The sequence below is a fragment of the Clarias gariepinus genome, chromosome 14 (genome assembly GCF_024256425.1).
Source record: "Clarias gariepinus isolate MV-2021 ecotype Netherlands chromosome 14, CGAR_prim_01v2, whole genome shotgun sequence".
Classification (NCBI taxonomy): Eukaryota; Metazoa; Chordata; class Actinopteri; order Siluriformes; family Clariidae; genus Clarias; species Clarias gariepinus.
The window spans coordinates 10,112,552-10,235,000 of record NC_071113.1 but is presented as its reverse complement, the minus strand read 5'-3'; the positions used below and the strand labels follow the sequence as shown (position 1 = coordinate 10,235,000).

General features: G+C 39.3%; 4 protein-coding genes across 7 annotated transcripts in view; 3 read left to right on the top strand and 1 right to left on the bottom strand.

The window, feature by feature from the left end:
* Positions 1-2,362: 2,362 nt before the first annotated feature.
* On the top strand, positions 2,363-23,580 carry adam8b (ADAM metallopeptidase domain 8b). Its single transcript, XM_053511623.1, has 21 exons — positions 2,363-2,410; positions 7,219-7,322; positions 7,521-7,618; positions 7,853-7,931; positions 9,409-9,485; positions 9,608-9,791; positions 9,908-9,973; positions 10,069-10,137; positions 11,510-11,679; positions 11,774-11,855; positions 11,979-12,109; positions 12,258-12,444; positions 12,614-12,703; positions 15,777-15,972; positions 16,728-16,830; positions 18,931-19,102; positions 19,193-19,273; positions 19,361-19,445; positions 19,562-19,652; positions 19,760-19,901; positions 23,500-23,580. Exons 1-21 carry the CDS (start codon positions 2,368-2,370, stop codon positions 23,578-23,580), a joined length of 2,331 nt encoding a protein of 776 aa, XP_053367598.1. The 5' UTR covers positions 2,363-2,367.
* A 4,274-nt stretch (positions 23,581-27,854) lies between these two features.
* exoc6 (exocyst complex component 6) lies at positions 27,855-77,422 on the top strand. Of its 4 annotated transcripts, none has more exons than XM_053511073.1 (23): positions 27,855-28,015; positions 41,830-42,001; positions 45,427-45,474; positions 45,586-45,676; positions 47,073-47,118; positions 48,684-48,888; positions 49,433-49,585; positions 49,696-49,764; positions 52,760-52,843; positions 52,929-52,975; positions 53,091-53,211; positions 56,651-56,722; positions 56,886-56,983; positions 57,112-57,217; positions 57,318-57,427; positions 60,978-61,089; positions 61,190-61,324; positions 61,553-61,732; positions 62,531-62,560; positions 66,655-66,796; positions 70,321-70,394; positions 74,479-74,591; positions 75,904-77,422. In XM_053511073.1, exons 1-23 carry the CDS (start codon positions 27,888-27,890, stop codon positions 76,034-76,036), a joined length of 2,469 nt encoding a protein of 822 aa, XP_053367048.1. In that variant the 5' UTR covers positions 27,855-27,887; the 3' UTR covers positions 76,037-77,422. The 4 variants fall into 4 exon arrangements, with proteins under 4 accessions (XP_053367048.1, XP_053367049.1, XP_053367050.1 ...); XM_053511075.1 differs by lacking the exon at positions 27,855-28,015 and adding an exon at positions 29,747-29,880; XM_053511074.1 differs by lacking the exon at positions 62,531-62,560.
* A 5,526-nt stretch (positions 77,423-82,948) lies between these two features.
* LOC128541389 (cytochrome P450 26A1) lies at positions 82,949-85,686 on the top strand. The gene is made up of 7 exons (XM_053511787.1): positions 82,949-83,266; positions 83,382-83,606; positions 83,871-84,152; positions 84,268-84,423; positions 84,537-84,671; positions 84,790-84,942; positions 85,084-85,686. Exons 1-7 carry the CDS (start codon positions 83,078-83,080, stop codon positions 85,420-85,422), a joined length of 1,479 nt encoding a protein of 492 aa, XP_053367762.1. The 5' UTR covers positions 82,949-83,077; the 3' UTR covers positions 85,423-85,686.
* A 23,031-nt stretch (positions 85,687-108,717) lies between these two features.
* reep3b (receptor accessory protein 3b) overlaps positions 108,718-122,449 on the bottom strand; it is a 29,372-nt gene continuing 15,640 nt past the window's right edge. The window contains exons 2-8 of the mRNA XM_053512050.1: positions 122,311-122,383; positions 115,491-115,567; positions 115,098-115,218; positions 113,212-113,325; positions 112,216-112,369; positions 110,419-110,552; positions 108,718-109,615 (exon numbers count right to left, since the gene is read on the bottom strand). Of these exons, the coding sequence (XP_053368025.1) occupies positions 109,538-109,615; positions 110,419-110,552; positions 112,216-112,369; positions 113,212-113,325; positions 115,098-115,218; positions 115,491-115,567; positions 122,311-122,383 (751 nt within the window). The 3' untranslated portion in view covers positions 108,718-109,537. The remainder of the gene's footprint in view (positions 109,616-110,418; positions 110,553-112,215; positions 112,370-113,211; positions 113,326-115,097; positions 115,219-115,490; positions 115,568-122,310; positions 122,384-122,449) is intronic.

Below are 122,449 nucleotides of genomic sequence, written 5' to 3'. Positions count from 1 at the left end.
ACAGGTGCATGTTAATTAATTAATTATGGTTAATTGAACATGCATGGAAAACATTGTTTAAACCCTTTACAATAAAGATCTGTAAAGTTATTTGGATTTTTACAACATTATTGTTGAAATACACAGTCCTGAGTAAAGGGACGTTTATTTTTTTGCTGAGTATATATAGTTGATGATTTTTTTCTATTTCTCTCTATTCATTGTTCATAACTATAAATTTATTTAATGTCTTTAACCAGGATAAATATATATACTGTATATATTCATAGACAAGGAAGTTGGGAGAAAATGTCATGTCCTCATATGAGTGCGTTCAGGTCTTGAGAGGCTGTATATGTGTGTTGTGCAATGCATTGTCACCTCATCCAATCTCATCCCCCTGCGATTCTGTATACGGTATAAAGGAGTATAGAGTAGATAATGAGTGAGTGAGTAATTTGAGATGTTTGTATCGAGATGGATCTGATCCAGAGTCTGAACATTGAGAAGCCCTGAGCACATAGACAGACAAATGCAACAAATATGTCTTGCCCTGGCTATTTCACTTTTAAAATAAACTTACAAACATAACATATAGAAGTTTTCTGTCACAAACTCATGCCTCTCTGACCTGTGTTGTAATGACTTTGACTGTTATGACTGTTTGTAATGTCCTCAAAGGAGATGAAGATGATTTTCGACCGTTCTCATGTCAGCAGGGTGGCCAAGACTAGGTCTCGGCTTCGCCAAGGATCTCTGCTTATGAACACACCATCAAATTTTAGACCCTCGTCGTCTCAAGTGAATGAAACAAAAGGGCCTTATCTGGTGTCTTCCTTAAAGGCTTGTTAGAGGCAGTCAAAGACGAGCTTATATTTCAGGAGATCGCTGTTCATCTCTACTCAGGACAGCTCACGGGTCCCTTACTCAGAAACAGACAGATCAGGAGGAGCCTATGCAGTTAGACATGACTCAAATCTCAGAGGGGGAGAGGCAGCGCGGGGCCTTGGGACACTTACTTAAGAACTGCCCGTTAAAAGGAGGCGCCCTCTAGTCAGACTGGGAGCATTAGAGGGCACTCCATCAGACAGACTCCCAGAACCACACTTCCTACTCCCCGCTATGTTGATCATCGGCGGCTAAGCTCACCAGATTCAGGCATTTGTCGACTCCAGTTTTGACCGTAACCTAATCAGCAAATCCACAGCTAGGAGTGTGGAATCCTTGTGTCCCTTGTGTCCCAGTGGAACCTCCGCTCTCAGTTTAGCCCCTAGACGGAAGACCTCTGCCAACCATCACGCGCCGAACCCTTCCGCTTAGGTTTCAGGAAACCACTCTGAGGAGATATGTCTGTTGGATATTTAGAAGTCTCACGCTGCTGTAGTTCTCGGCCCTTCCTGGCTAGCGCTTTAGGGTCACCTGGACTAAGCATGCCATCACAGGCTGGAGCCCTTCATGTTTCATATCTTGTCTTCTCTTAGCGCTTCCTCTGCCTTCCACTCATGCCTGATGAAGGTCCGGAAATCTCCAAATACCACACTCTCAAGCTTGTTTTCAACAAGGCTCGTGCCATGTCACTTCCTAATCATCAAGCAAATGACTGCCCCTTAAACCTCCTTCCGGGTACCTCTGCTTCAAAGGGCCGTTTCTACTCTTTGACACAACAAGAGCAAGAAGCCATGAACAAGTACATCATGGGGGCTCTTGCTGCTGGTACCATCCATCTGTCCTCCTCCCCCGCTGGGGCAGGGGTTTCTTGGTCAAAAAAAGAGACATGCCACTATTGCGCAATGCATATCATCTCGTCTAAATTAGGGAGCGCAACGAGTGTTGACGCCTTCAACACTTTGACCAGGCATTATGAATATTTGGTAATTTCATTCTTTACTGGCAAAAACTCACCACCGCCCCTGCCGTGTTTCAGAGCCCTATTAACAATGTACTCAGAGACTTCCTGAACCTTTTTGTATTCGTCTATCTGGACGACATTTTGATTTTTTTTCTTATGACCTGAAGGAGCACCAGGGCCTGTTCACCAAGTGTTGCAGAGACTTTTGGAGAACAATTTGTTCAAATTGCTTCAGCTCTTACGAATCATTTAGAAATTGGGTAAAATTAAATCTATTTTTTGGGAAAACTAAAGTGTTTTTTGACCTTGCATACATGTAAACCTGTTTTAAGAGACTCATAAAGCAATATTAGCAACCTTTAAAATGGCATAATAGGGGCACTTTAAACTTCATCACTAAACACAGCAACGACAGCAGGGGCTGAAATGAAAGCACTGCATCACTGTCATTAGGGTGTGGCCTATGCACAAGCATGCTTTTAGTCTTTGTTGTCCCCCTTCACAGAATAAACTATGCGCACTTATGAACTGTCAGCACCATGCGTTATATCGTTGTAATTTTTTGCTGTCTGTGTGACTGGGGTAAGTGAATAAAGTATATTCTCAAGGGGGAAAATACTTTCTTACTTTAGAAATTAAAGATAAGGGAGTGACAGAGAGCAAGTTGAATAAAATGTTATGAGATAAATATGAATGAACAGGGAAAGAACTTTTTTAGGTTTTAGAGTTTAAACTCTTATTAATGTAAGAAGAATTATTGAGTGAGAAAGCACTTCAAAAAGAAGCAGTGGAATGTTGCAAAATTTTTGATTAATTCAGGGCTTTAAATGAAGTCAGTTTCATCTGTAAATGACTGTAGCTTTTTATTAGCAATTTTTTTAAATCTAAACTGCAAATATTAGATGTAGCACCGTTCTACCATCACTTAAAGTACTATATGCTGAAAGACATTTAATGTTATTTATTGTAAAGTTACATAAGTATTTTATCGGACATAAAATATCACTTTCTTTTATATAGATAGGAAGGGAGCATATGAGCATTGCAGACATGGACAACAATCAGTCATAATGTCAGATTTTTCACTCTGATTTTTCTAAGAATATTTAGTCATTATTGATTAAATTTTTACCTTTTAGGATATTATGTCTGCTTATTTGTGAGGTTTCAAATTCTTCCTCTAATGTTTAAGGTAAGGTGAAAACAGTCAGCCTAGCACTAGATCTGGTGCAGTGATCACACATCAGAATCAGCCAGGGTCTGATATATATATATGTGTGTGTGTGTGTGTGTGTGTGTGTGTGTATATATATATATATATATATATATATATATATATATATATCAAAAAGAGTGGTATAAGTTACTCAACAGCAATGTGAAAAACTGGTGGAGAGCATGTCCAAATTAACACATTTATTTACAAATAATTTGGATTGTTTTTTTTTGTTTTTTTTGAGTTGTTAAAGCTTTGCAAATACTACTTGATTTTGGGTTGTTTTATTGTGTTGTGATGTCATTCCCTTTAAATATACACTAAATAAAAATAGTAAAATTTTTGTCAATAAATAAATACATTTATTATACAAATTGTTAAAAAAAATGAAACAAAACTGTTTATCTTACCAATACATGCACCTGTAATAAAAAAATATAAATAAATAAGATAAAAAACTGATTTTTTTTTTATTATATTTTTATATAACTTTTTTTTAGAGCTAAGAGAAAAAATAAGGCTCTCTGTGGTTTCTAAATTCATTTGGCCTGGGTTGGTGCGGAAGTTCCCGGCCTGAGATTACACATATGCGCACACACATATGAGACACGCAAAAACACACACAAACTCTCCGTGCACACACACACACACACACCTATGAGACCACGCGCACTTTAGGTGCGTTCCAAAAGGCCTAAAGTACCCTGCGAGGTATACTTCACAGGGTGTTTAGCCACGTTCAGGGTGATTCTAAACCTCAGGGAACGGGAATGGTGTGGGGAACGAGTAAACAACGGTCATTGCGTATTGCTGGAGCATGAAAAAATTGAGCTCGAAAAAGGATTTTTTATATTTATTGTAATTATTATCAAGGACTTCATTATATAAATAGGACACAATAATTTTAATTGTAATTTAATCAAGAAATCCTTAGTATAATCCTTTTATAGGCTAGTAATCTGTAAATAAATAAATAAATAAACAAATTAATCTCCGTACATCTTGTAAATTAATTTAATAATTAGTTCTTAAGGTATAAACGTTTCAATACATTATATATAATTCATAATGGTATCAGTTTTTGTTTCAATAAATATTCTATATTTAATGTCCGTAGCGTGAAATTTCGACAGCAGCAGCGACAGGTATTTGAGGTGCTTATGTTACCATGGTAACGCATAAAGGAAGTGATGTTGCAGAGTGTTCCGAATGGTGGAATTTTGTAGGGAGAAGTTACCTTAATAGACATTCCCTGCCCACGGAGCAAGGAGTAGGGTGTAGTAATTTCAATGTATATGGACTTGCCGGTGTTCTATCAATTTACGCTACCGCATCTACACTGTGGACGTTCAATGTTATTGGAAGAGCTGTTTGTGATTATTAGAATTATCATAAATTGAATCTAAAACGCATGTCATCACGTGCGTAAGCAGTTATGTATGAACTACTCTGTGCACTGAATAGTGCTGCACACATATGATAACCACAAGATATTCAAGTATACAAAAAGATGTCAATGTAGATGTTTAAATTTGACAAGTTTTTATTTTCCTCAACCTTAAGGCTCATTCACGACAATTTATGCAGAAACTCAAAAGCTTCGGTCAAATCAAGCAAAGGAAAAGCGTTTAAACTCACCGTCAAGCGAAGTCTCAGCACCAAAGTAGTATAGATTTATAGGCGTGGAAACAGAGTGCAAACTTGTGGGACTGCGCATGCGCAGATCCGGTAGTTAGCACAACTCGATGGGTAGCATGTTTCGATGGAACACCCGGTTCATTTTCCCTGATTGGTAGAAGTGGTTTTTAAACATCACGTTATTGGACAGATTAGAAGACAGCAAATGATTTATTTATTATCACCACAAAAGTGGGTGGCATGGAGGAATCTGTATTTTGATTTGATTGAGTAGAGGGAGTCACGTGGGATTCCGATTAACTAACCAGTTATTGTTCATATTAGCCAAGGCGAGGAAAGCACATTTTGCAAGATATTAATTACTTCTGTTGTAGGATCCACATATTAGCCACAGATTCCATGCTGCAATTTTGCGGTTACAAATGATCACCTGCGTTTTCTGCCGCTGCAATATTCAGACATCATTTGGAGAGTTCTGAATACGTCACCGCCTTTACAACACCTTGTGATTGAACAGTGATGATTATTATACCGGCTGTGTTCCATTTCGAAGTGTACTTCACAGGGTGCTTCCTACTTCCTGCTCTGTTTGCAGGGTATGTCGGTGAAGTGAACTTTCCTAAACAAAACTCCACCATTCGGAACACCCTGCAAAGTCTCTGCTGACGAAGTTGCTGTTGCTGTGGATATTTCACACTATGAACATTAAATATTGAATATTTATTTAAACAAAAACTAATACCAGTAGTATATGTTTTATAATGGTATCAGTTTTTAATGGTTTTGCTCCAGCAAGACAGCATGACTGATGGGACATTTTTCATTCCTTTTTCCGGTGAGGTGAAGACCTGACGTTAACTCGTTCCCTACACCGTTCGCAGTCCTCATATTTTCGTTCACTGCAGTTTGAAATCACACTTAACATGGCTGAACACCCTGTGAAGTATACTTCTAATACGCTACTACCAGTCAGGGAGAATGAAGCGACAAGTCCGCCTACGTTGTAATGACTTCCGTTTACACTGAGATTCAATGTATCATGTACTATGTGTGTTTGTGCGTACATCTTATAGGTGTGTGTGTGCACAGAGAGTTTGTGTGTGTGTATATGCGTGCATCTTATAGGTGTGTATCAGTGGCGGCTGCTAGCTTTTGAAACAGGTGAAGCTCATATTAGGCCTTCATCATAAAATTCATTATGTTATTTGTACGTAAATTCTGCCCTTCAAACTACCACCTGCAAATCCGCGTGAGACTAAACTCGAATCTCTGTAGCGCTGATGTATACTTAAAACATGCTGTCAATCAAAAATGGGGTTCCGCCCTTTAAACAGCTCCTCCAATCATCATGCAGCAGCCCAGCGTCCTGGCCCACCCACTGCTCCATACACTCCCAGAGAAGCTGGTGCATTTATCCAATTATCGTCCAGCTTTTCTGCAGTGAAAAAAGCTCCTCTGTGCTGCCCATGGAGCTCCAGTGAAGCTGGGCTACAGGAGGGTAAAATGTATGACAAGAAAATTGCGCCAAACAATCTACAATAAATACCTGATTCTGAACGAGCTAGTCATGAAGTTGAACGCGTTCTAGCGCACTTTTATTAAAACCAATATATATATACGACATATGCATATATGCACATTTGTTTTCAGACATAGTAGAGGAAGCGGGGCTTCCCTTGTAGAGCAGCTGTCACTGGTGTGTATGCACTGAGAGTTTTTGTGTGTATGTTCGCGCATCTCATAGGTGTGTGTGCGCAATTTATAGTTGTTTGAGCACTAAGTTATATATGTATGTGTTACTGTTTCAAATATGTGTGTGTGCATGAGTGAAGTTTGATTTAAGTCCTATACGGCACCTCATATATATGTACAGTATACATATGTACGCATGCAGATTAGCGTGTTGGCGTTCCCAAATTGCCTGTAGTGTGAGAGTATTGACCGGGGTCCTGCCACAGTTGTGAAAATTGGAATAAATACTATGGTCACCATTAGCCTCTACTGTCCCTAGTTGGACTACAGAGGTTCCTATGTGGATATAAATATATGGATTTGCATTGTATTATTCGGTTGATTATTTGTTAACCAACTACTGTGAGACGTTTTCATTGTATTGAAACACTGATTATTTTTTAACTATTTATAAAATAAAAAGTTTACCATTTGCATTGGTTCTTTCTAATTAAATGTTCAGTTGTCATGACTAGGTATCGTGCACATGTCCTGAGTATTTATGTTGTTGTTTTTTTGCGCTCATCTCACAAACTATTGTGTATTTGCCTTTAATGTAATTGTGCGTTCTGTCCTACTACATTATTATGTTACACCATGGTGCTGACAAAACGATTTATTTCACTGTACGGAACATCAAGGAATAATAATAATTTGACTTGACTTGAATAAATCAACTTGCAGAAGCAGTTAAAGAAAGGATGAAGATAGTCTGGAACGATAAAGAAGCTTTATATGAGAGATCATATAATTAAGTTTTTTGCAGTTTCACACTTTGTTGAAGTTTTTGGGCTTGTGTTAACAGGAAGTTTCACTGAGATCCCATCCATGAGTCATGTTGAGCGGTATGATGTAGTGAGACCTCAGCGACTCAGACCTCAAATGAGTCACAAGAGAGTCAGGAAACAGGTCAGTAACTAATTCATGGCTTTAAGTGGAATTACGGTCTGCGTAGAAGTGGACAAAGTCTACTAAGTATGATTTTTGAGCATGACTGGGTTAGTTTTTTTTTTTTTTTTTTTTGAACATTCAAAGCATGTGTTGTTATAAGCATCATGAAATTAGAAAGGCCCTTCTGTATGTATTAATAAGTGTTCTATCTCCCAGGCTTTGGAATCAAAGAAACAAGAAAAGTATCCTGAGAAACTTCTATATCAGTTGTTTTTTAATGGAAATAATCATACAATTCACTTGCAAAAGAACAGGTAAAAAATACACCTAAACAATTATTTGCATTATTAGTCCTCCAAGTTACCAGGAACACCATTTATCAGTCCTGTTAATATCTTTTTCTAATTAGTTTTACCATAGTTACTGAACAGTGTATTGAATAAATTTGATAAATAATTAAAACAAATATGGAGTTTAATCATTTTAATAACAAAGTAAGTTCCATGTTCATGTTTGTTAAAATAATTTTCAATCTTTAAAATTCCTAGTGTTCTCATTGGACATAACTACACTGAAATACGTTATAAAGCAGATGGATCAACTGTGATCACATCTCCAAAGCTGGAGGTAATTCTGCTTCTTCTTTTAACTTGAGTCTGATCTGAGCTATATTAATTCCCTATATATAGCCTATATATATATATATATATATATATATATATATATATATATACAGTGGGGGAAATAAGTATTTGATCCCCTACAGATTTTCTAAGTTTGCCCACTTACAAAGAAATGAAGGGTCTATAATTTTTATCATAGGTTTATGGTAAAGGATTGAGACAGAATATCAACCAAAAATCCAGAAAAAGCACATAATACAAATGGTATATATATATATATATATATATATATATATACACATACACACACACACACACACAGTGGGGCAAAATAGTATTTAGTCAGACACCAACTGCGCAAGTTCTCCCACTTAAAAAGATCAGAGAGGCGTGTAATTTTCATCATAGGTATACCTCAACTATGAGAGACAAAATACATTTTAAAAAATCCAGAAAATCACAATAAGGATTTTTTGTTTTTAATTATTTGCTAATTATGGTGGAAAATAAGTATTTGGTCACCTACAAACAAGCAAGATTTCTGGCTCTCACAGACCTGTAACAACTTCAGGCTCATCTGTCCTCCACTCATTACCTGTATTAATGGCATCTGTTATCAGTATAAAAGACACCTGTCCACAACCTCAAACAGTCACACTCCAAACTCCACTATGGCCAAGACCAAAGAGCTGTCAAAGGACACCAGAAACAAAATTGTAGACCTGCATCAGGCTATAAATGTATCTGCAGTAGGTAAGCAGTTTGGTGTGAAGAAATTAACTAAAAGACTAGAAAATGGAAGACATACAAGACCACTGATAATCTCTCTCGATCTGGAGGTCCACGCACGATCTCACCCCGTGGAGTCAAATAGATCACAACAACTGTGAGCAAAAATCCCAGAACCACACGGGGGGACCTAGTGAATGTTCTGCAGAGAGCCAAAGTAACAAAGGCTACCATCAGTAACACACTGCGCTGGCAGGGACTCAAATCCTGCAGTGACAGATGTGTCTCCCATAATTAAGCCAGTTGTGCATGGAGGAATGGGCCAAAATACCAGCAACAGTGTGTTAAAATCTTGTGAAGACTTACAGAAAATGTTTGACCTCTGTCATTGCCAACAAAGAGTATATAACAAAGTATTAAAATGAAATTTTGTTATTGACCAAATACTGTACTTATTTTCCACCATCATTTGCAAATAAATTCTTTTAAAATCCTACAATGTGATTTTCTGGATTTTTTTTTTCTTATTTTGTTTTTTGTACATGTATCTGATGGTTGTGGTATACCTACTGTATGATAAAAATTACAGGCCTCTTTCATCTTTTTAGGTGGGAGAACTTGCAGAATTGGTGGCTGGCTAAATACTTTTTTGCCCCACTTTATATATATATATATATATATATATATATATACACACACACTATATATATATACACACACACACACACTAATAAATAATTTTTATTGTGCAGGGCCACTGTTATTATCACGGCCATATTGATGGAATGGAGGATTCGTCAGTGAGTGTTGGAGTCTGCTCTGGCATGAGGTAATGCAACAAGATGTCTCATAGCAACTACAGGAGAAGGGGGCTAACATGAGCATGTTAGACATAAAGACATTAATATGACATTCGTCCATTGTTTTCTCTGTCTAAATTTTCCTTGGTAGGGGTTTTGTTAGGGGCGAAAACCAGATGTACCTGATCGAACCCCTGAATGACAACACTGATGGAGATCACGCCTTCTATAAGCAGGAATACCTGAGGAAAAAGAGGAGTGTTTATAAAGACTCTCATATCACAGGTCATGATAAGGAACCCAGAACGGCAGCTCTTCACAAACCCAGCAGCTCGGTACGTGGTTCCAAAATTACATCTGTTTCGAATTATGCCCAAAAATACTATGGTACTACTACTTATTAGTACCATACTAATAGTACTGTCTATAGCATTTAATATTCTTTTTTCAGAAGATGAAGACTGTATTCCAGACTCAGAGATATGTAGAGCTGTTTCTTGTGGTTGACAATACCGAAGTAAGAACTTTCTTTAGTCACATAAAAAGGCATTAAAACTTCCTTTTCTTTTAAATGAATAGGCCAAAAATTACGATTTATTTTCCTCTTTTTAGTACACAAGATTCAAGTGTAATGATGAAGTACGAGCAAGGATGTTGGAAGCCATAAATCATGTTGATAAGGTATTAGTATTCTTACTGTCGATATCTGACAGTCTAATCTAAGTTGCTCCTGTCTGTCACTGTATCTGTTTATTCTTACATATATGTGTACAAGTATTTGGATGTACAGTGGGACCTCGGATTGCGAGTAACCTAGTTTGCGAGCGTTCCGCAAGAACGAGTCTTTAATGTGACTGAGATGAACGAGAAGTCTCAGAGAGTGATTAATTCATTTTCTACTGGGCCACATGCGCAAAGCATCGCAAAACCTCCGTAGGTTATGCCCAAGAAACAGAAATGAGTAGTACTTTTAAGTCTTCTAGTCCAAATTGTTCGTTCTCTTGTCATGTGACCACCATAGAAGCTATGCAGTGCAAAGGATTAAAAAAAACTAATGACTCAGATTAGAATGTACCTGATCGATGAGAAGATGAGAAGAACCGTTCAATTCTGTCCCCTATGTAATGCACTGTATAGCATCCAAGGGAGTCGCGTGACAAAAGAACAAACGATTCGGACCAGAAGATACAAGAGGTGAGCTGCACATTCTGTTTGTCATAATATGTCTTTAGCTGCATTGTAATATTTTCATTACTGGAACTATAGCCAAAATCTGTGTATGTAGACATGTTGGGGTCAGTATATTAATAATGTAACATTTTATTTTATTTCTGATCGAAATTAATGAACTAAATGACTCAAAAAAAGATTCAGAGAACCGAGTCACTAAAATGATTCAAACTTCCAATTAAGTGTGTGCGCGTAAGACATCTTTTATTTTGTGTTTGTGTTTTTGTGTGTGTGTGAAAGGCGTCCTTGTACTGTTTATTATAACACACGTGTGCATGCGTGTAAAGCAAAAGTGTCATTAGAGAGGTTAAAGATCTATTTTCTTTCTCTCTCTGTCAGACTGCACTGATTCCGTTAGTGTGTGCCCCTTCCCTCCTTCTCTGGTCACACCATCTCACAGGGTAAAAGGAAAGCATGCATCACGACACTTTTCTGTTCTGGCACTTTGCAATGAACTTCCTCTGTCAGAACAGCTGAGTCAGTCGAGTCTTAAAAGTGAGATCTAAAGACCTACTGTTTCATCTAGTAAATAAGTACCACGGAAACCTTTAAAAAAAAAAAAGAAGAAATAAAATAGTATTGTAGTATCAGCTCTGTTTACCTCCAGCTGCGAGAGGTTACAGCATCACCCGGGAACCGAACTCGCGATCTCTGGATGATGGGGCGAGCACTTTACTGCTGCACCACTCGGAGGCCCTATATTAGCTAAATTCAAATTAATTATCTAGATTCAGTAATATCCCTAGTATAAAATCAAGTCATTTATATACTGCGTGTTTCTTTGGTACATATCTCATATCTCACACAATTATTCCACCCACAGTTCTATCGTCCACACAATATCCGTGTCCTGCTGGTGGGTTTGGAGTTGTGGAATGTAAAAGACCAGTTCCTGGTCAGTTTGAGTGAAGATGACACTCTGACCAGATTTATTCAGTGGCGGGAGAATGACCTACTGAAAAGAGTCAAGCATGACAATGCACAATTTGTAACGTGAGTACTACATAAAAGAGTCTGGACCAGAGTAATGATTCTTTTACATATTTTGTTCGTTCATTGTCCTGTTTGTTCATATTTGTTTATGCAGCGGTGTTGATTTTTTGGGTGACGTTTTGGGGCTGGCGAACAAATTCGCAATGTGCACTAAAGCCTCTGGAGGTGTTATTCAGGTAATCACCGTGTTATTATATGCAACATATACCAGTAATTGAAATGTCTGCTCTGAAACAGCTGTAAAAATCTTCTGTAATAGACAGAGGAAAAACAAAGATGTGTATTTCTTTATCATTCAGGATCATTACGATAGTCCACTGGGCTTAGCTGCAACCATAGCACATGAGATGGGCCACAACATGGGTATGTCCCATGATGCACCGGGCTGTTATTGTGGCCTTTCTGAATGCATCATGACTGGTGCTGTAAAGTAAGACCTTTCATTCATGTGAATCTATAATAAGCTGCTTAAATGATTATGAACAATAAGGACTTTACTTATTATTCTCTAAGTGTGTACAGTACATCCTTTATATTTTGGCAAACAAACCTCTTTTTTTCTCTGTTGTGTATCGCAGGTCAGCTGCCTTAGTGTTTCCAGAGCTGTTCAGTGATTGCAGTCTGGAACAGCTGAGCACATTTCTGGAGAACGCCAACCCCAGCTGCCTGCTAGACCGTCCCAGTTCGGACAAAATTTATGGTGGACCTGTCTGTGGCAATGCTTTCCTCGACCCTGGGGAGGAGTGCGATTGTGGGACAGTAGAAGTGAGCTGCTTCTTTTATATTCTTTCAGTGTATGCAGCAGTATCAGATAATTTGGTCCACTTGTTAAATTCTTTTAAATACTTGTGCTAATTTTGTATGTACACAGTGCATTCCTGTGGTGAGAAAATCGCCATGACTCACTACATGCAATGTCCTGTTTCTTTTGTAGGAGTGTAACAACACATGCTGCAATGCTAAAACTTGCAAATTTTCCAACGGATCGCGATGTGGGCAGGGAGAGTGCTGTGAAAACTGCCAGGTACAATGCTTTCCAGTGTGATTAGCATCGATTACAAAAATGATCAACAATTTACTCACTTTAAATAACAGTTCCAGTGGATCCGAAGCTTCTCCTGGGAGACCCAGTTCTCAGCAGGGAGTACTGTACATGCTAGAGGGAAAGCCAGATCATCACACATTTTCACAAACTCATTTAGACCTACAGTGGGGGAAATAAGTATTTGTAAATAAATAAAGCCACCTGTCCACAAAATCTCTATCTTCCATTCAAACCTTACCACCATCGGCAAGACCAAAGAGCTGTCAAAGTCAGGAACAAGATTTTAGACCTGCACAAGGCTGGAATGGGCTACAAGACCATCAGCTAGAAGCTTGGTGAGAAGGAGACAACTGCTGGAGCAATTATTTACAAATGGAAGAAATACAAAGTAATCATTAATGGCTATATGCAAGATTTCACCTCATGGAGTAAGAATAATCATGAGAAAAATGAGGAACCAGCCCAGGACTACACAGGAGGAGCTTTTGAAAGATCTCAAGGCAATTGGGAGCACAGGCACCAAACAAACCATTGGTAACACAATACGTTTGCATGGATTGAAATCCTTCAGCACAGTAAGGCTTCCCCTCCTCAAGAAGACACATGTACAGATCTGTCTGAGGTTTGCCAATGAACAGAGAAAGATTGGGATAAACTGCTGTGGTCAGATGAGACCAAAATTGAGCTCTTTGTCATCAATTCGACTTGCTGGGGCCAATAGATAGCCATAGCCATGTGTTGTAAAATTTTGGATGAGAACCTCCTGAAGATGGGTTGTGGATGAGTCTTCCAGCATGAAAATAACCCCAAACATACTGCCAAGGCAACTAAGGAGTGGCTCAAGAATAAGCACATTAAGGTCATGGAGTGGTCTAGCTAGTCTTCAGACCTTAATCCAATAGAAAATTTACGGAGAGAGCTGTAACTTCAAATTGCCAAGCAACAGGCAAGAAACCTTAAACATTTAGAGACAATCTGTAAAGAATAGTGGATCAAAATGCATCCCAAGATGTGTGCAAATCTGGTAAACAACTACAAAAAACGTCTTCCCACTGTGCTTTTCAGCAACGGTTTCTCTACCAAGTACTAAGTCATGTTTTGCTTGGGGATCAAATACTTATTTCCCTCATTGAAATGCAACTTAATTCATAACATTTGTATCATGTGCTTTTTCTGGATTTTTGGTTAATATTCTGTCTCAATTCTTTACCATAAACCTATGATGAAAAATTATAGACCCTTGTTTTCTTTGTAAGTGGGAAAACTTAGAAAATCTGTAGGGGATCAAATACTTATTTCCCCCACTATAAGTGCAAATTAAATGCATCTCCAAGTTCTTTAGTTTACTTTCATGTGGAAGTCACAAAACCAATTTGATTTAGCAAAGCAGCATATTTATCTTAGTTTCCGCTGTGATGGTTGCATTAGATAAAAATAGATAAACAGAAAGTTTACATCAAAGCAAGCTACGTGTGTTCTTTTGGAACATGTGTTGCAATAATTTATGTAGAAGTAATAGGCTGTCAGAAATAGAAATAGAGGAAATGAAGCTAATCTGTTTTGCTGTATTGCAACTTTTTTATAGGTAAAACAGGATGTGGGGTGTTTTTGTGGAAATTTAGCACATAGTAATGATGAGCGAGATTTTGATCTTGTTGATGCTTCCTCTATAGCTACCCAGACGGGACGATCGATTCCATACTTCGCCCAGAATAACATTGCCCTGACATTAGCAGCCCACTAATACAGTAATAAAGTTTGGAAGTACCATTCCTCCTAATTCAACAGAAATATGACTACTTAAGTTATTAAAAGATTAGGAGATTGGATTGGATTTCGGAAAAAGATTCACTTTAATAATGTTTATTCTACCGCTCAGAGAGAGAGGTAGCAGGTCCCATCATTCAAGGTCTAATCTTATTTTGAAAAGTAGAACCTGATAATTTGCCTTGTACAGGTCGGCATGGTTATGTGTTACCCAAATCCCTAGATATTTCATTTTTCATTTTAATCTTAAAGAGGATTGAAGCATGGACACTGGGCTATTTTGTTTTTAAATTGGAATAATTAAATTTTTTATAGATTAACCTTGTAGCCAGATATTTTACCAGTCTTTTAATCAAGTTTTGGTAGGCTATAAGGAGGATTGGATATGCCAATAGTTTAATAGCCACAGCAAAGAGAAGAGGTGACAAAGGGCATCCCTGTATTGCATCCCTATATCTGTATTGCATATAGACTCGTCTAATTGTGATGCTGTATCTACACTTATTGTAGGAATACATACATTTTGAAAAGAGGCCTCTGATGGTGATGTATCAGCAGATGAAGGAGAGGTATATAGTGATTTATAATAGTGGAGGAACCACTTGTTTAGTCGATCGCTGCCGCAACAGATTGGCCAACAGTCCACCACGTACAAATAAAGAGGGTCATTTAAAAAACAGATGTTCCACTCGTTTTCAAACTTAAATTATATTCTGTTTGTAATAGTAGAGGTAGGCGCTGTTTATATACAGTAGTTGGTGTAGGTGACACTTGCTAATTTTGTAAATTGTTCCCTGGTCTCCTTATTTTGTTTTGCACAAAATTAAATAATCTGCTTCCTTAGATATGCCTTTAAGGATTTCAAAACTGTTGAGGATGATATAACTGGAGTTTAATTGATGTTTAAAAAAAAACTCTGATCTCATAAAGTTCAAAACCTCTCATCTGAAAGAAGCAAGAAGTTAAATCTCCAAGGACGATAGTTACATCCCGCTCTGGGGATATGGATTGACAAAGTCAGTGGAGAGTGGTCAAGAGAAAGAAGTTTTTTATCTAAAAAAAAAAAATTATATATATATATATTACAAACAGAATATGAATATATATATATATATATATATATATATATATATATATATATATATATATATATATATTACAAACAGAATATATATATATATATATATATATATATATATATATATATAGTATACACCACACACTTATACTTATAACTTATAATACTGTATATTTCCACCCAGACATTTAGTTTTATCCTTTCCAGATAAAACCAGCTGGCAGTCTGTGTAGGGCCTCAGCGAGTGACTGCGATCTGGATGAGTACTGCACAGGACAGTCTGAAAAGTGTCCAGAAGACAGCTTTAAAATGAACGGGATACCTTGCAGCTATGGAGACAGTTACTGCTACAATGGTCGATGTCCAACTCACCTCCAGCACTGCCAGAGACTATGGGGAAAAGGTGCTTATGCATAGAAACTGAATGACATTAAATTACTTATATTTATATTAAAATAGGGTATGTTTTTTTTCTCAATTATGTTTCACTTTAGTCTGTTTACCTGCCAATTCCCACGCATTCGTTGTAACTTTGCCGTCTCATAGCGCTATTGTCCCTTGTTCAGGTAATTGTCTCTGTAAAGTTCCTCATATTTTGTCTGTGTGGGTCTCTCTTTGGATTCTTCAATTTCCCTCCATCTTTTAAAAACATTTAAATAAACTGTTGACTTTAAATCACCCCAGGATGTAAGTGAACATGTGCACTATGCCCTGGAATGAACTGCCATCCCATCCAGGATGTAATTTCCACCTCACACCCTGTAATCCTGGGATAGGTTCCAGATCTACCGCCGCCTTGACCAGGATAAAATGTTACTGAAAATGAAGATGAATCAATGAGAATATTCAGTCTGTTTAGTTGTTCTAATCGCATAAAAAAAGAGGGTGTGTCACATGTTTGTCTGCTTACGTTACACTGTGGCAGTAGATAGAGCTTGGGCTACGTGATACAGCATAATTATGAAATAGTACACAAGGTTTGTGCATCAGATGTGAAAATAAGCAGCTTTAAAAATCTTTAGAAGCACATCACCTGGAATGACTGAAGAGTTTTCTGAAGTACACATTTGTAAATCAATTTTCTGATTTAATCTTTATGAAATAGTAAGTTGGCACTGTATATCAGGTCATAAATGAATCTGCTTCTTTTTTTTGCAGATGCCAAAGTAGATGCACGTGCGTGCTTTTTAAATAATAGATCAGGGAGACGTGATTCCCACTGTGGAAAGACAAAAGCTGGCTACAGACCCTGTGCAGACCAGTAGGTTGAAACTGTATCTATACTGTAAACTTAAATCGCTTTGTGACACAAAGGATATGATTTTTGAAAAATTCCTATTCATACAGTATAGTTTAACCTCAGATTGCGAGCGTTCCACAAGAACGTCTTGGTTTCCGAATACAGAGTATCATGTATCACGCATGCGCTTCTTGTTTTGATGCCGAGCGTCACGTGATCACAACTGAGCCAACGTTTTTTCTCTCTCTTGCGCTGCGAAATGGTGGGTAATCTCCCCTGATGGGTCTTAGTGCACGTCTCTTACTGGTATAATCAACATCCGTGCATGCGTGTACTGTTTACTATAACACTGTGACCATGTGGTTTATTTTGTTTGCATGCGTGTGTACAGCACGTGTGTTACGTTTTATTATAACACACATGTGCACGCATGTAAAGCAAAAGCAAGTCTCATTATAGAGGTTAGAGAAGTTTCTTTTTCTCTCTGTGTCTGCACTGCACTTTGTGTGCACGCCTTACATTGGCTTCACACACACACACACATACACTGCATGTGTGCGCACAAACACACACATACACAGGGCATGCGCACACAGACACACACTCATGTGTGCTTACAAACACAGCATGTGCACAAGTGTTTCCATACTAATGGAAACACTTTCGGGATTTATTTGTACTTTTTTTAAAGGTAAAGTGCAGGTTAATTTGTTTTATTATTAACTTTTGATTTTTTATTACTTATTTGTAAATTATTTTTTTTTTTTGGGGGGGGGGGGACTGAAACACTAGCCAATTTAGGTTAAAGGCAAAATTTGAGCAGCCTGGTGGGCAATCTTCATTGATTGCACATTCCACCAGTAAGAGCAGAATGTGAAGGTTTAATTAGGAGAGTAATAGCACAGTTTTCGCTTAAAATATTGCAATGCACACATTATGGGTGACATATCAGAGTTCAAAAGAGGACAAATTGTTGGTGCGCGTCGCGCTGGCGCATCTGTGACCAAGACAGCAAGTCTTTGTGATCTATCAAAAGTCATGTTATCCAGGGTAATGTCAGCATACCACCAAGAAGGACGAACCACATCCAACAGGAGTAACTGCTGAAAAAAAGCTGAAGGAAGCTGTCTGAAAGGGATGTCTGGGTGCTAACTCGGACTGTATCCAAAAAACATAAAACCTCAGCTGCCCAACTCACTGCAGAATTAAAAGTGCACCTCAACTCTTCTGTTTTTCACCAAAACTCTTTGTCGGGAGCTCCACAGGGTCAACGTTCATGGCCGGGCTGCTATAGCCAAACCTTTGGTCACTCGTGCCAATGCCAAATGTCGTTTTTAATGGTGCCAGCAGTGAAAATTTTGGGCTGTGGACAATGTGAAACATGTATTGTTCTCTGATGAGTCTCTGATGAGAAGCTAACATAAAGCGAGAGGAGGAATGACCCCCCCCCCCCTCTCTTATTTGGGTTACTGTGTGGGACAACTTTTACACACACACACACACACACACACAAACACACTAACGGAAACACTGCTTAATCAGAAAACTTAACAAGGAACATCAACAAGGTGTGTGTGAAGGCGAGAGGAGGAGGGGTGTGTGTGTATGTAAAGCTGAAAGGAGGGTGTGTGTGTGTGTGTGTGTAAAGACGAGAGGATCGGGGAAGGAGCACACTGTCAAATGACGCGAGTGCACACAAAGTGCAGTGCAGATACAGAAAGAGAGAAACTTCTCTAACCTCTCTAATGAGATTTGCTTTTGCTTTACACGCGTGCACATGTGTGTTATAATAAACAGTACACACATGCTGTACACACGCATACAAACACAAAACATTGGTTCAATTGTGATCACGTGACGCCCGTGTCAAAACAAGAAGCGCATGTGTGATATGTGACATTTAGTATTTGTAAACCAAGACTTGTTCATTTGCATGTCAAAATTAATTAAAAAATTTTGCTCGTCTTGTGGAACGTTTGCAAACCGTGTTACTCGCAATCCAAGGTTTTTAAACACTATTAAAAATCTACATACATACAGATTGCATAAATAATGTCACAAATTTCTGTGTTGTTTCAATAATTTGCATTATAAATAGCATGATTATTTTTTTTTTTACAGAGATGTGTATTGTGGAAGTATATATTGCACTGGGGGTAATAAGTTTCCCATTATCGGTCTAAAAGCTCAGTCGATTACACATAGTGGAGTCATATGCAACATAGTTGGGGAAAGATCGGAGGAAGATAACCTCAGCATGGTACCTACAGGAACTAAATGTGGCCAGAACAAAGTAAGAATACTACAGTAGGATGTGGTGTTTGTGCTACCTTCCAGCTCTTACTGGTTTCACATACGTAAACATTTGTGCCTGTTTTCTCAGGTCTGCTTTGACAACATATGCCAAGATGTGAAAGTCTATGGTATGAGTGTAAACTGTTCAGAGAAATGTAATAGACATGGGGTGAGACTCTTAATGTGATTGTAGATCTGTGGAAATTAGCAAAGTGTGATTGTAAGATTGAACATAATTCCTTGTGTGGACTGTTAGGTTTGTAATCATCGAAAGCAGTGTCACTGTGACCCTGGATGGGTTCCCCCCTTCTGCAATGTCAAATATGTAGACCTGATGTCTGGTAAGCTGCTGCAGGACATGTGGGACTTTTGTATCATTTCAGCTCTCTGGTACAGTAACTAGATTAGTTGTGCTTTAGAATATCTTGTTGATTGCTGCTGTGTGTTTAATGTGCAGAAAACAATATGACAGTCATCAGCATCTCAGTTGCAGTTGGAGTCGTGTTACTACTTGCAGTGGGATTTGGAAGTTGGATTTATTGTAAAATGTGAGTCAGCAGAAGGTTTTTTTTTTTGTTGTTGTTGTTATTATTGTCTGTGATTGTAGTTAGCAACATGCTGCACATCTGTATAATTGTTTGCTTTTTGTTTATAGAAAAAATGACCTAGAGCAATCAGATCCTCTTTTTGAGGTCCCTGAAGCAAACCGAGCACTTTTAAAGGAACATCTTGAACCTTCGATCTTGACCTGGACCGTCGTCTCATACACAGTCATGCCGTCACTGACAGCACCCCAAGTGAGTGTAGAAAATGGCTGTGTCAATTGTGTTGTTTGCCTGATGTCTGATTTAAGTTTTAGAACAATTCATTTGTTTGTGTTAACCTTTGCATCCTCCTCGTTAAAAGTCAGAACCACAGCAACCTCAGACGACTGCATCCATGGCGTTACCGAAACAGATGACGCCTCAGTTAATGGCCACCCATACACACCAACTCCACAAAAAAGAAACTGTTCACTGTATTGATTAGACACTGAGAATCCAAGTTCCAATGATGCCATTACCGTGGTGTTGTCTTTCAGCTTCGGGTAGAAAGCACTTTTATTCAAATATGTTATGCTGATTTATAAAGCAGGACTAGCAGCATTTCAAAAATATCCTTCAATATGTCTCGCGGAGAAAGTTTGTAAGAGTGCTGATACGCATGGGAAGACCTTTCTTTTTGGAGATAGCGCACATGTGGGATTATTAATTATTGAACAAAAGGAAACAAAAGAAAACTGAAAACACAAAAATAAACAGAGCTCCACCATCTACGTGAGAATGGACAGGGCTCTGGAAAATAAAACAAAAACTTTGTACACTTTAACCTGAGAGCGCAGCGTAAACAGAGGCAGGGTTATGGAAGTATATTAGCGCCCAAATTCTTCAAAGCAAAATAGCAGGTTGAATTACATAAACTGAAAAAAACGTGTTGCAATAAAAATGTTTGAATGTTTCTGCATTGCAATTTAATCTGAATTGAAAAAATCCATAGAGCATTTACAATGTTTGAAATTTTTGCCACTGCAATTTATTGTGGTTGTATATTTCAAGTGAAAATGCAATTCAAGCATTTAAAATTCAATGCAAAAATATTCAAGTTACTAAATTGCAGTTCAAAAATATTTTCAAGTGTTAAAATACAATCTTTATTATTTGTCAATCTTACAAATTCAGGTAACAAAATTCAATTTGCAAAAATTCAGGTCGCTAAAATGCAGGTCTTCACATCCGGGGTATCACAGGAAGAGCAGTGGAGAGCCGATCGCTGCTGTCCGTGCCGCAGTGTACTTTAAAGTGTGCTTCCTGCTCCCTGTGCAGTCTACTTCTCAGAAACTACTTACCGATCGGAACGCAGCCCTTTTTAACTAACAGGCTCTAGTGAGCACTAGAGGAGGGCATTGCCCTTTCTGGCTCACCGCGTACGGTTATGAAGGTGGTTCTCAAGTTTTGGCCACTAGAGGGGGTAGTTGAGCCACTGATCCGGGGGGCAGATGTAAACCCGGAAAGTGGCGCGCACCTCGAGCGAGATAAAAATTTGCTTGAGGCGCTTATTAATCCCACGTATCTCCGAAATTAAACGGAGTACTTATCAAACACTCTCGCTTAACCATAGCCCGCGGGCTCTTCAGACGGTGCGATCATTCTGTTTATAAGAGCGTTAACACAGGGCTTTACAGGGGGTCAATAAAATAGGAGTATGTAAGAGTGCTTATGATACGCGCGGGAAGACCTTTCTGTTTAGAGCGTCATTAATTAATAAACAAAAGAAAACTGAAAACACTAAAATGAACATGCGAGAACAAACGGGGCTCTGGAAAATAAAACAAAAACTATATCTTCCCGGGGCCTTCTGCCCCCTTACCGGGAATTTATTTGAGAAAGGGAGAGTTTTGTATCTTTGTGATTTGCTCACTTTAACCTGAGAGCGCACGCTTAACGGAGGCGTGTTGCACTCTCTCACTTTCTCTCTCTCTCGCCGGCGCCGTAGGGAGGCAGAGGCTGGGGCTTTGCCTCGGTCACTCGTCTTTCTGTCTTATCTATCTTTCTTTTCTTTTCTTTTCTTTGGCGCTAATACCTTACCTAAATGATCGCAGAAAGTGCGGAAGTATCAGGACCCTTAAATAAACACTCTGACAGGTGTGGCGCATACAGGCTGATTGCGGCGCGGCCTGGCAACCACGTGTCTATAAATGCCCGCGCCTTTGCCTGTTTAGAACTCAGATTCTATTTGTCACATACACAAACATACACAGTACGAAATGTAGTGAAATGCATTATACGACTGCCATTGACCCTAAAAGAGAATTAAAGTTTACAAATAAGAAATAAATATGAATAAAAGAAATACGATAGAAATTAAATAGAAAATTTAAATTAAACTAGGAAAAATAGAACTAAAAATAAAAATAGAAATGTGCTAGGAAAAAATAGAACTAAAAATAGAAATATGATGTACAAAAATAGAAATATACTGTACAAATTGAAATATACTGTACTGGGTGTGCAAATATGCATAGAACAAAGTGTCTTTGTGCAGAGGTTATTAAAGTGTAGGATGTAAACGTAAACATGTAGTGTAGTTGTGAAGGGAGGTGTGCAAAGTTATTAAAGTGTCTTTGTGCAATGGTCCAGGATGTAAACGTACAACATGTAGTGTAGATATGAAGGAAGGTGAGCGTGTAATTGTCCATAGTGTTCATGGATGTAAAAAGATTGATAGATTTGATCAATTATGAAAAGATTGTGTTAGTTCTGCATAGTGGTGTGGTTGTAGTTGAGAGACCTTATCGCCTGCGGCAAGAAGCTCCTCCTCAGTCTCTCTGTGTTGGCCTTCAAGGAGCGGAATCGCTTCCCAGACCGCAACAGAGTGAACAGTCCGTTGTTGGGGTGGCTGAGGTCCTTCACGATCTTCCTGGCCTTGGTCAAGCACCGCTTGCTGTAGATCGAGTGCAGGTCAGGGAGCTCGATGCGGATGATGCGCTCAGCTGATCGCACCACCCTCTGTAGAGCTCGTCTGTCCTGCATGGTGCTGTTCCCGAACCAGGTTGTGATATTTCCCGTCAGGATGCTCTCTATGGTGCAGGAGTAGAAATTCCTGAGCACCTTGGAGGGCAGTCTAAAGTCTATCAAGCGTCTGAGGTGGTAGAGACGCTGCCGGGCCTTTTTTACCACGGTGTTGATGTGACAGGACCATGCCAGGTCCTGCGTGATGTGAACACCGAGGTATCTGAAGCTGTCCACTCTCTCCACTGGGCTCCTGTTGATAACGGGGGTCTGGTAGTTCCTCACCTGCTTTGTACTGAAGTCCACTATCAGCTCCTTTGTCTTACTGACGTTCAGGAGGAGATTGTTTCTCTGGCACCAGTTCTCCAGATTTCCAACCTCCTCCAGGTAGGCCGTCTCATCGTTGTTCGTGATTAGGCCCACCACAACAGTGTCGTCAGCAAACTTGATGATGGTGGTGGAGCTGGTAGTGGCCACGCAGTCGTGGGTGTACAGAAAGTACAGCAGGGGGCTCAGAACACAACCCTGGGGGGCTCCAGTGCTGAGAGTGAGGGAGGCTGAGACATGTCCGCCCATCCTTACTGCCTGTGGTCTGCCAGTCAGCGGGGTAGCAGCATGCGGATTTGCCCGTTCTAAACTATTTATGCACGGTTTTGGCCCTCGCGAGACCCGCGTCGCTAAAACAACAATCAGAAGAAAAGTAATATAATCATTAAAAAAAACATTACTTGGTTTAGATTAGGCTTATTGGCGTTTTCAACTTGCCCAAATTTTTATATTAGACTTTGGATATGAGATCATCAGTGCTTTAAGTTGCATGTTAAATTAAAAATGCTGTGTTTTACAGATTAAAAGCGATGAAGTGAAAAATGCACGCCGACCATTCCAAGGAGATGACTATGACGCGAATCATCATGTAATTCCATAATGGATTTTCAGTCCGTTGGGTTCATGTGTCACTAATAATACCTCTGTGATGTGGTGACACATCAGAACTGTGGCTCTGTGTAGTCGTGTCCTTTTTTTTTTTTTTTGCTTGTTTTTCAATTTCCAATTAACATACATTTGTTACAGTACATGCACTAAAACTTAAATTTATATATATATATATATTTTTTTTTAATTTTACCCACTTTAAAGGCCCAACCTATCTTTTGCTAAGTACTAAGTATTCAGACACAGAAGTCTGTGAGTATATATATAATAACCAATCAGTCATATTATGACCACGGATGGGTATACTAAACTAAATACAGTAGATCATACTATCTACAGTATACTAAACAAAATAGATCAACAACTATACACCAGTAAACTGATGACAGAATCATGGACACGCAATGGTCACCAATGCTTGCCAGGACAAAAGGCCAGCCTGTCCGGTCTGTTAAAAAAGTTAATGTAGCACAAATTACAACAAAAAAAAAAATCACTGCTGGATATGATAGAAAGGTACCAGACAATCAGTGCACCACAGCCTGCACTGCACCACACAGCCAAACATGTCTGATCCACAGAGTCTACACCCAACAATCCACAGCATCTAAAGGATCCACTGCCACCGTTCTAGTGCTAGACACCACAGCGCCCCTATATATATACATTTTTATTGAACTAATTTTAAACAATAAATAATACACAGTATATATATATATATATATATATATATATATATATATATAGTATATACATACCATTTCTCTCAAACATTGTTCACAAATCAGTCTAAATGTGTGATAGTGAGCACTTCTGCTTTCCTGAGATAATCCATCCCACCTCAAAATGCTGATCTGACATCATGAGTAGTGTACCTTATACATCATGAGTAGTGTACCTTATACTGCCCACAATAAAAGGCCACCCTGGAATGTGCAGTTTTGTCTCACAGCTATATATATATATATATATATATATATATATATATATATATATATATATTCAGGCTAACATTTAATAAAACAGTGATATTTCACTTTTCTGGGCGGTACATTGCTTAATCATGCCATCAGTTTGGAAAGTACTTTGGATAATTTTGGCTGGGGATGGTTTTTTCATTCCGCCACACACATCACCCCTCAAATAGAACCATGATTATAATACAACTTTACCATAAAAAAGAAAATAAATTCTATTTATTATCTAATCTAATCTAATTTTTTTATTAAAGAATAAATAAAATAATAAAGGTAGCCAAAAATCTACCAAAAACGACACAAAAAGTAATGAATGAAAATTCTGCCAGCTTTATTAAACGGTGTAGTGAAATTTACTGTACATTTAAAAAAAATTGTCAGAACACATAAGATTCCTCAGGTCTTGGAGCCACCTGGTGGCCACCTGTCTCATCCTCCACCAGTTCAGCCTTTAGCTTTACCTTTTTATCCTTAGACTGTCAGATTTAGACTTAGATTCAAATTTCAATTTAAATTGTAATCAACATTCCATGATTTTTGTTCTTTCTATGTTATCTATGTATGTGTTCCTTGCTATTATTATTATTATTATTATTATTATTATTGAATACCCATATTTATATATAGCTTGTGTTCACTTCATGTTGTGCATATTATGTGGAGTTATGTTTCCTTTTTTTGTCTTCCTTGTTATTTCTGTCATTATTAATAATTAGAGGCAGTAAATAGATGAAATGTTACTACAGTACTGTACCTCTGAACAATGGTTGACCCTGCTTTCAAGTTATATCTCATTGTGTTTTAATTGTACAACAATTTACCAATGATTGCCATCTCTTACAGTCACGTTTGCTGCCTTGAAATGTTTATGTAATATACATGTAATATGTTTAATAACATATATGTTTAATAATTTTCTATTATTCTTTTCATTATTCATTAAAACCTAATCAACTATGCAAAAATAAAGATTGTAGAGACTTTCCTGTGGTATAAATTTGACTGTTATAGAGAACAGAAAACGTATAAAATAAGTTTTAAAATGTCTCAACAAAAGACAACAACTACACATTTTTTTCTTCTTAAATAACAGCATTTTTTTTAACCATTATGCAAATTCTTCTTAACAATTAGATAAGCCATGATCCATTCTTCTGGTTCTTACCTGATCACTGACTCATATTAAAAGGTCCAGATCTGATTTTTAATAAGCAAATGACTTTTATTAAACTTATATATAACTTATTATAAGTTATGAACAACATACCTTCTCGCTTAAGGCAGTCTGAGAAAAAATACATTTAAACCTTGTGGGAAAATTGCCAGTGTTTAACTGGAATCAGATGCCGAACCAAAGAAACAACTTTAAAGCAAAAGTAATGGCACTGTTTGTATGCAAATTGTTGCTAGTGAACCTAAACAGCTCCAACTTTCAACATTAAAAAGTTTACAGCTGTATAATAAAAATAATGATAATAATAACTACAAAAGAAAACTTTTTATTGAGTATACTCCGCCTATAAACAGGGCAAAGAGTATTTTTTTATGCCTGTTTAAACACAACACGACACTGTAATATCAAAATGATTTTGAAGTAAAAGTTACTTTTACTAAGGGGCCGTTCACGTGACACATCTAAAAGCACGTAAAAAACAAAAAAGCGTGACGGCTTTCTCCTTCTTTACATAAAAAACTCTTTGCATGAGATCATAGTCATATAGTCATATTTTTTATTAATGTGTACCAACCTTCCTATGACGATGAGGATTAGAAGTATGCATACAGTATAAGCAAACAATTACAACAAATACAGTATGTCCCACCCTGGCTAACTTTCATGTTTTAGTGAGCATAAGCAGTTCCTGTCCACAGCAAGAGTTAATTTCACCTGACTTCCCCTTTATTGTACGTTTAAATAATTTTTTTAACACATAGAAGTTTTCTATTGTTTTGAATGATGTTATAAATCTAACAATCTATTGGGGAAGGAAAGTTTACAGCGGTCCGTTTAACATTGTGCAAACACTTGTTTAGTAAACAGGAAATTTATTTGTTCGTTACATTACATTACATTACGGCATTTGGCAGACGCCCTTATCCAGAGCAACTTAAATTTTTATCTTGTCTTACATCTAAGCAGTGAGGGTTAAGAGCCTTGCTCAAGGACCCAAAAGGGGCAACTTGGTGGCCATTGGGTTTGAACCTGGAATATTCTAAACCATATGTTAATGCCTTAACCACTGTAGCCTAACATCATGTTTAGACAGTAATTTTTCTTTGGTAAATTGCTCACTATCACTTTACACAAACACTAAACCTGTGTAGGAGGAAAGTGGAATGATACATCAGGACTGTTTTGATCGGTGGCGGCACGGTGGCTTAGTGGTTAGCACTGTCGCCTTGTACCTCCCGTGTCTGGGTTCGTTCCCCACCTCAGGGTCTGTGTGTGTGGAGTTTGCATGTTCTTCCCGTGCTTGAAGGGGTTTCCTACGGGTACTCCGGTTAACTCCTACAGTATAAAGACATGCATTTCCATATTGTGAATGTGGTGTGCTCTATGATGAATTGGCATCCTGTCAAGGCTGTACCCCACCTCGTGCTTTAAGTATCCTGTGATAGACTTCAGGCCTCCCAAGACCCTGTATACAGAGAGATGAGAAATGTTTTCAATGACAACAGAAGTTTGATTTATATACTGTATAAATACTTAGCGGCTTATTCTCATATTGGCTGAAACTGGTACAAATGTATAAATCATATTAAGTCATGTGGGTTCTGAATGTTTAGCAAAAATGATTGTGTCTTTGTCCTGCAGTTGTCCTTGGCTGCTCTTGGTGTTGATAAGCGTGAACTTGAGTCACAACATGACACATTCCTTTTTCTCATGTCATCCACTCTTAGGATATGAGGATTACAACACGATCAGTGTTAGACAGCTTTAATATAATTGTGTTAAGAAATGTAGATATCTATGATGACCACACACATGCACACAAACACGCACATACATCTACATTTGTACAAGGTTTTGTATTTAGTCTAGTGATTAGCATCTGAATCAAAATAGATGATAAATAATTATATTAAAGTATTTTTAAAACAAATTCGTTCATTCCTGCCACCACACTTTTTACATCATGAAGGCAGAGTTCATTACACCGTAAGGAAATATTTAACAAAAACATGTTGGATTCAAAGTACTGAGGATCACGAGGACAGGCTTTTTACAGGGGTTGCAGTTATTTGCTGACTCTGCTTTCTGTGCTATCCTGCCTGAAACGTAGTCGTCTTTTACACACACTCTCTGGGTGGTGAAGGGATCATGGAGAGCAGCAGAGTGAGGGCTCCATTGCCAAGTCCCCCTGAAGAGGATGTTCAAGAGGAGAAAGTCTACAGCAATGTATTTGCAGAGCTTGAGTCAGTAGACCTGCCTTTGGGAACAACCTTAAGGTAAGTCTCCAGATCAGGAGTTTATTACTCTCATGAAATCGCTGACCTTCGCATTACATTCTGCATTACTAATGATTTCTGTTTCATCAGTCCAATTTCACATTGTGTTACACAACACATAAGTTTTAGAAGAAGAAGTAAACAGAGTAGATTAATCACTGCTTACTCTGCAAAATACTAATGATATTTTGTCACTACAGGTTACTACCATGTCATTACTTTTTTTAGAATCTGTGAACGTAACTTCTGTGTTTGGAAGTGATTAAAAATAATTACTTCTGAATGCAGTAAATGATAATGATTAATCTGGTTTTATGCTGTTGTACTGTATGTTGTTGGTGGTATTTTTGCATACATTATAAGTTAATATATTAACATAGAAACAGCATTAACACAAACACCAACGACAGCAATAATAATAATAATAATAATAATAATCAACATCAGCAGCAGCAGCATCATCATTATGCATAATTATAAAAATCATATTAAACAAAGTGATTTTGGTTTCTTGTAGCATTATAAACACACCTTTTCCCACATTTTTTTTTTAGATTTTCATAGTTTTTCGAGAAAATTTGCCAGTAATTAAAATATGTTGATCTATTAATAATGTTTTTTATTGTTAGAATTTTATTATTATTATTATTATTATTATTATTGTTGTTGTTGTTGTTGTTTTTATTGTTGTGTTGTGTTGTTGTGGTATGTTGATTATAACCTATATGTAATACTATATAAACAACAACAAAATCTAAACTAATTATACATTAATTAAGATGTATTAATTAAGATGTATTATTATTATTATTATTATTATTATTATTATTGTTGTTGTTGTTGTTGTTGCTATCATCATTGTTTCTCGTGTATAGTGATTGTAGCCTATATGTTATGTGAACAACAACAACAACATTTAAGTATGCACTAATTAAGATTAATTATTATTATTATTATTGTATAATTAATAATATTGGTCCTTTAAATAACTTTAACATAAATCTACCATTTTTCTTCCTGATCTTTCTACACCTTAAATACCTTTACAAAAAGGGAGAAATTTTTTCAGGAATTGTAATATTTTAATCCACGATTCACAATTTCACGATTTTATGTTTTTATAAAAGGTCTATTATTATTATTATTATTATTATTATTATTATCATTATTAATAATATCGAACCCTCAAACCTGGGGTTGTGAAGCAACAGTGCTAACCACTACTTCACGTGTCACCTATTAATATTAGGATTGTTGTTGTTGTTGATGTGGTATAAGACTTGTAATAACCATAATGTTTTGGATCCACACATTCCAATAATCCTATCACTCCGCCTTATTATGTTATTATTATATTAATAACATTCACAGTACAGTAAGCTAGAACACACTCAAACAAAACAAACCGTCCCTAGACTATACTTGTAATCAAGAATAGCTGCTGTATGATTTCCTCTTCCCCCTGTCACAGGAGGAGCGCAGTGTAAGTTACCTCATAAAGCAATAATTATACAGTATTACAACCTGACCAAGTCCAGCTCACTCATACTAAACATAGAGCTTAGTCGTGTCCTTAACAGCTCGAAATTAAAAACCTAGTGCGCTTGATTTGATTTAGAAACCGTTACGTAGCGCGCTCAGGGGGAGGCGATGGGAGTTATTTGAGACACGTCCTTTGCTTTAGGGCTCCCCCTGGCGGCAGAGTCTGGTCAGTGCGCCTTGAGCCCGCATTGTCATAAGCTGTCGCTGTGATGAAGACAGAGCAACATGGCGGAGAGTGAAACCCTGGAGAGTATCACCGAGCATGAGCGCATACTGCAGGAGATCGAGAGCACGGACACGGCGTGTATCGGCCCGACGCTCCGGTAGGCGGTTTCCTCTGGTTGTTGCGCGTGTCCGGTTTGTCGTGTCCGGCTCGGTGCTGTGTCCTCTGCGCTGGAGGGAAGATGGAGCTGGGCCTTTGTTTTCCTACCGAAGCTAGCCTGCTGTGTAGCTAACGTCAGGGCTGCTAACTGTGATCGAGGTTGAGCTCCAGTAATGAGATCGGATTCGGATCGGATGTGATGGTTTATTATGTCGGGTGTTGGTGTGTATCATAGGGGGAGTGATTAGGCGGAAACGAGGACTAGGTGAGGCCCAGCATCTCAAACACAACAGTCCTCCATCTGTCAGGACACATTCTGTCCCATCACCCTGTCTGAGCCTGGGGTTAGAGCTAATAACCACCTACATCTGGTGTCAGTCAGACAGGGGAGTGTGTGAGTGAGGTCTGTAGGGTACTCATGTCCTCATCTGGGTGTCACAATGTGAGTCATTCCACCTGCTTACATCATAGTGTAACAGCCATGGTGCTGGACCGTCTTCATGTACTGTAGGTCCGGTGGTTTATCACCGTCGCCTCGCACCTCAAGGGTCCGGGTTCGATTCCCGCTGTGTGCATATGCTATATAGATAAAACTAGACTGAATAAGTTCGATTCCCACCTTGAGGTCTGTTTGCATGGCTTGGTGGGTCTCCTCCAGGTACTCAGGTTTCCTTCCACAGACCAAAGACATGCAGGTTAGGTTTATTTTCGTTCCCAAATTACCCGTAGTGTGTAAATGTGTGTGTGTGTCTGAAACCCCAGACTCTTCTGTTTCTCTCTGTTCATCGTTGATAACAATAAATTGAATTGATCTCTCTAACCAGGAAGAAATGTTGCGAGGATATCTAGACGAGGAAGTTGGAAGACAATGTCATGTCAATATATAAGGGCGTCTCGAGAGGATGTATGTGTGTGTGTATGCGTGTTGTGCGATGCATTGGCACTTCATCCCGGGTGTACTCCGCCTTGTGCCAGGGATAAGTCCCTCCTGCCACCCTGTATACTGGATGAACCCGTATAGAGTGGATGAGTGAGTAGGTCATTTAAGGTGTCCACATCCGATCCCGAGTCTGAACATTGAGAAGCCTTGAGTACATAGACAGACAAATGCAACAGACATGTCTCGCCCTGGGTATCTCATGTTTCCGTGAGCATAAGCAGTTCCAGTCCATGGCGAGAATAAATTTCATACAGTTTAAAATAGACTTACAAACATAACACATAGAGGCTTTCTCTTGTTTTGAACAGTGCTGTCAATCTATTGTACCTAATGAGGAAGGAAAGTTTACAGCAATCTGTTGAACATTGTGCAAACACTTGTTTAGTAATCAGGAAATGAATTTGTTTATGTGCTTCTGCATGCAGTGCAGTCCCGGTTCTAAGCCCGGTTAGTGAATGGGAGAGTTGCGTCGAGAAGGGCATCCGGTGTAAAAACCTGTGCCAAGTGTGAGAGCAGACCAGATGGTACCCATGAACAGAACGCAACAAGATAATGTAAGAATACTGATTAACTACCTATGAAGTATTCATGGCGGTTTGGAAAAAACACAAACATGACAGAAAGATTCTACCAAAGACTTTGCCAAGTTGAGAATTTCTGCCTATAAGAAGTTAAACGTTAACATGTCGACATCAATCATTTACAGTGTTTGACCAGAAATGCCATTCTGACCTTGCCTTCGGTTGTTATACATTATAACGAGTAAAGAGTTTAATAATAACAGGGTAATAAACAGGGCAGGTAAAAACAGTCAGTCTTTAAACTAAGGGCGGTTTAAAATCTTTGTAAATAAGCATGCTTTTCTTTCCTGAAAATGAGATGAATGAGTTGAATGGTGTTGAGGGCGGAGGTTGGGTTGTAATCAGATACCTGCTGGTAAAATGTCGGTGATGCACCTGCGACCATCACACTGTCATCTAAACAGAGAGAGAGAAAGAGAGAGTCTGTACAGATCTTTTATTTTAAAATAATTTACAACTCGGTACAATATTTTTTTTCTGCTCAAGTTTTTCATCATTCATCATTTAATTTTTTAAAAATCTGTAAATCTGTCATTTTTGATTCTGTACAATAACTGTTGGTAAAAACGCCATATAAATAAAACTTGAACAAATAAAACAAATTTGTTCGATTTCCACCCCAGGGTCTGCATGCATGAAGTTTGCATTCCATTTTGCACATTTTGTTATGTCACAGCTTTATTCTAAAATGGATAAAATGCCTTTTTTCCCTCAGAATTCTGCACAAAACACCCCATAATGACAACATGAAAAAAGTTTACTTGAGATTTTTGCAAATTTTATTTTATTTTTTTTAATGAGAAAGCACATGTACATAAGTATTCACAGCCTTTTTCACGAAGCTCAAAACTGAGCACACACAGGATAACGCGGTATAGACGGAAGTTAGCATGAATAGAGATCAGTTGAGTAAAGAGACAAGGATGAGACTCACATGCATTAAAGTGACTTTTTAATCTCAGGTGGTGAGACTGAGACTGATCCGATCTATTTAGGAGTGGTGATATTACCAGTGAACAGTTTGTACACACCTTATAATTCCAGTCTTTCCTGATTTTAATTTCTCTCTACTCTATAAAACACTACTGACCAAAATACACAATAATATACATCCTTTAAACAGTTGATATTGAGATGTTTCCACTACATTATGCTTTGTAAAGTCTTCATAACAGCTCTAATCTGAGGTGCTGGTTGTTAATTGGTGATTGCTGAGGCTGGTAACGCTACACGAACGTCTCCTCTGCAGCAGAGATACGTTTTGGTCTTGCTTTCCTGCGAAGATCTTCATGAGAGCCAGGTTCATCATGGTCCTTGATAGGTTTTGCAAATGCACTTGCCGATACTGTTTTTGTGAGAACTGTTCCAGAACAGCTGACCATCATGTCTTGTGTTGTTGTTGTTGTTGTTGGAAGGACTGAAATCTCAAGTATGGTTCTAGAATGTGGGAAGTAAATCACTAAACAAAAAAAAAAACATCGATTTAGATTGTGTGTCCCACTTGACGGGTATCGCGGATTATAAAAGTGGATATAATTATGATGTCGTTTGTTCACAGTTGAAATGTTCCACACCAGGTTTTCAGTTCAAATTCCAAATTTTAATTTTAAAGAAAAATTTAATTCAAATGAGTTTGACTTTGTGTAAAAATTCAACAATTACGGGAAACTTGTAGCATTTTCTAGGCCTACAGTGTATAATGAAAAATAGTTCCTTTCAGTAAAAGCTGTAAATAATAAGAATAAAAAAAAAAAAAATCCACAATCATGATTACGTTATTTCTTCTTTCTAAACCGCCACCAAAGTAACAGCCTGCCACGGCGATGAATCAGTGTCACAATACTGCGTGAAAAACCACAGATCTGGCAACACTGAGTCATCTTCAAGCAGAACTTCCACTTTAGGATGGGTTGCAGCTCTGTGATGTTCCCCTGCGGCACAAGTTTATGTTACATAGAGGAAGTTAGCTCACTTTATCTCCTCACATTACACTGACGAACGTTCAGATATGTTTCTCTCCCTCCATAATTAATAGCTTTGACTTTTAAAATGATGATACTGTAATGTTTAACACAGATTGTTTCATATTCATTATATATCAGATATGCACATGATTTTCTAGGCTCGAATTTAGAGCACGCTGATGGAAACCTGTTACGACTATGTGAGAGAACATCACTGCGCACACCACGAACGATTAACTTGTTGTCACAGTTGATCTGCCAGTAAAATAATTTGTATATTATGAAAATTATTTCACTTTCTAGTACTTTCGAGGAGGATAAAGCGCAGGTGCATTGTAGTGCATACTGTATATGCGTTATAAAGCTTTTTAGTGATTACGGTACTTCAGTAGGGCTGGGTACTGTTCAAGAATTTTCAGTACCAATACTGATATCTTAACTGCGGTACTGGTTCCTGATCCATACCTTTTTTGACATCAAATTTATAAAATTGTTTTTTACCAAGAAATTAAAATAAAGAAATATTTTATTGTATTTTTAATGTTTGACATGTTTACACACTCCAAGTCGTTTCATACAAAAAAAATCTAAACCTATTTACCACAAGGTTTTGTTTTTTTTCACTCCTTAGTTTTATGCCATTTTCCACTTAAAGTAGTTTTAAAACATAAAAACTAAAAGTTTACCACAACTTGAGGTGTCTGATGTTGTGTCTCAGACGGCTGAGGCTCTAGGTTGTTGATTTGGGGATCTGAGGGTTGAGGCTCGCCGTCAGTGAGTTGCCACACCCCGTCCAGTGCCCGTCCCAAGCCCGGTTAGAAAAATGGGACAGTTGTGTCATGAAGTGCACCCGGCGCCAAATTGCTGTGTGGATCAGTTGGTCCACTGTGGCGACTTCTGAATTAGAGCAGGTAAAATAAAGTTGTTAGTCTTTCAGTTGCTCCCGTCGAGGGGTCGCTACATCGTATCTTTCAAAACGCATAACAACTTGGCTTAGGTTTTTACACCCATCCTGGCACAACCCTCTCATTTTATCCAGGCTTGGGACCGGCAATGCATCCAGTGGCTGAGGTTTTGGCATTGGGTGAGAATCGAACCTTATCCTCCTGCATGGCAGGCGAGAAACCTACTACTGAGCCACCAATGCCCAGGTTTTTTGATATCACCACTGAATAGAAATGTACCAAAGCCTAAATTAAATCATAAACCTTCAGTCTACCAGAAAACTGTTGTACATCCTGTAAGCTAAAGCCAGACTCAAACAACATCTAAAGTTACCTAACCTGTCCCAGTTACTGATACCACGCCTAAATTTAGTAAACATCTCTGTCCAAGTTGGCAGAATTTTTGTTGTTTGCTAAAAGTTACCTGCTAAAATCCCAGTCACAGCACCATGAGATGAGGGCGAGTCAGCTGGTGGAGATTATGAAGGAAGTTTTGTAAGGTTTGAATGATGGTTCTTACAGTTGAAGATGATGCAACGTTTTGCTCTTAAACTTATTTCAAGCATCAGCTGCTTGACTTGTAAATATATTGCAGCATTTTGATCTCTTAGTCATTTTTTACACCATTTTAATAAAAACTCACACAAACGGGATGTGTGTAAAAAAACGATTCAGTTACATATTGTGACTTTTTGTTGTGGCAATTAATATATTGGCACAGGTGGTAAAATGTTGCAGTTCCTCTATGATCCTACAGGTGGTGCACTCTAAACTATTCACACATAGGCAGACAGAACAGCGTTCAGTGTGGTATGAGCGAATTATTTGTTAAGTTCGTTTAGAAATGTAACAAAACTTTAAAAAATATAATGATATTGATTCGGGGTGTTTGTAAAATCTTGGTATTTCTAGAATTGTGATACAAATCGAATACTGATTGGCTCGCTGATTCTGATGAAATATACTCTTCATGTATCAAAATTTGGTACAGAACGATGAGACATTTTTCGATATTTGATGGTATCTAAACAATTCGCGTCAGTGTCATAAAAGTATCAGTTCCCAGTCCTATACTTCGTCAAAACGTTTTAACAACCATGGTTCTTTTTTTCCTAATGTAATTTGGTTTTGTAACCCCAACATCATCCGAACAATCTGTCGTTCATCTTAAGAGATGAATTAGACAGCTCCGCCCTCTTTCACTAGCGTTATGGTGTCAGTATGTTATCAAATGAGCTCAAGACCTGAGTGGATCGAAGCTGATGATCGTGAAGAAAAGCTTGGAGCAACTATACATGCTGTTACACAGATACTTTATAAAAATACTGCAAAGATCTCTGCCTATATAAATGTAGATTGTCTGAATTGAAATCTGCAGGATGTAAATGATAGCGATTAGCATCATACCACCCTGTGATTGATTGTTTTCCTGTAACAGCACGCCTTAAAGTGCTCTATCCCGTACATATAGCTTTAATAATACTGTAGGTGAACTAATTAAAGCCTCAGTTATCATCTGCTATTCTGGGGGGTTTATAAGAGGTCATATGAGCATCTGTTTCCTGTATGCGAATGGGCCGCAAGTGGAAAAAGGTGCTGAGTTTCTTCCTTTACCGTCTCTCCTGCGATGAAGACAGGAAGACATGTCTTTTTGCGCTTCGCAATAACAGGAAGTAGGAAACGTTGGGACTGAGGCGATGCTAATGCTCACTGTCTCTTTCTTTCTCCATGTCTGGACACACACATATATACACACACACATACACACTGCAGGGGAAGCAGATGAGTTCAGGGTGCGAGGAGCAGGACCTCTTGTTGCAGTGTTTCTGAGTAAATGTTTTAGAGAGGATGTTTTATAGGGAAAAAAAAGCTTTGGGCATGTTGAATCATTTACTGACTAATGGAGAACGGTTGGTGTATGCTAAAAACATCCGTGACATTCACGCTCCATGTGAAAAAGAAAGGTGAAACGAAATAGAGAAAGCGTTGCTTTGGCAACACAGGCTTCGTCTGTTCCTCCTCATCAGGTCCCTTGTGGAAGGAAGCTTGCGAGCTGAGAAAATGGAAAGAGACTGTAAAATCAGAGGGAGAATGTTGACTCTGTCTGATTCAATTTGTGGCTTTGCGTTTTTTTTTTTTTTTGTTTATCGATTTGACTCAATATTTATTATCTGAGTTTTCTCAAACAGCTATATTTTAAATAAGACTATTAAAATTACGTAATAAACACTGAAATGTCATGCAACCTGCCAATCTTTTGCCCTCCAGTCCAGTAGGTGTCAGTAATGCTCTAAAAGCACATAAAAACCTAAAGAAGAAAAGGCGATACTCTTGCAAAACACAAGTATTTGTGGGAAATGTGAACGGTTGGTATGTTCTGCAAAAGCTGTGCTATATTTTAGGTAATTTTTTTTACCGTTTAACATGAATGTAATTTAACCTAAAAAATGAAAAACTTTAAAAGCATAATCAAATCTGAATCAAAACACAACCAACAAAAGATTTCTTTGTGTTGAAATAAATTGCACTAAAGAGGACAATTAATAATAATAAAAAAGAATTTATGTAAGGAAATGTAATGTAAAAAAAAATATTAAATTTTGGCTGAAAATATTTAGGATCAAAATAAAATAGAATTAAAATACAGAGGGACCTCGACATACAAATTTTATTTGTTCTAAAGGCATAATAAGAAATCATAAAAATTGTAGATAATCCTTTTCCACCCCAAAATATTACCAATAAAAATTAAAAAAAAACGCACAGAAAATCACATAGCTTTTGAACGCATGTTAGTATTTTGTTTGCCTCTTTTTAAGCAGCCTTTGCTGAATGAAAAAGAATCATAAAAGTAAGGAAGGCATTCGTATGATGAGGTTCGACTGTAGAAGGGTATACATCAGGCAGGATTTACAAGCAATGTACAAGGTATGAGCAGTGTGTGAATATGCATTGTACTGAGCACTGAGTAATACGCTGCATCCTGATTCTGATGTGTAAGCAGGAATGCAGGGTGTGTGTGTGTGTTTATTGTGTGAATGGAAAAAATAAAGACAAGTTGGATCAGTTTAGAACAGCACTTTGTGGTGTTCTGGTTGAGTTGGATTGGTTAGGGTGACAGGTTAGGAAACGTATAGCACCCGTCCCGATCAGAGCACCCGGGCTGAAAATAAAGCAATGTCCTACTTTTGAAATTTGTACAGTTTTGCTCACGGTGCTTCCTGTAAACTGGGTGTCCTTTATTTCATTTTCATGGTCGTCTTATGAGCTATAACATGATATTTCTTAAATTATTGTTTCTCATGTGCGCTGATGATGTTGCAGACATTACGTTTATCGTATTAGAGCACCCGATACGATATCATCACGATACCTAGGCAAAGATTTTATTTGTATTGTGATTCTGTGAGTTTTATGATTTTATACATTTTCAAAATATATATAATTTATATATTTTTTCTCTCGTTAAAATTCTATAAACTAAATCAGGACACTTGCCTGCCAATATGTGAACACTTTAGAGCTCAAATGCAGGCATATCTTCTATTATTTTTTATACATACAGTATAATTAAACTGTAAAGTTTTCATGTCTGTACATTGAAGATATTTGCAAAACAATAATTGGGCGGGGGCCGTAAAATGACTAATAGAACAACACATCTGGATGGTTTTTGGATATTTTGTTGTCTGTTTTGTCTGTTTATTACGCATCGCATAAAAACATTTTTAAAGTTAAATTCTACGCAATAACATTTTTTTATTAAATAGCAATTAAATTCCAGGTAAATAGTCACATATAACGGCCGAACAAACATAACGGTGAATAATATAGATCATGACAAAACACTAGAGTAGCTTAGGCGTTTGTTCACTACTGAATGTGTTTATGAGGTCGGGTGGATTAGATCTCCAAGCAGGAATAGATATCAGAGAGCATCTGGTCAAGATTGAGAGCTTGTATTAGGGTCTAGATTTAGTATAGCTCTAGAGTAGAGTATGTATAGAGCCGTGTTTCTCTGAGACGCTCAGTCTCCAATTAGCCTCCAGGACAAAAGCTGCAGCGGATTCACAGGAAACACCTGCAGCCTGAACCACTAACACTCCACTTCCTGTGTGGAAACCGGCTCGGGCTCGGGCGCAGGCCAGTGTGGCCCGTACCTGAATTAGACGTTTATGTCCACTTAGGTTGTGTATAGTCAGCACTCTATAAGTTCATTCTGCTGTGTTTATACGTGGTGAAGCTGAACGTGTGAGAAATGGAGGTGTAGTCGTGGCTGGAGTGCCACTCCCTGATAGAATACCATCTGCTACAACCAAAGTGCTTTCTTTTTTCCGGGCATAGCATATTGTGAAAAATTTCTATTCTATTTACACCACAGCAATATGAAAATGTTATTATTTTTTTCAATAAAGAATAATTTATTCATTTATACAAGGGCCGTTCAAGTCAAACCGGGACCTTTGATTGTGACGAATACCAGAACACAGTTATGAGACCTTTTTAAATTCGAATCTTTCAATGATCTTAATTGTCATTTAGATGAAACTTCATGATTTCACATAAATAAGACATAAACGTGAAAAAGTGTATTATTCTAAAATGCAAAGATAAACATAAATTTGACATGGTTACGGACACTACAGATTTTTTTTGGAGGGGATCCATAATTTTGCACAGAATTTCTTAATTTAAGTAACAATTTTTACAGGCCATATGCTTCTAGAGGTTTACACCAATTTTAGTATCTATACTCATAAAGAAATATAAATACTTTGCATTTTAAATGATCATTGTTGAAGTGAGACACTGAAAAATGGCCATTTTTGGGTCACATATAAAATCATCTCTCCAAAACGGCAGAAGTTAGCAAACTGGAATTTTAGAGAAGCATACTTCTTTTTTGCATAAACTGCAGAAGTAGCTTCTTTGCCGCACACATTTTCTGTATTATATGTTACCTGACATCATTTTCTTTTTAAAATCAGCAGCAATATCGTGTTTTGGCCGCAAGTAAAACCGGTTCACGCTGCCGCTGAAAGACCTAGGGTTAGATCGTGGAATGTATCCGTCCCTTTGTGACCTTCTTCTTGCCTGCAACCTGCTTCTCTGGAGCATTCTCTGGTTTATTTGCATGAGATTTTGACAAACAAAATAGACCTAACCACAATCACGGGCAACACCCTGCTTCTTTAGGGCAGTAGCCTGGAAAAACTCTGTGGTAGAATTATTTTATTTCCTTTGCTTATTTATATTAGATTAAGACAGGTCTAAGCTAGTTTAGGCCCCCCAAAAAATAAATAATAATAAAAACATCTTTAAATTGTATTGTATTAAATTATAGCCCAATTAATTGCATAAAAATCTAAATCACTACTGATACTGTTGTGGTGGTGCAAAATGAGCCACATCGACATCAGCAGTCTGAGAATATTACCAAGTCTCCTTAAAAGACGTCAACTTTGCAATATGCAAAGTGTTTTTTTTTGTTTGTTTTTTTAAGTAGAATAAGTTTTAAGCCAAAAGCTTTAAGACATAAACCTGTAAAAGTTTATTATTCTGAAATGCTAAATTGTTGTTTGCAAAATGGTTACGGACACTACAGAGTTTTTTTGGGGAAAATCCCTAATTTTTTTTTATTTTTACAGGTCGTATGCTTCTAGAAGTTTACACCAATTTTAGTATTAATACTCATAAAGAAATATAAATAATAAGCACTTTAAATGATTAATATTTGATATATAATTTATTATTTTTATTTTACGCTTTTAAATAAGCATTGCCAAACATCCTCTTAATTAGATTAATTGTCCAATTATGAGTGAGCTGTGAGCCTAGATAAATATGTTAAATTAATAAATGTTATATTTAATGAATGTAATGTGTCAAAATAATCGCAATGGGATTTTATTTTAGAGAAAGAGAGAGAAATAGAATCAATAATCAATCATTAATATCCTCATTTGTCTTTTTGGGCTCATTTACATTTATTCATTAGACAAAGTTTTTAACCCACAGGTTACAGTCCAAGCGTGTAGCTCAGTGACATTAGAATCTGTTTCTTTAGGTACAGTGTTGAAATAACATGATTTGACTGATCAGGTCCACCAGGAGGCGCTCTTGTAGCACTTATCGAATCTGTTTGTCTATTCAGGTTGACAGGATTTACAGTTTGACTGCTTGTTCTGTCCAATCCATTTCCCCTTGGAAACTTGTCAAGAATAAAACAAATCGAAAGTCCGGGAAGAGCTCGCCAGTCCTCCTTTCTGAGATGAAATCACAAGGGTGCTGATGTTCAGTTGCATATCACAGGGATGTATAATTATGAATAATTCTAATGTTTACCATGCAGATCTGTTGCTTTTATTGAAGCATATATTAATAAACCACAGTTGATCAGTGGTGCTTAAGCTTGAGCACTAGTGACTAGAAGGTGATGAGTTCAGATCTTACATAACCTCCAGCATGTGTGTGTGTGTGTGTGTGCTCTCGGTTCGTGCAGCGAGCGCGACCCCGTGCATGGCCATCTGGAGCATCTGAGTCATAGCCAGAGAGGTGAAGAACACAAACGCTCCGGCAGCTCCCGACGCAGCGTGAAACACCTGTTTCGTTTTCCTTTCCAGCTCGTCTCGGATCCCGCGAGGACTGTAGATAAACCTTAATGCTGATGCATTCAGTTCTTAGGAATTAATCAAGCGTCATACATCGTTCGGAGCGGTAGTGTGTGTAGAAATGACTAAAGTAACTGGCGCATGGAGAAGTTTAGGGTGTCAATATTTAGATCATTTCCAGATCATTACAGTCGGTTAGTTGAGCAGGTCGCACCTCCGAAAGAAATATCACACGCAGTCCAAAATGCACGGCCGGTTTGGTTTGGAATCTCTTTCACACCACATTTGCTTGAGTTTACTTGGAACTGGAACAGGTTCATCTTGTTAAATCGTGCCACAGCGGAAAAACACATCCGGGTTTGATTCAACACTCATAAGTGGTATTACGCAGGGCTGCTTGATTACGGCCAAAATCCAATAAGATTGTTGCTTATTTTGGCCAATATTGAGATTATAATTGTTAAACATGATCACTCGTTGACTTTGGAAACATCATAGTCAAAGTCAGATCAAGTGTTATGGACGTGACATTATATGACATTGAGCTCATATTAATAAACCAAAAGCCACAAAACATGGACAGGCTCGGTTTCAGGGAATTCATTTTCACAACAAACAGAAAATAACAAATAAAATACGAAATAAACAGACATTAAACCTAACATAACTGTCAGTTATGATTCCTCTTGGCGCCGACTGCTTCGAAACTAAATAAAAAATGCCTCCCTTTTCTTCTTTCAATAAAATCAACAATAAAAGAAACATATTTTAATCAGTTTGTTTACGCACCTAAGACTGATTTTGCTGGATTCAGATTTTTTCACATCTATAAAGTGTGATCCAAGTGTGTAAAGTCTGGGAAAAGCATGCTGGTAATAAAGATATAACTCTCCCGTCGATGTCTTTTCAGATCCGTGTATGATGACCAGCCCAACGCACACAAGCGCTTTATGGAAAAACTGGACGCCAGAATACGAAACCATGACCGCGAGATCGAGAAGATGTGCAACTTCCACCATCAAGGTTTCGTCGATGCTATCACGGAGCTCCTCAAGGTCCGAGCGGACGCAGAGAAGCTGATGGTAAGCGGAATATTTACTGTTACCTCAGGTCGTCTGTGGCACATGTACAGTATTACTGGTATTATATAAATAGAAGGTATTGGAAATTGGTATTAATAAGAACATAGGTAGGATGTTAGATGTTAGTTACCATGGAAACCTGTCGTCTTTAATAAGTTTCTGTAAACAACGTGGTTAATAGATACCTGAACATTTATTTTAAACGAGATCAAAGGTTATACAATTTTATAGAAATTAAATTAAAAGTACTGAAACTAGTTTTTTTCTTCATGAAGAACTTTATTCTTTAAGGTTTCTTGTAAACTACATTTTCAAAGACGTTAGTTTGTTAACATTATGATTTATTCTAATCTGAGGTGCTGAATATCTTGATTTCTTATAGGAATATCAAAATCGTTTTAAAGTCGGGACGAATAGAAAACAGTTTGAGGGGGAAAAGGGCCACCTAGAGCATTATAAAAAATGTTTTTAAAAAAACATAAAATTAGGTATTACGACTTAGATTTTGTGTTATTTAAGTTTTTTTATCTTCCTGGTTAAGTACCAGGTTTATTACTGTATCATGTGCGAGAGCTGAGATACAGGCAGTATGTTCACGAAAGAACAAAACAACGAAATCCTTAGAAAATATAAACTAGGATTTTGTGGTGGTACTGTGAGTTCGTATCTCTAGGATTAGGGGTTCGATTCCCACCTTGGGTCTCCCCATGGAGAGAGTTTTCCTCTGGGTACTCCGGTTTCCTCCCACAGTCGAAAGACATGCAGATTAGGTTAACTGGCGTTCCCAATTTGCACATAGTGAGAGTGTGTGTGTGTGTGTGTGTGTGTGTGTGTGTGTGTGTGTGTGTATGCCCTGTGGAGGATTGGCTGGACATGATGTACCATGCCTCGTCTCCTCTCCTCCTCGCCAACTCTCCTAGGATAGGCTCCAGACCCCCCACGACCCTATATACAGAAAAAAAAGCGGTTTAGAAGATGAGGATGATGAAACAAGGATTCTGGGATGGAGTAAGAAAAAGGGAAATCCTCAGCCTCATTGTGACATCAGGTTTTCTCTGCAACCAGTGAAAAAAAAAACATTTCCAGGATTGTGGTTTTACTGTCAAAAAAAGAAAAAAAAAGAAAGAAAAAAAGCTTGGATAATGCTTTAAAACAATGTTTCAGATAAAAAAAAAAATCAGTTCTGTTGTAGTTTTCAATAAGGTGTTTTTACTAAAGTTTTAGGCTGTAGCACAGAATTATCCTGCATGGCTTAATACCTGACTTAATAGGACAGATGATGGTATATTTAGAGTCCTGGTCACTCTGTACGGTGAGTCATGATCGCAGCCCTTCTCAGCTTCAGGAATGTCAGAGGCTTCAGGGCAGGATTAGGATGGGATTCATTTGAAGCTTCATTCGTTTGCTGTGGTTGACGGTTCACTGAACCGGGCGTGAAATAGGATGATCTGTTTACTTCACAAAAAAAAAAGAGTGGAGGATTTTATGCTTCCAGGTGAATTAAGCTTGAAAGAAGTGGCCAAAATTTTGTAATTGTTCTTTTTTTGTTCTTTCTTAATACTGATTATTTAGGAGGTATTATTTCATCTTCTATAATAGTCAGTAAATTACTCAGTATATTATGTTCTATAATGGGTAGTTTAAGGGTTAGTTTAAGGGTGTCGCCCTTAAATACACTTTAATTTTAAAATCTTTTAAAATCTTTAATTTTATATTAAAATAAAGGTATAAGAAGTATAAGCACTTTTCACTGTTTATTGTCATCTAACTGCAAAACTCTTTTTGGTTTTTTAAATGGTTTATTTCTTTCCTGTTTCACTGATCAGTGATAATCACAGGACAAACAGAATAACATTAACCATTAATTATATACAGTAAACTGGTGATAGGGTCGTGGGTAGGCAAGGCTCATCTGCCTATAAATGGCCGGCCTGATCCTTGTGGAAACTGCGCACACAGTCGTTCACGGACACCGCTCGCATGTTTCAGGGACACGTATCCTGACCTCGCTTCAAGCCATTTTCACATGTTTAAAAGCGTTCCCGGGAGGCCAGCGTTTCAGATGGGACGCATGCAGTTCATGCGATCATGGCTTCGGCTTACTGAGAAAACTTTCAACCTTGATGGTGTCCTAACACTAGTGACACACACGGGGATTTGTGTAGCAGGGGATAATATAGAGGAATAAAGTGAGTTTTTACTCTCATAGCTGTATTCTGTTATTCTGCACAATGAAAAATCCCGGTTTGATTTGAACGCCCCTCATACATAATTTTCAGCTAGTTAACTTGTTTTGGCTGCCTTTACAGCCAAAGAGAACATGATACTAACATGATACTAATTCTCTGTTATTCTTACTAATTCTCCCTCTGTTATGGAATAGTTAATGTATGAGACTTTGTTGCTTAGACCAAGCAAAATTTCGAATTATTATGTGGATATTTTGCCCATGTTCTAAAACTAACAGTCTGATAATATGTTTTTTTGTTTGTATGACGTTAAACACAGTCATGAGTGTAAAGGTTTTTAAATGCACTGTCTCCTTTGTTTGCTCAACACACACACACACACAGATCATTGTGTGTCACTTGTTGTGTGTTTTCACGTTGTGTAGTTTACACTATAACTGTTCAGAAGTTAAAGCACCGACAGCTTCTCTAAAGGCGAATCGTAGGCCAAATCTCTTTAGCTCTCTTTACACTTCGGAGCGGGAAAGACGTGCGGCGAACGCTGCAGGAGCGCCTCACTAAAGCTTTTAATTGTATAAAGCATATTCAGATAACAAGAGGGCGAACCCTGCATGAGCGGGGTCGCCGTCCCGTCTTTGTCCGAGCATTAATGAGAGTTTTAATAAACCCCGAAATACCCTTTCTAATGACGATGACCTAATGAGACGTGCTATGTGGGAAAGTCCGCGGTCACGCGGTCCCTGCACCTGTGTAGTCGCTGTACTGCCGCGGCGTGTCCACATTCGCTCTTAATCAGCCACCCCGGCGTTTTTCATTCAGCCGAGAGAGAAAAAAAAATATGAAAAGTTTAATTACCAGAAAATGCAATGGGCTTCTCCCCTCAGACAATGACTCGCACATAGAGCTCATTGAGGTTATCGAGACGGGACCAGTGGTCAATTGGGTCGTTGATTTGAATTGTTTGACAGAACCGGAGGAGCAAACGGAGTTCAAAAATCCCAAGTCGAATCGAGAAGTTTGTCACAGAATCTGTTAGAAAGGGCTGTCATAAGCAATTATCGCGCTTAATAGCTCCGCGCCGACCAAAAGTTCAAGTTCCCGCTGCACATTTTAATCAGAATTTGCATCCCTTTGTTCCTGACTCCTCATCAAGCATGATCTGATTATGAGGGTGAGCAGCTACAACGGCACATTGTGCGCTTTATTTGTCTAACAAAAGTCATCTTCTGCTTTAAGGGCCAAGTGACCGACACCAATCGGAGACTTCAAGACGCCGGGCGAGAGGTACGGTGCGCTTCTGTTGTTTTGTGAACACTCCCGCTGGTACAGTAGCGCCGAGCGAACTGTCTTGTTAATCACCAGGCCTCTGTACTCTTTGACCTTCCCTTATGTAAGGTGACGGCTCAGACAGAAGAGGTGATTCGCTGCAGGGTCCAGCAGAGGAATATGGCCACCACTGTGGAGAAACTGCAGCTCTGTATCCCTGGTAAGACTTGTGATGGTAAACTCTTTCTCACACACACCCCTTTATAACATTTCAATACGTCTTCAATACAAAGATTGAGGTCTTTAAAAGTTTACAGTGGATACATTGTCTATTTTAAAGGTCATTTTAATAGATACACGTACCAGAACGATACACAACAGACAACCCTACACTGAAGACATGGCTATTTATAACAAACTGCTTAGGAAATCTCGCCCATCACCTGAGCCAAAGTGCATTCTGGGAAATGCAAATTCCTACAAAACAATGTCCCTGCAAGCAAGGCACCCTCTAGGGGTCATTCCTGACACTAGTAGACTTGCACAGTGGCTGAGTGATTAGCATGGTCGCCTTACACCTTCAGGGTCCAGGTTTGATTCCCGCCTCAGTCAGGTTTCCTCATGTTCTCCCCGTGCTTGGTGGGTTTTCTCCCAACGGCATGCAGATTAGGTTAATTGGCGTCCCCATATAATTGCCCATATTGTGTAAATGAGTCACTGTGGTAGATTGGCACCCCATCCAGGTGTACTCCGCCTTATGTCCAGGGATGGGAATCGCCAGGGACCACCTGATACGATATTATCACAATATCTACTGTAGGCATCGATTCAGTTTGTGTTACAATTCTGTAAGTATCATAATTGTTTTTCAGGTTTTCTAAACAAACTTTTGCTTGTCGATGTAAGAATAGTTTAGAATGCACCACCTGTAGGATTATAGAGGAACTGTAACATTTACTAAAACATTTTCTAAAACTGAAAATAAATTTTGCCACGCAAATGAATTAACAATATGTAATGAAAAATTTTTTTCTCAAAGTAAGAACAGTCACTACACGCACACACTCACACGGTCACAAAGTTCTAGTAAACAGTACACGCGCACAGGGATGTTGACTATATGAGTGACGCACATGCACTGAGATGAGCATGATGGATGATTACCCATAATCCCGCAGCACAAGGGAGAAAAGAACCATACATACTATGCCTAAGTGTATACGTACTACAGTACTCGTATATGAAGACATCCAAGCAATCCAAGGTTCCACTGTATTTTATTGACGCTCACCGTATCACAGTATGTTAGCTACATTTATTTATTTTATCCTGGTCCGGTCGATTTCTGGGGAACATAAACAAGGAGCTCACATTAGAGTGTTTGATGTGTTCTAGCTAATTGGTTGTGTATGAAAGAGAGAGATTAAAGAGCCAACAAGTTTCCAGACAGTCGTAACACTTTCAAGTCACATTCAATGCAATACTGTTTCTTTTGAAATAACGGATATCTTAAAATTCTGTCTTTCATAGAAATCCCTTTTGCTTTTTTTAAAATTATTATTGATGTAAATATATATTAATGTATTTATGGTATTTTGCTCTGCCTTGTTTTACAGTTTTGGAAATGTACAGCAAATTAAAGGAGCAGCTCGAATCTAAAAGGTAACCGTGCTCGTTTGTCTTTCTCTTAAAATATCGTTTGATGCTCAAAAAATTTTTTTTTGTTTTTTTTATTATTAAATTGGTTAAGTTTAAGAAAAACAGCTGAAAGATGTTAAGCCACGTTCAGGCAAGAGGCACAGGGTCACTACGGGGTCGTGCAGAACCACAAAATAATGACCCTTCTTTGTCCATCAGCGTTGTCCCTGCCGGTCATAACACATCATAAATGAGTAACCTATTCAAACTCAAGGACAATTGACCTTGTATGTGCCCTTCTTCACAGCACTAACCCACACCAGCGCCCGTCGCAGGCCTCCTCCAAATGGAGGCAATTAGCGCAGCGCGTACTTGCCTTAATGTCCGGGTCGCCCCTGCTTGCTAATGACTGGGCCGGGACCTGCTCTATTCAAGCAGGGACGCTTTCGCAGTAATGCTTCCTGGAAAGGGCACCGAGCTCGATTCGGTGCGGACATTAGTTAAAGGATGTATGAAAAAGCCATATGGAATGAAACGGTCATCACAGAAGCATCGTAAGGAAGGAAATATAAGTGAATATATTTTGAGGAGAAGCTTAAGTTTTTTAGCGCTGGTGATTACGTTGTCTGGTGGTTAAAACATGGTCTTCAGGAAAGGTCACTTAAGGTCGTGAGGAAAGTTGCAGGTGCTCTAATGAGTCCAGGGGAAACGAATACAACTATTACAGATCCACAGCCACTGGGGAAATAAAATGTCAGCTAGTACGTGGGGCATTTCTAAGATTCATTTTTAAAGATTACCAAATAAGGAATCTAGTTTTTTTTTTTAAACATTCTTATCATTCCAGGCCCATTGGATGTTGTTGTAGATGTTTTTGGGCACATAGACAAGAAATTATACAAGGAAATTACTTTAAGTGTTTTTTTATGCTGATATTCCCCCTAGTTTCTGTCATGGCAAGTCGCATCCCTTCCATCAGACAATTCTTCCCTACCACATACCAACTAAGGAGGACAAAGACTAATGTTCTTCTTGAAGCCAACCGACCACATCGTTTTGTTGTTGCCCATAACACCCATGCTTTATTATATTTCTCCTCTATGCACAAGCTCCCATGCGCTCATGATTGCTTCGTACCACTGTGATTGATAAAGAGGAGAGAGTATCCCACCTCTCCCTGAGAGCACGGAACATTCTGCTCTCTTGTGCTTCTCTTCATGGATGGCTGTAGCATCACACGGCTTCACACAGATAATATGTTCAAATAATAGGCCATAAAGATGGATATAAAGATTGATACAGTTTTTGCGTTCATATTTTTCACGTGTCGATTTTTCATTAGACATATTGCATTACATGCAATATACAAAAAACATAGCACTTCATACCTGCCCTCAAAAACAACACATCTCAAACAAGATCTATATTATTTCAATTGTATATTACTTAAATTAACAAATTACTGTTGTGGATATTCTGTACTTTCTTTGAAATACTGAAAAACATTGTTTCAGTTGATGCTTTAGATAAACTTTGCATATCTCGCACTTGTATAATGCCTTTATTGATGTTTTAAATCTCCATACCAGATACTACGCTGCACTGAAGACCATGGAGCAGCTGGAGAACATCTATATTCCCAGAGTGAGCCAGTATCGTTTCTGTCAGATCATGGCCGAGACGCTGCCTAAACTCCGCGAGGAGATCAAGGAGATCTCTATGTCAGACCTGAAAGATTTTCTGGAGAGCATCAGAAAGCACTCGGATAAGATCGGTGAAACGGCCATGAGACAGGTAGTACGACGAGTCTGCTCTGTTTTCATACCTGATTTTTATGTAAAATTTTTTTACTTGCAGCCATAAAGATCTTTACTATGCATTTTATACTATAACCGTATAGGCACACGGTGGTGTAGTGGTTAGCACTGTCGCTTTGCACCGCCAGAGTCTGGGTTTGATTCCCGTTTTTGTGTGCATGGAGTTTGCATGTTCTTCCCGTGCTTGGTGGGTTTCATCCAGGTTCTCCAGTTTCCTCCCACAGTCTATAGACATGCAGATTGGTCTAACTGGTAATCCCAAATTGCCCATAATGTGTGTGTGCACCCTGTGATGGATTGCCACCCTGTCCAGTGTGTATCCTAAGTTTGCTGAGATAGGCTTCAGACCCCCGTGACCCTGTATACAGGATAAAGTGGTATAAATGATGAGTGAGTGAGTGAGACTCGTTGTGAAACCACACTTCTAAACATTTAACATTGAATGTAATCAAGAAAAGTCAGAATTTGTTTGCTTTTGCTATTCATTGGGTTTTTCTAACCGGATGGATGTTCTGATCCAGGCCCAGCAGCACAGGACGTTCATCAGTACCGTGCAGAAGCAGGCGAACCTCGGCTGTACTAAACCCCTGTACAGCCTCAACGGTAGAACATCGCTCCAACACAACGGCCTGACTCCAGAGGAAACGGTCGATGAAGAGGAGGGAGATGATGAAGTACGGCAGGATGATATGCATAGACCATGGTGTAAACCAATGCACACTGTTTTTTATGTGTTCTGCTGATCCTGTTGTTAGTCTGTGTGTTGGTGTATCTTCCTCTGCAGGTGTTAACAGTGCAAGACCTGGTGGACTTTTCCCCTGTTTACCGATGTCTTCACATCTACACTGTTTTGGTACGTAGTGTTATCAGTAGCCCCGGTGTTCTGGACACCACCGTTCATGTTCTGTGAAGTTATGAAAGGACGTTTGGAAGGATTTTTTTCCCCTTTTGCTTTATTGAAGAACATTCCTGCAGGGCACACTGCTCAGTCATCCTGTCTCTGAGTTGACTGTGCGATATCAATGAATTCCCTCTCCGCACAGTAGCTCACCAAACATGAATGGCGTAGGGATTTTTATAGTTTAGATTGGCATGCCATCACTATTGTTTCTCTCGTGAATCCAGTGCAAACTATCAGTGAGATTGTTGGTGCTTTGTTGCACACCACTATCACGCATTTCGCTCAGGACTAATCCTGTGTCCTTAAACACTGGGGGAAAAAATGCAGGGAAACACTCCAGCGTCTAACAGGATTGACCGCGCAATAACCTCCTGCCTTTGTAAAAAAAAAAAAAAAAAAAAACATAACTAACAAACAGAGACAGGCCTGAGCGAATAGCAGGTCACAGCAGGTTATGATAAAAATGGCATAATCAGTAAGTGAAGTACAGGTCAGACACGTTGGCTTTTTTTCATTTAAAGAACATGCAAGGACTTTGGAATAGGAAAGGTAGATTATTGTGTTCACTCGTGCTTGGATGAAATCAAAATAGCCATTTCCCACACTATAGGACTGCATTATAGGTCAAGGTCCTGATCTTAACGCTAAGTCTGGGTCTTGGTGAGGAACTATGTGTTTACTTGGTCTGTGTCTCTGGGCTTAGTCATGGTCTCTATCCCAGTTTTTAGTCTTGGTTTGGATCTCAGAACTTGGTCTTGGCGTGGATCTCAGTGCTTAATATTGGTGAAAATCTCCCGGTTTAGTCTTGGTGTGGATCTCATGACCTAGTCTTGGTCTGGTTCTTAGGACTTAGTCCTGGTGTGAATCTCAGGACATAGTCTTGTTGTGGTTCTCCGGGATTAGTCTTGTTCTAGATATCAGGGCTTAGTCTTGGTGGGGATCTCAGGGCTTAGTTTTGGTGTAAATATCATGACTTAGTCTTCGTGTAGACTTTTTACAGCTTGGTCTTGGTGTAGACATCAGGGCTTAGTCTTCGTCTGGGTTTCAGGGCTTAGTCTTGGTCTGGATCTCAGGGCTTAGTCTTGGTCTGGGTGATGAGGCTGATGTGAGTAAAAAATAACATCCCAGCAAGTTAAAAGTCAAATCTTTTACAATTTTAGCAGAAAATTTTAATTTTAAACACTTAAAAAATAAATGAACAGCCAATATATATCTACATTCTGTATTTGGTTGATTGGTTGTTTACTGTTTCTTACAATTAGAACTTATAAGACTAAATTGAAGATATTTTCCACAAGCTTTTTTTTGCAGTGTTGGTTTCTGGGCTGTGTGCTTAGTCCTGGCATGGTTCTTAGTGCTTGGTCTTGATGTGGGTCTCAGGGCTTAATCTTGGTCTAGGTCTCTGTGCCTAGTCTTGTTTAGCATCCCAGTGCTTTGTCGGAGTCTGGGTGTCCATTGCAGAATATCATGATGCAGGCAAGATAATCATTCAGCCCTTTTCAGCTCGGTTCAAAAGAAGGCTGGGACGGTGTCATCATGTGCGTGCTAAGTTGAGAACTGAGGAATGGATCTGCTTCCAGCAGCATGATTTATTATTGCAGGTTAGAAAAGGAAGCAAACCTGCGTCTTGATGTATCTCAAGTACAGCTTGTCCTTGATTGCCCCAGCTGTAACCCCTATCAGCTCTCTGTTTCCTACAACAATGTAAATGCACAATCGTGTCAAAACATGTCAGTCTCAGCCACATTTTACACAACAACATATTTGACACGATTCACACATCGTATTCCTTTGGTAGCGCTCACACAGGCCTGACACACCCGCAATTCACCTGGCAGCCAAGACATGGAAACTCCCACTTCTAGGGTTTATGATTAGAACATTTGTTGGATCCTTTCCAGGTTTTGCTCCCTTCCAGCCACCTCACTCGCTAAAAACACAGGGTAAATCTGTCACCAGCGGATGTTTGAATCACCAAAAAATAACAAACACTGTGACGTCTTTTGCTAATGTTGTAAAATGTTTTCTAGATCGCAGTGTGGTAAAGTGCAATGTATTTACACTTCAGTAAGGTTTAGGTCTAAGGTTGTTCCTGGTGTAAATTTGTTTCATTGCTTCCAACTAGCCTTCTAATTTGATTAAACCACAGGAGTACACTTAAATATGTAAAAACTTGGTTTACTGTGTTATCTATGTATTTCCCATCGCTTGACAAGTACACTAGAAATACTGTACTAATACAGTGCTGAGTATAGAGTATAAAAGTTTTTTCCCCGATATTTATCACACTTAAATGGGTTAGATCATCAAACTAATTTTAATATTACACAGAAATAACCCAAGTAAATAAGGGAACAAAGCTGTCCAAACATGCCTGGCCCTTTGTGGAAAAACTGTGCGAACATCAGGCCAACAGTGAAACATGGTGGTGGTAGTGTCATATGGATGTGGGGCTGCTTTAAAGCTTCGGGACCTGGATGATCTGCCATAACTGATGGAACCATAAATGATGCTGTAGCAGAAAATCCTGAAGGAAAATGTCCAGCCATTAGTTAAAATTATGGTTTTGGAGTGGCCTTGGCAAAGTCCGGACCGAGATCCATTTAAGATGATGTGCTTGAGATGATTAACAGGCCGCGCATGCTCGAAAACCAAAAAATTCCACAGCAAAAAACAAAAAAAACTCCACAGCGATCTGTAAGACTTGTTGCAAATACTTGATTGCAGTTGTTGCCACCAAGGGCGAAACAACCAGTTATTAAGTTCAGGGGCACCTAACTTTTTCACACAGGGCCATATCATTGTTTAAATATTGCGATTTGTATTTACTCTGGTTATCTTTGTGTAATATCAATCATTTTAAGTGTGACAAATCAGAAAGGGGCAAATACTTTTTCACAGCACTATTAGTGTTTGTACATTAATATGTGTTGTGATTTTTTCCCAGGGTGACAGAGAGACATTTGAAAACTATTACAGAAAGCAGAGGAAAAAACAAGCACGTCTGGTGCTCCAGCCTCAATCAAACATGGTGAGTGCTTTCTGTATCTTCGAATGCCACCGCTCCCTTGTTTCACTAAGCTTTTCTTTAAATCCGTGTCTTGTTTTGTTCCCAGCATGAAACCGTCGAGGGCTACAGAAAGTACTTTAACCAGATTGTCGGGTAAGCTTCTCCCTCCGGTTTAACTCGGATGATTTATCATGCATGACTTTACTGCATGTTTATTACACTTCCCAGAAGTGTTGTTAAACTTTACATTTTTTTTCTCCCTTTGCAGGTTTTTTGTTGTGGAGGACCACATATTGCACGCCACGCAAGGTTTAGTGACCCGTGCGTTTACGGACGAGCTGTGGAACATGGCCCTGTCCAAAATAATCGCCGTTCTCCGCACACATTCAGTGAGTAGCAGATAACATTCTGCTCGTACATATACATACACATACATACATACACTTATAGTGTACACCTTGACTTCATGCACAAGGAGAAAGGGATTTATTTCCAACCCCCTCACTTCACTCTTCCAGTTGTTGCCTCTGCAGCCTGCCTGATTCGAGGTGTTTTTTGTGATTGAAAGTTAGCTAGCAGCGGGAGAGGGTCGGCTTGACCTCTTTGTTCGGGCCGCAGGACTCAGGCTGTGAGCTCCAGCCATGGGGCGTTTGCATAATCCCTCACTGATTTACAACTGACTGGGTCCTCCAAACACACCGTCAGCCCCGGCGGTTTAGAATATTCACACTTAATCTGCTGTTATTGTTGCAATCTGTCCTCATTAGGCCCAACTGACCTCTCCATTAGATCAGATTGAATAGCCGGCCACTGAAAAGGCTCACCAGGAAATGGTTTCAATTATCATTCCGAATGCCTTGTTTTGAAAATAAAAAAACGATGCAGGGTGGGGGGACTATCCGAATAGCCATCCGAAATCTAGACCTGCCTAAAGTATTTCTGCACAGAGTAAATAAAATGTTTTATGTGATTTTGTTCTACAGTATATAATAATAATATAGTCATGCTGTGCGTTTGATCCTGGTAATGTGTTTGTGATTTACACCCCAGAGAAAGTGTGTCTCAGAGTTTTATTGCGTGTGTGTGTGTGTTTTGTGCGTGCATACCGACCGGGCTGTGTAAACGGCACAAGGTGAGGTGTGTTGCCTGAGGTGTGGACTGACGCTGTGTGTCACAGCTCGGGAGCGACGCTCATTTAGCGTCATGATTTACGCACTCGCCGAGCCAGCTAGAGGCAGGACACTGCTCCCTATTGTCAATGTTTAACAAGGGGACCACGCTAGTGCGAGGGATCATAAATCAAAAAAGGAGCACCCGTCCATGCCACTCTGAGGCACGAGACTTTTTCTTCTTTGTGCACGGTACATAGAGAGGAGCCTAGGCTGAAGGTGGCTGTGGTTATGCTGGTAAAGCGAAGCCACAAAATGTTATATCTGGGTTGCATATTCTATTTTTTTTGTGGTGTGGACATTCTTCTCAATTATATAGAGGATTCTGATTAATGGATTATTAGTAAATGTATTAATTTAATAAAATATATTTGTGTATTCCTTTTCTGGTCCAATTCTGATCATGATTTAAAAGATGGACAGACTTTTATTGAGGATGTACCACTTTATGGCATTGATAAACCCAGGTTTAAATTTATACATTTTTATTATTATAAATTTATTGTTATAAATTATATATATATATATATATATATATATATATATATATATGTATATATATATGCGCATACATGTAAGCACATCAGTTACTACACTTACTGTAGATGCTGCAATATACATGTAATGTGTGCATGTCCACTAGGGGACAGTATCACATGACCCAAGCTAAGATTTACAGAAAACAGAAGTTGAACCAGAAGAAACCAAAGCTTCATGGAAGGTTTAATGATTTAGAAATCTGTGAAAGATTCTCCCGGGTAAAATAAACCAGCATCAGTCAAATCCCACTGAAGTGATTTCACTTGTCTGTATTCAGGAGTGCCTCTCACCTCCAGGGTTGAGGGGTTTGCTTCATTTGGATGTACTTTTGGGTTTCCCCCGCACAGTCCCAATGCTAATCGGCATTTTCAAATATCCCGTAGTGTGAGGATGTGAGTGACTGCGTGCCCTGAGATAGATTGACACTCCATTTGGGTTGTACCCCGCGAGTCTTGGGTAGTGCGCGAGTCCCCTGGGACATGTTAAGCGGTATGAAAAATGCGAGTTGGTATTCTAGAGTATCAAGAGGTTCAGGTATTAAAGTTCAAGTGCTTTTTAGATCCACAGTTGACAGTAAGATTATTGCATTCCTCGAGATTAACAAGCCATTTTAACTTGTATTGATTGTGTATAAAACAAGACCTTTTCTTAAAGACACCAAGCTGAGAAACCATCACCAGTGAAAGGATTACAACTATATCCAGTAAATTAAGGAAAGTAATTGATTCGGGAATAGATGCTTGTGTTCAAGCCTTATGATACACGGTGTGTGTGTGTGTGTGTGTGTGTGTGTGATGGGTGGTGGATGACCCAAAGCTTTGTGTGTGCAGGCTCTCACTAATCCGGCACTTGGTCACATCCCCCGGCTGGGTCAAACGCTGCTCTCCTCTTACTAACAGGAGGGAGACGGCCGTGCACTTATTCTAATGCTAATGTGTTTTAATGACTCATTAATACCCCAGAGTATTTGATCAATAAGTGACTGGCTGGCTGTTAGGCATTTAGAGTGTGATACTGAACCGAATCCAGGTTTAATAATGCTTTATATTGCGTTTTTATGTCTCAGGTCCTGAATGGGAAAGAAAAGTGCAGAGTGCATGTAAACCTCACACTTCATATTACAGTATAAGAGGAAATTATGCATACTTATGAACTCCACTGTGTTCCCATGTAAACTTAACTTGAAATGAATTGTGATATTAGTTAATTAGTGTACACTGCCTGGCAAAAAGTAAAAAAAGTCGCTAAATATAAAGCATCAACTTATTGGCCTGAATCAAGAAATGATGTTTGAATGACTGAACTTATTTACATTTAAATTTAGGCATTTGGCAGATGCTCTTATTCAGATCAATTTTAATGCATTATTTAACTCCGGAAGGATAGTACTGAAATCATTGTAAAAAAAATAATAATAATAATAATTAAAGCGATCGCTTAAGCCCTGGGTGAAGTTGCAGCATCTAAAATCAACAGTAGAAATCTGAGCCACACTGCCCCTAGGCTTGGCAACGTTGGTGGTATTTCAGGTGCTCCTGTCAAGGGGTTGCCACAGCAGACCCATCTGATCTGCACGTTTTTTGCCGGATGCCTTACTGATGACCTTCCATTTTATCCGGGCTCAGGACTAGCACTGTATCCAATGGTTGGGGTTTGGGCGTTGACTAGGAATCAAACCCTGACCTTCAACATTATGTGGCAACAATATGAAGTCAGCTGATGACCTGAATGTACTGAACGAGCGGGTTATCACATCTATGCATTTCTTTCTTCCCTGATGGCATCAATTATATTCCAGGATGCAAATTGTGTTCTGTTTTATTTAAGTGGAAGAATCAACTCACTCATGTCCCACGTCACTCACTCATGCCCAGTGGCTCAGAGATATTATGTCCAGTTTGTCCCTGGAGAAGATTTACTACTCCATTCATCATTCTGGCATGAAATTTTAACAGGGTCCTTCCTTAGCTTTTTTTATATACATTTTTAGTTTAATTCCTTTCCCATTTATTTTTTTTTTATATTAATCCAAATATGAGTCATGACTCGTTTGAAATATGACACATTGTCGTATAACGTTAGAGTCCACACATTAATTAGTGCTCTTCTTTCCTCACAGTCTTACTGCAATGATCCTGACCTGGTCCTAGAGCTGAAGAACCTGATCGTCATATTTGCAGACACACTGCAGGTATTTCACACCTAACGCTCTCACGCTGAGAGATCCCCCTACAGTTTACACAGGTCACTCAGTGATATTGAATATGTACTCACGTTTCAGTATATCAACAGTACATGGCATTTGTGGTTTTGACACGTTGACTGTTTTTTTCTCCGTTTTGTGTTTTGACCAGAGTTATGGCTTCTCAGTGAACAGACTCTTCGACTTGTTGTTCGAGATTAGAGATCAGTACAATGAAACCCTGCTGAAGAAGTGGGCGCTGGTGTTCAGGTAATACGACGTTTCCACTTCAGTCCTGTGCATGTTAATGCTTTGTTGTGGAAAGAATTATTATTTATATATATTTATATATATATATATATATATATATATTTTTTTTTTTTTGTTCTTCCTATCAGGGAAATATTCGAGCAGGACAACTACAGTCCCATCCCTGTAGAAGACGAAACAGAGTACAAGCTCGTGGTCAGTAAATTCCCTTTCCACGACCCCGAGATCGAAAAGGTTTGTTCTGCTTCCACAGACGTGTAAAGATTTATACGGGCATGTCATTAATGCAAAACACAGAGTTTTAACAAAATATGTCTGGTGCTTTATTGTATAGCAACCATTTCCAAAGAAGCTGCCCATGTCCCAGTCAGTGCCTCAGATCTACATTCAGGTCAAGGAGTTCATCTATGCCAGTTTAAAGTTCTCAGAGTCACTACATCGCAGGTGAGCCCATTTCATGTTCACAACAATCATAGATCCTTCGAAATCCCATCTAACCATCTTTGTCTTATTTTTTTTCACTGAATAAGGCTCAAGTTTCACATTTCTTTCATTATAGGTTTAAAAATACAATAAGTCCCCTACATATGAACGGGTTCTGTCTTGAAAGCTCGTTCGTAAGTCAAATTTGTTCGTAAATACAACAAACATTGTCTAGTTACCAGGATACTAACACAATTGGCTATACACAGTCTATTACAGTACAGTGTTCTTTAGACTGTTCTTTTCTTCACTGTGCCAGTATTTGAAAGTTTCATGTTAAAAGAACAAGCTTTTTCATGTCTGCCATCTTTTCACCTCGCTCCATCATCTCAATTATTTTTACTTTATTCCATGGTTATTACTTGGCACTTCTTAACAGTACCATCTTCATCGCCGCTGCCTTTATACTAGCTTCCAGACATCCTGGGATGCACGCTGCACACGAGTGACAATGTGCACCGACAATGGTCAATGTGACTTGTAATCTACCTTCAGTAATTGAACATGCGTGAACATATGTTCGTACCTTCAAAAGTTCTAAGTAACTCAAATGTTCTTATGTAGGGGACTTACTGTACTGGGGATGGGAATCACCAGGGACATCCCGATACAATATAATCACATGCTGCTTTAATTTGTATTTAAGGATCAAGTTTTAATTACCGTCCCGATTTTTTCTTTCTTCATTTACTTTTTTGATTTTTGTTTTTTGTCATAATTCTAAACAGACTAAGTAAATTATTTGCTCCTACCACACAGTCGGCTCAGTCCATTGCTCGTATATCCAAAATGTAAATTTGTATGCAAATTTCTTGCTAAATTATTTAATTACTGACTATACATAGATAAAAAAAATGAAAAAAAGAATCACCGTACGTAATTAAATCAGTTTTTCCTCCCATCTCCAAAGCAAGGTTGCAAGCAATGACGAGCGGGCCCAGGCACCTTGCGCCATCACCCCCCGGGCGCACCAAAAAAACAGTGAGCACAGTGGCCGCGTGCATTTAAAGTGGGCATATCAATACCATTGCAACATATTTTTTAGAATAGTGGGGATTTTAAGTTAAGACCATCACTCGATGTGATGTCACTGAACGTGATGTCACTCAATATGATGTCCCACAGGAAGTTATTAACCACTAATTCAAGGCCCTTAACCCTCAACTGCTCAGATGTATAATGAGAGAAAAATGTAAGTCGTTCTGGATAAGGGCGTCTGCCAAAATGCCTAAATGTAAATGTACAACAATAGTTTAAGAACTTGTGCTCCTTTAAAGCTTAGCCAAAGATATTTGCTCTATGTAAAGTGAAAGCTTAACTCTGAGCATCCACTGCCCAAACAAATTGATCAAGAAGTGATTGATTAGCAAACAAGTTTTATCACTCATCTCCTGAACAGGATTTGAGCAGCGGCTTAGGTGTTCTGTCCCTCATCTCAGGCCTGTGGAGCTCTTATCTGAAATATGGCTGGAGAAAGTGGCTTCAGTGATCCTCGCTCCACTCTGACCCACCTACACCTCCTAATCAGTGTATGTTTATCCAATCTCTAATGATGTGTGTTGAATGATCAGTGGTGCGCTGGTCCAAATAGAGAAAAAGGCAGAGGGGGTGAGAAGCTCCAGACTAACACATCACCACCAACATCCATAACACAGAGACGCAACATCTTCGCCCAGGAGTGGAGAGGAACACACTGTAGGAATAAACCTTATTGGTACCATGAGCGAGGAATGTGACCGCACTGGTTCCCGACAGGAGAAGAAGTGCGATGGTTAAAGCTCAGTGTGTGTGTGTGTGTGTGTGCTGGAGTTTCCCTTCGATCTTTCCCTTGTGGGCAGTCAATGCAAATTACTGCACATTTCACACTCCTCTCTAATTGTTTCTTTGTCATGTTAAGGGAGTGGTAATGAGTGGCCTCTGGACCTCTCTATTGACTGTTTGCTTACCTAAACCCCTCCCTCCCAATCAACACCTCCACACGCTGACACACACACACACGCACACACACGCACTATCTGCAAACTATCTGCAGAATCAACACTCTCACAGCATCCTGTTAATATTCACACCCAGTTGCTGCTGCTGAGTTGGTTGACACTGAGATCTAGGTTAAGGTTAAAGGCTACTTTTTTTCATGGCACATAGAATAAGAGCTGAACCCAAACAGGAAATACTGGAAACTTATCTGGGGTTCTAGTCATATTTTATTTTTTGGTAACATGACAGACAAAGTCCAGACGATGATAAAAAAAAAAGGGTCCCTAATGTGTAAATGCATTAAGAGACCATGCTTGTCTGTTTGTTTGTACACAAAAACAGTTGTCCAGGAATGAGAAATCGAGAGATTTTGGTTACCCAAGTCATGAATAACATTCTGCCTTTGCCGATGCCAGTTATGAGTAGGTACTAGACACAATAATAACTCAGAACTCCAGACTAATAGAAATAAAAATCAAATATTTTAAAGTCAAAGCACATTTTAAGCAGCCAAAATATATGTTCAGGACTGAAGATTCCTCCAGTCTACCAGAACCTCCAATTACGAACAAAAAATCCATATTAACCTAAACACGTCTCCTGTTATACTGAACTTCCAGTCTGATACAGTATGACTCAGATCAATCCCTGCTATCCTTTTCACCCAGATGAGGATGGGTTCCCTGTTGAGGCTGGTTCCTCTTTAGTTTTCGTCCTATTACCATCTCGGGGAGTTTTTCCTTGCCACTGTCGCCGTCATCCTCGGCCATACTTATTTTGATTCATACACATTCACATTTCAAACTAACTTTAATTATTCTTTTGATTTAGTAAAGCTGCTTTGTGACAAGTTCAATTATACAAATAATATTGAATTGAATTGAATGTTTCATAATGAAACACGACAAGCCCATGTAGCCACTCTGATTTAAACTGGGCTGTGGCTACAATAAACTTAGTTAGCTCTGCTTTGTCAGCCTTATCTGATAATGATGACTGAGTACTGACTGAGTCCGCCTGGGATGATTGTGGATCTGAGAATTTTGGTGACGCAGCACGGTTCCACGTTAGGACCTGGGATCATTTCCGAGAACACTGGCTCATTCTTATCAGTGAGAACCCAATCGTTCCGTGCTCAGGAATCCGCTTGACAAGGTGGTTTTGAGAGCATCACAACGTACTCGGACATGGATCGAATCAGATATGGAAGCAATCGTATCTGACAAGGGAATTAGATCACTGTTTAAACGCGGCGACATTGGTGCCGTCTGTCTCCTCCATAGGAAGACACAAGAGTGTTGCTCTTGCCGTTTTTCCCAAAATATCGATAATATTTAAAAAGCCCATGTAGCCACTTCCTTGTTCTCTTCTTCTCAGGTGTTAAGAAGGGAAGGGGGACAAGTCATTCGTGCCTAGTGTGAAAGTGTCACTTGACAGAATCGTGCAGTGTGTTATAAGAATCCTTCCCACCAAAAAGACCTTGTTAAAGTCGAAAAACAGGAAAATGACACGATCTCCTTGTCTTTCCTTCCAGCTCTACTGAGATTGACGACATGCTCCGTAAATCCACCAACCTGCTCCTGACGAGGACGCTGAGCGGCTGCTTACAGAACCTCACCAGAAAGCCTCACATAGGACTCACCGAGGTCAGAGGCACCTTTCACCTTTGCATGCACATACGACACGGATTGTGAGTACGCATGAGAAACCGCTGTGGCATGACGGAGTTGTGTGGCTGTTTTGCAGTTGGTTCAGATCATCATAAACACCACGCATTTGGAGCAAGCGTGTAAATACCTGGAAGATTTCATCACCAACATCACCAACGTCTCTCCGGAAACCGTCCACACCACGAGACTCTACGGCCTCTCCACGTTTAAGGTTAATAATAATAATAAATGTGAATTGTGAATCAATGTAATGAGATGACATCTGGAAGAAGGTGGGAGTTAGTACATCATAAACAGACACTGCGCTAACAATGCCAGTTTTTATTTACGTAAACTTAAATAAAAAAAACTCATTATAAAGAGACATCAAGATGGTGGTCATTTTAGTTTAAAAAAAGAAAAAGAAAAAAAAACTAAAACATTAACGACACGTTTTTAGGATGCCAGACACGCAGCAGAAGGTGAGATCTACACCAAGCTCAACCAGAAGATCGATGAGTTCATTCAACTGGCCGACTACGAATGGAGCATGTCCGAGTCGGACGGCAGGGCCAGCGGCTACCTCATGGACCTCATCAACTTTCTGCGCAGCACCTTCCAGGTCTTCACACACTTACCGGTAAGCCTCGCTGAACACTCACACAAACACTCTCATCATTATCATCATCATCATCATCATCATCGATGTTGTGTTGTACACATTTAAACAGTTCTCTCTCTATATATATATATATATATATGTGTTGGTGTTTCTATGTTTGTCCAGCTGACCGATTTCAATGTGTGTGTGAGTGTGATGTGTCTTGTAGCAAGTCATCTTGGTGTTTTTTTTCTGTGCGTCTGTCATTTTATGGAGACAAAAAGACTTAAACACATAAAAAGTGCAAGAGAATCGAACTTTTCTTCTTCTTTTAGAATTTTTACAGTATGATGATTACAGTATGGAACATTGATGCGTATTAATACTAAACACAATACTTTATAGCATTCCTGATTATTTATGAACCTTCCACACATTTAAAGACTTTCGTATATTTTTATTGACGTAACTACGTACCTAAACATCAGACACAGGTAAATTTCTTTCTTTTCTTATGTCTTTTTTAAGACATAGTGCTTGCCTGCTTTACTCTCCGGCTTGCCCTTGCTCTGAAAAATCTTACTTTGTCTCCAGTTTGATCTCCACCGCTTTTTTTTTTTTATTTGACTTTTTTCATTTTCCAGGAATGCTCTTTCTCTCTCTCTCTCTTTCTCTCTTTCTTTCTCTCTTCCCTTCCAAGTGACTGTAGCCTTTGTATTTCTTTCTACCAGGCATGCTTGGTTTATCAGACTTTTCTTTATCTGTCCATTTATTGTTTCCATACTTTCTTTCCCTGTCTGTGTTCTTTTTTATTATTTTGTTGGGGGTTCTGCTCAGAATAACACCAATGATCATGCTGCGATGTCGGTAAGTAAACACCCTCCTTTACACCCCCAGATGGGGAGAAACCAAAAAAAGAAAGCGCATGCTCGTGTCCGCTGTGTGGACTCGCCTTCAGGCTTGCTTTGCTTCCTTCTCCACGTTGTCGTACCAAAACAAAAAAAAACCCCGAACCAGATCAAATTTCGTGCCCCACTGATCTGTTTCCTCTGACCGTCTCATGTGGATGCCAGCATCTGCTCAACATAGGACGGATTCTCACTTGAGATTCGCACGCGGAGGTTTTCCTTTCCTACGCCACTATGCCTTGTGTTTTCACTCCAAGTCTCAAGTCAGAATGCAGCCTGATCATGGACAGGAGATTTAAAAGAACAGATTGAATGATAGAACGTAACACAGCCTCTGTCGATTCGGATTTATTCGGATGGTATATAGAACGGTACAAAAGCCTGAGTCTGCTCCTTTGATCATTTATCATTTATGTCCTGGACTGGCGTCCCTTTCCTGGTGTATTGCATTTACAGTGTTCTCAGCGTAGCATCCAGATGCACCGTGACCCAGACAAGGATAAAATAAAAAAAAAGTTATGCAAAAAATGTATCTTTAAATAAGCATTTAACCTTTTATACATTAATGCATCATTTAAACCTAAAATGCACCAGCTTAGCCAACATTAATACAAAAAAGAAATTGTTGTGCTGCCACATTTGCACTGATTACATTATTGTTGTGGTGTTTAATTTGCGATTAACAAATGTGATTTTGCAGTAATTTGCACAAATAATTGTAAATCGATGGTAGACGTCATTTTAAAGTCTATACGCCAAATTTATGGTGGCGCAGTGGTAAAGTGCTCGCCCTATCATCGGGAGATCGCAAGTTCGATTCCCGTGTGATGCTGTAACCTCTCGCAGCTGGAGGTCTAGAGAGAGCTGATTGGCCGAGCTCTCTCAGAGGGGAGGGGTGAGAGGTACTTGTTGCTCCCATATTAATCACGGCTCTACAGCCAATGAGGGGCGTCTGTGAGCTCATGCAAGCGGAAGGAGCAGATAGCGCTGTCCTCCGAGTGTGTTATGCCGCCCCAAATGGTGCGTGAGCGAAAAGATGCGGTGGGCTGGCGTCATGTGGTTCAGAGGAGTCCTTGGCCCTCCCGACTGAGTGGTAGTAGTAGCCTTATTGTGGGAACCCCCAAGTGACGGGGAGGAATTGGGTACGACTAAATTAGGGAGAAAATCTGGGAAAAATCCCAAATAAATAAATGTGTTCAATTTAAGTGTTACATCCTAGGCTGGACAAGCTTTACAAAACTTTAAAAGATTTTTTTTTAACCCAATGAGGATCATCATGGGCATCATCATAGGATCATTAGGGTAGAAAGTTATTATACATTTAGCCTCCAAACACATTTAGTATTATTTAAGAAAAAAAGATCAGACTCAGCTTTTGTAACCCTACTGTATGCAACGTTGAGTGCAATCGTACACACCCGCTTGGCGTTTTCACTTAGTAGTGGCATGTACATGGACCGTTTGAGTAATTGTCAGTATCGAAGTGGTTTGTGATTTGTGATTTTTATTTTCATTTATTTATTATTTTTTTTAGTTCTCGTCCTAGTCTCTGATTCAGACTCATACACTGCCTTATAAAGCTGTCAGTGTGTCGGTGTGTCGGGTGTTTTAGCTTCTTGTGTGAACTTGAGCAATGTCGAGTGAAGTTGCTTGATAAGATCATCAATCATAAGTCGTTATTTGGAGCTGAGGCTGTAACGCTGTACGGAAGTGTGTGTTGTAGACGCAGGTGTCAAGCGGTAGAGTTTTATGTGGTAAGCTTTAATACTCAGGGCTCTTTTTAAAAGAGTTAAAGGTGGTCTGTAAACACAAAGCATGTCACATTGAGAAGCTTAACAGTGTGTTCATTATTGAATGTCATTTTATATAGATATCAATAACTCACATATTCTGTCTCACATTCTAATAATGAACAAGGTTGATGTATAGGAATCGTTCTGACCAGTTGAGTTAGTAATTTAAGAATGTTAAATGTTTACTATTTGTGTATACAGTGGCAAGAGAAATTATGTGAACCTTTTGGAATTTTCTGCATTCATTTGTCATAAAATGTGACCTGATCTTTAACTAAGTTAAGAGTATTGACAAATATAAAGTGCCTGTTTTTATTGAACACAGCACATCATTTGAACCCATTCCTCCCAGCAGAACTGCTTCAGCTTGGACGTTTTGTGTGTATGGCCTTTTTTCAAGTCATTTCACAGCATCTCTAATGTGTTGAGGTCTGGGCTACAGTGTTTCTGCTGACGTACAGAACATCCTCACATTTTTGATACACTTGGAAATTCATCTTCCTCTTAATGACTGTAAGATGGCCAGGTCCTGATCATCGTGTTTCCTTTACCATAATTTACATTTACGGCATTTGGCAGTCGCCCTCATCCAGAGCAGCTTGCATTTGATCTCATTATGCAGCTGAGCAGTTGAAGGTTAAGGGCCTTACTCAATTGATGGTGGTAGGGTTTGAACCTGTGACCTTCCGGACCATTGGTCCAATGCCTTAACCACTGAGCTACCCCTGCTAATTCACAGTTGCGATGATGTTTTCATGATGTTATGCAGTGCACTTTCCAAATAGTTCAAAACATTTTGCCAATACTACTGTGAAGCGTAGGTCTTTCGCAAACTTCAGGCGTGTAGCAATGTTCTTTTTTTTCTTCTTCTTTACTTTTCAACTTCCTTAGTGGTGTCCTGCCATGTACACCCTACTTGTCTAATGTTTTACGTACTGTAGACTCATGAGCACCCTTGGGGTTGTTTCTTCACCTCGTAAAAAACGAGTCTGTCCGTTCTGCTCTTGGGGTCATTTTAACTGGGCGCCCACTTCTTGGTAGAGTAGCCGCAGTCCCAAAGTGTCTTCATTTATAGATTATTTACATAAATGTAGACTGATGACTTTCTAAAGTATTTGAAATAACTTTGTAACCTTTCTCAGCTTCATGTAAATCGACAATTATTCATCATAGATCCTCCGAACGCTCTTTTTGGCAAGGCATGGAGGCTTAGTAGTTAGCACTGTCGACCTTGTACCTCCAGGTCGCGGGTTCAAATCCTGCATGGAGTTTACATGTTCTCCACGCGCTTGATTGTTTTCCTTCAGGTTCTCTGGTTTCCTAAATCAGTCATGCAGACATGCAGATCAGGCAAATAGGAATAAACACGATAGTCACCATTGGCCTCCACGGTTCCTAGTTGGATGGATGGAAGGATGAACAGCTCACATGAGCATATTCTTCTTGTGCTGAGCAAACTCAAACCGTTTGAGTGGGTTTTATCAGTCAAAGTAGCTCTAGTCTACACATCCATGACTCCAGGAGTGCTAACACCAGGCTCCAATTAGTTTTTTTGTTGTTGAGGTCATCGACTCAAGGATTCACATCCTTTTTTCCACTAGCACTATGAGATTTTTATGGTTGTTCTCAATAAAGACACTATGTGTGTCAATACTCTTCACTTTGAAGAAGATCCGGTCACATTTGGTGACAAATGAATGCAGAAAACCATAACATTCCAAAAAGGTTTGCCATCCTTCTTCTCGCCACTGTAAATATCTTGCACTTGGTAAGTTATGAGCATGTGTGTATGTTGGTGTAGCAGCTAGTGCATGAGTGTTGTGTGTGCGCGTGAGTGTTTTAAATTCGTTCGGTTTAATCCTACCCTGTGTGTCCTCCCGCTCATGATGAGCCGTGTCGATGACCTGCATGATCAGTCGTTATCAGTATGTGATTTAACAGTGTGTGAGAGTGTGTGTGTGTGTCCAAAATGCAAGGCAGTTTTGTAGTACCTGTTTTCATGGTTAGTGCTGTAGACACCCTTTAACTGAGAATAATGATGTGTTTGTTTTTGAGCTGAAACCAAATTGTAGGTAATTTCCTGATCTGAATGTTGATGTTGAACAGGCCAGAGTTAACTCTTATCAGGGGAACACGCTGAATGTAAATATTTGTTGAAGTGGGACACTGAGGTGAGTGGTGACCCAGCACTGCTTGATGTCATCTCTGCTGTGTTTCTGTGTGTATATGTGTGTGTGTGTGTGTGTGTGTGTGTGTGTAGGGGAAAGTGGCTCAGACGGCCTGCATGTCGGCTTGCAAGCACCTCGCAACGTCCATGATGCAGATGCTGCTTGACACAGAGCTCAAGCAGGTCAGCATGGGGGCCATCCAGCAGTTCAACCTGGACGTCATCCAGTGTGAACGTAAGTGTTGCGCCACTAGAACTATCGCTGCATCAAAAGCACACGTTTAATCCATCACTAGGTAATACGAGCGAATACAGATGTGCCCGATTTCACATTCCTGTAAAGACAGTGTTACTTCCAGAGAACGGTAATGACTCTCTCACCCTGTCGGCTCCTAAACAAAATCTAAAGGAGCAAATCCTAACCCAGGGCTGTGTGTATACTGACTGTAGTGTGTGTGTGTGTGTGCCAGTTTCCCATCACGTCAATGTTTCCCACAGATCTGAAATATACTTGCAGTGGTAGCCAGCGGAATGAGCCGGCGTTACCTGCCAGTGGTTTATTATATACCACAAACAACAAATATATACTGTATATGACTTTTAACACAATCATTTGGTTTATTTGATATATTTGTATGAATGTCATATTTTAGAGATCCAACTTAAACACCCTTTTCTTCCATCTACACATATGTGAAGAGTAAGATAAAGAACTAAAGAAAAAAAAAGAACTAAACACTCTTTGGTGGAGCTGTTTGTCAGAGCATGTTTTTGCATTACCATGTTTTAATAAATATACAGAATTATACAGGATTGTACAGTATAGTGTGGGGATGTGACTCACCTATCGATACTATGTTATCACGATTCTTGGTTGCAGATTCGATTAAAATTGCGATTTTATAAGTATCGTGATTTTATAATCCTAATTCGGTCGTACATTTACACCTGATTCTTTTACAAGTTTAATAATTAATAGAATGTAGCTCATCCTTATAAATTAGTTTTCTCATTAAAAACCAAGAACAGTACAAACTCAATTAAAATACAAGAATTTAACATTTAACCGAGCAGTCTGCCATAATTATGATTTCTATAGAAATAATTCACTCCTACCCATGGGATACAAATATCTAGATGCTTTCTACCGGTAAAGAAAAAAATGTTGAAAGAAATGCTGATGTTTATTGCCTCTCATGTCTCCAATAAAATATACACCATAAAAATGCAATTATGATACACCACGTGGAACGTGAGGCTGATGAATACGTAAATCATGAGCCTCCAAACAAAAGAATGACCCATCTCTAATACAGAGTGACATACCTTTTTTCTTTTCAGCACAACCTAGGCAACATGATAAACTGATTTTTTTTTTCATTTTAACCAACTATACAAACATGGCTTTGAAAAAAAACATGGGCAAAGAAATAGTACAGATTTCATGTTTTTTATGGTTTTCTTCAGTGGTTTATAATAATAATAATAATAATAAGCGTTTTTTTAATGCTGTGTTTTTGCGACATCATTCCCTAATTCCACTATTAGCAGTAAAGTTCTTATGTTTAAAAAGTAATGATAACTTTGGTGTTACATGACTGTGCATTTGATATGATATTAAGATATTATATGAGATGTACAGTTTGATGTCTAAAACCACCTCCATTGATCCATTGACACACGCTGACAGGACGTCTGATTATGCAGAAGTTTTTTTGTTTGTTTGTTTGTTTGTTTGTTTTTAACCGGCCATTGACCAGGTGCTGTGTTGCAGCACGGATCTGTGCTGCTGGACTTTTAAGGGTAAATCTTCCTGTTTTTTTTGTTTTTGTTTTTAACAGAAGAACCTGTTCACCGTGAGAAACTGTGTTTCTCTGCAGAGCAGGTGTGACCCTCAGTACTCCCTTCTTATTCTTTTTACACCAGCTGGCATCCACTCCATTCACTGCCTCTCAGTACAGGAACAAAGTGTCTGCTAATAGGTAATCGATCGCAGACGGCACCGTTCCCCTGGACAGATTTGGCAAATATACTTGGGTTGTTGTAAGTATACTTGGGCAGCCCATCTAAGTATACTGTGTGTGTGTGTGTGTGTGTGTGTGGGAAACAGCGGTAAATGTAGGAGGAGGTTCTCTGGAGGCTGTCATTTTAGGGGAAACAACAAATCCTACAAACTTTTAAGAATCAAATAAGTGTGCCAATACTTCTTATCAAGTCTTTAATCCAAAAGCAATCGTCAGTTGGACAAAAGTTTGTTGTATGTTTGAGATTAAAACTTACCAAATGCCACAAGAAGGTGTGTATATGTGACTGAATTTCAAATGTCTGTCTGCATTATGCATGAAAGCACTAGATGTGTTAGATAGCACCAAACCTTTTTCATACATCTTACTCATGGATTCTTGCCATTCTTTTGCGTCTATAGAAAATATGGCATAATATGATATAAACCTTAATTAAGCTTTGCGTTCTGTTTATAATAGAAATCTATATTACTGAGGTTGAAATATAGATTCCATGGTATGGGAAAATCAGTTATTACAAATCCATTGTTAGAGCTTTTTTTTGTGACCAAGATGAGGAAAAGGTACATTAGGCATTTTAAATCAATGCTGCATTATTCTACGATGGGGCTTTTTTATATGCAGTATGTTTATAATATAAATTATTACCGATCTAAACATTTAGAGACCACACGGTGGTGTAGTGGTTAGCACTGTCGCCTTGCACATGCAGGGTCTGGGTTCGATTCCAGGCCAGGTTCGATTCCCGCCTTTGTTGCATGGTGCTTGCATGTTCTCTCCGTGCTTGGTGGGTTTCCTCTGGGTATCCCGGTGTCCTCCCACAGTCCAAAGACATGCAGATTAGGCTAATTGGTGTTCCCAAATTGCCCGTAGTTTGTGTGTGTGTCCTGCAATTGATTGCCACCCTGTCCATATGCAAGTAACTCTTGCATATGGGTTACTTGTTGTAGGAGTACTGTAGGTATTGCCACAGCATTACTGAGAGCGTGTTTCTTAGTTTTTGAGTGTTGTATTAACACCAGGGCCATGGAATCCAAATGTACTTTTAAAAACATTAATTTATCTAGCAGAGTGATCTGAATATGCCGTAAATCTTTAAGAACGTGCCTGTTGGTCTCATAAAGGAAAATAAAAAGACTGAGCTCGTATCATGTCCCTTCATGAGAAAAGCAATCCAAAAAACATGTGCATAATGATTTTTTTAAAAATAGAACAGTAAGTAACGAGCTCATATAAAACCTGGCATTTAAATTAAGGGTGCATATTGTTTTGCTGCTTAAATGCAGAACCTGATCTGCGGAAAGACCTCCCATATCTTATGCAGGAGGTGGAGGACAAAGTGTGTGTGTGAGTGTGTGGTGTTTGTAGCTGCCCCAGTAGAGCCCTGGAGCTGGTATGACAGGGTGAATCAGAGTTCATACCAGGGTTCAGCGGCACAGGGATTACCTGAGGCCTCTCGCTGGCTGTGAATCGAGAACCGAAAAGGCTCATCGTTTCACGGTCCAATTTACATTCACAGGTGGTTCAGCTTCCACCAGGCGTCCAGGACGCTGGAGTATTTCTTTACAAGTAACTGCTGAGAACGAATGCATATCTGTTGCTCTGCCTCATGTGGGATAAGCACCTCGTAACAGGTTCCTCATGTGATACAAATACGATACAGTGACCCTGAACAAAGAATAAACAAGTAAACTGTGGCTAGTTAAATAAAAATGCATTCTTGATGTCTTTGCAGTCTTCGCCAGTTCAGAGCCTGTGCCGGGATTCCAGGGGGACACACTACAGCTGGCGTTCATTGACCTCCGACAGGTAAGCGCGAGATCTTAGGAACTGATCCGAGGTGAAGAAGCTACGGTGTCTCGGAATGGAAAACCCAGTGATTTACAGTATCAGTATCATTAAGCTACAGCATCCTCAGAGATAGCCATGTGTATGTTTAATCTGTTCTGATTATTACTCATGATTAGTTAAAATGGGGTACTTCACTTAATGTTATTTATACATACCACTTAACATTAATACATTAAGATTGATTGTCAAATCTAATAATAAGCGAAAAGAGGAAAAAAGAGGAATCCACACAATACTGGGCTATATTTTTGCATTAGTGCTATGGCTGATCAGTGTATATACTGCCTTCCTCATGTACTGAAATGGCATGGACCTACCTCAGATTAAAGATATATGGGTTCAAAATCAATCAAAAGATAGATATGAAATGAAGGAATTTAAACGTGCCTTTTCTGGATCTTACATCAAAATCGTTCGTCTACACTTCGGAATGTGGCACTTTCGGTGTCAGATCACTTCACTTTTAAGCAAAAGAAAAAAAGGATAGGGACAAATTAATTACTTTCAGGTTGCATAGTGGCGTACTGGTTAGCACTGTTGCCCTGCAGCTTCTTTCTCTTGTTGTTTGTTTTCGGAGGGTTTCCCCCTTCAGTCCTCCTCTTAAAGAGGTTAAATGTTTCTCAATTGGATTAAGGTCACTGAATTAAGGCCCTTTTTCACCTGACGGTGTGTTTTGGGGTCAAATTCCAATTATTTTGGATTTGCATTTCTCTGAAATTGACATTGTTTTTTCATCATGATTTCGACATCAATAAAGCTTAGTGAACCTGATATAGTAGCAGCAGTGCAAGCCCAGGCCATGGCACTATCACCACCATGCTTGATCTATGGGCTTGTATGTTTTGGATCATGAGCAGATCCTTTCTTTCAGCACATTTTGGCCTTTCCATCACTTTGGTACAGGTTAGTCTTGGTTCCCAAGCTTGACTCTCATCTCATTTCAGTCTGGCCTTCTGATTTTTACTGCTCAGTTTTTGTCATAATCTGCTGTTGACTATATAAGTGTTTTGAAAACCAATGGTTGCTATCTTTCCTCAGGACATTACAAAATGTTGTCATGTCTCTGTTTAGTGTTTTTGCAATGTCCTAACCACACACACCCCCTCCCATTTTGCAATCAAATGCAGTCTTCACTGCAAAACTCAGAGCTTAAATGAAGAGCAGATTAATTAAGAGGTTTTAATTGTGTAAACCAACATTGAGATAAAAGAATGATAGAAAAAAAACCTGTCAGTCTTGCGTTCCAATATTTAAAAAAAAAAACGGTGGGTTCAAACAACAGGTGCGATGTGCCTGTTTATTTAACACTAGAAAATCAGAAAATAAAAACTGAATCTTCTCATTCATTGGTTGATCTCAAACCCACATGTCCTCATGTGTAGCAGAAACAAACTTACTTTAGTTAATGTAATGTACAATTACACATCCCTTTCACAAACAAGTTAAAGAGTGAAAAAAACAGCCATAATGATGGAGTGTGTGGTGTGGAAAAGGGAATACGTCGTCTAGCTTATCAAATAGCGATAAGGGCATTCCATGGACTGTCTTAAATATCTAAAGGATTTCTTTGCTTCAAGTGCCGTCTGATTTTGGTTCAGCTAGAGGCGGCCGTCAGAGCGAGCTCTCGGGACAGGGTCAAGCACCCCGCTCCAAAGATAAGGGGGAAAAGTAAAGTGCCAGTGGTCAGGCTTTACCGCCTCACCCTGCCCTTCCTTTTAAGGTTAACCTCCCCGTTCAGTACATGCCACTCACATCAGGATCCCGCTATCTTAGGATACCTGGTATCAGTTTTGACAAGGGCCACAGGCAGCACATAAGATGGATCCACTGGAGAACATACTGACCCCAAATGCAGAGGTCACAATGTCACTGCCAATCATCTGACCACTAATGGACACTCTTGTTTACTCTGGGCTGGTTCAAACAATTTTTAAGCCTTTGTTATCTGTAACTCGAGCTGCTGAAGTTAAATCCTGATAAAAGCCATGTAATCTTCAAAAAAAACATTGTTGGATATAAACTAGAAACTGTATTTAACTATATTTAAAGCAGGTCTGAACTGGCAACGGCATCCTCTTTCAAATATATACAGTCCTATGGGGAGATCTTTTATATTTAGGAGAAATCTGGACGTTCTACAATATGATGCTTCGATATGATGATCATCTATTTGTAAATTCTTCCATTGTTTATCATTGAAAAACATCCATCTCAGGTGTACTGCATCTGAACTCTGGCAGTAAGGTTTTTGCGTGTGAAGAATCGGCATACATGCAGCTTAAAAGCCCTAACCCTGATGATTGATTGTGGTATTGCTTCATCTGTAATCTTGGTGGATCTTTAATTCTAGTTTTTAATTAAAATGCCCCAAGGGAAACACATTTCTATCAAATTATGTTACGGGTACAAAACCTAATGGACTGACATGGAATGTTTTGACTGAACTTTAATAAAAACAAAATCTGCAGATGCAAGATGATTGTCATTAAGCATAAGGTACAGAACAAATAAAGCCAGGAGATAAAGAAAGTAAGGAGGCGGTGAAAGGTGGACTGGAGATGAGACGGACACACCTACGGCTTCTGACAGGTTGAGGGTTGCTTGGGCAGAGTTACTTAATTTTTTAGTGATCATGAACAGTAGATGAAATAAAATTTAGAGACTTAAAAAATATGAAGAGGATTTGTGGTGATGTAACCTGAGATTTGCCTTTTAACTTAAGTTTTAAAAGTAAAAAGAAAAAAAAAAATGTACCCTCCATGTTTTCTTGGATACAAATGTATTAAAAAAATAACTTATCTTCTACCACAACACTTTAAATCTCATGAGATGAGTGAAATGTGTTGTCTCCATTTAGTTAAAGTTATGCACAAATGTCCTCAATTTTACACTTATATGACCCTGTCAGATCAAATCAAGTTTATTACTGTGTCAATCCCGGCATCTGAGATCAGTGCAAGTTTCGAAAAATCTGTTCAAATCCTATTTTAGGTGTTTTTAAATAATAATTTCATGACGTACTAAGAAAGCGAAACTCATTTAGGGCGTTTTCACATTAGGCACGATTGGTTTGTACCGTGCTCAAGAGCGGTTTCTCCCCCTCCCCACTCCCCCACGTACTTGGGTGCACTTTCCTATTTTTACACTCCGATACATCAGCTCCTATACTACTTGGTTTGTGAGCTGCCATCAAATACTAGAAAAGAAGAAAACGATGAAGTTAACTTTCACACTTTGTCTAATCATAACGAGTAACTAGCTTGGATAGTGTTCATTAACATGCTTTAAATCACTGTTTACCTTTCTCATTTCACAATTCTGTTGAAGGATCAAGAACAGAATTATTGTATTTATCAGTTGTATTTATCAGGCAAAATTGATCAAACCAAAAAAATTCGAGACCTGGCTTGATATGATGGGTTTACATCTTGTCATATCGAAACCCTTACAGACTCTCTCCCACAGTCTCTCCCTTCGTTTAGTGTCTGTAATGCAGCCCAGCAGGAGGGTTAGACAGCACTACATGATGCTCTGGCAATCAGGCCTTCTCAATACGGACCGCATAGCAGGTGTGAAATGGAATTAGCTCTAAATTCGACTCTGTGTAACAAACGAGCCAGCCAGCAATCATCCCCCTATTGCTTAATAGCCATTAGCATGCATTGTAGTTAAGCTGTCCTGAGAGACAGCTCTACTCCACGTGTCTCAAACCTGGTTTCCCAACCGGAGATGTAAAGTGGTCGGAAGGCATGTACCAGTGTGACTGCAGGCCAGAGCAGAGCTGGGATTAATCCCTGTCCAGGTTATCCAGAGGTCACCAAGGGATTGCTTTTCCTTTTGCATTTTGAATGCCAGATCCAGGCTTCTCCACAAGTAACCCCCGCCGGCAGCTCGAATACCCCACCTCCCCCCATTCTCAATCTACAGCGCTTTACATTTCCAGTAAATTAAGATCACTGAGTTATTGTCTTTGTGTAAATGAACTTGTTTAATTCCATGATCAGCGCTCTGTATTGTAATTATCTGTTTCTTTGTGTTGCAGCTGCTCGACTTGTTCATGGTGTGGGACTGGTCCACATACCTAGCGGACTACGGACAGCCCACCTCAAAGTATCTTCGGGTCAACCCGTCTACCGCACTTGCACTTTTGGAGAAGTTAGTATTCCTCCATCCCCTTGATTTTTTATTACTTCTGCTTATCTAGTTGTCTTGTTTCTGAGATATTTATTGAAAAGTTGCTTTATTAATGTGAAGTTAGGATTATTGGTGCATCTAATATGCAATGTTCTTCTTTCTTGGAATGCTATCATGCGACAGAGTCAACCGAGGGTAGGTAGTAACAGTTTCACGTAATTCCCTGCATGTAATGTAATTGCACCGGTGAAACAATTCTCCTTGGAAATTCCGGCATCAGCCAGCAGTGTTTAGTACTCGATTAGTAACTTGATTTGATTGATTTGAGTGTTTTTTCTATAACAGCATGGTACTAAGTGTAGTTTCACCCACAAGGTAAATCTCAGTAGTAGTTCTGATAAGTAAGCATATTTATTATTGACGGGACGATCAATCGCGATCAAGTATGAAAAAGATTGATAAAAAAAAAACATTTCTAAAACAAGCCCTGTTGCATGTTTTTCCCCATGCGCAACTGCTGTGTTTCAGAAACGTGCATGCTTATAATGCCGATAACTGTTAACGCTTACAAAACGGCTGTACCGGAGCTGTATTATTCACTGGGAACTAATGGTACAGCTATTTGCAACAAGGGTTGTAATATTTGGCCCAGATTATTTACATTGTACTTGCATTCCAGATGACAAACTTTATGATCATGAGAAACGTTCTAATGACCAAGAACTATTGTAATGCACCTCAATTTTGATTCGTTTTTAATAGACAGACGGTTATTGATTCCCATAGTAACAACTTGTACAAGGATGTATAAGACGGATGATCCAGATAGACAATTTTTTTCTATATGGTGACATTTATTGTATATAGACCATATGAATATAGGTTTTTTTTTTGTCATCTTATAAACCACAAGGAGAAAAAAATACAGGCTGGTAATGGAATGGCTGTTTATAGCTGCTATAGTGTAAGTAATAGCACAAGAAACTTACTTGTTGCACAAATGTTTGGCAAAATTTAATAGAACTATAAATGGATAAATCATGCTGTAATAGAAAATACCATCCCATCCCATGATGAAAACTACAAGGAGATTGCAGAGCAGCAGACTTTTTTTTTCCAATAATACTGAAACTAACTAAATATACAATCACTGTCACATTTTTTTCTTTTTAATTAACATCTACTATTTAAGCCACACTCCACACCCTGTGTAACAATACATCATATGAAACGACACGCTCACATCACATTTACAGCTAACCATGAACTATATAAGGGTATAAGTTTCCTATACAGCCTAATTATTTCCTCACTGTGATATTGTTTTTTCCAGAATGAAGGACACAAGCAAAAAGAACAACATCTTTTCTCAGTTCCGAAAGAACGACCGCGACAAGCAGAAGCTGATCGAGACGGTGGTGAAGCAGCTGAGGACTCTAGTGAACGGCATGTCGCAGCACTCCTAGACCCCGTCCCTTTAACGTCCGCCTTCCTGCACTTCCTGATCCCACATGTGATGAAAGCACAGTGCAGAATTTCAGACTACAGCACTGTTGTTTATTTGCTCCTCCAGCTATGATGATGGCTCAGCGTAGCTCGCTCGCCCAGCCGCCGCGTCTCCGGTGCCCATTGCCAAAACGTCTCCTGCCATGTCATGTTCCATTTCTAACTGAATCGATATTGTAAATACGGGATTAAAAAGAAAAATAAACCAAGACGACGACGAATGGGGATCGGTTTACCAAATGCAAACGATTAAGCAGTAATTTCTTCTTTTAACGTCTTTTTAATGGCCAAGGAATTAAGTTTTTGTATATTGTTCGAAGTGAAAAATGATTGTATCGCTACTCTGGAGTGCCGATGTGGGAACGATGAATGATGAAGTCCTCACGTGAGACTGACGTTCACGCCGAGATCTTTAAGAAAAATCTCCAGAGTGGGATAGGCCGTGAAGTTTTTAGTGTAAATATTTTAAATTATATTTAATACTACTATCAAATCACGCTTTCCACACATTCGCTGAAGTGAATTAGTTTGCCTATCAATCTGTGGCATAGAGGGGGAAAAAAACATGCATGAATGTGTGTGTGTGTGGGTTGTTGTTTTTTATTATTATTATTATTATTATTTAAGGCCGAAGGCGACAGGATGTTTTAATAATTTTGCATCTATTTCTTCATGTAAGGGAATAATGGTCTTTAGCTGTAAATGACATTTCATGATGTACAAAACAGTTGCTTGTGTCTGAAATGCTCTGTGGAAGTCTATTTTTTATTTAATTTTAATTTCCTCAGGGTGAAATGAAAGCTTTTTTTTTTAGTTCCGACGCTTTCAAGGCTCACACTAAAGGAGAAAGAAAACGAGCAATAACTGGTCCGCGCGCAGCCGCAGAAGCAAGGCTGCATTTCATCACGACTTCAGTTGCTCTCTGTCTTTCCGCAGACTTTGCACCAAATATTACTTAAGTTATTTACATATGTATATGTAACTTATTTACATATATATGTGTTTATATGTATGTATGCTTGTGAAGTTAACATGTTGTTGTACAAAATGGAAAATAGAGATTCTCTACATCAGAAATCAGCGATTGCATGGGTGGGGTTTGTTCCTGTCCTGGAAATAGAATGGGGGGGTGAAAGTTTATTGATAATTCTTAGTGATTCCACATGTTCAGTTTTGTTTTCAGTCTGTTTAGGTTGAAACAGCACTAGTTACATTTCTCCCCTTCTTATTGAAAGAAGAAGACTGTAACGTCTCCGACATAATGTTTAGTGAGAACCCCGAAATCACGACTTTTCCCAGAATGCATTTGTTTCTGTCTGCTTTAATAAAATGGGATCTAAAAAATACATTGTGTTCACAAGGTTTATTTACAAACATGTTGTCATTTATGGATAAATTGTGGTGTTACAAACTAGCACTGAAACTGCTTAAAGATGGACTTGGTGTCATGAAATTCACAACTTCTGTAGAAGTCTGTCCAAATTACAAATTCTTTAACTCTGCCCTAAAAATATCTAGCTGGATTTATAATCAATCACAGATCAAAGGCAATCTTCACATTTCCACCATACCCAATACTGGATAGCGAGTGAAGCACCAATACCACTTATTCCAATTCTACTAATAGAGTAGGTTCAGATCCTGACATGATCCTGACATGATCCTGCCATCTTCTAGGAATTCTCCAAGTTTCCTGGCGGGTGTAGAGAAGTGCTTCAGGACATTTTGCGTCCTGGGCTTATGAACAAGATCCAACTTCTGTCTTTTCAACACACCACACGTTTACCACACAGGACTGTAAATCTAATTATAAAATATGGCAAATTCAATAAAATACTGATCAAGCTTTTCAGACAGAATCAACCTCAAACCGAGTTCAGATCAGATTCATCCCTCAGCCAATTAGAACCAAATAAAAGTGTTAAATAAGACCTGACTTAAGAATATAAACTTATAATGCTGTATCTCAGTGAGAAAGCAATGGAAGCATACTGGATTAATGAACTGCAAAAATAAACATTATACAGAGTAACCCAAAAGTCCATATGCAAAAAAAAAAAAAAGAAGTGTAGTAGTAAAGAAGTGTAGACTACTGGCCTCAAAGGGAAAAAAGTTGAGTGGTGTTATGTCTGGATCAATTTGCTCTTTATATCAGCCATAACATTATGACCACCCACCTTATATTGAGACTATTGTTATGTCCTGACCACTGCAGATCAGGAAAATCCCACACAAGCTGCAGTTTTCTAGGTGCTCTGACCCAGTTCGTTACAGTTTGGCCCTTCTCACAGACAGTGACCAGCTGACCTTCAGTGAACTGTGTGTGTGTGTGTGTGTGTGTGTGTAAAACCCCTTCTTCCCCCTTCAGTATCCCGATAAATCAAAGACGCCATTATTCGCAAATACAGTAAAAAAAAAAAAAAAGAAAGAAAGAAAGGTCGCGCCACGTGTCGCCCCTGAGCCTGTGTTTATTTTATAATCTATTAGAATATTACAGAGTTTGATGAAGAAATACCGTGCTGTATAATTCATTTGAGCATTATCACAATAATATATGTATATAATGTATGAAATGAGAAATGACCATTTTAAAATACTTTTAATTTAGATAAACTGTACAGCTTAAAAAAGATATTTTTTTAAATAAAATATTGTCTCTCTCTGACAGAAACAGGGTGATGACGTCACTTTCGGAACCGACAGAAAAAACAGATAAAAAATTTTTTTATGCTGCTGCGTTACTGAGAAGCTCTAAGAATGTGCACGCGCTGTCCTGCTCCTGTGTGACGCATGCGCGTGTGCGCGCGCGCGTAAAGATAATGGAGCTTATTCCCGACGCTGTTAGTGGCGCTCGCGCTCCGTTATCTGCTCCTTTGATGGACTGTGAACTTGGCGAGGCTCGGTGCTGGAGTTCACACACATGTCAGGGTCTGTGAGTGCGGGTCAGCTGCCGGTCAGCGCTGGGTGGGGGTGGGGGGTGTCCGACTCTAACCATATGCACCAATAACATCATGCGCACAACACACACACACACAGAGTGCAGGGATCACGTGGCACTCTCGGGTAATAAACACTGCATTCACGTAACACACAGTGCACAAACGCTTAGGACACATTCGACTGGAGAAATTCTAAAACTTTGTAAAATTCAAACAGAAACCGACCTGAGAACAGTTTTAAAATCAAGACCTATTCAACATATTCGCAGAATTGTTTCCATCTGCACATCCGTACACTGTTCTAAAATTTCTCCAATCGATGAAACCTCTTCTGAGTTTGATTAATAATCGCCATGTTAGTTTCCAACTGGCGTTCTGTTTCACTAAGGGAGCTGGACTGCTGATTAAACCTAAAAAATGTTCTATTTTGGAATTGGTTCACCCTTCAATCCTGTAAAAAAATGCAATCATGTTTTCAAAAATCGAATGGTTCATACAAGACCCTGGGGCTTATCCATGTGAAATCAGGGCATGAGGAAGGTTACAGGTTGAACTGGGTGCCAACCCATCGCAGGGAAAAATCACAAACACACTACAGGCAATTCGGAAACAAGAGTCAGCCTATGTGGCGGCACAGTGGCTTAGTGGTTAGCAGTGTCACCTTGCACCTCCAGGGTCTGGGTTCGATTCCCGCCTCGGGTCTGTGTGTGGAGTTTGCATGTTCTCCCTGTGCTTGCTGAGTTTCCTCCCACAGCCCAAAGACATGCACATTAGGGTAAATTGCCTGAAGTGTGTGTGTATGCCCTGCGATAGATTGTCCAGAATGTACTTCTCCTCGTTCCTTAAATTTTTTGGGATAGGGTCCAGGATCCCTGAGATCCTGTATACAGGATAAAGCGGTATAAACAATGAGTGAGTGAGAGTGAAATAGCCTGTTTGTTTCTAGAAGAGCTTTACCCTTTAATCCTCTGAGGAAATGCATTAATGTTTTTGAAAAATGGAATGGATCCAACAAGAACCTGGCCCCTATCCGAGTAATTTAGTTATTCAGGGCACAAGGCAGGCGACACCCTGAATAGATGTCAGGGGAAAAGTGCGCGCACACACACACACACACACACACAGGCAATTTGGAAACAAGAGTCAGCTCACACTGCATGTCTCCAGTGGGTGTTGGGGAAACCTCAGGCACACAAGAAACAAACTTTATACAAACACACCAGAGGCAAGGTTTGAACCTTATACCGAAATACAGTATATCTGTACAAGTTCTGCAGATGTGAGACCATAGTACTAAGCAGTAAGCCACTGTGCTGCCCTTCCAACTCCTGACAACTTAAAAAGTAGGGACGTTCAGCAATAAAAAGCTCCCTAGTTCCAATAAACAGCTAAGACATTATTGAAATAATGAGTCTAATATCAAAATAGTTGGATTGTGGATAGACAGATATATGAGATATACAGGTAGCGTAGATATGTTACTGTGTAAAACTGACTGAATAATAACAGATCAGATCCCAGAATCCCAGCTGAGTAAGCCTACAGCTCATTATCCCATCATGCATTTCTATAGCATGTAGAAATCAAGGCTTACTCTGTCTTTTTACAGAGCTGCCTCTTTGTCTCCTTATAAAACAGCAAGGACATGCTCAAACCTAATGTGCAGCTTAAATCTTATGTTCAGCCAGCTACACTTATGCCAATTTCTAGCGATCTGAACATCTGCTAATCACGCAACACCTCCCTGTTTTCAATGGAGGGTGTTACGCATGAACAGTTACTAACCTTATCTCCTTTACTGTGTAAATGAACTATACTTGAACTTCAGGTAGTGTGCCTGTGGCACACAGAGGGCAAAGGACACTGCTTTAAGCATTTCACACGTTGTTATGATTCTGACGAGGAACTATCAGAAGCATCATTACACAGCTCACACGTTTGAAGCTTTCCCATGTGCAATAAAGAAGGAAGAGAAAAAGTCAACATTGCAAATGGCTGCCTAATGGTTTAGTCATGAATAACAAAAGTATTATTGAAATGAGCTCATGCATAAACTACAGCACAACATAATGTACAGTGGATGAAAGTAACTAGGCATTAAAACTGGTCCATATTTTCAACACTAGTTTTTTTTTTTTTTTTTAAACAAATTATAAATGTACATACTGCCTGGAGAGATCTGGACTTCTTGGATTCCATTCATGAGATCTGTGTCATCCCAGCCAACATCTTGGAAATGTTGGAGGACTTCAGGATTTAGGACGTTCTCAGCAATATCCCAAACATCTTTTTTCAGAAGACTGTGCATTCCATCCCCAGCCGTTTGATGATGCCTACATTTTTAAAAATGTAAAAATTTACTTTCATTTTATTATGTAATTAAATACATTTCTGATTTATTTGAATACATTTGTGTTCAAAATATAAATTTTATTACCAATTTTAAATACCTAGTTACTTTTAACCCACCCTGTAGATCTTGTGCATGTAAGCTTGTCTTTTGAAAACTCAGGGTTCAGTTGGAGACAGGTTCCTAATCCTAGTGTTTTTTTTTTTTCTTCCGAAATCCCAACACACCTGATTTAACTAATCAGTTAATTAACAGGCTCTTAAAGTGTGTGTGTGTGTGTGTTAAAGAAAAAAACCAACATAAAAATGTACAAAACAGGATCAGGGTTGGGAATATATGCATCATAAAACGCTATAAGAGAGTTAATTCAGCAGTGATGAGTGTAACGTGTACTTGGTGAACTCTGGCACTATGAGGAAAAGGTGAATTACAGGGCAGCAGCAAAGTGCCACCATGCACACATCAAAGAATGAGCAAAGGGGCAAATACTTAATGCGTCGCTGTAAAATTTGGAGCCGTTCTGTCTCTAGCTGTCTGTTTTTCCCCCCCTCGCGTTATAGCTGTCGTAAAAAAAAAACCTAACTCCGCATGCTGTGGGTGGTTCTACGTGTTTGTTTTTCATGCAGGGCTACCGGTAACCTTGCTTCAGCTCCGTCACTTTTTAATCTGACCCACGGTTGAACCCGCCGCCAGCTATCATATTGGCGGCGTCCCAAAGCGCGTGGACTTAGTGGCGTGTCAAGATAGGACGCAGTAATTGGCCAATACACATACTGTATTAAAATTAATATTTACAGTAAATAAAGAACATTTCCATATTGTTTTAATTGTCCAGGCTAGATTATGGCCTCGCTCATTTTCTTTTTTTAGAAATATATATTAATTTAATCCAGGTTAGACATTGCGCGTGGATCACACCGACAAGCAAAGGCATGTCGCATCCCATTTATTTAACATCTTTCATGTTGGCTCATATACCATTTAAATCCTACTTATTAATACCTACATGATGTTTTTCCCTTTTCCCATCACTAAATCGTTTGCACTGTTTATGCGCGCGCAAGTGCGCAAAATGATGCGCCACTATTATTATTGTGGCATTATAATTATTATTATGCATGCACTCTGTGTTTAATGTCCTTCAATATATATTTTTTCTTTGGAACACCAAGTGTCCACCTACCCAAAAAAGAGAGAGAGAGAAGACTTTTAGCAAGACCTGAACACGTTTAAATGCGTAAAAACCGCGCAGTGAAGTCTGTGTGTGTGTGTGTGTTTCTCTGTCCCTGGCATTTCAGCATGGCACCCGAGCCGGAGTAATGAGTGCAAACGACGGGAATATCGAGGAACAAAAGCAACCCGTGGACGCTTTCCTTTGTGCTGAGGAATTAACACCTTTTCAAAGTTAAATCCTCGGATTGTCCCGCTTCTCCGGGAGGTGGTATTAAAATGCGCCTTCATAACAAATGGCTGCGAGTTGTCGGGGCGGCTTTTCTGGGTTCGTGGGCGGGGCGAGATGACACCACAATTAAAGATGAACTTTGTGTGAACTAATTTATCTGACCCAAGGTAACGAGGAGGCCGAGACAGGAGGGAATGTGTATAAAAGAGGGTGCATGTAACCCGGAGAGAGAAAGAGACAGAGAGTGAGATCGGAGTGAAGACGCACTGTGCATTCGCTGCTGAAAGGAGAAGAAACAGAAGTGCGCGTCATGGGTTTCTACACTTTACTGGTAACCTTGATGTGCACAGTCGTGCTTCCCGTGCTGCTGCTTTTAGCCGCGGTGAAGCTGTGGCAGATTTTGGTAACCCGAGGACTCGACCCGAGCTGCACCAGCCCTCTTCCCCCGGGTACCATGGGTCTGCCTTTCATTGGAGAGACGCCGCAGCTCATCCTCCAGGTACGCAATAAAACTAAGACTAGAGTTTTTTTTTTTTTTTTTTTGGATTTGAGTTCATGTTTATATATTTATAGTGTTTTGCTTTATGATCAACTTGTGCTCCGTCGCTCCACAGAGAAGGAAGTTCCTGCGCATGAAGCGTGAAAAGTACGGCTTCATCTACAAGACGCACCTTTTCGGGAACCCCACGGTGCGCGTCATGGGCGCTGAGAACGTGCGCCAGATCCTGCTCGGGGAGCACAGGCTGGTCGCAGTGCAGTGGCCCGCGTCTGTCAGAACCATCCTGGGGTCAGACACGCTGTCCAACGTGCACGGATCTCTGCACCGAAACAAGAAAAAGGTAAGCGCGCGCACACGCACGCACAGCGCGTCCTGGCGCGTTAAACCCATCTCCACGTGATGCACCGCGTCAGCTCCAGTCGCTTATGGCAATGTGTTTATGTTCCAGTATGACCATGTCAAAACATTTGGTTAATTGGCGATTTAAAATGTCTTTAGATAAAACGAGTGCGCTCTTCGACTGTTTTCTCTATAAAGATTATGCTTTGATCTACAGTATAACAGTCTTAAACAGTGTATCTAAACGCTTGTGTGTTTGTTTCAGGCGATCCAAAAGGCGTTCTCTCGGGATGCTCTGGAGCACTACATCCCGGTGATCCAGGAGGAGGTCCGGGGCGCGATCGCTGAGTGGCTCGAGCGCGACGCGCCCGTGCTGGTGTACCCGGAGATCAAGCGCCTCATGTTCCGCATCGCCATGAGAATCCTCCTGGGCTTCGAACCTGAGCAGATCAAAAGGGACGAACAAGAACTTGTTGAGGCTTTCGAGGAAATGATCAGAAACCTTTTTTCCCTCCCAATTGACGTCCCGTTCAGCGGGTTGTATCGGGTAAATATCAGAAACGCACACAAACATCCACAGAACAATTATACAAATGATAAATGTCATACTGCTTGAAAACCAACAAAATAATAATCGAAAATGAAATGTCTTCTTTTAACAGGGCCTCAAAGCACGCAATTTTATTCATGCCAAAATTGAGGAGAACATCAAGAAGAAAATCCAAGATGGGGACAATGAGAACGAGCCCTTGTACAAGGATGCTCTACAGCAGCTGATAGAAAACAGCAGGAGAAGTGATGAGCCGCTCAGCATGCAGGTAAACTAAAATCTCAATCATTCACAATGGTTCTCAAATCAAACACAATCTTTTAGTGTTGCCGCATATGTGTAAAAGTGGTTTATTCAACATGCCGTCTTCTCTCATCTCAGGCGATGAAGGAGGCGTCAACTGAACTTCTCTTTGGTGGACACGAGACTACTGCCAGTACAGCAACTTCTCTGGTGATGTTCTTGGGACTCAATCCAGAGGTGATTCAGCGAATCCGAGAGGAGCTCGAAGAGAAGGTAACGTTAAGTTTGGAGCTGATAACTGAATTTATTGTGATTTTTTTTTTTTTTTCTTTTTCTTTTTTCTGTATAACTTATGGATGAATGCTAAAAAAACCTGTTTTGTCCCCAACAGGAGGTTTCAAGCATGTATTTGCCCGAAAGAGTTCTTACTATGGAGACACTGGAACATCTCAAGTACACCAGTTGTGTCATTAAAGAAACCCTCCGGATTAACCCACCTGTGCCTGGTGGATTCCGTGTTGCACTTAAAACTTTCGAACTTAATGTAAGTTAATCTTTTGCATAAAGTTGGCTAAATAGTCTGTATTATGATTTTTTTTTCATAGTAAATTATCCTGTATTATATGAGACATTCAAAAGACACGGGGAGCAATAATAATAATAATTTTTCTTTTCTGTTTTTCAGGGCTTCCAGATTCCCAAAGGCTGGAATGTCATTTATAGCATTTGCGATACCCATGATGTTGCAGATATCTTCCCCCACAAAGAGGAATTCCAGCCAGAGAGATTCATGACCAAAGGCTCGGAAGACAGCTCCAGGTTTAACTACATCCCCTTCGGAGGAGGAGCCAGGATGTGTGTGGGAAAGGAGTTTGCCAAAATGCTCCTCAAGATATTTTTAGTCGAGTTAACGCAGCACTGCAACTGGACACTTTTGAATGGACCCCCGACAATGAAAACGGGCCCAACTGTGTATCCTGTGGACAATCTTCCCACAAAGTTCTGCCGTTACGTTACTAATTAGCTCCATTATATCAAGCATGAACTGTTGACATTGGGGATTGTACAGATGTTGTGTATATATTTTAATTTTGAAAGATGTAATGTATGATTTATGTCAAATCTGTATATAATTCCATTGTTTAACTAAGGGCACTCTTTTTATGAATCACTGTATATCTCTGGGGTTTATAATGTATATTTGTAATGTAGTTTTATATATATATATAGATCATATGCATATATATATAGTGTGTTCTATTGAATGCAGGTTAACTTAAATTTTCAATTGGATGTATGAGTTTATTTAATAAAACATTGACATCATTGAAAAAAGCCTTTCTGTTGAACTTTTTTAATGCAAAAACAAAAAAATCATAGACAAATTATTTTTACAAGCACTATACTTTTAAGTTTTTTTAAGTGACCCCAAACACACATCCACTCTTTTGCGATGTCATGTGCAAGCTTTGGCCTCAGTAGAATGAAGCTGAATATTAGTCAAATATATAAATGCACCCAAACATCGACTGTGGCTCTGAACAGCCAACATACCCATTCAAATCAGAAGATTGGCACAAGTAACGTGTATCACCACAATAACCCTAATCAGTCCAAACCCAGACCAATCTCGGCTAAATAACTGAAGTCAACAGAAGCACAGCAAGGATAATAATCGTCCTGGTGTTACATCAGCTACGCTGGCTATGAAAGAGCTAAGAGAGTGGTGGAGAGTTCACACCAAAGAGGGAAGTGGAAGGAAAAAGGAGCAACGATGCGTTCACGGTGTCGCAAGTGCTCGTCAAAGCCGTATTTACCACAAAAGAACGATTTAAAGTGAATGCTGGGACAGGAGGTGACTTGAATGGAATGATGAAGACCCATCTCTATAGAATGACGGTCTTAACAGCCCTATTTTGCAAAAATTCACAAATTACAACATTTAAAGCGGGAAAAAAGAGAGGAGTAAAACAAGGCTGCTTGGGCGGGCTTGTCTCCTGGCACACAGGGCTCATGTGATAGAGACTTGTCCTTGCGTGACACTGGGAAAGAGAAGGAGAAAGCGAGGGAGAGAAACAGGGAGGCCTGGCAGATGCCTGTGTTAGCCATTTCTCTGCCCCGTTCTACGGGCTCCTGATTTACATCTGCCCCACTGCATGGCTGACACCTTTATGTCCAGCCCTCCTATCCGCGCAGGTCCAGGCCCTGTGATAGATGCAGCTGAACTTTTCCTCCTATCACCTTGTAAAGAACCTCCGCCTGGCCCATTGTTTAACGTTGAGCGTTGACAACAGAACTTTTTATTCTCAGAGCCATTTTTTGTCTAAATTTGTGAGTATATACGGAATTTATAGCAGCTAAATGAAAGACATTTCAAACCCTCTTGTTTTTATGGAGTTCCCCAAGTCTGGGGTCAAGTAAATCAATGTAATTGCGGTTAGACCTGTATTGTAATGATTCCTGTGCTATTTGCACAAAAAGGTTTTAAAAACAGTTTTCTCGACACCAAAGGACAAAAAAACATGGTAAATCCTTACAGCGCTAGAGGTGAATTCTGAAATATATGGTGATGGGTTTTACATATGGCTTGACAACTGTGAAATCTCACAAAATCTCCCTTTTTAAAATGCACAAGGCAATTTTCTGATCTGAACTCTGTTTGACTCTTGGTCGACAAGCACCTAAAAGATAACGCCGTAATCCTAGCGCCACTCAAACGTCCCTTGAAACGTAAGTAGCTCTGACCAAACTTAACTCTCCACACTACAATAGACAGGACAGAGAGCTGTCCCACTGACAAAGATCCGGCTCTCCAGCACCAATGTGAAAATGGCTTTTTCATTACCACAAAAGTCAATGAGAACGTTCCTAACAGCATTTACATGTCTGCTGCACTCTTGCCCTCCTGCCGAATCATATCAGACCTTTTCAGCTCTCATTCGGATTACCTATTAGCGACCCACTGCTATTATTTATAATCAAGAGGGGGCTTTTCACAGGTCCCAAGGGTCAGGAAAAGTTCAGTCATTTACAAAAAGGAGCATGACCTCATGGGCACATTAAATTATCCATTTCTCAAGAGTTTGAGCTTCTGCGAGTACTATGTCTGTCTGTTCAGAAACGAATGAGGTTGAAAACGAATGTGAAATGACTCGTAATGCCTGGGGGACGCGAGAAGAAAAGAACGCGCAAGACGAGAGAAGGCAGTAAAACTAGAGAAATGCATGAAAACTACTTAGTTCATAATATATAAAATAATAAAACTTTACAAAAAATACTCATCCATGTGACCGGTGACCGCCATTAAATTATCAAACACACCATACGTCGTCAGCTTTACGGTATATGGGTGATGTTTTTCGTTCCTTTATGGTGATCAATGTCTACGAACATTTAAAGTGACACGGTTCAAGCGTCATCCTTCAAATGGTCTGGCAAGGATATATAGCAGTCAGCTTTCTCAGTTTTCAGTGAAACTGTAGCCTGAATAACTACCGTGTCGCATTTAAGCTTTTAGAAAAACAGAAGAAGCCATCAACGATCAAACCGAGCAAGTGAAAACCAATTCCCAAAGCCCTTTGGAATGAAAATGCTATTTCTACTCAAGTACTGAAGCATCAAAAGTCCATTTTGCAAGACAAAGATTAATGGCTTGTACCTGTAGCTTGTCAGGTTAAGTGGTATGACTCTCACCTTTGTTCTTCCTGAGCTGGCTTCATGTGACCCATGTGGGAAACCCTTAGATAACACCACTAGTGAAGCAAAAACAACATTCAAAAAGGCAAGGTCAGAAAATGTTTCTAAAGAAACTAAGCCTCAAAATGGTGCACGGTTGTGACTGAGCTAGATTTTCCTCCTGTCTTTTATTATCATGAGTGGAATAAAACTAACACTGAAATTGCATTAGGATTACTGGAGAACTTAGGACCTCTATGATTTTTAATACAACATAAAATGGGTGGCACAGTCATACAACAGGTACCATTGTCCCCTTGGACTGTCTCTGTGGTCTAAACCAAAGGTCACTTTTCCATGTTCTCCATGTGTTCTCCAGATTTCCTTCCACCAACCAAAATGGGCTCTCAATGCTTATGTCTAAACATGGTCCCCAGTGAAGGTTTAGTGTTCTTTGCAGTGTTCCCTAATAAAAGATAAAGAGTTAAAGAGCAAAAAGAAGTTTCCCCCCAAAATTTCCTGTTTTTGTGTATGATTTAATGAGAACATTAAAATTATTATTTGCTGAACACCTACTTGACCATGGAGATTTTTTACTTTACGCTGTCAGTAATTAAATTCACCCGCATTGGTCTGGTTCTGGCTGGTCTGGTGAACAATAGTCATCTCTTGTCCACCCTATGGCCAAAAGTTTGTGGACACTCAACTATTACTCCTTTATGCAAGCCTTCCCTAAACTGTACGAGCCTGAAAATGAAAACTTGACTGGAACTAAGAGGACCACACCTGTCTCAGCATCCCAATGCTGCTGTGTACAAGCTTCGTGTCTCCCTGAAGACATGGTTAGCCAAAGTTCAAGAGGAAGAACTCAAGTGGCCTGCACAAAGACCCAACCAAAACTTCACTCAACGCCTTTAAGCGTTTTTGAACTGGAACTACTCTGACTACACTGTATGCCTACTCATCCAACATCAGCGCCTGCTATTATAATAGCAAAGGAGACAAAATCTGGAATGGGATGTTCAACAAGCGCATATGGCAAACCTTTGACTGAATAATGTGTTTGAATGTGCTGAAATGTATTAAGACATCTAGATATCCAATTAACATCAGCAAAGGTACGGTCATGTCCTTTAAATGTCTTTGTTCCCGTCGTTATGACGTCTGTTACGCGAACTGCAGTAACTCTTTCACATGAGGCTATTGAAAACTCCAGCATTCAGGTCATATTTCAAAGTACATATAACAAGGTAAAAAATAACAGTTATCTCGGTTAGATATCCCTCCCTTTCAAAAGGCTTTTCTTTTCAAAGCGATTCTAAAACACCCCGAGATATCCAGGCAAGAATTACAGCGACCGATTCCACAAGGAGCAGCCAAGGCGAGGCTTAATGACTGGCTTCCTAAGACACCATCTGCTATTGCGGCATTCCAACTGTATCGTCTGCCATGCTTCTGAAGGCAAGTTTAAACGTTTTTCACAGTTCACGACCGAAAGTGGCCTCGAGCTGCTCCTCTTGAAGATAGCCGCTTTCATATGCACCAAACTCCATCCTGGCACGAATGGGAGCAGAAATACATGACTGACTTTTCCAACATACCCAATGCCAACATTCATAACAAGATATTCACATCAAATACACCTGAATGCACCTAAATGCTTGCTCAGTACTTGTGCCAAAAACCCATTACTGCTATAGGATTTTTAGAAAAAAAAATCTTTAAAAAAAAAAAAAAAAGGGGAAAGGCTGTATGTAAAATCTATAAACCAGGAATATAATACGTAATAAAAAATTCAGGCCAAATTAGTTAATAAGCCTTGTCTTATACCTCCAAATTCTTGAAGGCCCCTCTTTTTTTTCTCACGATCGAATTAATACAGGATGTAATAATGTCTCTCCCACCCATACAAATACTGCATGAGTCGGAATGCTCGGAATGACTCGGTATATATTTAAGAGGGAACGGTTTATTGGCAATTAAAGAAAGAACTCAAGTGCTGACTCATCCGTGATTAGCTCAGGCTTATGAGGAACATCACATCTTCCAACACGACTGGTTCATCTGTGCTATTTGAGAAAAAGGGTCAAAGAGAGTTCAAACCTGTGAACTTTCATGAACCTTTAAAGTAGCTGGGTGTTTTTGTTTACTCAGAATGCACGCGTGCTTGGTCTTAGCTGAAAAATCTCAATGGCTAAAGCTGCAAAGCTGCTCTGTCATCTGCTCCATCAGTGCTAAGTAGGCAAAAAGTCTTAAACTGTTCAACACTAAACACTCGATTCAGACTTCACATTCTATGTTTGGTAGCGCAATGTCACATACCACCCAGAGTTCAAAAGTTCAGTGTCATCATGAACTTTTATCAGAGCTTATTTGTTTTGCTCAACCAGTTGGTATCCCACTAAAGGTTACAGGAAGCAAAACATCAAGACCGTTTATTGTAGATATTTAACTACCAGAACCTTGCATTAATTTATAATCTACGGAGTGCTATAAAATGGATTTTACTATTTGGCGCTCCCCTCGAATCCAATTAATATTCTACTAAATCGTATATCTGGTAAATCACAAGGTGTAATAGACAGTAGTACTCTTTAGTGCCATATAAAATGTTCTTTTGTTTTAAGAGTTGGACTTTACTGTTGGAGATTACTGTGCTTTCTACACATGAGCTATTGGTCACATAAGAAGCGCAATAAAAACATAATTATTCATAATAAGCTGCACTGACTAAATATGTGCAAATGTATGCAAACAATTGGTGGGATTAAAAAAAAAAAAGTTATTATACTTAAATTCAACAAATCAAAACGGAACATAAAGGCGTAAAAAAACAATCGACATTTACAGAAGACTTCAGGCACAGAATTGTAATGAAACTCTTTACTGCAGTAAAACATTTCAATAGTGTGAACGTTTTAAAGAATTTTGTACATCTGTTAATGCCTGTTTGAGACATAAAGCAGGTAGTCCGATCACGTGCTGAAAAACTTTCTTTCTTGATGCTATCCAAGCACTAATGAAACGCTGGGATAAGTGTATTACTGTAGCAGGGGGTTATATAGAGAAATAAAGATAGTTTTAGTATTATAACTGTATTCTGTTATTCTGCACAATCAAAAGTCCTGGTTTTGACTTAAACGCTACTCGTATTAAATTACATATCATACTATAGTTAGTTACAATATTAAACACTCATCTAATAATTGGACAAAAAAATTCAAATATATCGTATATTAATAGAAATGAACTTCATATAAATTATTATATTAATTTGACACCGTGCCACATAGTGTATTTGTAAACCTGAAGATAACAGAAACTTTAGAGATGCAGCTTTATTTAAAGCAATGCAAAATAAAATGCTATAAACTGCTTACCGACCTGGTGATAAAAGATATCCCTATCTTAAAAGTCATGACGGTAATCATACCTTTCATAAATAAAGCCTATAAATGTGCTAAGAAGAATGTTAGAGCTGTTAACAACACAAAGCTTAAGAAGACGGTGATGTGTTTAGTAATACACTTTGTGCATCTTTTTCTGACTTGTGTACTCTTTAATGTTGGTGTAAATGTCATTATTTCATCAGTCAGAGTTAGAGCGGTCTGGTCAGTCACCCTCATAGAGACTTCAGACTGATGTGCCATAAGCAGCGCTTAGGAATCTCCATAGGCAGATTGAGAGGAAGTATTTTTCTAAAATTTTTTATTCCACAAGTTAGAAACATGAAAAATCTAAAGCCATGTGTATACAGCAATATCAGTACATTTATTCAGAAATAAAAAATAATACTTAAAACCATACACGACAATGTATATAGATATGCAAGAAAAAGTGTAATATAGGATGTAATTCATTACATCGTTTTAACCTCCTTTATAGGATTTACGGAGTGGAGTGGGTTTTAAAATAGTTTCACACCTAAACAACAGGTTCAAGCTATAAAACAAACAAAAAAATTCTCGATTTATCCCACAGGAACCCCTAAACAATTGAAAAGGTCCTTGTGAAAAAACATAAAAAGTATACATATACGTAGATATAATATACATATGCAATTATGCATTATTATCAGTGCAATGCAACTCAGAAAATCGTACAGAAACCGGTCAATGTGCAGATCAAATATCATTTAATTAATTTATCTTCTATACCACATATCTTTGGGAGTCTTTGGAAATGAGACGGGGTACACTCTGAACAGGGTCCCAATGGATCGCAGTCCGGACAGACACACACGCACACTACGGGTAATTTGGAAACGCGAATTAACCTAATCTGCATGTTTTTGGACTGTGGGAGAAACCCGAGCACCTGGAGGAAACCCATCAAACACGGAGTAACCATGCAAACTCCATGCACACAGACCTGAGGCTGGAATCGAACCCTTGACCCCTGGAGGTGCAAGGTGATAGTGCTAACCACTACAGTGGCGCCAAGATCAAATATCTGAATGGCGGAAAATTTGATCTTAATGACTCTGATTTAATCATTGGATGTTGTTGCTGATTTAAGATCTTATACAGGATGGTGCAGAAAACAAAACAAACAAAAATATTCAGTCAGTTTCCATAGCAGTATCAGTATCAGTATCCGTCATGATGAGGGAGGTCAGAGCAAAATGGCAAGAATGTTTTAAGCTGATGAGAAAGTTGCATTACCTTTACTTTTCACAACAATGATAAACAGACAAGAACTTTATGTTTAAGGAAGCAAAAAAAAAAACACACACTGGGTTCCACTTCTGTCAACCAAGAACAGGAATTTATGCCACAGTGGGTACAGACTAACCAATCAACTTTGCTGTTGAGAAAACATTGCCTGGTCCTTTTTTGTTGTTGCTATTGTAGCATTTTATGTAAATTCTTGAGGTTGCTGCGTGAAAGAATAAACCAATGGGTAAAGTCTCTGAGATCACGTTTTTCTTCACCATGAATGCACCTGATGTCTGCCACATTGTTGGTTGGAGAACTGTACAAAGTTGCAAGTGTACATGTGTGAGGGCGTGGCTCCGCAGGGTGTAGTGTCTGACACTAGGACGTCGGCAGCGGGTCCTTTTGGTGCTGTGGGTTGCAGGATAAGACCTCCATGGCCTAGACTTGTTTGTTCCTTGCATCCCATGGGTGCTTAACCAGAGAAGATTTGGCGCTGGATCGGTGGCCTTGGACTCTTTGCCCGCTAGACCCTGTGTGCAGTGCGGCGTGGCAATGGTGTATGTTCGGATACCTTTCTATAGTGGCCAGCATTTTTTTTTCCGGCAATATGTTCTGCATTGACTTTTCCGTAGGATCGGAGCAGACGTGCTGGCTCTTGATCCCCACAAGCATGGGTGAGTCTGCCTTAGGTGCCCATGATCCTGTCACCAGTATGCTGATGTACAGTTGGCGTTTTCGTGGCGTTAATATGTATGTATGCATGTGTGTAACCTGGTAAACCATGCTCACATATTCATCGTTGTGCGTGTTTGACCACGTGATGCTGAAGTTCCCCGATGCACCCATCCTTCCCCCCCTTCTCCTTTCACCCCTTGCTCATCTGGCCTGCACATGAACCCGCGGTGACTTTCTCCCCTCTGCTCCCTACCAGCTAAGAGCAAGAGCAGCTGTCACTCCTGACCCCACTCCTACTTTTCTGCCCTCTTAGGTACAGCGTGGAAGGTTACATGTGTAGGTTACATTTGGCTACATTTGGACCTGATACAAATCCAGTCCAGGTAGACTTCAAATACTTCATTGTCATTGGACAGGATTTAAAAGATGATGGAAGACAAATCTTTAAAGTTCCCTTTTTAAATAAATTCAGTGGTCACAGGAATAATGAGGGAGTTATTATCGGCTTTTAAAAAATGAATCAAAGATCTTACCTTTTAAACAGACACGGTTAAAATGAGAAGGGACTGTAATGGACTGTTGTTTATGGAGAACGATTCCTTTCTCGTGAGCTGTTTAACAAGAAGATATGCTTCACTGATGGATCTGCCTGCAGAAAAAAAAAAACTACAATCAATCAAAAGCCCACGTTAATAAGTGAGGCAATGAAATGCTTTTTTTGGGTATGTAAGAACAGGTAATGGTGCTGCTTGAGAGGAAGATAAAAACTTTTTCCATGTTCATCATATCAAGTCAGTTGTGATGATGGGATTCTGAATGGAGAAAACGGCTCCAGTTCACTGGAAGGGCAAAGGCAAGTAGCATGCCTGTGACACACACACACACACACACACACACATATGCTCAAAGAGTTACCTCTCTCTATCCTCCTTCAAATCTCCCACTAGCTCCATGAGGAAACACAGGCTTTTATACCAGAGCGGTCATTATCGTTCGCTCTGATTCCCACAGGGTTCAATTCCATGGTGGAAAGAACAAGTGAGCCGCTTCATTTATTTCATCATTCCTAAAAAAAAAAAAAAAACAGAGCCTCAGGAAGGACTTACCCCACACTTACTCTTCTTTCTGCTCACACTCTATTGAATAAAACAGTGAGTTCTGATTTGTTTGGCACAGAGGCATTATCAAGCACTGAACTCTCAGGAGACACACTCCTGGTATCTGGATGTCAGAGGGACAATTTAACACTTTTTTTTTAACCTCTTTTAACTTATCAGTTGCATAAAACACTGAGAGACGATAGATTTACCTTAGCCACCCCATCCTTCATCTGGTACATCCGTCAGCAGCAGCAGCAGCAGCCTTTCTCTCGGCCATGTCACTGCCTAATCCTGCCTTTGATTCTGCTCTTGGGGTGAAAAAGCAGATGAGTGATGTTCTCTCTGGGGTAGAACTCAGGACCACGTATATTGCAGATCTTATATGTACATTGGATTATTAATCGTAATTTTTGTAGCTATGTAATTTACTGAATACTGGTATGAGTGAAAGTTGTTTTAGCCTCAGGAGTGATTAAAGCTTCGTATTAACTCCCTTTAAATAAGACCAAAGGGACCAAAGTTGCTGAACCTCTGACTATAGAATAATGAAATAAATAATAATAATTCATTTTAATAATAAAATAATATTAACATTATCTTAGAAATTATATATCACTATTATAATAATAGGATTCATGCTTAACATTAATAGATTTAAATATGACGTTGAAGTTGAAGAGTGAAAAAAACCCAGTATGACATGTGATTACTATGGGATTTTGTTAGTACTTTTCTCATGACAGTAAAAGGCATTTATACCATAGCACTGTTACATTCTCCAATCTTATTAGCCCTAAAGTATGGATTAATTTTTCTTTAACGACAGCTCAATAATTTGCCTAAAAGACAAAGCCCATGATTATACTGTCTTAATGCACTTGTTCTAATCCCTCAGTAATTATATAGAAAAATATACAGTATATTCAGGGGCTTTATATACTTGTGTATATATATATATATATATATATGTTTACTTTGTATACATTAGGTAATAACAGCAATTAGTTGTTATTTTAAGACATGAAGGTCAACTGTTCTGGAACAGTTCTTGCAAGAACAGTATTGTGCAAGTGTAAGTGCATTTGCAAAACCCATCAAGCACTATGATGAAACTGGTTTTCATGAAGAACATCCCAGGAAAGCAAGATCAAAACTCACCTCTGCTGCAAAGGAGAAGTTCATTTCAAGTTCAGAAATCAAAAATCACCAATTAACAAACAGCACCAAACAGCATGTCTGATTAGAGCCGATATAAAGGAGCAGACACATCTTAATATCAACTGTTTAAAAGAGATTGTTGAATATATAAATGTTCTTATTTGTGGCAAGTTCTTTGATTTGCATTTTTTTGATTTGCATTTTCACTCCAGTCCCTGTCCATGACTACTTTCAGAGGAATGTTTTTGTTCGTTAAGCCACAGCGTGACATGTGAATCATACAATCACAAAAAAACATTAACTAACTTAAGGTGTGAACCAGTGAGAAACAGGTGCAGGTGATGACAGATGATCTGATGCTGAATGCTAAGTGTTTGGAACAGACAAGAGGGGAAATGAGGCTGCCGCTCAGGTTGTTTTATAAATAGGCAATTTTTGAATTGTATGTTTAGGGACTTTGCAGCCTGTTGCAGTAAAACATGTGTTCCTGTTTCTGTAACTTAATCTACTGTACATCATTTAATTACATTTTCAGAAGTGACTTTAGACGTCTGCAAAGTATTGTACATAAATAGCTAAAGAAAGAAATTATTTTATAATTTTACAGCAGCTGATTCACAAAAAGAAAAAAATTTACAATAAAAAAATCAACTCATTATAAAAACAAAAAGAATTCATTATTCTTATGATCATTTACAAAAGAGAATATCTGAAGAGCTGATCTAAGAAGTGTACGTTAAGGTGCTTTAATGAATAAAATGTTGCATGGTAACAAGGAACACACTGATCCTATCCACATGGTCATATGTACAGGTGGATACTTTAATTTTTTGTGCATCAAAGTTCATTACGAAGATATGGAGAAGTTATAATAAATAAAAAAAAGTACATAGTCATATTAGTGGAGGTAGATTAACGTCAAAGCTTTGAAACAGTTTATCACAGCCAGAAAGTCTTTAGGGATGAAGACTTTAAAAAATAGTATTTTTTTTTGTTTGTTTACTAAAATATTATTATTGTAATTGAATGACTGAATGATTATTATTGTCTATATATGGGATACGTGTTGGGCTACACAAGGCACTCCTGAGATTCCAGTGATCCTGACCCTTTCTACTTCCCAGACCTGCCTGATCGACCCCAATGCCCTACCTCTGGTTGAAGTTCTCATCAAATAAAGACCACTCACTACTGCTGAGACATCTGAATGGTGCAAACACCTATATGTCTATGGATGACGATCCTGGTCAAGGTAGCCCACTTGGAGCCCACTGCAGTCTTTCTCGTGAACACTTAGTGATAACTGACAAAAAACGTGTTGCAAACTTGTGGAAGAGATGCCTATGGGAACTGCACACACAATCATTCACAAACAATTCTTATACATTACAAGAACTCGGCTAGGAGTTATTTCCACATCCCCTGTACAGTCCTGACATCGCTCGAAACCATTTCCATATATTTGGGCCACTAAAGGAGTTCCTGAGAGGCCAGCGTTTCAGACATGAAACAGGCATCCAATCATGTCTCCATCATACTGACTGTCTTACCTTGACAGTAAAAAGTAGTGAAACACTGGGATAAGTGCATTAGTGTAACAGGGGATTATATAGAGAAATAAAAAGTAATTTTTGCGCTCAAATTCCGATTAAATTCAAATTTTATTTGTCACATACACAGTTATACACAGTCCGAAATGCAGTGAAATGCTTATACGACCCACCGTGACTTTAAAAAAGTTTATTAATAGGAAATAAATACGGAATAACTTTAGCTGAGGAAAATATAGCAATAAAGGATAAAAAATAATATCAAATAGAAGAAAAACCTAGCTGTACAAATACGGGAATTTTCTTTTTCTGTACAAATATAGAAAAGAAAAAATTTAACTGGATTCTGTTTTTCTTGTTATACATTTTCAACATTTTGACCATATGACATATAGGTTACAGAAAACATTTGTTTATAGTCCTCCTAACCAGTGTCACAGAAATGAGAAGTGGCTCGCTTTTAAGGTCACCTTCACTTTACTTATAAGAAATAAACTGGTAAACATATACAATAGTAAATTTTTATAATTTTAAATAAATTATATTATATTATAAATATATTTATCTCCAGAAATTCTTTTTCTATAGAGTTGCTGTGAGACATTGTTCATTGTTAAAAAGTCTATACAAATAAAACTTAATTGAATTGAATTCTGTTTTAAATGTGTTTTGAAATATTGCAGATTTAATAATGGCTAGAAGTCAAAAAGTGGTAGGGAGTTTGTTTACTTAATTACAGATGATGACAAAAGGCACAACTCCAGGGCTTGCGGTTTGAATCTCGCCGTTTTCCTCCCACGGTCCAAAGATATGTGAGTCGGGTCCGGTCCGAGGTGTGCCTTGCCTCGTGCCCGAGTTCCCTGTGACTCTACACGGGATATGTGGTACAGATAATAGATTGATGGACATAAGAACGTGTTCAGGTGGCCTAATGAAATGAGCATGAATTTGTTAAACTGCAACAGCATTTTATGTGTATTAACAGGTAGTAATTTTTAACTGAACTAAAATCTTTTAGAGAGTTTATGGTATGATCAAAAAAGTTTTGAAGTCAAGTAACTTTAATTGTCATTTCAGCCATATACTACTGGTACAGTGCACAGGGAAATTAAATAAAGTTCTTCCCAAAAAAAAAACAAAAAAAAAAAACTCCAGGGTTTACTTAACCCAATGAAATTACAGGTACATGCAAGTATGATTTTAAAAAAAGTCCAGACCAGTATAGGACTAATTGACAATACTAATTGCATTATGCATATGATTATGACTATACTGTTTGCACTTTCTATTAATCTATACTATTATTAAAAATATATAAAATGTATACTATATACATAAATTTATTATGTTAAACATGGCTGAGATTGAGTTGTGACATTTAAAAGTTGACTTGCAATGCTTTTACAAATCTAATTTATACACCTCCAAAAACTTGTAAAAGGAAAAATTTTAATGCTTTCTCAAGTTTTTTAAAGGTCAGTCCACAGGGCAGGTTTTAAAGAATCAAGTCACTCAAACGTTATAGATGTGGAGGGCACGGGGCTGGGCAGAGCAGAGGAGTGTGCTCAAGCCATGCTGAGACAGACAGGGACAGATGAGGATGAGGATAGAGAGCCTCACAGCTGGGAAACCAGTCAGGGCCTGGGCTTTCTGCGCAGAGCGACTCTGCGTTGACTCTCTGCCTCCCCACTCGGAGCCCTCCTGACCTGAACCTAACCCCTGTGATGCTAATGCTTATTTATGGCCCATTATAGCGCAATGCTTCATCCTCTCTAGCACCACCTTGATTTATGCTAGATTCATCACACCTCACGGCCACTGTCACACCGTTCTGACAGGATGTCGCACCAAAGAGGTTTTTTTTTTCTTGTGGAAGAAGTTTTATCTAAGATTAAAATGCAAAAAAAAGGCAATTATACTTTTACCAGTAATGATGACTTAGATAGAAATGTCATCATTTATGTATTTCTATCCAAGTCATCATTACTCGTCTGAAAAAGTACCTGTTAAGTGCCGTCATTAAAATGGAGTCAAAGAGTCCAGATGGCTGCATTATGCATCTTTTATGTCTAATTTGTGATTTTTTTTTCCCAAATAGCTAATATGTTAAATAGATTGCATGTATTATGTTAAGAAGTTATCTCACTTCCCTGTCTAAAAATTTGGAGGACTAGAAGGCAATATGTGCCTCCTGTGTCAGCAAACAACACCCTCTTCTTATTGCGGCCCAAAGTCGTCTGAAACGGTACCTGTTAAGTGCTGTCATTAAGATGGAGTCAAAGAGTCTAGATGGCTGCATTGTCTACTGCTGGTTGGCCTTGTTTCCTGCTAGCTTTGTAGACGTGGATTGTCCATGCTGATAGGAGCGGGTGCCGCTAACAGGACAGGCGAGCCCAGGAGACAATGGAGAGGTGACAGGGACACACCACCGCTGCGAGCCTGCCATTCCTTGCCATTAAGTCTAGTCATCCAATCGGTCCAGCTCTTTGACTGTCTCGTGTCTTGACGATAGCTGGCGTGAGGTTTACAGTAGTGAAATGCGGAGATGCCAAACCCACCATTCGCACTTTCAATTAGGGATATATTACGCAGGACGACACCTCACCTCCCTGTGAAAAGGACAGACAAAGAGGCAGGATGGTACCTCAGGTCCTTTGAACTGCCGCCCTCCCCATCGTCTCTGTCACCAGACTAGTTTGCATTTTACACCAGCGTGAGGACAGCCCGAGACACACTCAAGTTGTAATGAGGCTCTGTGTGGAGATGGCTGCCTCAGATCTTCAGCCCCTTTGGGAACCATAAAGGTAGTGCGATCAAAGACAGCCTCCCCTCCGTAAACACACTTTGATACACTCGCTTTATGAGCCATGATTTGCAGGATGAACCGGCCCCACTTTAGCTGTAATACATGTCATACCTGCTTAGACCTCAGCACTATTGATCAACACCAATGTAACAAAAGTCTTCTTTAAACAGAATGTGTTTCTTCCAATGTTTTGCGCCTCATTTATCTGAGAATAAGGCATGGCTAAAGATAAATATTTTCACTTTTACCAATATCAGGGGTCACAGTTTATCAGGAAGTATATATTAAATGAATGATACCTGTACATTGTCAGTAAATGAACACAAAGTGCACGGTGGAGGTATGATAGATCATCATTCCACATTTGCGTACCCACTTTCCTTCTCGAATCGCAGGTCCGATTTGTGGCCTGCTTTTTTTTTTTTTTTTAGCAATTGTGTTTCTTTCAAGACATCCATTAGCATGCTCCTTCAGCTTGGAGACCTCCCAACCTCTGTGTGCTTGTCCATGCATTCATCATCCATTTTCACTTTTTGTTAAGGCCATGCATCAAATAATCAATCATAGCCAAGTATTTGCTTTAGCGTTAGCAATCTTTCATTGTCAGCATCAAAGGACTGTCTTGTCTTCTTTGTAGGGGTGAGAGAACGAGAGTGAGGGGTTAAAACCAGAAGAGTGCAGAAAGCCACCCTCGCAAAAATCGCAAGGTAGGTCGACTACTTGAGAAGCCGGTTTACCATCGGCAGTGTGACGTGTCTTGAGAGCTCAGGGTTTCTCACCGACCTGCCCTCTGGTTCACCTTAGTGCGCTGCTGAGACTGCCATCCTTCTCCATCTGTCACCGGCAGAGACGGTCTGTTTTACTGCTGCCCAAGTGGAACACTGCAGGTCCGAGTTCAGCCAGAATTCACATGAAATGCACGTACATGGCGCATACATGACTGTTGACCTCTATTCTGTTTGGTCAAAGTGAGAATAAAAAAAAAAACGAGAAGTAATAGGAGCTATAATGTTCTCCTGAACTGCAAACTGGAAACTTTTTGTATATGCCAGATGTTAAGCACATTCAACCCTACATGTCCAGCCTTCAATCTCGTAAAGAAGCGAGTTAAAGAGGCAATATCAAGAGAATTGTGCTATTAGCAAGGGATGAGATGACACATGAAGTGTAGTCTGATTGATGAGACAGAGAGACAGTAAGCGGAGTCAAGTGGACAAAGAGCTGATAGCAGGATTAGCAGGAGAAGGCTGAGAGAAGTGAATGGAGCCGAGATGGCCAGTGGTGTTGATAAAGAGACGAGTTCCAACCCGGGGCGACGGAGCTGTTTTGGCTAACATGTACTGTATGTTGGGGGAAAAAAATTAAACTTTAAATGTAAACAGGAGAGATAGATTTTTTTTCTCTGCTTTGATAAAAAAAAACATTGTAATTAAATAATCATTAAAATACATGCATGAATCCTGCAGGTCGATCTGATCTCAGGTCAATGAGTGTAAAGTAACATAGTGTAAAGTAAACTTCTTAAATTTAGATTTGAGTCTTTCATATACATCCAAATTAAGTTATAAGAATATAAGAGGTATATTGAACTTCTTTCCATCATGCTTTTTAAATGATGAAATTTTCTTGACCATGCAAAAACAAGCGACATTGGCTCTATCTCATGGCCAAAACTGGTAAATCCATTATGTAATGCCTGAACTCTGGATTAACCAAGCGCTGCTCTAAAACAAATTTGTCACCCTAAATTAAAAGCGAAGCTGTTCCCAGATTTACAGAGTACGCTGAAACATAGCTAAAGTACCACAAACTGGTGACCAGGAAACACTCCCTTGTACATCTTATTGAGATATTTCCTCTTTAACCCGAGCGGTGTGTAGTATAGGGTTTTATGAGCTATGTCTTTGTCAGCCTTTTTGCATTGCACTTCCTTTGGCTCAGGGCAGCCCCCAATATTATGTAAAACTTGGTCAGCATCTTCAACTGATCCTTCACACATCCCAAGCTGCATTCCCAAGAGACTTATATGAGTCACCCCTAAAGGCAAAAAGGGGATTTAAAACCAGGACCACATGGCTTCCATTCAGCTGAGAGTCCCTTGAGATCTTGGAATAAAGCCACCCTTATCTATTGCTTTAAAGAAGTATTTCTCTGTAGCTAATAGCTAAAAAAAAAGAACTTTTGCATGTAATAATAATCCCTTGGAAGAAATGTAAAGAATATTTTTAGATCGTCATCCTGAATAGAATTTAGAATTTTCAGTCCTATATTTAAAATGAAGGGGTTATGCCACACTAATTGTAGAAAGGCACATACATGGAAGATTTAAATGCAATCAAATTAACGCTACACATGCATTTCTGATGTTCATAATCCCTGTTTTTTTTCTCCAGTCCAATCTTTGCAAAAAATCTTTCATTCATTCATTTATTCATCTTCTATACTGTTTATCCTATAAAGGGTGACATGAGGCCTGAAGCCTATCTCAGGTGACTTTGGGCACAAGGCATGGTATACTCTGGACGTGCAGGCACACACACACACACTACAGGCAATTTGGAAATGCCAATTAATGGAATCTGCAAGCAAGAAAAAAAACTGGAATACCCAGAGGAAACTCGCACACAGACCCGAGGCTGGTATCGAACCCCGACCCTGGAGGTGCAAGGCCATAGTGCTCACTGCTACGCCACCGCGCCACCTTATCTTTGCTGATGTATGATGCATGTGCATGGTGAGGTACGAGTAGACATGCTGTCTGCAATTACATTTTGCAAAAATGATTTAATTTGGATTATTTGTGGTAAAACACACTAAATATAATTACAGTATACGCATGTAAATATACAGGCATCTTAATATAAATAAGAATATTGTGGAAATGTGTATTTTTTTATTATTATTAAAAGTAAAACTCATACAGTATATTCTATGTTTATCATATGTAAAGACAAATATTTTAAGTCTTTTTTTTATGGCTTACCACTCTACAAACAAAAATTTAACAAAAATAAAAAATTACAACAAAAATAAAAAAATCGATATTTCAAAATATTAGAAGATTAATCAAGCACAATCGTTTCAGGCTCTGGAACTGTGTTCATCCTCGGGCATGGATCGAATCAGATATGGAAGCTAATTGTGCTGAACACGGAAGTAAATCGCATTTAAACGCGTTACCATCAGTGCTGTCTGTCTCCTGTGAAATCTCAATATCATCCTCTAACCTACCCAGCCATAGCTAATAAAGTAGGAAGGTACGCGAGAGCGTTGCACTTGGTCTTTTTTCCCACTAATATGAATAATATTAGCCAAGTCTAAAGGTTAACTAAACATTCTTCCCTTTTGTTTAATTGTGGCTCACAAACCAAAAAGGTTCGTACTGCCCCCTGCTGTATCGGAAAGCGTAAATACACAAGTGTACCCGAGTACGGAGAGCACAAATAATGTGAACGCTGACCAGAAGGTGAATAATCACACCTAATGTAAAAATGCCCTTCCAGCCAGTTCCAGCGCCCACAATGACCATGCCTGCCTTATGCAACAGTTAAGCAGAAGAATCATGCTCTTGGGTCTGAAGTATCTCAGAGGCATCTGAATGCTTCTTCCCATCTTGTTGAGCATGCTCTAAACAGCACCTCTCACCAGGGAGCAAGCTTGTGAAAGGCAGAATAGTTTGACAGGACACTTTGTAGCAAAAAACCCACCACCCGCTGAGTTGCAGCTACATCAGATCAGTGGGACCTGACGAGTGTCACATGCTACCAGCCCACAACCCTTATGAGGCTTTTGTCAAAATTAAGGACTCTCAGTCGTGTATATTAAGGTGGCAAAGTGTATCTGAAGCCACGTAGGTCATGTCGGTGGACCTGTGTATGCATATTTTCAAGACTCCACATCCCAGGAACAGGATAGTTTATACAGTTGGACATCCAAGGCCTGGCAAATCTAGTCCTACTCTTTATTTGACTCTCGCACCTTGGGTGCTGTTGAAAAACATTGAGAAATTTAGAAACACCTGGTCCCCTAATGGGCAGGGGAACTTACTGCCTTACTTGGATTCTCAGCATCGATATGCCCCACGTGTGCCTAAACCATTACGTTTAAGCAATTAATCTTCTAATGTCTTACTAGATCCTGGGTTATAGCCAGACTGTCACACTCCTGTGATCTTTTATAGAACATTTCTTGTTGCACCTGCAGCATCGGGCAAACAACCAGCAGGCCCAGTGGAGGCCATTTTCCGCCCAGTGGCTTTTGACGTGACTGCTATTGCGGCCTCAGCGAGGCTGCGTGTGTTGGGGGGAGAAGTGCTGTTTGAGCAGTGAGATAAGGGGCTCGGCATTGTGGGGGTCCGCTGACAGGATGCTCCATTACACGGTGTAATTACAACCAGAAGCTGCGTCGAGTGTGAAAGCGACTGATAAGATCAGGTCAAACTGGCGAGCAGGAGTTCAGCAGGAGCGCAGGCCAGGGTGAACAAAACACCTCTGACATGTTTTCTTTGCCCCGGCCATTACATCGCTGCCCACAATGCCTGAAGCAGGCTCACACACAAAAAAAAAAGCCTTACCTACCCCCTTCGGAATCATCCTCCTCTACTCCAGCATATGGATGTAAGAAAGCAGAACAAGTGAGGTATCACTGCCCAACTGTGCACTCCACGCCCACAACACACACACACCTCTCCGATAAGGTCGGCAAAGGGACAACCACAGGAAACCTCTCAAAAACGCACACAAGCAATCTCTCTAGTTCTTTTCTCTCCCTCTATTTTTCTATTCTGCCCTCCACTTACCCTTACCCCCCTCGAGCCCTGGCTCAGCGGCACGCGCTGATTCCACAATCAGATTTGTCTGTCTTATTTTGAGGTCCCGACCTCGCTGCCTTTGGGAATGTGAACTTTTCTTGTTTATTGGCGGCCATCAGGCCGAGGCTTGTGAAGAACAGCTGCACATAGACGTGTGTGCGAGAGTGTCCGGGTAAAATGCCTCCATTTGGCTGGACGTGGATTGCTCCCGTTGAGCAACAAAAGCACAAGGCGCTCACCGTTTCACGGACAGGATGAGAAACCCATCCAAATTCTCACACTTTGCCTAGTACACCTCACACACCCTTGTGAGCTGTCCATCCCAGAATCTTGTTCAGGCAAGAATGAAGACACAGCACGAGCTGGGTTGGAAACATCATCAGGGGACTAAAAAAGGGAAGAAAAAAAAACCCACGCAAGAGAAGAGACGAAACAGGGAAGGCCGTGCTCGTCTCCTACACCTGTGCCAGGGCCTGCTGGGTTATTTGTTTGCTGCTTGTCCAGGGAGAAAGCTGGGAGGAGCAGTGTTTTACAGAAGCTGAGGAGGTGCTCTGTCTGCTGTCGCCAGCCTCGATTTATGACGCATCCTCTTGCTTTGAAGACCAGCTCTGTTTGCTTAGCCCTCGCTAACTGCTTCGTGTGGCCTGTCTCAGCACATGTTCAATTACAACCTTTAGTCCAGTCCATCAGAAGGGCATCCTGGACCACGCAATCGGGCTCTGGGTCATTTTGTTTAATTCCCCCGTCCCTCCTCCCTCCCCATTTTAAATACATTTAACAGTATGTTTACTTCCGCCAAACTCAATTACCCTGATATGGGGCTTAATAAAGAGGTTTATGGGAAACGCTGTGATTGCCGGAGACTGACCTCTACTTGAGCTGAAGTGGGCTGATAACAACACGATGCAGATAGTGTGCTGCAGACTAATGGGAGAAAGAAAGGAGGGATGTCACCATCTGTACCTTTCTAACGCAACACACACACACACACACACAATCTAATGCAGCAACAGGAAGTCTCTGCAAAGTTCAGCCATGGGTCAGCATAGCCATTGCTCCTCCCCTTTTAGCCCCCCCCAACACACACACACCCACCTGAGCGGTCTTTGAGGGGTCAGGGGGACTACCAAGGGGGTGTAGGGCAGAAAAAAGGGGGACAACTACCATATAATTCAGACAATTAAGGAAACATTTCGTGAGCAGCAGTTCATGGTGCTGTGCGTGTTAAGTGTGTGACTGACCTTTTCCTGAACCCATTTATGAAGTGTTGTTTTGGTTCCTGGGGGTTTGGATGCATGGCACATGTGTTGCTGTGTGCCCGATCATTACCTTTTTGTCTAAATCAGAAGCCACCCTGGGTTTTAGCTGCCAGGTAGAATTGCTTCGAAATACATAAGGAAATACAATACAACAATCTATATAAATAACACAGCACATAAACGAAACGTAAAGTGGGCTACACATTTATGGCAGCCATAAACTTTTGTCAAATATCTCTGGGGAGGTATCATGTTTTTTTTGTTTTGTTTTTAAGTCAGCTGCGTTAAATGATGGCGAGCCAACAAACCAATCGAGTTAAAGTAACTCCTTAGCAATTGTGGTATTATAGGAGTTTTAGGATAGTGGAGGCGTCAAGGTCCTTTGTGTGCGTTTCTTTAAATAAATTGACCGTGCTCTGCAAAAAAAATGAAAAACGTTTTCTCTATTGTATGATTCCATAGGGGCTAAATGACCTCTCGCTCATAAGAGTCAACACTCTGTCACAGTCCTAACAGGCAGAGTAAATGTGTGTATGTGTGTTCAGAGGCTTCATTAAATATGACAGGAATGTACTATGAAAACATACAGGTCATACATCGCACATCAATGCACATTTAACATATTTGCTCATTTGAACACTGTTATGCTGCTATGCTCATGAATGTACATTTGACAAAAACTTATATATATATATATATATACACACAAGTTTTTTTAATGTTTATTATTAAAAGTTAAATAAACTATTTTAAATTCTTTATTTATAATACTTATGTGATCATATGCATATCACACTGTGTGGCTGTCTATGTGACAAAATCTGAAGATCTCCTTCTGAAAAAGATGAGCTTGAATTTGAATACACAAAAAAGATTTTTGGTGAAAGATTTTGTAGAATATGATCGTTGTCATTGTTCTGTGCGTCCGAAGATCAGGTGCGATAATGTTTAGTCTTCTTTCGGTAGATAAACATTATGCATATTCTAGGCCAAATTAATAATAGTTTGAGAACTTGGTATAGAAGTTTTTTTTTTTCCCAATGTATTTAAACAAGGGAAAAATAAGTGCTGTTGTGGTGCCATCTAGTGGAAACAAATGGGAATGATACATTTTCCCCACACTTGTTCTTTTATAACCGTCTGTCACAATTGTCTCTAATATTTTTTGCATTCTGTAGAATTGAGTAGCTTTTTCTTTCCTCGAGGTAAACCTGTTTCAGCACCACGATGTCCTGTGCAGAATCTCTGCTCCATGCTGTGCTGAGGTTAGTGTAGATCCCTTCACAGATCTTGCACCAGAGCTCTGACCTCAACCACACTGGACATGAACATGAACTTAAACCACCTAAACGTAAATACCTGAACATCTAGAGGAAAGCCCTTTCCAGAGAGGTGGAGGTTGTGATATCTGTAAAGGGGGATTTAATCTGAAATGGGATGTTTAACACACACACACACACCTGAGTCAGGTGTTCAGAAATAGAAGGCAAAATTTCAGGATTTTTTTTTTTTGTCCATTATGGACATTTGTGCAGCATATTTACATGAGATATGAACTGAACAATTTAAAATGTAACCAATTTAAATAAATAAATGGTCGAATAATGGCGCTGAAACAGGTAAAGGATTTCTTAAACAGGTAAAGACTGCCCTCTAGTGGTCAAAAGGGGGGAAATTTCAACTTAATTTAAGCACAACATAAAGCCTGTACCAAGGGTACCAAGAGGATAGTATTTCATGCTATGCACAAAAACTGCTCGCTTGTGGACTACCTTTTATGTCTAGTTGCGCGCACACACACACACACACACACACACACACACGACTACTCAGCAAGTAAGCGAGCAAGCAAGAGAAACAGATTTCATGTTTTTTGTTTTTCTCTGGTTCTCCCCTGGCCTACATATACAGCTGAATAACCTGAATAAAGTTAATTTGGAAGTTAAAAACATTGAATAAGTTTGCATGGATTGGCACCCTGTCCAGCGCCTCGTGCCCTATGTCTCCTAGGAAAGAATCCAGGTCCCTGCGACCCAGGGTAGGCAATGACTGAGAAAATCTGCATTATGTCGGCAGTAAGACATCTTACGATATTATAATTACGCAGTTTTATTCCAGTCAGGGTATTATTCTTATTATTCAATTCAGGGTAAAAAAGCACCTTTCGGTCAACCCTTAAGCTTTCAAATTAACATATTAAAGTACATCATCCTAAAAATACTAATTAATTTTCATGTGTATTCATGAGTTGCTTCCAAACATCTACAGACCCAGAGTAACAGTGATCCCATAGTATTCACCACATGGTTCAGTAATCTGCGACGGTCAGGAGAACGCAGATGTCTCCGCTGTGTGGTTATTAATCCTCATCAGGCAGCAGCAGTTGTGTGCAGGTCCAGAGGGAAGTACAGAGGCCCTGCAGACAGATCTTCCTGTCAGTGTGCCTCTGAAGCTCTGAGCTAGTGCTGATCTGATGCCTGGATTCTGTTAAATCCCTCCATTAATACTAATCGCATCATGAGTCTCTCCACTGCACACAGATCAGCATGACATCTGCTGCACCATGGAGGCAAGATTACACACACTCGGCCTTTACAGATCAGATTCAGGACAATGACGTGTTCAGGGTTCAATTGCAAACGCATAAACTTTATTCAGTCACACCAGGACATGAATTTTGAGTGGAGCATTCACACAACTTAAACTATATTTAACCTCCACCAGATGTAGTGGATTATATCTCTTTGGTATGAAGTTACAGCATGTGATCCTTTTCCCAGTCAAGAATACCTTCTGCATTGAGATGACATGTTAAAGTTTTAAAATGTGCAAAAACAAAACAAAAACGGCTTTATACAACCTGGATAAAATCATACATATTTATCATAATTACTTTACATCTTTTCACTGTTTTAATTTTTTTCTTTAAGGGATAGAGGCACTTTTGGTCTGATGACATTGAAGTGCGTTGGTATTACAATAATTCAGCTAATGTAAGAATCCTTTCGGGGGGGGGGATAAAATGATAAAATTATCATAAAAACATAAGGCAGCATAAGAAACATTAAATGACTCAAAAGTAAAAAAAACCCACCTCCAAAGGAATACACCTTTAGCTTTAACACTTAAACACAGTAAATACAATTGAAAAATACTAAAAACCTAACTGAATATCAAATTCAGAAGAGGTCACAGCGTCTGCCTCTATGAAAACATCACCTACATTAAGCACAAAATCCTCACACTACATTTTCTCTCACAACATTCTTGCAAATGTACAAGCTTGTGTCGTTTGGATCGCTCCGAGTTTAGAAATAAATAGTGTTGGTGCTGTATTAAAAATCTAAGTTTTGCTGTGAACGATGAAAGAACCCGCGCCACTAAAAGAGGAGAGGAGAATATTAACACTCATTAGGGTTCTGTAGATAAAACTCTCCAAGATCAGTAGTCACTGGTCAGTGTTGAATGTCGAGGTGTTCAGTGCTGGCCTCCGTCTACCTTTAATCTTCAGAGATCCGTAACGAGGCTGCGACATAAAACATACATACATGACTAAGTTACAAACAGTGGTCTTTCCTTTACTGAAGAATTTACCTGCGCTTATAATCTACACGTGTGGAAGAACATGTGGTAGAAGGGTAAAGCCACTAGCAATGTCAGGAAAATATTTTTCAATTGAACTCATGGTAGTTCTTTAAAAAAATTAAAAGAAAAGAAAAACTAGACAAGATAATTTTTTTTACATTCATTATAAAATCCTGCTTTTATAAATCCCTATGAGAAACACCCCACCCTCCTTCTGTGGCAAACTGCCTGCACTTGGATTCTGAAGCTCTTATACTTTATAATGCAATGCCTGACACTTGCCCATTAATGATTTCAACAAGAATTGTTCCTTAAAATACCAATAAACACGTGATTAAATGGGACTTTTCCACATTGTGTCAAAGTGATTCATGAACATTTGCTCGTCCGGGAAAAATATTGATAATACAGACTTTCCCGTAAGAAAGTATGTTTCTTTTTCGCATGTGCTCTAAACACAGAAATAAATAAATATATATATATATATATATATATATATATATATATATATATATATATATATATATATATATACACATATACAGTGTATATATATATTTATAGTGTATATAAATATTTATAAAAAAATTGCACTGTTGGTATTTGGAGCAAGTTGTTTACTTGTGATGCTAATCTAGATCACCTGGTCTAAGAGCTGTGTGTATGCATGTTTCTTGTAGGTCTCAAAACATGGCTGAGTAATTTAATTCCATATTGTAACAGTATCTGTTAAAACACACGTACATCTTTGCGAAGCCTGGTACGTGAGACTTTGGTGCTTTGAGATCGCCTGATGCCGCGTTGCGTTACGGCTTCATCTTCAGAGAACACAACCTCATCGTCATCGCCCCGGTCATCCTCAGGGTCCTCGTAATAATCTAGGGTGGAGAAATACAAAATGCAGTTAAAGTCTGTTAACACACAGTACAGAAATACAGAAGGCAACAGCAGAAGCAAATAGTGTCGCAGAAAGAAAAGAAAAAAAAAAAACAAGAAAGAGAGTGCCCTTTGTTCTAGGCTTTGGCTGCTCTTGGCACTGCTTTCTCCGAGTGCGAATCAAGACCCTGGAGCACCAGTCTGTGCCAGTGTGCCGCAAGCCAAGTCCGGCATAGTCACGTCGTTGCAGCCTCGGACACCCTGCTCATATTACACCGTAAGATGCAAATTTTACAGCAAAGCTAGCAAGCAGGCAGTTCAGATTATATTGATCTGTTTTTGTCAGTCATATTTGACCACATGGGGGCAGAAGAGATACAGCACCTACCACAGTCTGGTTTTTCAGCTTCCTTTGTTTGACTGCAGACCCTAACAAATGTTTTCCATTAGTGAACCAGAACAACTTCCTCTGACTATGGTAGACACATTGTCCATTTTGCATAGCTATTTTTTGCTTTTCGGGCTCAAGGAAATACACAACCTAGTCATGAGGTCTGTAATTACTGGCTCTATAAGAACACTTTAGATGCAGTAGAGCGATTATGAGGAGGGGAAAAAACAAACAACAAAAACGATGTCGATTGCAAGCTGCAGAATAATCAGAATGAAAATAGATACTTCTCACACATTATGTTCTGTAACGTTAGTGCCGTACTGTGAAGTCTTTAATCCAATACCACGTGGTGGTATTTATCCTTGAACGGTCACAACACCTCAGGCCTCATATGACTGAGGAATGTGACTGACTGCAGGAAAGGGAGGAGGGACGAGTATGGGCAGCGGGAGCGAAGAACAAAGAGAGCCACTTGCCAGTTTAACGGTGTTCCCTCAGCTGACCTCATTCCTTTATAACCACCAGAAAACAGTGCTCTTAATGAGTGTTGACTGAACGACACAGTAGGCTGTGTAGGCATAGGCATAGTAGTTTCTCTTCTGTCATCTTTCTGAATGTAATAAATGAAATGGCATAAAAATTATCTTACAATTAAAGGTTCATCAGCAGACAAACCTTCTCTTTCCAACAGTGGCATTTTTAAGTGTCTTGCTTTATTTCGGTTTCATTGCCAACGAGATGAAAATGACCTGGATGCCGGTGGAATTTCAAATCTGACTGGCGCATTAGCATACTGAGATAGAGTGCATTAGGTATTCTGCACAGACGACGGCTCACGGCGCCCCTACCCCCCCAATGCAAATTCGCACGGAAACCGTCAAGCTTTCTTTCTCTGCTTTATTATCCTCTACTGCTTGAGACAAATATGAAATCCGTTCTATTGCTAAGAGCGGATAACAATGAGCTCGTTGGATGTGGTCTGAATAGCCGCTGTAAGACCGTTGTGGGCTTTTTACATTCCGCAGAGAGAGAGAGTTCTCAGTCACGCTAGACGAGGCTGGGACTTATTTGAGCTAGACATGAACTCATATTTGCCACCTACAGAGGTGGCAGTAATTAATCCTCAAGGCAGCAGAAAGTGTGGACCACCAACATGGGGGCAAACAATACCACACGGTGCTTTGAACCAGAGAACTAACACAGGGCTTTGTTTGGAGAGGGGCACGTTAATCATTAAGCTGGCATTTTATAGTAAGCCGAGATAACCATACCGGGTCCGTCGTGCTGGCTGGAGCCTATTGCTCTTCTGGCTGGATTGTTGCTGGAGTACGACTGGTAGTGCTCGCTGCCCCCATCGTCCTGTGGGATCTGGGTGAGGTCGGCCATGCTGAAACTTCTCAGCTTCTCTGTGATGGCACCCTGGCCCTGAAGAGAGCAAACATGATCATAAACGTTACACGCTGTCCTTTGCTGAGCATGACATGATTGCAAGACAGTCACAAATGCACCGAATAAACATGCATGCGTGTGGATGAACCTATGAAAATCTAAATGTGCTACAAAAATGAAGACCCACTGCTAGTGTAATTTTGTGAGACCACATGAAAGATGGGCTTTACTGGGCAGATGTAAATTGTGCTGTGATGGGAGAACTCATTAGTGGTTAACACTGTATGTGAGAATCAGCTTAAAAATTCTTTCAGGTAAGAGAATTAAAACAAAAAAGCCAAATTCTTCTCCCATGCTGTAGGCTGGATTCCATTTACCTCCAAAGGAGAGAGCAGGGAAGAAGTTCCTGTAGGATAGTATGTCAGTAAAAGGTGAAAAGAGAGAGAGAGATCGAAACAAAGGTTAGGATCCAAAAAGGTAAAGATGAGCATGGTGAAAAAAATGGACGAAGAAGAGCAGGACAAAGAAAAATATTATAATGCTTAGACAACATGGGAATTAACAATATCCTGTTCCTTACTGGACCATCATCCTCTGTTTAGAAAAATTGGTAAACCTGATGCTAATGCTGCATGCTAATTTTAACCAATACATTAGGTGATTATTAAACTGGCATGGTGTGATCTAAAATTTTATAACAAGAGGTAACACTACAAAGCATAAATAGTATAACCAAAGCCCAAAAGGGTGAAGAGTGGCCAACTAATATGTACATCCATAAAAACCCCAGATACGTTTACACAAAGACAACCCGTGACAAGAGCTAAAGTGCACATGAGCGCACACACACCCACACGGTCATGCAGTTCGTCACTTGCCTTGACAGCTGCAGAGACAGCTGCGGTAGCTGCTATACTTAGGCCCTGCTTGCCGAAGTGAAGCATTGTTTCATAGCTGCGCTCCTTAGCTTGAACGATGTAGTCGTCGATTTCCTTTAAATAAAACAAAGTGAAGGTTAGAGGTTCGGACGAGTGGATACGGAACAGTGCGGCAGACGAAAATACCTTGGCAGGTATAAAAAATATAGAAAAATATTACATAAAACATGCATGTGTGTGTTTAATATATACAACTCTTACACTGATGGTTAATTTATTATACACAGGTGCATCTTAATAAATTAACTCATTGACAAGTTGATTTACTTAAATTCAAAAAGTGAAACATTATATAGATTCATTTTAGATAAACTAATATATGTCAAGTGTTTGTTTAATTTTGAACATTATGGCTTACAGCTAATGAAAACTTAAAATTCAGTATCTCAAAAAATTAGAATATTGTCAAAAAAAACCAAAAAAAAGTTAAATATTGGAAACTCATTGCATCACACTCAAATCAGCTAATTAACTTAAAACACCTGCAAAGGTTTCCTAAGCCTTTAAATGGTCTATCAGTCTGCGTCGGTAGACTGGCTGTTCAGAGTGTGCCATATCCAAGCAGATTAATGGAAAGTTGAATGAAAACAAATGTGGTTAAAAAGAAGGGTGCACAAGCAACCCTGAGAGGATTGTAAAACAAAGTCTATGTAAGAATTTGGGGAGATTATCCAGGACATGGGCTACAACTGCTGCATTCCTTGTGTCAAGCCACTCTTTGAACCAGAGGTGTCTTCCAAAAGGACAAAAAGGACTTTTACTCAGTGAGCCAAATTCCTCTTTTTAGATAAAAATACATTTTGCATTTCATTTGGATATAAAGGTCCAAAAGTCTAAAGGAAGAGAGGAAAAGCACAGAATCCAAGTTGCTTGAGGTCCAGCGTAATGTTTGCACAGTCATTGGTGGTTTGGAGAGCCATATCAACTGCTGGTGTTGGTCCACTGTGTTTCATCAGGTCCAAGGTCAGTGCTGACTACCTACCAGTAAAAGGAACTTTTAGAGCATTTCTTTCTTTCCTCTGCAGACAAGCTTTATGGAGATGCTTGGCACCTGCCCACACTGCCAAAAGTACTAAAATACTAATAAATTTAGGACCACGGTGTCCCTGCAATTGATTGGCCAGCAAACTCGCCCAACCTATACCCCATAGAGAATATATGCGGATTGTAAAGAGGAAAATGCGAAACACCAGACCAAACAACGCAGAAGAGACGAAAACTGATGAGAGCAACCTGGGCGCCACAGACTGATCGCCTCCAATCCACACCGCATTGCTGCAGTTATTTATGCAAAGGGAGTGCTGTACATGTTTATACTTTTCAGTAATTCAACACTTTTGTGTTAAAAATCTTATCCTTTTAAAATTGGTCTTAATATTCTAATATTCGTTAATAACCGTTAGCTGTAATTGAAATATATCAGTCTGTATGTAACATACGAGTTTCACTTACTGAAATAAATGTACTTGCGATGATTTTCTAATTCATTGAGATGAACCTGTATATAGTGGCTTTAAGGACTAACTCACATTGTGTATTAAGGGACGCATGAAGCAGAAGTACATTAGTAAATACTGTCGTCTAATTGCAGACATCATTTTCACACCAACAGGAAGCCAACTATGAAACATAATTGCATTCCTGCTGTGAAGTACAGTGTATGAGAAACACTACACTGTGCTAAGTCTGTTAAGATCTAAAGCAGGATTTACAACTATACCAAGTTCAAATATCGTTAATCTAAATGAATATCTAATGATGAACCCTAATATACAGGAAATAAGCCATTAGTGGGAGCTATGAAGGTAAATTCGAGGCATCATTACCCTTTCTTTCGACGTCAGCAGGGGATGTAGGACCTTTCTGTAGATTACACTGGCTCCTCTAGTGTAGGGAGACACGAGCCAGATCACACAGGCAATCTTTATTTCATAATACAGGGGAAACCTTCATACACAGAGATACAGAGACACAAATTGCATCTTATTAATCAGACAAAATAATTACACACATTACAGTGTGTATTCCTACAGACAGGTTTAAAATTAAAAAGGCAACTTAATTTCATTAAAGCGAGATTGTCTTGGTGCACACCTTCAGCTGGGACGACAGACAGACTTATTTGTTTGGTTTGATGCACCAATCACATGCAATCGGAAATGAAAAGCTAAAATCTCAGGTGAGATTAATATGGGTGATCAGTGAGCTGTCAGTCTTACCAGGCAACAGTGAGGTCTGAGATGGTTTCTGCTACTGTGTAAAGTGCAAACACGATCCAATACATCATCCAGCGAACCTGTGTTAAAAAGGAATGTGTTAAAAACAAAGTCCAAGAAAAGATCCAGAATGCACACGTTAAAAAAACAAAAAAACAATTCAAAAATATATATATATTTTTTATGTGGAAGTTAGAAAAAATTAAAACTATTGCACCTTTAAATGCTACAGCGCTAAGATTTTTCTGGTTACTGTATGGCTAAACGCCAACATGTACACTTGTGTAGATGAAGTCACTAAAGACGTGACCTTCTGCCTTGACACAGAATTAATTCACAACTCGTCACATCTGCGAATTGCAGCCATCACAGTAGTGGAGTCCAAGTTTTAGAACATTAAAAACCTGGCTTGCTTACAAGCTCTTTTACATTCAGTGTGGGCAAACGCCTAATCACGCAGAGTGGCTTCCTAACGCAAATCCAATCACACGTCTCTTCCTGGCACGAGATGGAACACAGTCAAGTGTAACAGAAAATCATTACGGCCGTGACTTTAATTTCCATCCCTGTTCTCTTCTCTCATTCATTTTCTCTCCGTCCTTGTCAGTCCCACTCAGTGTCTTTTTCGCTCTCCCTTTTTCTGTGCGACAGAGCCTGTTTTGTATGCTCTGCCTTGCGTACCTTGTCTCGGCTCAGAGCAGCGGCAGCAGGCTTTCACGGAGCTCCTTAGCATTTCAATTTCAAAAGGTAGCACAGACGATCATGTGACTCCCCCCAGCCTTGGGCTGAGCCTCGCCGAAGTATTAGGTGATATTTTCAGCTCGGCTGAACAAAGTAAAATGAATCTATAGAAGGCCGCATCACAAGCCTGACAGGTGGCATCACATTTAATTGCTGACCTCCTCGTGAACCTGCTCTGGGTTTGAGAACGATCAATCTATTGCATCAGCCTGAGGGACTTGCTGTTGTGTGGTCGTGACGAACGATCAATTGAAATCAGCTGCCATCGTGCAGGCATGTTAAAAAAAAAAAAAAAAAAAAAGTCTAGCCTCCTTTCCACTGCTAACAGCAGCAATAAAAAATATGACCTCAATTAGGTCTAGGGGCCTTCCCCCCGCCCTCGTCGTAATCCTCCGGACATTCACCAGTCAGCAATTACCCGGCTTTCATTACAGAGTTATGCGGGATGTAAGCAGAAGCAGAGGACTCTACCTTACAGGAGGGGGAACGTGAGAGAACAGTGCTCAAGAGCTGCAGCTGTGGCCCGATTCCAACACAAGCATTCCTTTCCTCTCCAACCCCGCCTGAGGACTCGCACTGACGGCTCCTCTAAAATCCAGGCTTGGAAACAGCTCTGCAGCTAGCATTTAAGTACAAACACTACAGTCTGTTAAAGCTGAGTATGAATCAGGAAACATGCTTTACTTTTGACACAAACAAATGAAAAGACTAACGCATGAAGAGAACCCTAGGTTAAAGTGCGAAGACCTGAGCTTCTGCTAAACTGCCTTTGGATTTCTGAAGAAATCGGCATTCTAGCAACAACCCTGAGAAGAAAGAAAGAAAAAAGAAAAAAAACCTATGCACAAAGCATAATTTGTCTGAGCTATTTTGGATACTATTTGAAGAGAGTCCCTGAATTATTGGTCTGCCATTCAGTCTGCTCTCAAAGACAAGCACGACCGCAGTCAGGACGTGTTTGAGGAGTTAAAAAAAAAAAACTGATTTTGTGGTAGAATGCTCTTTATTCCGTTTTCCAGGGCCAGTTAAACCCGGCCGACGTTTACCGAAATGTACTTTCCATTTGAACATATAACATTTTAGGGAATCGCATAAACATCTGTAACTGAAAGTTGCTTCCCCACCCACCCCCAACTCTGCTAATTTGGCAATGTTGCATGTGACCAGTAAAATTAGGGGGGGGGGGGTGCTTTTGGTATAACAGACTTGTGTGGAAGAATTTTTCATCAGTGTGAAGATGAGGAAAAGGATCCTAGAGGATGAAGCTACATTATGTGGTTTTAAATCTTAACGTCTATATTTGCAATGAGAGACGACAAAGTAAGTTACAAGAAAAGAGAAATGTAGACTGTATACGCATCATACAGTATCAAATCAATAAGAAGACATGCGCGTCGCTATAGTAGTTCCCTTTGTGATAGAAGCAGCGTACACACACTCCAACAACACAAACATATGACTACACAACATCAGTGGGGGACAAATCTGACCTTTAGAGGTCTTTTAGAATTAATTTCAGCATCTAATATTTTTAAATTTATGACTTTTACTATGGCAACTGATACACAAGCAAATGTGACAACCGTTGAAAGAGATCGGTCTTGGTGACTTGGAGAATAATCAGATTTGTCTTGGTATCTGCACACTGCTCAGGTTTTTCCTCATAACTTAGAATGATGTGCGTGCACCACCTGTATACTGTTTAAAGTGGTAACCAAAACAGAAACACACAAACTGCAGAGTGAATCAGAGCGTCACTATGAACATTCCTATCCCATTTTTAAGCTCATTCAGCAAGACTGAGCAATGCCTCTCGCCGACAACAATCTTGCACAATGTTTTTATGGTGTCCCAGAAAAACCCTGTGGGTGGAAAATAAACTTTTTTTTTTTTTTTTTTTTTTTTAAACCATGGACATTTAGTTTGGCTGTAATTAAGCTCACATGCAGCAGAATCACAGAAAGAAGCACAGCTATGCACAGAAATCCAGCTTAGCTCAGCACTAAAGTAGGTCCAGACTCGTCTCCCGTTCATGTGTAATGGCCTTTAGACTATAGAGTATTGCTCAAATTGGGTCCACGCATCACTAGGACTAATTAAAGATGCTTCAAAGTATGTTTAGCAAGAAAGGAAAACATTTTATTGCCATAAATTAATTAAATGGTTTAATTAAGAAATGTTGAAATGAATTTAATATCCTTATACTGTCATGTATCCTATTTCACTAAGGCAATAAAAACGTAATTATCTCTACCACGGATGGGAAACACCAGGGACCTCCGACATGATTTTACATTATCTGAGGTGCTGATTTGATTTGTATTACGATTCTGTTAGTATCACAATTCTGTACTTATCACAATATTATATACTTTTTTTTTTTTTTTTTTACACAATTCTAAATGAACACTGTGCTGGTTGCTAATGTGGGAATAAATAAGAATGCACTAAAATTATTACAGACTAATGCCAACGTTTTACCAAATGCAAACATGTATACATAAATTAATTTACCAAAAAAAAAAATTTTTAGAGTCAGCGTTCGGGTACATGAATTATTACACAAAAGAACCACAATACATAACTAAACCAATTCCCAATCACTAGACTCTACATGATGTAATGAAAGTGAACATCACTGGACATTATGGCAAATTAATATTACATAAGAATTTTGCAACACTGGTTATGAAGCCATAATGGTTAGGGGTGGGGGCACTTATCTGTTCCAGAACATTGCATCAACAAGGTAAATTTTAGGCACGTAACAATACAATGCGACGCAAAATATAAGATTATGCGACTTGCATGGCGTATATTCTGAATGCTCAAATCAACTAAACCTGGCAATTAACAGATTGTTGAATCACCCGTCTTAAAAAAAAACAAAACAAAAAAAAAAAAAACACACATTTGCTGGACCCTGGCCCTCCAGGAATGGATTTGAACACTTCTCGTGTATAGGTTTAGTTATGCTTCTAATGTAACTGTTCTGTTACTGTTCTGAACATTCCAGGCCCCAATCTGCAAATCCCATAATATATTTTGTTCTTTTAGATAATAATAATACACACACACAAACATTGCATGATGGCATACATTAATTATCTGGGAGCTTTTAAACACTTTGGCTGGAGAAGTCAAACGTTTTAGCCAACTTTAGAGCTCTGTCAGATGCAGATGATGGGTGTTCAAGTCAAACCAGGACCAGGAAATTTGTGATTTAATGCATAAAACTGACATTTACAGAAGACTTCAAGCACAATACAGTTATGAGACTCTTGGCCATACATAAAACATTTGAACGGTGAACGTTTAAAGAATACTGTATGTCCCTGACCGACAATCCCGGCCGAGGTGACTGAGCCCCAGCGTATAAGTGCATTAGTGTAGCAGGAGATTATATAGAGAAATAAAGGCGGATTTGACTCTTATAACTGTTTCATTCTGAACAATCAAAAGTCATGACTTTGTGGCAGGTACGTTGTGATCGATTAGTTGATTATAATATTAACATCTGTTAACATTAAAAGTAATTTTAGAAAGATAATAATGCACAGTGCTTTCGACTGTTTATGATTGACAAAAAAAACTGCCTTTTTTGTAATCATTTTCATGCAAAATATTCTTAGAATCAAAGTGATTTGTGACTGGAGTGTATCATTACACCCCTAATAAACTGCAAGCAAGGGGGAAATAAATCAATATTGCACAAGAATAATGAGATGTGCTGTAATATAATCATAAGAAACAAATTGCTTGTTACAAATGACAAGAGCCAAACCAAACACTTGAAATGATCATATTTTGGGATAAATACATAGGAATTGTGTTTGCATGAATCTAATTGTTTCACTCAAAAAAGGAAGATAATTGAATTATGCGTTATGTTCTATTCCTTAGAGTGGTTGCATTCCTTAGAGTCTACTAAAAGATCAGTGAAAGAGTACTGTAGTGCATGGCGGAAAAAAGAAAAAAATTCAGAAACTCTGGACTAAATACCTTGCAGAATTCTACAATAATGCAGCGCGACAATGAATGAAAAACTAAAATCAACATAGACGTCAGCTATGAGTGAAACGGGTAAATAAATTTAAAATGGGTCACAGCTTTTATACCAGGAATATTCTCATGGTAAAAGCAACAGCCTCTACTTAGCAGTAAAGCACAGAGATGACACTGGTGTAAAAAAAAAAATTAAACAAAACCAAACGACACTGAGAATCCGACCCCCTCGGGCAACCGCTTTCCACAAGAGATTATTTGTCTATATTCAAATCAAACCAGAGGGGCTTGGAAAGTAACGTAGCTTTAGATAGCAACAAGCTGTTTTTAGATGTTGGACATTTTACAAAAGGCACGGATAGATACATATTTGTGCTCTACTTCTTCCAAGGTGTTTTCACAGATTAAATAATTCATTGTGACAGTATCTGCTCATGACTGCAGCTTGTGGTCTTGTGGCTGCATTCAAGCTACTCAACTAATAGAGTCAAACCATCATAGCACCTTTGAACCACAGTGTGGTTAAGCTCTCTTTCACAATAAGTTATTTGTAGCACAGGTTTATAACCACGGCCAGGAGTCCAAGAGAGCAATACTGGCCAGACTTTCTGGTGGTTATGACTATATATATTACACACATACATACACACACACACACAACTATTTATACATTTGTCACCACTCACATTTACGAGGTCAATATTAGGATTTTAGTGCATATTTAGTGCACCATGACATTATTCTGCCTACGCTTCCGACGACCAGACATACCTCTTTTTCTGTTTATCCCGAAAACACGTGAAATGAGTGTCAGAGTGGTTTTATGTTTGGCAAATGAACCTGGGTATTGTGTGGTTAAAGCCATATCACTCCTGCTTAGGCGGAAATGCCATTCCCCTGTAGACGGACACAGCAATTATGTCAAGATAACCATATTAATGCATCACTCACACAGTGCTGTGACATCAACATACAATCAGCGGAGTAGTATATGCATGACGAAAAATGTAAACGTGCAGTATTTCGTGCAATAAAACATCAAATCATTTTAAGTAGTTCTCATTTAGAAGAAAAAAAAATAGCAAAATTATCTTGCTGTCAGTGTGTGTGTTAAGGCAGTGTTTATAACCTTGCTATATTTGCCATGGTCAGGCTTTGGCATTCCTGCTCAGCACCGGTTAATTTTACAGAGATAAAGCACACTGAAGACTCCTGACGCAAACCATCAGCACGGTGTGCGTCAATCCGGGTCGATCGGATCAGGGCCCACAGGCTACCGCCCTCACAAACACGTTGGCTTGCGTAAAAGCACTGCCAGCTAAGAGAACATGCTCCTCAAACAACCACTGGCACAAACCAAGCTTCCACTACAAGTTATGAGTCTCCTTTGTCAGCTTGCATGCATGTAATATGGTCAAAAGTATACAGACATACAATCAAGATCAATTGGTTTCTATTTTTTTCACCATAAAAACCAACATTTTACTTCATTTTGGAACTTGCTCCAGTTTATCCAAAGGCGTTGAGGTCAGGGTTCTCAAAGAAAGTCTGGGCATCAAAGAAAGAATCTCTCCAGGCTCGGGAAGTGTGAAGATGTGGTCAAAAGTGGTACTCAGTGTACAGTCTATCAAGCCTACAAAGTACTGACCTACACAGCCATAGCTGATGAAGTAGGAAGGCATGCACTAGCATTGCTCTTTTAAAATATTAATATTGAGCATAGACCAATAGTTAACTTCCTTATTCCTTATTGTACTTCTCGTGTGTTTACTGGTGGCTCACAAAACAAGTAGTTGCATAGTGCCACCTGCTGTATTGGAGAGTGTAAATACGCAAGTTCCGAGAACAAAAACAATGTGAACTGGCTGGTGGATGAGTGGGGAGGGGAGAGCAATTGTTCTTGGGCACGGTACAAATAAACACTTAGTTTCAATGAAGTGAACCTGTAACGCTACAAAATGCAAAGACAGTTCAGACACAACTGTATGCTTCCAGCTGTAATTGTGCGTGTGTGTGTGTGTGTGGATTGCCTGTGGACAGATTGATTCAGACGAAACAGGACAGAGTATTTACTTACATATTCTTTTACATTCTTGGTTTTCACTGCTTTGTAAGAGTAGTATGCTGGGTAGAGGGTTCCAAACAGCAGCCTGAGAAGAGAGGGGGAAAAAAAGAAGAAAAATATTAGTTTCTTTGCATGACAAATTGCCTGTCAG

Excerpts from the sequence above, each read along its gene's own strand:
- LOC128541389 (XM_053511787.1), top strand. The coding sequence starts at position 83,078 with ATGGGTTTCTACACTTTACTGGTAACCTTGATGTGCACAGTCGTGCTT. Across the intron at positions 83,607-83,870 it reads TGCACCGAAACAAGAAAAAG|GCGATCCAAAAGGCGTTCTC; the intron begins GTAAGCGCGCGC and ends TGTTTGTTTCAG. Across the intron at positions 84,943-85,083 it reads TTAAAACTTTCGAACTTAAT|GGCTTCCAGATTCCCAAAGG; the intron begins GTAAGTTAATCT and ends TCTGTTTTTCAG.
- exoc6 (XM_053511073.1), top strand. The coding sequence starts at position 27,888 with ATGGAGAGCAGCAGAGTGAGGGCTCCATTGCCAAGTCCCCCTGAAGAG. Across the intron at positions 52,844-52,928 it reads TCCAGCCTCAATCAAACATG|CATGAAACCGTCGAGGGCTA; the intron begins GTGAGTGCTTTC and ends TTTTGTTCCCAG. Across the intron at positions 61,733-62,530 it reads AGGTCTTCACACACTTACCG|AATAACACCAATGATCATGC; the intron begins GTAAGCCTCGCT and ends GGTTCTGCTCAG.
- adam8b (XM_053511623.1), top strand. The coding sequence starts at position 2,368 with ATGCGTTATATCGTTGTAATTTTTTGCTGTCTGTGTGACTGGG. Across the intron at positions 11,680-11,773 it reads GACAATGCACAATTTGTAAC|CGGTGTTGATTTTTTGGGTG; the intron begins GTGAGTACTACA and ends TTGTTTATGCAG. Across the intron at positions 19,103-19,192 it reads CTAAATGTGGCCAGAACAAA|GTCTGCTTTGACAACATATG; the intron begins GTAAGAATACTA and ends CTGTTTTCTCAG.